At 45.1% G+C, this 112657-nt stretch overlaps 2 protein-coding genes and 2 long non-coding RNA genes across 6 annotated transcripts; 2 read left to right on the plus strand and 2 right to left on the minus strand.

Moving 5' to 3' along the window:
* Positions 1-25966: 25966 nt before the first annotated feature.
* Positions 25967-71751, plus strand: LOC120809508 (uncharacterized). Its single transcript, XR_013451545.1, has 5 exons — positions 25967-26661; positions 27796-27894; positions 28109-28183; positions 38808-38915; positions 70534-71751. It is a non-coding gene; the product is annotated as an uncharacterized LOC120809508 (long non-coding RNA).
* Positions 28669-49841, minus strand: LOC120809515 (uncharacterized). Of its 2 annotated transcripts, XR_013451546.1 has the most exons (4): positions 49103-49841; positions 42242-42342; positions 31181-31321; positions 28669-31099 (listed from the first exon to the last, which is right to left on the minus strand). It is a non-coding gene; the product is annotated as an uncharacterized LOC120809515 (long non-coding RNA). The 2 variants fall into 2 exon arrangements; XR_005710109.2 differs by lacking the exons at positions 28669-31099; positions 31181-31321 and adding an exon at positions 39747-41454 and having other exon boundaries at positions 49103-49837.
* Positions 32690-35847, minus strand: tssk6 (testis-specific serine kinase 6). Its single transcript, XM_078085276.1, has one exon. It carries the CDS (start codon positions 33450-33452, stop codon positions 32745-32747), a length of 708 nt encoding a protein of 235 aa, XP_077941402.1. The 5' UTR covers positions 33453-35847; the 3' UTR covers positions 32690-32744.
* Positions 71752-89936: 18185 nt separating the features above from the next.
* Positions 89937-106015, plus strand: bnc1 (basonuclin zinc finger protein 1). 2 transcript variants are annotated; one of them, XM_040163335.2, is made up of 5 exons: positions 89937-90291; positions 98430-98532; positions 98662-98897; positions 100060-102140; positions 103039-106015. In XM_040163335.2, the coding sequence occupies exons 1-5, from the start codon at positions 90277-90279 to the stop codon at positions 103832-103834; spliced, it is 3231 nt and encodes a 1076-aa protein (XP_040019269.2). In that variant the 5' UTR covers positions 89937-90276; the 3' UTR covers positions 103835-106015. The 2 variants fall into 2 exon arrangements, with proteins under 2 accessions (XP_040019269.2, XP_077941403.1); XM_078085277.1 differs by lacking the exon at positions 89937-90291 and adding an exon at positions 92971-93181.
* The last annotated feature ends 6642 nt before the right edge of the window (positions 106016-112657 follow it).

Below are 112657 nucleotides of genomic sequence, written 5' to 3' on the forward strand. Positions count from 1 at the left end.
CTAATGCCTCCCCTGCAGACACTAGTGACACTAAAAGACAGGACAGGCCCAGGCTAGGCGGTTAGCATGCTAATTTTAGTAGGTATCTCTGGAACACAATACATATTTAGAACATTTAAACATTGCACCTAGAAACATTTTTGGTAAATTAGTTTGTGCCTTTCAGGTCTATCAACCACTCAAAGGTCTCTTTACTTGCCATTCACCCATTTCTGCACTGATGTCTCCCGCTTTATATGAAGGGACATCATGTTGCGAGACTCGCCTGCAGTTTGACATCTAAAGAATATTTACCGAAATAAAAAAGCAAAACCATAACCATTTCACACCTTCCAAGTAGGAAGAGAAATGAGATGAATACATGTCTTTGTGCTTTGTGTGTGTGTGTGTGTGTGTGTGAGAGGTGGGATTCCCCTACTTTCACTTTGAAGTCAAGGGGATGATTACATGAAAAGAGAGATACCATCAGTTGTCAGCCAGGTGCCAGGAGTCGGGGGAGAGTCAAGGAGACCATTTCCTATCCCATCAGCACCTGAGACTGATGTCCATGATGACATCACACAGGCCAATGCTGGGGGAGGTGCTAACTGTGTGTGTGTGTGTTTGTGTGTGTCTAATGTGTCTCAGTGTTGGTTGCCGGGTAGAATAAAAGCCTTCTGGTCCCGGGGCATCAAGCCAGACTCTTCATAGCTTAATTTCTGTCTTTCAAAAGGAAGGTGAATATCTGCCACACACACAGACACACAGATCCACATCCGTAAATGAAGCCATCTTCATTCTTTGTGTGTGTCTTTGCTGCTCTAGTATTGATTTGTCCAGTTTCTATTACCCAGCGACTGAGGAATGTTGGGGGAGCGTGTCTCGACCATCCGACCGGGACCTTTAATTTGTCTCCTCAAGCACTTTGTAACAATGTTTGACGAGTGCTTAATCGTAAGGTTAATGTTTATCAATGTTATAAAAGTAAGAAGAGTAAATCAATGACCAGGTCAATATCTTAAAATGCTGTTACCTATTCATGCATTCATCCACTTCATATAATAAAGAAATTATATGAAAAAACGTATTATTCGGCAGTACACTGTATTTAAAGAGTAAATCTGTAAACATTAAAGCAGTGTGTACGATATCATTCAACGTGTTGATCCAGTGAGAGGAGCATAACGTCAGCGTGGTGCTGTTGAAGGGATGAACACAATCCCAAAACCAGGCGGTGTTTACTGCACCCTGGAAGGAAGGCATTTAGCACCGGCAGAATTATCTCAGAAAAAGTCAAAGGATTATTTTCATTATCTTCCCGTTTTCACGAAACACAAACTGTCCTTAAATGTTGGATTCCAAACGGATTTCTTGACCATTTAAAGATTGACTGCCAGAAGAAGACGTTTAAAATCGTCTTTCTTAACTTCATTTTTTTCACTCCAGGATCCTGCAGCTGGAGCTCGTCCAGCAGCTGAGCGTAGGAAGTTTCCAACTGTTGTGACGAGGCTGGGCACAAAGATGACTGGGCAAGGTTTTAATACATTGTTTAATTCCCATTAGAGACGGTCTGGTGCTGCTCAGGGGTTCCACTGTATGCGCCATGCTTCCCACACACACACACACACACACACACACACACACACACACACACACACACACCCTCCGTTTGCAGAGCTGCTGCTCTGTTATGGTTGAATAATCTTCCTGATCTGTATCAAAGGGCTTCCTTCTTGAAGAGTTAGAGACTTGTTTCCTCGACACAAGGAAAAAAGCCTTTAGGCTAGCGCAACGCGCTAAGGTTGCTGAAGAATTGTGTGTGTTAATGTGTGTCCTGGGGCTGTGTTTTTATCATTGAATTGTTTGTATTGTGCACGCACACAGGTGCACAGGCCGCTCCTGCTATTGATTTCAAATCATCCCACCTGATTAATGTTCAGTGTGAATGAAGCAATGGGCCGACAAAGGCAGAAACGAAGCTTGTAAAGACGGATTCAAACAATGTATATAACAAAAGAGCGTTGCAAATATTTCCCCGCATCTTTTCAGAATCACTTGTTGGAAGGAGGCACTGAATGCAAACATGACTTTTGTTCGCAGGGAACCTCCACAGGGCTGTGATCCACATGTTCTGTAACCGTCTGGAACAATACGGCCGCCATGTCCACACCTGTGGCATTTGTCAGCTGCCAACTGATATTGACAAAGACAAAACAATATTAGAGTCTTTGGAAAAGAATCCGACTGATGTGTCCTTTCAGAACCGCTGTTCAGAGGGGGCCGGATGCGTGCTGGTTGCAGCTACCTGAAGAGAAACGGCGCATGCAGACAAATACTCAACACTGCACTTTCACACACCTGTCATGACATATATGTGTCGTACAACCAAGTAACAGCTACAAAAGGTCAGAAACACGGGTGAAATACACACGATAATCTGATTTACAGCATTACTAGTGCTCACCGGCCATAACGTCCGCATTTTCAAACCACTGTGTGCCGTGCAGGGTAGCGTTAGATGTTGAGATGGAAGTAGTCGATCAGCTAGCTTAGCATAGCAGTGCTTTAAGTGGTTCTAGGGTTGCTGCCCGTCCCTTAAAATACGGAATCGGCCCATGTCTTAGAATAAAAAAGCTTGTCCCGTTGTGAATCAATACGGGATGTGGTTTGTCACGTATTTCCCGAGTTGAGGTTATAGCAGCATCCGATGGAAATAATCCCAACCCAGATTCTGTGAAGACTCGTCCTATTCTGTCCCTAAATTGGGTAATAGTAGCTGCCGTCGTTTGATTGGTTTGTTTCAGGTTCACGTTCGGGATGGTTCCGCGTCTGGATGCAAAAGTACCATGTAGTCGTGTTTTTAGCTCGGCTCCTCCATTGATCTCCTCCGTCCTTAGTGACAAAGTCAAGTTCAGTGCCGGCTGGTGACATTATGTCACTCAGAAATGGCATGTGAGCAATTTGATTCATACCAATGTGCTGCCATCATAGCAGAAACATTGGCCTGTAATCAACAGTGCGGTGTTGCTGGACTGACTCACTGAACGTACACGTTCAGTTTTATCCTGGCATTCCCAGAGACATCCAAACAGCATCGAACTGAACAAAGCCGTCCCTTGCGTCCTCAGCATTACAGATGAGCTTGAGACATACACAATGTAACTCAGATGAGCAGTGAGCTGCACAACATGATGTAAGAACCACTTTATTTCAAGCATACTGAGCCCCTCAAGGTTCACTGTCTTAAAAGGTAGAGTCGGTAATCTTCCGTAAAAACATTTTCTGATGTTTTTTTTGTTTTTTTTATTCCTCATTATATCTTGACAGCAATTACTGAAATCTACCACAGGATTGTAATGAGCCCATCCAATTATCTAATTGGGTGACCATCTACCCGTGCACTCATCCACAAGCTGCCGGCTCAACAATGCAAGTACTAACATCAGCCATGTTTGTTGGTTTTGTCTTTTGTGAAAATGTTTACCTTCATAATGATAATTTTGGGCGAGATGCTTCGAAGGGGGACTTGCCCACATGGTGACCTTTAAGTAACTTTTGGAGCTTGTCTGCTGTCATTGGAAAAGAATGGAAAACCCTTGCCTGTGGCTGTTTTTTGGATGGGTTATTTTTTGTCAATGAGATTACCAGTCCTGTTCACACATTCACTCCGACCCGGAACTTCAAATGTCAGAATCTATTGGAGTGGACATTAGATGCATGCTGTCTTTCCAAATAGAAGAGAAGGTCTGTGTAGTGTCCCATTGCACCGATGTGTCAACGGAGACGTTCGTTGTGCTCATAATTCACACCACGGCATCGCTGAGAGACAAAACCTCCGAGAGAGAATAAGAGGAGTCGTTTAGGCCAAATACGCCTCCAATCAGATCAGTTTGGGGTACTTCTGTTGGCGAGGGCAGACGTTCTAGCTGTTAGATGTTCTCTCTAACGGCAAGAGTCTTGTATGTCCATGACAAAATGATAAATCCGCTATGTGATGATGGCTTACTCTAAAACCGGACTTTGAACAGCAGCTTGAGGATTTCTCTTTCAGGAAAGGATTAAACCACATCTGTTGTTTTAGCAATGCCGTCTTACACTCCATGTTTTTAATCCGTTCTCTGGTTGCAGCCTGCTGTCATTAATACAGTAAACAGAAAACAAGGTCTGTATCATATTTAAAAGGGTTCTGATATCCTGTTCAGCCACAAAACCTCCAACTGACTCACTATTTTCCACTGGAGAGAAAATCCTTCCAGCAATTGTGTAGAGAATATGATTTGATGCGTATCCCATTGAAACTTAAAGTCTGGGTGTATTTCTTTGCATGGCCACAGCTTTTGCTGAAAAAGTGTTTTTACAATGAATCCAAAATCTACCAGTAAAAAATCTTCAGAGACACTGTGATATCAAACGGGAAGCTGGCAAAACAATCCGTCCAGGAAGTTACCAAAGTATTATGTCAGTAATAAACAAGGGTGATTGTGAGATTGAAAGGTATAAACTTATCCAAAGGAAGCTGCTGCCAAACCCTCCTCTTATCCGCGCTCCAAAAGGAAGCCCTTAATAAACCTTTTTTGGACCACATGCCGACTAAAGGTGTAAGATGTTGATGTTAATACTCCTCATGAAGAGGGCAAGCCTGAGCCTGAGAGGTAAGAGGAGGCCGATTGTGCTGAAGCCCAGACTCACTGAGAAAGAACTCATACAAAAGTTTGTTTGTTGTCCCACAAAGGAACGACCGCTCACTTTTCGTTTGTGTCCATTTACGTCGTCACGCGAACTGGCTCAGTTGGGTTTGAGCAAGAAAACGTGTGAGTTAAGTTGACAAAAGTCACAAAATAAAAACACCAGCCGCACGTGGAGCTGCCCTCCCAGCTGGCCTGTGTGTGCTGCACTGGTCTCTTCGCACTCATATCACACCAAAAAATGTCGAATGCTGGATAAAACTCGGCTGACACGGGACAGTTGACCCACTCAGTTTATCCATCAGACAATGAAACGTTTGACTCCACGCACGTGTAAAGAAAATGTGTGTGTTTTCTGTTGCGTGTGTGTGTGTGTGTGTGTGTGTGTGTGTGTGAAACACAGGCAGCAGTTATCGGTGTGTGCACATATGATGCAGCATTACATCACTCCATTTCCCCCCCGGAGCTCCAGGTACAGAATGACACAGGGCGTTTGTCTTGTGTCTGGGGCCTCAGGTGTCTGCTTAATGGCTTTATGCAGATAGAGACACAGGCGTCAGGTGACAGGGGATAAAAAGAGCTATTGTTCGGCAGAACCTCCCAGTCAGCAATATTCTATTAATTTATTTTTTTATTTTTTAAGGAGACAGAATTCCCTTTTTTCTTTTTTTTTTGCTTCATATTGAAGTCTTCAGGTGTCCCGCAAAACACACACACCTGCCTGAGCATCGGTCAGGAAGGCTCAGCACAGACATCCAACAAAGAGGAAATGAAATAGAAGGTCACGCCTTTAGTCAGGACAGTGTGTTGCGTTTTTTTAGAAGTTCACCCTTCTGGATGAAGCGTCTTTTCGCATAGCAGCGTTTCATATGGAGCTTAAGCAGTAGTTCACCCTTTATGCAACAATTCAGTTGGTCTCACAGCAGCTGATATTGGCCCTGTCCAGGTGTATACAACCAACCAATCAGATGCTGCACTGTGTCTCCAAACCAGTCATATCGTGGAGGTCAAACCTTTAAAGGGTTTCTCTCCGTCGTTGCTGTCAGGTGTCACCAGATGCGACCCTCCTCCACCCCGAGCACCTCCAGCCAGCTGTCAGGCATTCTTTAGTCATCCTCAGGCTGTCTTCCACTCCCTTCTTCACCCACCACCAGTGTCTCCAGGGGGGGATTCCGCCGAGCAGAACTCACGGCATCACGGCCCGTGATTATCCTGTTTTAAGATGGAGTCCAATCGCCAACATTGTGCACTATTTCAATGTTTTACAGGTGTAATAAATGTTTGTTAATGTGGACCGAGTCTTGATTGAGCATAGAAATGAGCAAGTAGTGGGAAGGTTTGCACAGTTTTTCATACTTCAACCACAGCTGGTGTTACCTGCGGGGACACATCAATCAACGTCCGAGCGTCTGTTAATGATTGATGGACTGAAAAGAACATTTTCTCACTGTATTATAAAGGATGGGACAATGCACTCTGTGGGGAACAAGGACAGACAGTATGGGACATGGCAATGGGGACTTTAACCAGCCACTAAATGACAGATGCTGCTTTTTTAAGATGACCACCTTCATCTTGTACCTGCGGTACAATGAATGTATATAACTTACACCAACGTATTTGTACTATCATTAAAACACATTCCTATAAAGCGGATGTTAGCATTTTGCTTAAAGTGTTGACATGATTAACGTTGTTGGTTGTATTTCCGATGATCCAGACTGCAGCTGAATATAATAAAACTACCAATAAAACTACCAATCCGAGGCCGCCCCCCACCCACCAAACCTCCTCGCTGTGCTCCACGTGCTACGTCACCTCGTCCTGGTTACTTGTCATTGGCAGCAGTGGTTGAGAGTAGCCTGAAAAAATATTGATTCTACCAGCCACTTGAGTTTCACCTGCGGCACGGTGACGTGGTGGTCAGCACTGTTGCCTCACAGCAAGAAGGTCCTGGGTTCGAGTCTGCATGTTCTCCCTGTGTCTGCGTGGGTTCTCTCCGGCTTCCTCCCACAGTCCAAAGACATGCTCTGGGGATCAACTTTAATTGGGGACTTTAAATTGCCCGTAGATGTGTGAATGTGAGTGTGAATGGTTGTGTGTCTCTGTGTAGCCCTGCGATTGGCTGGCGACCAATCCAGGATGTACCCTGTCTATCGCCCGAAGTTGGCTGGGATGGACTCCAGCCCCCCCCGCGATCCTGTGTGCAGGATAAGCGGTTTGACAATGGATGGATGGACTTAAGTTTTACCTGCTGGTGGCGCTGTAGAGTCATGTGTTTTAATGAATAAAAGACATTTGACAATTGTTTCATGGAGACACTGGATTAGTAAATGCAATGCTATCCTGGTGATAAAATGCCGATGGCTGCAGATCGTCACCCTTCCTGGGTTCACAGCAGCGCTCCCCACAGCGCTGTAGGCCGACAGTCGACAAAGTGGTAGAACAATATCGTCCCTTCTTTGGGGTGGAGGTGTTTGGTTGCACAGCAGTATAGAATGACACAGCAGCTCAAGGATGTGGCAGAAGCAGGAGGACAAACCACTAATGGGTGAAGGGGGCGGAGGATGAAAGGGGGATTTCAAACCAACATCCAGTAAAGCTGGCATTGTGTTGACAGGACTGGTTAGCTACATCATATGATTTAAATGTTTCTGTAGAATATTTTAACTATGTTGAATTGAAACGAAGGGGATCAAATGAGATCAAAGAAGAGGACAAAGTGCTTTGCAAATGTTGTGTGAGGTGAGAAATGTATTCAGGATCTTTGTTAGACCTTCGGGACATGTACAAAGTATTTTGTTTAGTCTGTAAACAAAACTGGGTTTGTTTACAGCTCCAAAGGGAGCATTTAGACGTGGACAGATCCAACAAGCAACACACAAATCCAATTTTCATCAGATCGCTCAGTGACATTCCCTATGAGGGATGAGGACGCTGGTGTGTACAATACCTGGAAAAAGGGCAACGCGTTGCATTGATGAGGGAAGTATAGACTGCAGTTTGTTGTCATTGTGTTTCTAGTGACTCACATACAAATATACCCCAGTTAGCGTATACAAAACATCGACATCGCTTTTAGGAAAACCAGATGTAAAATCTGGTTTTCCTTTACCGCTGGTGAGTACATTTACATTTAGTACAAGACTGTTGTTTATATGCAGTAACAACATCACTTATGATGAAGTGCTCTTCATATGCATTTTGTACTGAGAAGCTGCTAAAAATAATGTTGTATATAGAAAAACATATATTTATATAGAATCTTTTTAGCTTGGTTCTCATTCGGCCCCAATGCAGGACACTTTGTGAATGTATGAGCGAGAGGATGTTGCACACAGAAAGAGGCTGAGGCCGGCGGCGTCGGTGACAGAAGGTCTGCCTCAGTGGGTCACTTCACAGCTGAAGGGATAATGAGGCTCGGCCAGCGGCCCCAGACTTGTGGTTGTGTGTTTTCCATCGTTCTGCAAACACAACGTGACAACTGGCAGCGCTCATCTTCCTCCATCTTGGACCCACCGCCTGCCAATGTCTCTCACGTCTGCCATCCACTTTGACCTCCAACCCAAACCCATCTCGCTCAGCACATGGCCCGCGTGGTCTGTTGGCTCACCATCATTGCAGGACCATTGGCTTGTCCCTTTTACCCCCAATACCCCTTTACAACACACCCGCCAAGTCGGGCCCATCGGCTTCCTGGGGGGACGTGACAGGGTGCAGGTCCGTCGCTGTGCTGTCAAGCCACTGGAAAATGGACTAATTGACGCCTTTTTTTCCCCCCACTATAGTCACAGATTGCTCCTGACATGGTGGCTCAGAAAATACATTTTTTAAACGATTTGATAAGCATTGCCCAAATTATTAAGATTTATTTCATATCAGGTGTAAAAACCTTGATGCTGCATCTCGTGTTTGCAAGTCCTATTTCTGTTGTCAAACAATAGCAACACGTCACATTGATTCCCTATGTAGAACATTTGGGAATCTGTTTTTGCAAATGGGCACAGTAAAAAGCCCTTAAACTGACTATATTTGGAAGCTCTGTGGAGTTGCGTTTGTATATTATTTGTAATTATTCAGAAGGCAACTTCACCCAAAGGAGCCGAAAGGAAACGTCCAATGGATCAAGCAGACAGTGAAAAGAATTGCACATGCATGTAAATGTACCTGCAGTGTGTGTGTGTGTGTGTGTGTGTGTGTGTTAGCCCCACGGTAGACAATGTCAAGGGTGTGACGTCAACCGTGACAAGGAAAAGGGGCTTGGAAAGGATGGACTGGGGTTGCTGATACTAATGAACTCAAACTGAAAGAAAGAGAAAGCCTCAGAAAGAGGTTCATTGTGTGAATTTGTGTGGAGTTACTGGAGTCCCCTTTTTAATCATCAATGGAGCATATTCTGCTGGACTACGTGAGTACTTTGAAGCCACTGGACTTGACTCGTGCTCCATGAGTTATTACTGTATTCAACTGTTTATTGTTACACCAAAATGTGTCCTTTCAGAACTGCGCGGCGTCGGAGGACGACGCGTCAGACATCGGTCACTTTATCGGACAGAGGAGAAGCTGGGCGAGCAGCTCGGCTCCGAGTCTGTGCCAGTGGTCAGCAGCCGCAACCTCCTTCCTCCCCCAGAGAGCAACAGACAGACACCGAGACGGATGGACAGCCCGAAATTACAGCTCAACCGGCATTCTGAGGATAAACATCTCTTGTAAAAATACACCGAGCGGCCAGGAGTAGCAAAAGGAGCAGGTTCAGCGCGGCCCGGGGCCAGGGAGGGCACGCCGGCCTGCTGTATTTACAGCCCGCCTATCGAGGGACAGTCCTCGTACTCTGGCTTCCAAGCATGGATCCCAATTTGTGGCTTCGCCGAATTACTGAGGGTGGAAGGGCCACCCTTTGATATATTTATAAATATATTTTGCTTGTTTGTGAAATGCACCACAAAGTAGAAAGGAGGCTGAGAGCACGAGAGAACGTTGAACCACAGGGTCCTCATTCATTTTATGTTGAATGGAGCTTGGAAAATGAAGAAGCGCCGCGCGTGAAGCGTCTTTGGGAGGGGACAACTTCACACTGGAGTCCATGCAAAGTTTTGATACTTTCTGACAAAACAAAAGCCCCACAAGTTGAAGCGTGAAGTCTAATGACTACTATGACCTCCTCTATCTGAACCCAAGGGCCTTGTTGTACTTGGTCACTCCTGGTCCCATCCAAGGGCTCTATTGTCTGGGGCCAGAGGCTGGAAACCCTCCCCTGTCTCTGGCATCCACGGCGGGACAATGGGCAAAGACAAATCTCTGACACCCCGTCCTCCAAGGGGACAGGGCTGCATTATTGGTGCCGATGTTTCCTTTACTATCTCCTCCCTTCTCACTAGTCTGTGTGTGTGTGTGTGTGTGTGTGTGTGTGTGTGTGTGTGTGTGTGTGTGTGTGTGTGTGTGTGTGTGTGTGTGTGTGTGTGTGTTTTCTTTTCAATGAAAAACACAGAAGGAAATACAGCGAGAGAGAGGAGAGGACAAAAGATAGAGGGCCTCAATGATGAAGTGACCTGAAGAGGGGGGAGATCATTTCAAATGGGATTACACACACACACACACACACGCACACAGGCCAACTTCATTGTCTCTGACACTACTCAACCTACACAATACAGAGCAGGATATTGCTGCACCATGCAGTCCTTTCACTATGTAGTCTCAAGCCTGCTGAGTTAACAAAAGGTTTTTGAAGGGGGGGGGGGGCCGCGGAAGTTTTCTTAAAGTCGCCGATGGAACGCAGTGACTGTAGCAAACTGTATTTTTCCTGCGTCTTCTCAAATAAAACTGAGGTTAAGTCAGACTGTGTGAGATTTTTGCAGACAAAAAATGTGTTTTCTTCACCATGTGCATGCTCCCCTGAGGTTAGCAGGATGAATAGACACAGCGAGAGCAACTGTTGCTCATCTTCACCCCCTCCTCCTCCTGTCGGTTTTTCCTCTTTTTTATTAGACCGAAAAAAAAATCGGAGGAGTTTATTTTGTTTTCTCATCAAGATGCATCAGTCCAATGTATATAAAGAAAATGGTTTCCAAACAGGCGACAGAGGCATCCCATGGAAATGTGCCCCTAGATTTGCTTTTGCTTTCGCATTGGGGCGAGTGAATGGCTTTTAATAATGTGCCATTTAACAGCTGTAGCGTCACCTGACATCACTGGCGCCAGGAAGTTGGGTAGTTACACAGACACTTGCGTGGTGGGGCGACGTGCGGATGAAGCTCGGCGGCCACACAGACTCAAGCCGGGTGGACGGTGTGTTCACAAACCGGAATGGAGGGCTTGTGCTGCAAGGAAACAAAGCGACATCTGTTGGCAGTTGGCAACGGCGCAATAAATAATGGAGCCTGGTATATTTTCCATTTGGCTCGACATGGCCAGCTCCAAATAGAAAGATGAATGTGCCGATTCTGCCATTCGGAGGACCAACTCCTTTGGTAGCCGATGTTTATTACACGCTTTTGTTCGAGTCCTCCTCAGCAGGGAGTGTTCGCTTCAGCCACGTCACCTGCCACTCTTCCATCATCAGAGGATGGAGTTTTCCCCTCTTGCAGTTACAGGTGGTACGTTACAACGAATCCAAGTGGAGTGGAACAAACGGCAGAACAAGCTTTGTTGGTAAAAAAGAGAAGCATGTTCTAAAGACAAAAAAGGCTGGTGATGCGGTTTGATGAGATAAGAGAATCCATTTACAGGAAAACAGCATGACTGTCGGCAGAGTGCACACAGACAGTCAAAGAACAGGATTGGGTTTTACAATTAAAAAAAAATAGTTTAATCCATTTCCACACAGAGGACACACCATGTCCCTGCATTTTTGATTGACTACCGTATGACCTTGTTTTCTGAAGTTGATCATCCAGCCACTCAAAGCGCGTTAACACAACAGTTCATCATTCACCCATTTGCACTCATTCATACACCAATGGTAGGGCTTATCAAGCAAGGTGCCACCTGCCCATAAAGCATTAACATTCATACACATGGGACATGAGAGCATTTCTATCAATTGTTGGGGACCTCCCAAGGACACATCAACATGGACCATTGGAGATCGGCTGCCAATCCTCTAATTGCAGAAAATATCTGTTTTCTTTGCTTCTTGCAGCTTTTTGTTCACTATCTGCCAACCGTTTTCAGTCTGGTCTCCCAAAATATGATCTGATACAACACAACTGCATTTTTACTTGTGTTTTTGGGGAAAAATATTTCCTCCAAGTTCACGTCTGTTTTCAAAATATCACAATCATATTTGAAATCCTATTCCACTGCAGTGGACACAGAAAGGCAGGTCTAGTGAGAGTTAGGGTCGTCCAGTAGACCTCTGTTTGTGTGTTGTGTTAAACTAATTCAATGGTGACTGTTTTTTATTCCCCATACACTTCATTATTACACATTCTAAGCCATACCCTGGGGAGTAGATTTAAAGTACTTTTCCCAGAAAATGTAACTGAGTGTTCAGTTATGCAACTGGACAACTGGAAACATCAACCTGCAGCTTTGCTTAACCAACTAATGTGTGTTAGATACAAAGCATTATGTGATCAGCTCATGCTTAGCACACAGTACACTTAAACAGTTAAATTGTGGACGGACACACTCATTGGTCCCACGGCCACAGATAAAAAATGCAACGGCTCAACGTGATGTATTCCAGCAATATGTATGTCCGTGCTGAGAACAGTAGACATCTAAGGATGAGGTGAACCTGACAATAATAGCTTGTGACCGTGACAGATACATTCTGATCCGTGCTCCTGTCCACAAAGAAGCTGCATGTCAGCGCAACCAAACACCGGCGGTAAATAATGACAACAAGAGCGACCGCCATGCACATGAGCTCATCCCCGGCCGCCCTTCAGCGGAGCGGCGGGGAGCTTCAGAGCGGTGACACGACTCTCCTAGTCGTCTGTTACAATAGAGGCCCGGCTCTGATCCCACCGACGGCTTTCAACTGCTGCCAGGGCCACAGGAAGCCAGTCATGCTCGGTGTACAAGTGTGTGTGTGCGTGTGCGTGCATGGGAATGTGTGTGACCGGCAGGGAGAGGGTCTCTTGTCTCTCGATTTTCCGCCCTGATTGGAGTGAATGAGTGGCCGTTGTCTTGCCCGGCCGAATCTCGCTGTCAATCGTTGTCTTTGAGTTCAAAATGCGCCGGCAAAATGACACACTCTTACAAATGGTAACTTTCTGCTAGCCCCCCAAATCACTTTTAATGGAGATGCCAGTAAGCCGAATGGCTGATAGACCTGTGCTTTTCAAAAATAAAATAAAATAATCTGGAATATTTCCGTTTTTGTTCTATTTATTTTTTGGAATTGAAAATTGCAAATCAAAAGCTTTTCCCATTTTATTTCTCTTTTCAAAATTCTGTTTCCCTTCACTTTTATTTGTCTGATGACCATTATGCATATTTTCTAAAACACCACCCTGTTACTGTCCCGTAGTCCCAATGAGAGAGGAGGGTTTGGGTTGTCTTCAGTTATTACGGTTGTATCTGTCCTGAACAAAATAGGAAACGATATCTGCAACAATCAAGTTAAACAATTAGTTAGTTCACAAAGCATTTCTGTTCTGTCCCCATTCGCTGCCTGTCACTGCCTCATTCAGTGCACCTGTCCGCCCTCCTCTTCATCAACTCATCACTCTCCTTCCTCTCTGTCTGCCTGCTCCCCTGACGGCTTGGATTTCTCCGCGTGAGCTGATCCGAGACGCTTTTCCTGCAATAAAGCGTTCGTCCTTCTCCTCCTCGTGTGTCTGTCGTACTGCATTTGGGTCCTTAACCAGCTGTGATGCTCGGAATCAGCAAGACAATGGACACTGAAGGGGTCATCGCACATCTCCATCCTGCTGAAGAAAACTCATGACCGGCTGTATTTGAGCCACGTTCTTCATAACTTCTACCGAGGATCATTCCACGGCATCCTGAATGAAAACATTACAAACTGGCATTAAATGTGGGACGGCCCTGCATAGGATGGCCCCACAGCCCAAAACATAATTGGTACCATCTACTGAGCATCAGAAGCCAAAATCCACCCGGACGCAATCTGTTGACGCTGCTGCCGGATAAACAGATGGATCAGCGGCTCATTAGTCGCAAGGCTTCATTAGTTAACAATGCAGAGAAAAAGACTCATCTTCACTTCAGCAATGGTGTAATAATGGTAACGGTGTCTTTTCCCCAACAGGCTCGGATGTGAAGACGTGCAGAAGCTGAAGACGCCCGTCGACTCTCAGACGATGCAGCCCCACTCGTACATCCCATCCAACAGGATGAGGACTTCTCCTTCAAACCAGAGCTCTCCCTTCCAACTAAGCTGCTGCCGGCGGCGACTCATGATGAATTACCGCATCCATCGGGACATGCGAGGTCTTGACGGTGAGCGCTTTGTAGCTTGTGTGTTCGTGAAGCAAGGAGTTTACCATTTTGTTTTGACTGTAACCAAGGATTGACTTTAAATATGCCAGACTTCCACTCTAATATCTCTTCAAATCCCCGTGAAAATCAATCATCACCCGAGGTAATGACTGTTTACACTGTTATACAGTTTATGATCATCTGTTTAGTGGGAGTGTTGATGCCCAGACTCGTATGCTTTGCCCCGGGTGTTTTGCAGATTTTCCTCAGCAAAGAACCAATACCATAATGAGCCTTTGCAAAGTCCTTGGCCGGAAAACGCGGAGCAGATCTTGCATGTAAAAGTTCCGCTGGAGTTGGAGGGCGAAAAGTGAGAGGTTACATGGATTTAGGGTGCTCCAGCAAGCGTGTCCGCGCACATCCTCCCGCAGCCCAGCGCCATGCATCATGTCAGACACAGAAACACACACATGCAGTTTTACCACACAGGCTGATCCTTTTTTTTTTCTTTTCAGCACGTGAGCAAGCAGAACAATACGCATAGATTTTTTGTTGTTGTTGGAGGGAATCAATTCAGTTAGATATCAGGAAACATAGTGAATTGGCTTACACCCGCTCCGACAAGACAAATCCTCTCATCAACAGCCATCATTTACCGACCCTTCATCCTCATCCCGGATTACAAAGTGCTGCACATTTCTGACTACACGCCTACTGATCCTATGAGATCTTCCAGGCAAACAATGGCAAGACGAGACAAAAATCTCAAATGTCCAAAAGGATTGTTCCCCCAGTGGCCTTGTTCTCCGAGCAGGTCATTAACCCCCCTCACAGGAGGAGGGCTCGCTGTGTGACGGCTGCCTCTCTGTGACAAAATAGGCACAGAAATAGAAACGAGTCAGTTTTGATGTTTGGTTCCACACGGGAACAGCGTGCTCCAGGGCGACACGGGTCGGCCCATCCGTCCACACGCGACCTTCCCGAGTGGACACCCGAGTACTATGATTAGAGAGATATTCAATATGTCCAAAAAAAACAACATAATCATGAAAAACAAAATCCTCTAATAACGATTGACAAAGACGTCATTTTTAATGGAACTGGCGGGCGTTGAAGTGTGTTTCACTGCCCGTCTGAGCACATCCATCCCTGCTGTGAAATGTGCTGATCCCCCACAACAAATCGAAGTGTAGACACACATGGCTGAGTCGACTATTTCATCAGTGTTTGCACACGCTTCGTCAAACAGAGATATCAGTGCAGGGAAAGCAAACATCGTCATTTCACGTTCTTTCTGAGTTCATTCATCACTTTGAAAAGGACCATTTACCCAGTTCAAATGTTATGTTGTGTACTGAAAAATATTATATATAATATTCACAATAAAATGTAAATACATTAGGTGAGTTATTAGTGGCACAGCAATTTAGTTTAATTGAAAAGTACACGCAGCTCTACAGTGTGAGTGGCTCTTTAAATTGATTATTACCAGCATTCTGCTGCCTCAAGGGCCGCGTTGTTGGCAAACCGTGCTTTGAAAACCCACAAAAATGCACCGCAAAGAACGATTGTAGAATTAATGTGTTATTACAACATGTGTACAGCAGATAGACACTGCGGAACCAATCAGCAGCAGATAACTCTCTGGGTGCACGGAATAAGGAAGTGAACACACTTAAAACGCTCAGGAACGGCGAGGAAGATATTCAAATGTGGCTTGTTTTTTATCTGTCTCAGGTTTTCACAAGAGAAACATAAAACGTTTATCAGTCAGTTATCACACGTTTTACTGGAGAAAACCAAAGGGACGGCATGTCAGATTTCCACATGTCATAAAAGCAGTGCACTTTCTCAAAATAAACTTTTGTTTCCAGAGAAAGTTAGGTTGAAGGCAAAAAACTTTACAAGATTAACAGGGGGTGCAAATCCAGGCATGAAACAGAAAACAAGTTGTAGATATGGAACAGAATGGACCTTTGCTGAGGCCCACACGGATCTTGCATGGCACAACGACAGCAACAAATGTACAACTCTCAACCAGATTTTTTCACTTCAGAGTTCAGCTTCCCCCGCTGAAATGACAAAATTCCAAACAGATGTGATCATATTTAGCATTTTAGGTAATTAAGCTTAAGCTTTTTTCACCAACTGACTGAGCAGAACATTGTAAAATTCCTCAATTTGATCGCGATTCGGTGTCACTTTTGCTCTTGGGATACTTGCTATAAATGTTTTTAACTGCAATTTATCAACCCTACAATGAAGTACTTGGTCAAACTCCTCTTTGTAATACTAAAGCTCAAGGAAGCTTTGTTTGTTACTGTCACACAGTTCTGGTGTTCTTTAGTCTTTTGAACATCAGGATATTGGAGCAAACTTTTTCCCATCAGATATTGACTGTGAGACAATACGGGGTGGAAGGGCCTCTGACAAACATTTACAAACCAGACAATTGCTTCGTATTGGTCCTCTCCCCTAATCCACCGGGTGCCATTTGCCTGTCTACAAAAAAGGTCAAAGTGGTCACACAAGGACAAAAACACTCCCACTCTGGGGATTTGGTGTCCGTCTAATTAAATACTGATTAGAAAGTGAACAGTAGCTCCTGAAGAGTCTCTGAAGCCAAATTAAAAAATTGTAATCTGCTCAACTGGCTGAGGTCTTTCATCTGATAAAGAGAACCAGTCTAGTCCACTTCTTGAAAAGATTTAAGTAAGAGAAGAAGCAACATTTTTCAAGTGGTGTATAAAATCATTTTTCAATTTTTTAAATAGTTAGTTCTTAAAAAAAGTATGTGTTTTTTTAAATAGAGACACTGTTTAAATTTCTCTGATTTGACCTGATATACTTACTAATTTTATTTAATTACATTTAAATAGCCCCAGATGGCAAATTAGCCTCGAAGGGCTTTACAAACGTACACATACAACATCTTCTATGCCGGCACACTCTCATCAAAACAGGGAGAATCCCTTAAAAAAATATACCTTTACTGGGGTAAACAGCAGCAGCGGTGAGATCTCTCTATCCGGATGGACAGAGGTGGGATAGAGGTCATGGTTACAGAATAAACAATGTAAAACATCACAATATGTTCATGCATATGACAGAAATAATTCATAAAATGGAAGTAGTGAGTTGAAATGACAGCTAATAATGACAGCAATGATGGTTCTAGATGGACTAATAATGACAGCAGCAGTGAGTGTCAGGCAGAACCACTGCAGGAACAACCACCATCACATGTAATCACCTAAACCAGCACATAATCACACGCCTCTGTGTACATCAGGTCCTTGAAAGGTAATCTGACCTTCGATTTCACTTTAGCTCATAGTTGAGGTCATTGAATAAAAGCAGTGCTGAAAGACGGATTCAGATATTTTACAAAAGTAAAATTATTCAAATCACACTAAGAAAACAATCCACTAAAAGTTAAGTTAGTCTTACCTGCTTTACATTCTGTTTAGTTATTTCATCCACAGCATTGAATCATATTCTAAAGAATCACCATGTGTGCGTCTCCAGTCTCCTGTAAGAACCACATATTTTCAGAATAGTTCCATCTTTGTGACAATGCGTTCTCCAGCTGATCCACTGAAGACAATGACTATAGGTTATTTAGCTGACAATGTCCTTTCATAGGAATTGCACAAACCCAACCAAGGAGCCTTCCAACCTCAGTTGATCCCACACACAGACACTTACATTTAACATATCTATGAAGTACATGTTTTTAAATTGGACTGTATTTGTTGCAGTCTAGCCCCATCATATGGACGGCTTCGGTACTGCGTGAGCTCTGCACACTATTCAAGTGATCAAGGGAGAGATGAGAGAACAATAATAGGACGCAGGTTGGACTCAAAAACTTTTGTCTAGTTAAATGTGCATACAAAACTACAAAGTAGTGTTGATGACTGAGCAACTCTATTCAACAGTCATCTATCATGCTGCTACTTTTATTTAACAACTCTTAATGCCCCTTTTTTTGCATTTCCCCAGATGCTTGAATTTATTTCTTGAGTACAACCATAAATATCATGGATAGCGAATAGCTAGACAGCGAAGCAGAAACATGGACAGTCTTAAGTCCAGACAGATGGATGAGAGCTGGCAGAGACGCTGAGGACCAGAAAGGAAGTGGAAGTGGAAGCACAGTGATCAGCTGACGGTGGTGGTCAAGCACCTACATGACACCAGCAGATGTGAAGCGTTTGAAGCAGCTCTTCCCTCCCGGTGGGTGTCGTGGAAGACGGACGACCCGTCTTGCCCCCGGGTGACAGTGATTTATAAGGTGGGATTACTGCACGGTCAGGGCGGGGTGAAGTCTCTCGTTCCACACATGTTGTGCACACTGAACTGGACACCGAGAACAGAAACCCTTAATTTCCCTCATTCTTTTCCCCAGGCTCATAATTATATACTGGCAACACAGAATCCGTTTAGTGTTTTTATACATGGAAGATACTGCCATTTATTTGAATAATAATCATATTTTATTGTTTATGGGATTTAAGTATGTGACAGTGGAAACTGGACTTAGCTAAATTTACAGAATACGCCGTAATGCTACCATCTATTTACAAAGGGTGATATGATCTGCTATTTTGGCAACAAAAAAACATGTATATATATTTATATATATATGCAAGCATATTTCTATACCTCAATCATGTATACAGCAGCTTTTGAACATTTGTATTGTAAAAGGAGGAGGTGCAAGAAAAACAAACAATTACACATTTGCACATGAGCATGTTTAAAGGGTGCATAGTGGTTTCCTTGAAAGGAATACAAAGTGTAAAGGTGGGGTGATTAGCGCTGTCGCCTCACAGAAAAAAATCTCTCTCCAACCAGCAGCCTTTCTGTGTGGAGTCTGCGTGGGTACTCTGGCTTCCTCCCACAATCCAAAGACATGCTCTGGGGATTGGGTTGATTGGTGACTCCTAATTGCCCGTAGGTGTGTGGATGTGAATGGTTGTTTATCTCTGTGTCAGCTCTGTGATTGACTGGCGACCGATCCAAGATGTGACCTTGTGTCTGTTGCACAATGTTGCCTGGGATGGACTCCAGCCCGTCCGCAACACTGTATGGAGGACAAGCCGTTTGTGCCGATGAAGATGATTGACTGACTGGAAGTGTAAAAATATATATCTTTGCCATAGTTCCCCTCATGCTTTTAGTAACAAATCATGATACTGAGTCGAGAATTTGCTCTCTTTTTGGTGTGTACAGAGCTTGGACCTTGACCTGATTTCTTTTGTACTTTTTCTCATAAGGCTATACCTCTGAAGGCCCCTGTAACGTGCAGTCCTTGGGGGGAACGCGTAATAATGAGGATACAGCGGATTCTGCAAACAGTCTTTATTGTCTGTTTTAACCACGAGTGTCCGGCTCCAGTTTCCTCGCCTGGCTCAGTCCTCCCGCTGTCGCCGGATCTCTCCTACTTTAAGGCAGAACACACACACTGTCACGGTGTGGTTTTATTTCCTGTCTTATTTTGTAGTTTCTCCTTCTTGTCTCCCTGGGTAACTTCACTTCCTGCCTTGTCCTGTCATCTGTGTATTTAAGCCGTGTGTGTCTCTTGTCACTTGTCGCGTCATTGTTGAATGTCCTGGATGTTTCTGGTTTCTGCCTGCCTTTTCCCCTGGTTCCTGTGTGCGTTTTTGCCCCTTGGCCGTTTGCTTTTGACATTTAGACTATTAAAGTCTTCTTTTGTTGTCTGCGTGTGAGTCCTGCCTTCCCCGCATCCTTGACACACGCACCTGATTAATTCCACCTGCGGCCCATTATGCCTCCTCCTGAAACCGTTCCCCGAGCCACTCCCTTCTCCGTCCCCTCTGCAGCTGAGCCAAACCACGCCCGCCACCACATACCCCCACCACCGCCGGGGAGCCGTCCGGCCTAGCCTACTCCCTCCCCCTGCCCCCCTTTCAGGAGCGGGAGAGGAAATCAGCCACAGCCATCTGCGCCCCGGCCTATGGACCACCTTGAAATTAAAAGGCTGTAGAGCTAGATACCACCGAGTGATCCGGGCGTTGGCATCTTTCATGCGGTGGAGCCATTGGAGCGGAGCGTGGTCCGAACAGAGGGTGAATGAGCGTCCCAGGAGGTAGTAGCGCAGGGAGTCGATCGCCCACCGGATGGCCAGGCGGGTCAGTCTGCAGAATAAAGGGCAGAGAGAAGTTAGGGGTATGAAGGAGTGGTTCCCCACAGAGAGCCTGCTTTATCTTCTCAACAACGCCTGCTGGCACTGCTCCGACCACTGGACCGGATCTGACGCACCTTTCCGGGTCAGGTCGGTCAAGGGGCTGGTGAGGTCCGCAAAGCCGGGGTTGAAACGCCTGTAATACCCCGCCAGCCCCAAGAACCGCCTCACCTCTTTTTTTGTCTTGGGTCGCAGGCAGGCCGCGATAGCTGCCGTCTTGTCCACCTGAGGGCGCACCTGCCCGCCCCCCAAGTGGTACCCCAAATACCGTACCTCCACCCGTCCAACTGCACACTTCCCCGGGTTGGCGGTGAGCCCCGCCCGACCCAGCGCCTCCAGCACCGCGTCCACCTGCTGAATATGCTCCGCCCAGGTGGTGCTGTTGATAATGACGTTGTCCAGGTAGGCGAGGGCATATGCCGTGATCGGACGCAGCACCCGATCCATGAGGCGCTGAAACGTGGCCGGGGCCCCAAACAACCCGGAGAGAAGCGTGGTAAATTGGTACAACCCGTACGGAGTGGAGAATGCCGTTTTCTCCTTGGACTCTGGCGACAGAGGAATCTGCCAGCAGCCCTTGGTTAAATCCAGTGTCGTGAAGAAACGTGCAGTGCCTAGCCGGTCCAGGAGCTCGTTGACCCGGGGCATTGGGTAAGCATTGAACCGTGACACGTCATTCACCCTGCGATAGTCCACGCAGAACCGTACAGATCCATCCTTCTTAGCCACAAGGACGATGGGGCTGCACCAGGCACAGTTGGACTCTATTAATAATATACTCGCCAATTCCCCCCGAACCACTTCTTTCTTGTGTTCGGGCAACCTGTAGGGCGTGACCTTACCGTCACGCCCGGGGACGTCTATGCACTATGAGGTTGGTCTGGCCTGGCAAGGGAGAGAACACATTAGCAAACCACTCCTGCAACCTGGCAACGTCCGCCCTCTGGCTCTCGGAGAGATGAGCCTCACGAGGGAGCGAGGTATGATTACCTGCTTTTGGAACCTCCGGCCCCAGCTCCTCTCCTTCCGATACCGCAGACCAGAGAGACCGACTCCACCCCCCTTCAGGCTTTCAGGAGGTTCAGGTGGTAAATCTGTGTATCTTCGCCCCAGTCAGACCGCACCACCTCGTAGTCGACGTCCCCCACCGATTTAACACATGAGACTCGCTCTGGAGCAGACTAGCTGCAAATAATAAATCTCCATGGGTGCTTGGCTGGGTTTAATTCAACCTGCTTTCGTGCAACCAAGTCAAAGCTAAATTCATCCAGGATAACTTGAATATCCCGGCTAAATCCCTATACTGGTTTCATGCAATAGCTCTCTGGTAGAACTTTGTCTTTTGAACCATTCTTAGTCTGGCCCCTCGCCTGAGATGACTTGGGTTACCCTGCCAGGAGCACAAGACTCCTGACAACACAGCCCTCAGGTTCATAGGGACACGCAAACCTCTCCACCACGATAAGGTGATGTTTCCCCGGAGAGGATATATACATTTTGTTTGAAGTGAATTTGTCTAACGTGTGAATTTATTGTATTTTTGTATAATTGTTAATGTATACGTGAATGTGTGTTTGTTTATGTGCGTGTTATTGTTTATGTATAATTGAATGTATGTGTGTTTGTTTATGTGTGTGTTATTGTTTATGTATAATTGAATGTATGTGTGATTGTTTGTGTATGTGTTTGTTATGGTTTATGTCTAAGTAATTGTATGTTTGTTTATGTGTATGTGTTTGCTATGGTTTATCTCTAAGTGATTGTGTGTTTATGTGTGTGTGTTATTGTTTATGTATAATTGAATGTTTGTGTGTTATTGTTTATGTATAATTGAATGTATGTGTGATTGTTTATGTATATGTGTTATGGTGTATGTCGAAGTAATTATGTGTTTGTGTGTGTTATTGTTTATGTATAATTGAATGTACATAAACACACATACATAAACAAACAGACAATTACTTAGACATAAACCATAACGTTTATTATGGTTTATGTCTAAGTAATTGTCTGTTTGTTTATGTATGTGTGTTTGTTTATGTGAGTGTGTTATTGTTTATGTATAATTGAATGTATGTGTGATTGTTTATGTATATGTGTTATGGTGTATGTCGAAGTAATTATGTGTTTGTGTGTGTTATTGTTTATGTATAATTGAATGTTTGTGTGTTATTGTTTATGTATAATTGAATGTATGTGTGATTGTTTATGTATATGTGTTATGGTGTATGTCGAAGTAATTATGTGTTTGTGTGTGTTATTGTTTATGTATAATTGAATGTACATAAACACACATACATAAACAAACAGACAATTACTTAGACATAAACCATAACGTTTATTATGGTTTATGTCTAAGTAATTGTCTGTTTGTTTATGTATGTGTGTTTGTTTATGTGAGTGTGTTATTGTTTATGTATAATTGAATGTATGTGTGATTGTTTATGTATATGTGTTATGGTGTATGTCGAAGTAATTATGTGTTTGTGTGTGTTATTGTTTATGTATAATTGAATGTACATAAACACACATACATAAACAAACAGACAATTACTTAGACATAAACCATAACGTTTATTATGGTTTATGTCTAAGTAATTGTCTGTTTGTTTATGTATGTGTGTTTGTTTATGTGAGTGTGTTATTGTTTATGTATAATTGAATGTATGTGTGATTGTTTATGTATATGTGTTATGGTGTATGTCGAAGTAATTATGTGTTTGTGTGTGTTATTGTTTATGTATAATTGAATGTACATAAACACACATACATAAACAAACAGACAATTACTTAGACATAAACCATAACGTTTATTATGGTTTATGTCTAAGTAATTGTCTGTTTGTTTATGTGTGTTTGTTTATGTGAGTGTGTTATTGTTTATGTTTAATTGAAAGTGTGTGTGTTATTGTTTATGTATAATTGAATGTATGTGTGATTGTTTATGTATATGTATTATGGTGTATGTCTAAGTAATTGTGTGTTTGTGTGTGTTATTGTTTATGTATGATTGAATGTACATAAACACACATACATAAACAAACAGACAATTACTTAGACATAAACCATAACGTTTATTATGGTTTATGTCTAAGTAATTGTCTGTTTGTTTATGTATGTGTGTTTGTTTATGTGAGTGTGTTATTGTTTATGTATAATTGAATGTATGTGTGATTGTTTATGTATATGTATTATGGTGTATGTCTAAGTAATTGTGTGTTTGTGTGTGTTATTGTTTATGTATGATTGAATGTACATAAACACACATACATAAACAAACACACAATTACTTAGACATAAACCATAACGTTTATTATGGTTTATGTCTAAGTAATTGTCTGTTTGTTTATGTATGTGTGTTTGTTTATGTATATGTGTTTGTTATGGTTTATGTCTAAGTAATTGTGTGTTTGTTTATGTGTACATGTATGTGTATGTGTGTGTTTGTGTGATGTGTTTGTGTAATGTGTCTGACTAGGGTTAAGGTCAGGGTATTTTTTGAAAGCCCCGCTAGTCACGATGCTTCAATGGATGCCTAAATACCCATAATTAATGGGAGGCCTAAGGGAGCAGTTGGGTAGGTTGCAGGACATTGAGCGGCTGGGGTTCAAACCACGAACAATGCGCTTGCTGGGGCTCCCTTTCTACATGCGACTTGGAGCGTACTTTTTCCTGGAGAAAGTACAATTGTCTGCGGTCGTTCTCGTTCTCTGCCCGCGTCGCCTCGTTGCGCTCCTTCAGAGCCGCTTCTTTAGCGGCCTTTTTATGGAGCTGCTTAAGTTCTCTCAGAAGGCCGTTGTTCTGTCGCTTGTTGGCGTCTCGATCCAACACCAGGGAGTTGTAGGTACGAGTCAAAGCTTGCGTTCCCTGAAGGGTGCTCCGCAGTTCCTCAATCTGACGCTGAAGAGTGCAGTTTTCACCCAACAGGGTTATGTTCTCTGACTTTATTGCGTTGTTTTTTTCCTCATACTCCTGCTCTTTTGAGAACTTGTTTTCCAGGGCCTTGTGTTGCTTTTTGAGATTGTTATTCAGTCTGGTTGCAACTTTTATATCTGTCTTCATCGATTTGTAGTTGGATTTGTAGGCGTCCAGATCTTGGAGACTGTTCGTTAGACTGAGGATATTCTCTTTCCATTCATTGTTCTTCAGCTCCAAGGCGTCCTTTAGTTCCCTCTGTGTGTCGTAGCCAGACTTCCATTCTTTTTGGCTCAGTAGCTTGCTGGTGGCCTCCGTGTGGGCCTTAATCAACTGTTGCTGCTGTGCCTCCAGAACAGTCTGCTGGACTTTCAGTTGCGCTGCCAAAGACTCTCTGGACGTGAGCTCTTCATTGAGGGCCTGGATTTTCAGTTTTAAATCATTATTTGTTCCCTCCAAAGCGTCCTTACGTTGTTTTGCGTCCTGATTTTCACGCCGTTGGTTTTCAACTTTCAGTTTCATTTCGCTCTCTTCATCCTGCAGATCGAAAAGCTGTATTTCTAACCCCTGTGTCTTTGCAATCAGCACCTTATTCTTACATTCCAGATGTTTGTAATCCGACTCAATGGAATCTTTTTGGGCGGTCAGGAATTCCACCGTACGTTCCATAGACTTCTTCTTCTCATTAAGATGATGGGCGTCTCGTTTACTGGCCTCTGAAAAAAGGTTAAATTCATTGGTTACCTTTTGCAGTTCGGTCTCCAGGAGCTTAACTTTTCTCTCGTACTCATCGTGTTCCTGTGTTAGGGACGCAGCGTTTGCCTCCTCGCGTTTTAAGTGCTCCAACTTTTTCTGCTGCTTTTCCAGTTGTTCTTGCAGCTTTTCATGTTTGGACGACATTTCTTGGATTGAGGCTTTTTTTTCTTTGTACATTGAGTGAAAATGTTGATGATTTTTGACCTTATCAATGACACCCTTGACCTCTTTTTGAAGGGTTTCACATTTTCTCCTAGCCATGCCTTCCTCCTGCCTGTGTTGCTCATACTTGTCGTTTTTAACCACCAAAGATTCCCATCCTGCGACCTTTATTCCGCTCATGCGAATTTTGATGCGCATAGACTTGAGAACTTCGGAGATCTCCCTCAGGTTCATATATTCTGCGTTGTACCGTTCCGCTGACTCTGCTTGTCCCTGGTCTGAAACCGGCAGATTTGTTGTATGTCCTTGAGCCATTTCTCCTGTTTGATTTAAATGTTGGATAAAATACTTTAAATCGTTCTATTGTCAGTGTTCAAAAGATTATGAACTGAGGCAGGACCAGGAGCAAAATGCGTGCAGCTGTCAAGGACTCCAGAGGAGTTATGAGGAATGTTCACATCAAAGAGCAATGACGTAGGGATGTTGACGTCAAAGAGCAATGACGTAGGGATGTTCGCATCAAAGAGCAATGACGTAGGGATGTTCGCATCAAAGAGCAATGACGTAGGGGTGTTCACGTCAAAGAGCAATGACGTAGGGGTGTTCACGTCAAAGAGCAATGACGTAGGGACGTGTTGTGGCTGAAAGGTAGCCGTTCCCTTGGCAACCGGGAACTACCTATGACGCACACATATGGGAGTGAGAGAATTCTTTTTGTTTTTTTAAGCTTCAAACGTCATATATGGAAATATGAGCAAAAAATACACCTTCAATATTTGAAAATATAAACAACAAAAGATTTGTTATTGAATTGTTTGTATTTTCTCGTAGTTTCCTATCCTCCTGGTGAATTCCGTCCATTACGATGATGGTGGTCACTGTTCAGATGTCCACCCCGTGATTCTCGAGGCTAAAAGATCCGCTGTGCCGGCTGGACGAGTGTGCGGCTTGCGGCGGCTGCATGTGGACCTCAAGTAGCTTGGTTTGTGTATACTGGTGTGTATGCATCTGTGTGTATGTCTGCAGAACCAATTGGAATAATCCAAACCCTCAACTTTCTGAAATACCTCTCGATCTTACTCTATTCCCCCCTGTCACATCTAAATCAGCGAGGCTGTCGCACAGCTCAGTAGCTGCACCTGTCCTGGGGGTTAGTCTCCGAAAGCTTCTTCAGGATCCTAGTTGTCAAAGAAATAGAGGATGGTAAAAACATCAGAGGGGACACGCCTGGAGAATAAGGTTAAAATCCATTGTCTGTTATTTTAATAAATATCATCTTGTGGCTATCAAGCATGTTATCGTACTTCTCTACGGTTTTGACTGCAATTTCAAAACTCAAAGCCAGAATTAATAAAAAATAGTTTTTCAATGCTAATATCTTAGTTTTTATGACAACAGGAATTAAATATCTCTTGGCATGAGTTTTTGTGAGAGAACTGTGAAATCATTCGGAGGGAACCAGCGGGAGACCCTTTTGATTACACCAAGCGCTCCTCAATTCCCTCGACGTGGTTGGGAAACGACAGTCGGCGCACTTCGTCGTTTTTCCGTCCGCTAGCGGTAAGTACAACTTTGTTAAACATGTATATTTGATTACCCACAATCAAAAGGTTGTCTGTCAGCGTTGCGTGCTGTGTTTAAACTTCACTTTTGATCCATATTCTTCCCCAGCTGAAATTGTATTAGCGGCAGCTACTTTTGCTAGCTAACGTTAGTTAGTTCGGCTCTCCACTTTAGGAGTTTTTCTCGTGGAGATATAGGGGTGCCTGCTAGGAGCTGTCCGTTTTTCATAGAGGAAAGCTCTCCTTTTAAAAGCTGATTCTCCTTTTAAGTCAAACCCCCTTATTAAAACCCCCCGGTGCCATGGCCGTCGGTTAGCTCACGTTTATTTAACGTTAGTTTGTTAAAATTTTATACTTGTGAATCAGAAATGAGGGTTAAGCCATTAAGCAAGCAGATGGCTACTTGGATTTGGCATGACTTATTTTTATAAAACACAAACTTTTACATGATAATCGCTTTATTTTCTCTGGAGGACGTTGACGTATTGACAGATGTACTTAAAGCCAATGTAATCCTGCTGTGAGGGAGCGAGTAACACATCGTGGTCCCGCTGCGGACATAAAGACGTTCTGCCAGCGGTTGTTGTGTTTAGGAATACGATTATCTAATTATATTTCAACAGTGATCACTTACAGAAAGTAAAATGCAGGTAGTTTAAACAGTCAACATCTGTTGTGAGTCAGAAAACTGTGCTAAAATAGGCAACAGCGTCGCTTTAGTGATGAATATTGTTTTGTCTGATGACAGCACATATGTAGTTTACAGAGAATATGAGCAACACGACGCTTTCTTTGATTACCCCATAAACTCTACTGATCCTGGGATCTTTGTTGCCAGTAATTTGTCAAAAGATGTTAAAACAAAAAAACGTATAATATAATATTATATAAAGGACATCGACAAAACAATACGGTAATTACAGCCTCTTAAATGACTACATACAGTAGTTCAATAAACATTTAGTCTTATTTCATTTTAGACTTTGAAATCCCCTCTTGTGATTTTCATTACAAAACCTTATTCACTATATATATTCAATATGTTTCTGGCAGAAAAGCATGTTTCAGTTTTGTATTCTGTCAGCAATGCACTCTTATTAATTCTGATTTATCTCTGTCCTGTTTACATAAGCTGTCCAGTTCCCCCAGAAACAAGGACATTCATTCACCAGAAGGCCACAAGACAGTTCACCAAGTGGGATCTGCAGCAAGACACCTGCAAGAGTTGACTGTAAGAGACCTCAATGTGTTTCAATGTGGTAAATAGTTCTGTTCCAACGTGATTTCAATGGATTTTCTTTTCCTAATGAACATGTCTTTTTTTTGTTACGTTTATTACTTCAGTGACTTAACTCTGTCTGCACTGTAATTATGCAAATGGGTGACAGTAGATGCTGAACTTACCTTAACTCAGTATTTATTTTTTTTCTCTACCCAAATCTAAGATCTTGATCATCCAAATCCATGGCCTCAGCCAGTGCCATCCTGGAGTCACGAGGCCCTATTTGAAACTACAAACTGTAAGTGCTAGAGCATTTATGTATTGTTTTGGGGTTTATCCTGAATGTATTTAGTAGTGGTGGTACATCGCTGTTTGTGTCACCTTTGTGTAAAGCATATACAAACCTTGTCATTGTCGAATATACACATGAATGGACATAAAACATTTAGGCGTGAATACAACCTAAATCCCTAAAACACAGTTGAACTCATTCTGTTTTAGGAATGGGAGCCGAATTATGTAATTCATCACCTAAAAAAACCCCAAAGTCATCAAGGCCAGATTTATGGAGTACACGGTTACTGGTTGTCCTCTGGACAGATTCTGTCCCCCTCCAGAGATACCATGTGACTCCTCCAGTGTCCTCAGGCTAAATGTGACCTGTGACTTTGGTGACCTGACGGTGGGATCGATCCACAGCTCCAGAGGTCACTCTAAGGGTCACATGAAAGCAAACATGGAGGCAATGACGAAAAGAGAATGAATTAATTTCTTTATTGTTCTTGTATAGTGAGAAAAATGTAAAATATTTTAGAGTCAAAATGTCTGAATATTTTCCTTATACTGCAGCATTTGACCAACGTTATTTCTTATCACCAGGGCCCTTTGACCTCTTGGGCCTAAAGCCTAGTTTATGCTTCTGCGTTTTCAGAGCGACGCAGATGCAAGACCCCCTTGCGTGCCTTTTCACACCTCAAAGTACCTTAAAATCTCTTCTTGATTTAACAGGGAGCCAGTGCAGAGAAGTTAATACAGGAGTGATATGATCACTTTTCTTAGTTCTTGTTAATACACGTGCTGCAGCATTCTGAATCAACTGGAGAGGCTTAAGAGATTTACAAGAACAGCCCGATAACAAAGAATTACAGTAGTCCAGACTGGAAGTGACAAACGCATGAACTAATTTTTCTGCATCACTTTGAGACAGGAAGTTCCTGATTTTTGATATGTTACGTAGATGAAAATAGGCAGTCCTTGAAGTCTTCTTTATATGCGAGTGGAAGGTCATATCCTGGTCGAAGAGAACTCCCAGATTCCTGACGGTGCTGCTGGGTACCAGAGCAATTCCATCCATAAAAACTATCACGTGACAGCTTGCTCAAGATAACTTCTTTTTTAACAGAGTTTAGCATCAGGAACTTGCCGGTCATCCAAGTTTTGATGTCTCCAAGACATTCTTGAGGTCTAACTAGCTGGTCGGTCTCTTTTGGTTGGATCGACAGATACAGTTGAGTATTGTCTGCATAACAATGGAAGTTTATGCAGTGTTTCCTGATAAGATCGCCCAAAGGAAGCATATAGAGGGTAAATAAAATCGGTCCAAGTACAGAACCTTGTGGGACTCCGTGACCAACATTGGTGTTGTTCGAGGATTCACAGTTTACAAGCACAAACTGGGTTCGATCCGATAAGTAGGATTTAAACCAGCTGAGTGCAGTTCCTTTGATACCAATTAAATGTTCTAGTCTCTGCAACAGGATACAACGGTCTATGGTATCAAATGCGGCTCTGAGGTCCAGGAAGACAAGAAAAGAGATGAGTCCTTGGTCCGATGCAAGTAGAAGATCAATTTTCACCAGTGCTGTTTCTGTGCTATGATTTACTTGAATTCCTGACTGGAAATCCTCGAACAAAGCATTGTTTTGTAGAAAGTCACATAATTGATTTGCAACGGATTTCTCAAGGATGTTAGAGAGGAAGGGAAGATTAGAGATAGGTCTGTAGTTAGCCAACACCTCTGGAGCAAGAGTAGGTTTCTTAAGAAGAGGTTTAATTACAGCTACCTTGAAGGACTGTGGTACATGTCCTGTCAACAAAGACTCATAATATCTAATAAGGATGTGCTAACTAAAGAAAAAACTTCCTTAAGCAGCTCAGTCGGAATCTGATCCAAGAGACAAGTAGAAGATTTAGACTTTGAAAATAAAGAAGTCAGTTGAAGGTTGATGGAACAGAAGGCATCCAAACAGGCATCAGGGCCCACTGCTGCATCCAAGGTTCCTACATCTGAGGACAGGTCGGCACTGGTTGAAGGCAGAAGACCATCAATTTTCTCTTTGATAGTCAGAATCTTCTTATTGAAGAAATTCATGAAGTCGTTACTACTGATGTCCAAAGGAATACACGGCTCGACAGAGCTGTGACTCTGTCAGTCTGGCTACAGTGCTGAAGAGAAACCTGGAGTTGTTTTTATTTTTCTCTATTAATAATGAGTAATAAGATGCTCTTGCGTTACGGAGAGCCTTCTTATATGTTTTAAGGCTGTCTTGCCAAACTAGCCTAGATCCTTCTGATTTGGTGGAATGCCATAATCGTTCAAGTTTCCGCACAGTTTGCTTTAGGTTCCGTGTTTGAGGGTTATACCAAGGAGCAGACTTCCTTCTTGTTGCTATTCTTCTTTCCAGAGGAGCAATAGCGTCCAGAACCACTCTCAAACAGCCTGTAGCAGTATCGACAAAACTATCTGGGACGGACTGAAGTTCTCACAGGAGTCTTCTGATATCTTGAGACAGGGCACTGAACTTAGAGCAGAAGGAATTCTTCATACATCTTTCTTGAAGCAGCTCAAAATGTCTTTAGTGTCTCCAGCTTTGTAGACCTCTGGCGCTCTTGGGAGCCGGTCATCAACGACTGCGTCCAGCTGGCCTCGTAACTGCTTCAGATCACGGACCACGCATTTGATGTTGGAGAAACACGGATAAGACCGCTAATCTTACATGTTCCTTGACTGCGGTGCAGAGGTCAGTGAAGTTCAGCTGGCCAGGCGGACCCGTTTCCAGCCAGGCGCCCTGCATGCCCTGCAGTAGGTGCGCGACTGGCCTCCATGCCGACCATCAAGTGATCTGTTTGAGGGTTACACTTTTACCGCAGCCCGTCTTCCCCTCAGGTACATCCGGGTCGCTCCAAAGTCACGGGTGGTCTTGTGCTCAGCCACCTGCACACAGAGAGCGGAAAAGGGCAGACGAGTTTTCAAAAAGCCCCAGTTACATGGGGAATGTTTGGAGCTTCTACCTACCGATACAACGGCCAGTGGCGGGGATGATGCAGGGCAAGTAGCCGTAAAAGGCGTCCCTCCGATAGGGGATCTCCTCCGCGTGATGGGGTCCAGGTCACGTTTGTGATCCGGCTGTTCAGAACGTATTAATCCGCCGCGTGCCTGGGAGACAAAATGTGTGTTTAAATACTGAGACATGGACTAGGACTGGGCTTTCCTACATTCTGGTTTACACAGAAACATGCTACCTGTCCATCATTCCTTCTTCATTTCTACGCACTATTGACCGCAGATACAATCATCTATTAAACAGATCTTTCAAGTTGTTGGCATTTAGGTCATATCTTGTACCCTTTGATGCAATGGGTGCATTTCTTTTTGGACCATGGTTGTTTTGAGATAATCCTCTCCTTTGGTGAACCAGTCCACTCTTTATCACCAGCTACCAACCCAGGGAGCCGGTTCTTAGGGTGGCAGTATTGAATTTTATTGAGCCTGGCACTGCCCGCTTGCTGCACACTCTGGAGTAAGTGCTTTAAATCAGTAGACTGATAACGAGCACAAGCTAGACAGCGTCCCCTACAAAGTACTACAGCACTAAGCTGTGGGAGAATTTTGGGGCGTAAATGCCAGCGTGTCTCAGCCTGAATAAGTGTAGCTAACTGAAAGCCATCCAAGCGCTACCTGTTTTTGGAGTGGCTTATCTTAATGAGTTATTTCATCGATACAGTAAGTGACTGGGCATGAGAGCAGTCCTCTTCTACTTGGAAGGAGATGAGGTAGGGCCCTAGAAGAAGGGCAGGAGAAGGTGAACCGGCTCAGCGTTGGAATTCACACCCATTTCAGTCAGTAGCTGCTAGAGAGATTATTGATCAACCAACACTAAACTATTGAGACCAAATAAACAAGTCAGACCCCGTCCTTTGTTGCAGGAATCCCTTAATCTGTTGCGAGGAAGTTAAGGGGTTGTCTGTACTCTACCGTGGAAGTAGTCTTCTTACATTACACACCCCAACATCACCCCGAGTTACAGTGCTTTGGGGGTTTGGCATCGTCTGCTGGCCATACTTGCTAAAATGCATGCTTTTGCAAATCCCAAAAGTATATGTTGAATGAAATGAAAAAAAATGTATGTAGTTTTCCTAAACGTTATAATAGTATCTTATAATTAAATGGTCATGGTATAGTAATTCATTAAAAGTGATAGCGTTAATGTGTTAATATAGTCAAAACGTGGTACAAGTCGTTATTGTGAAACGTCTTCGATAAAGATTGTGATAAAAATTATAGCGTATCAAAAAGGCATGAAAGTTTTTTTTTTCTAAGCTAGGGTTTATTGCGTCATAGTCACAAAAATAAAAAGATACACGTCAAAAAGTCACTATAAAATACTTTTCAGTATTGCGGAAACATCAACCCACAGGGACGAGCGCAAACAAAAAGCATTTTTATGAATTTAAATCTTTAAGCTATAAAGTCTGAGGATAATAACAGTCTTCACTGCCAGTTGCTTTAAAAACACAAAAACCGTGCTAGTGCATGTATTTATTTCAAGTTTAGTCAGCCACTGATTTTCAATGTCATGTCAGTGTCTTGCGGCAGCAGGCGACGGTCCGTCCAACGGTTCTCCGTTGGCTTTTGAAAGTTTCTCTTCCTCTTTGCCCTTTTCATCTGGACGTCCTTCCTTTTCAGTGCTGGCGTTTGATGTGGTGGCCACCTCATTGTCCTCCAACCTCATGTCCTGCAACATCCAGGAACTCTGTTCAATGTTGCTGATTGTAATTCGGTCCTCCACAACAGGGTGCAGAATCCTATGGATGAGGTCCTTTGCGTCAGATGAAACAGACCTAATGGTGGGGAAGTTGATTTCATGCTGAATTTGCATTCTCGACATCCTCCTAATGCTGGTGTCGTCAAAGGGCATTGAAGCAAAGAGCATCATAAACAGTATGACACCCATGCTCCACACATCAGACACTTTGGGGTTGTATGGTAAACTTCTCAGAATCTCAGGTGCTGCATACGAGGAGGTGCCACAGAAGGTTTTACTCAGTATCATACGCCCATCTGCATAAGTAAGCTTCTTGCTGAACCCAAAGTCACACACTCTGAGGTTGAAATGTGTGTCCAGCAGCATGTTTTCACATTTAAGGTCTCTGTGAGCCACGTCACTCTTGTGAAGATATTGGACCGCATTGCACAGCTGTGTGAAAAGCCTACAGGCTGAATCTTCAGGTAGGGCCCCCTCTGCGTTGATATGCTTTAGGAGGTCTCCTTTCACACATAAATCCATCACCACATAGACCTACAGGTACAAGAGTAAGAGGAAATGGTAAATGGACTATTAGTGCAATTTTGTGTGTTGCAACAGATGGCGATGGCTCTTTGGTTTCCTGTATTCATCTGTGTAACATCCTGATTTCCTCACGCAATCAAACTGGCAGGTTGACATTGATGTTTGCCCAAAAGATGAATGCTTTATGCCCCACCGAGTTGTAAATTATTATTATTATTAATAGACCAACTGCAGCCACCTACTGCCCATCCTCCAATTATACCACAACAAATCTTCCAAGTGAATGCTGTTTCAAACCATTTCTCAATTATTAAAACATGAAGTTACTTCACTCACTATGCCACATTCTGGGTAGTCTTTATTTTAAGATAATGCGTTATAAACATATTATGAATTAATTTTCAGCCTTCGGCGTCATCCACGTGGAAACCATGCATGGCAAACCGGGACATGGTTTCTTGAGTTTCCGAAACAGTGGACTAAGTGTAGTACATGCTCAATATTCTTAATTCTATAACTCGGTACCAAAGTGACAATGGTGTTGACTTGTGGATATCTTTATCTTTATCTTTGTGGAAAAATAGCTGTTTCTTTAACAACCATTTATATTGAAGGTGGGAATATAAAATAGACCATTTAAAGTGCAGCAACTCTCACTAAGATGCAAGGAAGTATACCTTGCTCGTGTGCCATTTGAAGATATCAAGAGTCCTGACAATGTTGGGGTGGTTCAAAGGCTTAATAATCTCCATTTCCCGACGCAGAAACGTTTCCAAGGCAACAGAAGTAAACTTTTTTCTGTCTATAATCTTGATGGCAACCCTTTTCCTCAGCTTGGTTGAATAGGCACTCACAACCTTGCCAAACACGCCTTCGCCCAGGTTGCTGATGAAGGTGTACCCGTGTCTCTCCATGAAAATTTTACTCATCACGAATGTTACGATGAGCACGAAACACCATCTTGTTTTGTTCCGAAATGCCAGTCGGTCAGTTTAGAACAGTGTATAGAATCATCCCCTTATGATATGGCGTTCCAGAAGAAATCCATTTAAGAACTCTCCTTCGGAACTACATGGAGCAATGACGGGCAGAAGCTTTGTTTTTTGCTAGTAAATAAAGTCCTTGAAACTTAGTAGACAAGACATTATTCAACGATCAGATATTTGCAAAGTGACACACGTGTTCTGCTGGACTGAGGTTAGGGGAAGGACAAAGACCTCATGACCTCATGTCACTACGACTAGACTCTTCATTTATTTGTTTTCCATAACATACGTACAGGAAGTGACAGCGTGACAGGAAGTTAGTTTGTCAGATGATAAATAGTGAAACTATGTACCAACTTTAGTGCGTGCTTTTTACAAGAAATAGTTGGTATAAACAACAGTTTAGTCATTCTCAGAGGTGTGTTCATTTTGCTGTGTTTCTTTATTCATTATTATATTGCTGTATTTATTTTTAGTTCATGCCTTTCTTATTGTGGTTATTGTTTTTTTTTTTATTTAACCTCAGACTAGAGCCTTTCTGAGACGGCTGTGCTTTATGGTATTTCCAGCAGGTGGCAGCAGAACACAACCATGGACATGTGACTGGATCGATCTATGCTTCTCTAGCAATGTCTCATTTAATACTAAGACAGGTCCGTTATTTATTCAGGAGTAAAAAATAAAACCTCCCATGTCTTCGTAGTACACAGCCATGATGCCGTTTCGCACCTTGTTGCGTTGGTCCTTTGGGGAGCAGCAGAGGACAGATCCAAGACTCCCGTGCACACGCTCACATGCTTCTCCTCTGTCTCCTGCAGATGTTGGTGTACTGCTGACAGTGTCATGTTCCGCTATTTCAACATCAGGAAACCATTAGTCCAACACCATTAGCTGCCTTCTATCTGTCTCTGACTACATCCACTTATTCTTTTGTTCACCTCTCAGCTACTAACACCTTGACAACAGGTGGCCAGATGGAGAGAAGGTATTTCTGAGGTGCTGTCATCTGTTGGACGAGGCTTTTAAGCTAATAGCATTAGAACCAAGCCACCGGGCTTTATCGTGTCCTTGAAGTTCTGTCGAATTCCGAAATGCTCTAAAACTGTGTGTTCCTCTCTTGCACTGTGACCGCTGCTCATTGGTGCACGAAAACCCCGATGAATCTGGCTTTCTGTGGCTGCCAGTGGTGCAACTGTCAACTCCCATGATCCTAAATAGCCACAGTCATAACAATGCCTGCGACCAGCCACAACACTTCACAGCCATAAAGGCCCCCTGGCACGCTCAATTTATCATACATTTTGCACGTTCACACTGTTCACAGAAGGACCTTCGCGTGGCATTAGTGTTAGTTTGCGGAGAGGCCTTCTGACACCCGGCCCGATGCACCTTCCACGCCTCGCGTTCCTGTCCAACCTGACGGGGGGGGGGGGGATGAGGACCCCGGCCCACAAACCCTCCGCCATTTGGTTTGCGGCTGACACCCGGCGCTCTGAATAAATGATCTAAATGCTCGCCGGAGATTATTTTGCCACTGCCGCCCCTCAGCAATGACATGGGGGAGGGAGGGGGGGGCGGGGGGGGTTGCAACACGCGCCCCCCCGTGGCCCCTTAGATGGCCAGCCAAGATGAATATGAGGAAATGAGGCAGACATTCAGTAAATAATAGTTGCCATTGTGCCTCTCGGCAAGCTTAGGACCGGGGGTGGGCTGGAGGGGCGAGGGGGAGTCTGGTGGTGGTGGTGGGGGGGGGGGCTCTGCATGATATGCCAGGCCCCGAAATGGCACCCAGACCCAGAGCTGTCACCCCTGCGGAAAACATCACCCTCGCCTCCACAATTTGTGCACTTAACACTTCAGTTGGCACATGACAGGTGCTTATTTCCCCGCGCTGGCGTTCCCCCTCGCAGTGATGCCTCTGAGCCCGGGGCACGCGGCATCTGGTGTGGATGTCTGTCCGTGATGCTGCTCGCTGCAACCGTGTGCGACTACACCACTGATACTGTTCATGTCTGCTGCCGCTGCAGCCGCAGCATGCTGCGTGCGCGTGTGTGTGTGTGTGTGTGTGTGTGCGTGTGTGTGTGTGAGTGTGGGCAGAGGACTCTAATGTCCAACGCCAGACGGGGATAATAAGTCACACTTGGAAATTGAACAATAATACGATCATGACAGAACATTTGTACTGTTATTGTTTTGTTTAAACAGCCTTTCGTCTCTTTGTTTAGCAGCGTTCTCTAAACTGAGCCACGATGATGCTTTCGTGTAGTTTTCATTTTAGTCTGGTTCAGTTCCACAGTAACTTAAGTGGAACTTAAAAGTGAAATGTCAAAATAAGGTTTGCAGTCCAGCATTCACAACTCTTCCCCCACAAGTATTCACTACCGAGAGGCCAAGCTTCATGAAGAAGACATGATCTGTATCCGATATCTGATCGATAATCAGAATCGAGTACCGGTTTTGCAGGTTCTCTGGGTGACTGAAGTTGATTAAATATGAACAATTAGAGAACCACCATAGTCATGGCCCTGGGATGGGCCCCAGCACCCATGAACAGGCATCAGGACTTTTATCTTCATTAAGAGCCACACTTCCGGCTTCTTCTGGAGTTTTTACGCGTTAAAATACTCAAATAGCTTGAAGAATGTATGTAGTGTTCATCACAATGACTCTACGGTATTTAGTGTGGGTGGTAATTATTTAACGCCGCTAAATACGAAAGCCCCGTCGCTTTACATTCCGAACCGTCCACTGAAGTTTTTTTTTTTCCCCCATAAGTGAGGCATAATAACCATGAAACCTAATAATAGAGCTGAGAACGGAACCAGCGGGGTGTGTATTCATCAGTGTTCATGACAGGGGAGCTTCGAATAGCTGGGCTCTTGATAAAGTGGCAAACCATTCATATGAAATTGTTTCATTGTAACCGCAGGTGTAAGTGGCGGCGCTGGTGCTGCTGCAGTATCCCAGAATGCCTCTCGTAAGCTGTTTGGCCTTGAAAGTAGCCGTTCTCCCCGGTGTTATGAATAATTGAACGTCTTGTTGAGACTGTCTCTCACCGCGGCGCCCTAAATGACGCTCCACGGATATTGTAATCACACTTGTCATGTTTAACGTCTTTGCTTCTTGTAGTCAAAGTCACGGTTTCATCCTTCACTCTCAAATCCCACGGCCGGGGCTGACAATTCAAAAACCGAAGTGGGACTCCTCTTTTTGTCCTTGTCAATCACAAGGAGCCCGACTCCTCTCCTGGAGGCCACAGTCAGGACTTGTGGGAACGATTGTCAGGTGGCATTACTGTCCCACTAACGCTGCTAAAAGCCAGCTTTTTTACATTACAAAAAGAAGAATTGTGGATGCATTATTTAACAGTGAGATCAGGCGCCATTTCTAGAAGGATCTGGAGGTCTGAAAGAGGACAGTGATGGTGAGGCGCTGGGACGGCGTTCACAAATGCAAACATGCACACACAGACAATATGACATATGATGACTTTATGATACGGAATATTATAACTTCGTCAGGTATTTGAAATAAGCCGCTCTATGGCTGTCGAAACTGCAGTAATTCTGTGTTTATCATAAATTCCATTAAAAAAAACATGTCTAATGTATTTAATGTGTCCGTCTTATCCTTTCAGTGGCTCAAACACAGGGGTCCTCCGCTGAACACGTAAATCTTTTATCTAAATCATTTTCTACAATCAGTGGGTTACTGAAACAGGAGGAAATGCTGCCTTTTTGGGGGGACTTTGTATTCCACAGAACAAGTATTGCAGTGAACGTCACAAACGCCGAAGGCTAATTTGGAGGCGCTAAGACAACGTATCCTCAAATCTTACTTAAAGTTATTCCTCATGTGTTCCGCAACGTATCGATCGCACGTCAATTCCCACTCGTCACATACACACAGTCTTTAAAGAAATAAGTTAGGATTAAGCAAGCAAACTACTTTAGTTATATATATGTATATATGTGAATCACCTTCAAGAAGGCTTAGACTATTGGTGGTTTGTGTTTAAGAAATTGTTGTTTTGGTTCCAATAATAGTTTTGTTACATACAGATCATGGTTGACACTTGTCTCCTAGGTGACAGGCATGTTATAAACTTTACATAAGTGTACCTGTAAAACGGGGAAAGCATATAGTTTGCTTACCCTGTGTGTGAAGCTTTAGGTTTTTTAATTTAATTAATACAAAAAAAAAGATCCTAAAAAAGAAATAAAATAATATTTTTTGCATTCAGCAGCATGTGAAATATCCGATCCGTGTGAACCAATGAATTTTGCCTCCCTCATATAAATACACAAAACACACTAAGAAGGCCTTTTCCATGATTTCTTAAACACTGTTTTCTGTTTGACTACAGAAGCAAGCTGCTCCCCCGTTGTGACTGTTTGACCGGCCTTTCTGTTGCCAACCTGTACTCCACTTCCTGACCTACCGGGGGTTTTCCTCCACCCCGCCTGCCTGCCTGGTGAGTACTTGTGTTGCCTTTTCGTAGACAGCACGGACGTGAAGAAGTGGTGGCTGGGCCGTGGAATCAAAGCCTGTGTGCTTCTGCTCAGATCCTTTAGCCGTTATCTTCATGATTCAGCGTAAATGTATTCAAATCTTTTATCGAAAGAGCCGACTGTCTGCTGCCGTTGGGAGTTTGCATTGGTGCCGGTCGGAAAAAGGTTTGAAGCGAAATTGCCCCACAGTCAAAAAAGTGCCGCATTTGCCCGCCAACGTCTTCCACCTGCGCCTTTGTGCTAAAGTCTTTTCCACATGATTATTTACAAAACATCTATACTTCGGCGCTGATATTACAGTGATGAATTCAAATACATCGCTTGTGATTATTATACAACATCCAATCCTCTTAACTGGTAAAGTGTTCATTGGCCGGAAAAATAACCAAGATAGCACGGTGAGATTAAACCGATAGTAGATTATAGATATCAGGCTATAAATAAAAACATTTCTGTAAACATTTAATGTAACTAACCTTATTAAACCCACTAAAAAGACAACTGGCCACGATGGTCTCACACATCTCACAACGGACATGTAGAAATCAAAAGGTAACACATAGAAATTGTGCGACAACCCAAGCGGACGCGGGTTTGGCGGGCCGGTGTTGTCGGGGTGCGTTGTCAGAGGCCCGGTCCTGACAGGTGAGGGAGGGGAAGCCAGCTGTGAGCCAGAGCCAGGTGGTCCCGGTCCCAATACCCCCCACCAGATCAGCCCACCGCTGGCCTGATTGGCATTAATTGGCAGGTGGGGTGGGGCGGGGTGGGGGGGGTCAAGGGAGAACAAAGGGTGAGGTGGGTGGGGGAAGGGCTGAGCTGGAAAAGCTGTGGGGTGTAGGTACCAACTGGGCCAGTATCATCATTAGCTGCATCTGCAACAACTGTTAGACTGGCCTTCAAAAGTAAATGATCCAACAAATCGATTAAAAAAAATAAAGCCAGGAAAGTGAGCTTATTAGGAGCTGAGCTCAATGCTGAGTTCATTTAGTAGATTGAGTTTGCTATAAGAAATATCTTTCTTTTTCCCAATATCTGGATTAATGTCAACGAGAACGTGGCTTTGTTCACGTGGTACAATTATAGCGTGCACCTTTGTCCACCAGTTTTAGAGGTAGAGTACATGATTGGAAGTATGCTTTGCATAATGCCGAGTACACATTAAGCCGTGCACTACACGGCGGAGGAAAAGCCTCAGATTACTTTTCAAAAGAATAAGGAATACCTCCACCACCATTAAATTGCTGTTATTTCTATTACCTTTCCACGATAAATGCATATGCAATAATAATCTGTGTGCTGGTCTACTATTAATCCTTTAAAGGCGATGACCCAACGTTTTTATGAAAGCGTTACATGGATTTCTATGAATACACTCACAGCCTTTTGTAAGCACAGACCCAATACAGGTAATTATACACACCTATTCAGTTATTTTCTAAAGCTGCCACTTATCCTCACAGCGTCACCGGGCGACGAGTCAATCCCAGATAACGTGGGGTGCGAGACGGGCTAAACACTGGACTGGTTACCAGTCAATCGCAGGGCTGACACAGAGACACACGAGCATTTACTCTCACATTCAGAGTCACCAATGAACTTAACCCCCAGAGCATGTTTGGGGTCTGCGTGAGGAAGTAAACAGACACGGGGAGAACATGCAAACACCACACGGAGGAACCGCTCAGTGCTTTCGAACCAGTGCTAAACACCCCGTCACCACTCTGCCCTGCTGTCTAGCCACCGTTTATTAAAAAAAATCAAACATTAAAATGAAATAATTGATGTGCGAATATGTACTTGTGACCAATCACTGATTGGCACGGGCGCCATGATAAAGGCTGAAGGAAGCCATGCGTCGGTCCCACGATGCACTGCTGCACTGTAAACATCTTTTGCACCAGATGCTTTAACTGGCTATATTTCATTTATCTAACACAGGGCCAATATGAGCGAGATTCTTCGGTGTAGTTCTTCAGTGTGACCTGCACAGAAAGCAGGACACGTTGCCATCAGCCTCCTGCTGACCGTAGACTCCTGCGTCAAACAGAAATCAATATCCAGGCAAAAATCACAGGTTTATGAAGCAGACGTACTTGCCTCTTAAATTCACCGTGGCTTTTAAGGCAGCTCCTCACAGGCCAGGTCTCCAGATAAACATAACCCCCATGACTCCCTGTAATTGTTTGTTGAACAGTTCAGACAAACCGGCTGAATGAGCGGAGGCTCTTAATAGTGCCTCCTTGTCACTCCTGTGACAGTTACTTTTCAGGGACTAAAAAACATGTTTTTCGCTCTGACTTTCATAGGAAAAGCCTTTTATCCTCATGTTTTTACCCATCTCTCTTTTGCCTGAACCTGGGTGATTCATCTTTTCTTCGCTCTGTGCAAAATTGACGGCAGCGCCGGAGTTGATTGTTCAGGCATGTGCTCGGCTTCCTGGTGGAGAGTGGATGTGGATCAGGGCGGGGTCAAGGTTCACAATGACATCTTTTTTTCTGGGCACTGGAAATGGAGAAGAGGCCATGGGAGAGTGCTGAACACGGGGGTGAATAGGAGTTCCACCAAGGCACTTAAACCTGCCTCCATACAGCGCCGACAAAGAGAGAAATCATCTCGCACAGCAGAGACGATAGCATATCCAACGAGAGACACTGCTTCATAGAAACTTGTTAGACGTGGCACTTTTACAACGTTGGCCAAACAAAGACCCTCCATTGGTTTGTGGGAAAGAACTGTGACATACAGTGAATTGGCTTTTGACAGAGAACTCTTTGGAATTATAAATAAAAGTTTCAAACGGCCACAGCTCAAAAAATTCTATTACTGGCATTTATTTTTCTCAGGTAGGTTTTACTGTGAAAGATTTATCAACAGATGAGATCTGGTCAAATGAAAACTTGAATCAAAGTGTTCAACCACAAACTGAAAACCAAGGAATTTAAACTTATTGAACAGAACATACAGTATATGGTTTAATGCATTTGAATTACCGGACTTAAAAGATCAGACATTTGTTCTATTCTGTTTATTTAAACAAACCGAGCCACAGAGATTCAATATCTTTACAATTAAAAACCGTACCTGCATCTCCACCCTGTTCGAGACTACAATTTAAGAAAGCACAAACAAAAGGCCAAACATGTGTTCGGTTTAAAGAAAAGGTATTGGTAATTGGAGAACATTGATGCTGGGTTAATAAATGGAGGCATTAAATGGGGAATTAAAAACTATTCCACACACACTGTTGTATCTAAGTGAGTTTCATTGCTGGCAGAATATTCGTTCCTACCTGCCTGTTGTCCTGTGTCTCCCTGTGTACCGCACTGCTACTTGGTTCCAGCTTCACTTTCTTGCGTTGTCTGATCATGCTGGCGAGGCATGTTGTATCGCCTGTGGTGAGAGTTGTAGAAAAAGGGAGACTTAGAAGTCTTTTTTTCTTCAATATAAAGAAAGCAGCTGCAAATGAGTAGCTGACTGACCGAGAACATAAAGTACTTTTTACTCTCGCCAATTAAATTCATTATTTCGCAAAAATACAAATTTCGTAAAAGATTATCTTGCTGAACAAAATGTGCATATATAGAGTTGGGATCAGACGAGGTCCAGAAGAGACACTTGGGTGAGCGGGCAGGATGAAAGAAGGAGCCAGCCACATCCGTGGGGGGTCAGGGGGCTGCCCCCCTCACATCAAGTCCAGCATCCCGTGGCATTACTTCAGCCAGCTTAAGCCATTTTGGGACACCAAATTGCACTGTAGTCGGACTATGATCCACGGTAATTTGTCTCCGCTTCTGCTGTTTGGTTCCTTTTAACTTAGTTCGGCATAAGTGCAGGTTGAGCAGAGGCAGGAAATCGCGGGGGTATTTAACAGGGCTTGTGTAAGTGATTGTGGCAGATCCTGCCAGCAAACAGCAGGTCCACAGCCCCTTTCACTGAGCCCAGCGGAGGGCCTGCATTGATGTGGATAAGGGAATTATCCCTACTCTGGTGACTTGGACTGGAGGACAGTGGAAATTCAATTAAACCAATCTATGTTTTCAATATCCAGAGCCTGTGTCCTGACTGTAAGGCTGGATTTTGACGTCCCCCTCACCCCCGTCCCCCCCATGGGTTAAAGGTGCTGCCTCGAGAAGAGAGCGAGTTAATCTGTTGGAGAGTGGGAAAAAGTTAGTGCGGAGCGTAAGCTGGACTTTAGGGCCGGCGCCCCGAGTCGCCGCGTGGGCGGACAGCGCGGTGAGCTGGTCTATGTTTTGTCTCGTGTGGGAGATTTGTAAATCATTAACAATTCAGTGCAGCGCAGAGACACAGAGAGAAACAACCACGAGACACAATCGGGCGGAGCACGGACGCTTTGTGCAGCGATGGAGAACCGGGCAGATGGTCGTGACCCTCCTGAGACCCCCCGGGGTTTCACATTCAGCGGGTGGTCAGTCAGCAGGAAGGAGAGCAGCACACATGATCAAAATGAGAACAAGAACATCTGAGTTTGAGATCTATCAGATTATAGGCATGAAGACGGGACACCATGTGAATAGTGAGAGAAAAACTGGATATGGAAGATTTCCTTCATGAGAAAGTCATGGTTATGTATCGTGTTGGAGGACACATTTTTTACACATATTGCGGAAATGTATGTACTATGGGAAGGCCTAAAATGAGCTGTTCGTCATAGCCACAGCCGAGCAGCGGTTCATGTGGGTGGTCGGCCCGGCTAAGTGGGACCTGAACGGCCTCCTTTCACCTCACGTGGCCACATCTTCGCCCCACGTCTTTTCCTCACGTGCCCGTGAAGAACGCACAAACAAAAGGCTCAGTACTCAATCCGACACCAAAGGCTCTATTTAGTTACCATTATAGTTTATGAGTTATGAAATATTTCATGCAGGTCCATTCAGATCTATTGTACTTGTTTTTTACAGCACCTTTTGTAGAGTTCAAATTGCATTTTAATTTCAAAATGTTATATGTCAATTATTTATGAAATACAGTAAATACAGTTCATTTAAGAATGACCTCCATGGAGCTCCATATATTCCCATGGTTTACAATACAAACATTAAAAGGTGAAACGTGAACTGTGAATAAAATGAATTTAATTATCGATCAAAATGTAAAGCTGAACAGCTTCACTCTATCTAACTTTTAATTAGCTTAAAAGTAATTTAATGAGCTTTCTTGTGATTATAAAGTCATCCAAAAATCCTATTAGTATGTTCACCTCTGTCCAATTGCCAGTAGGCCCAAGAAGGTATCGCATGTCTGGGTGATGAATGTCACTCAAGAGGTGTCTGGCAGAGCAATGTCTGATGCTATTTAATTGACGTGTAGAGTGCATATCCCCACAACTTCAGGGCGATAACCCAATAATGATTGACTGGCACTCCCCTCTGCTCCTATGTGTTGTGTTACACTCTGTCTAGTACTAACTGCATATTAATTCTTATGTTTCATCTTTCGGATCAAGTCGTTTTGAAGAACCAGCGCCGCCTACATACCCGTTGCCAGTAACTGGATAACAATCACGTAATGGTAAAGTGAAAGTATCTGGATTAACAACTGAAGGAGGACTGAGGTTTTATACTCGTCTGAGGCAGAAATAATATCTAATAAAAAGGTACAAGGTTTTCTCTCAATGGCTCTCGTCCCGTTGACGTGAAAACCGGCGGCTCGTCGCCACCAGCCGTGCCGGCTAGGGCTAAAGTGCTCACAGTGTCTACTTCAAGGGGAAGTGGAGGCCGGGCGCTACGAGGCTGCTAATGTAGCTAAGATGACGCGCACTAGCTAACACAGAAAGGGGTTAGCCACAGCCGCTAGCGTGAATGTTAGCTCATAGTAAACATTATACGTTTTTATGCTGTCTGTTCAATAACATCCCCTTTACGAGTGCGCTATCCTGATTTATTCAGATCATTTTGGATCATTTACAGCAGGCCAGGTGTGTGTAGCTGTCAGGGAAAACATTTGCATTAATGTTCTCCATATTCATGCAGTGCATTTTCACATAGAACTAGTGATTATTTGAAAGCTTTTAACCGCGCCACTCGGCCCACAGTGTTGGTCCAGGCTGAGAAATTGTTGGAAATATCCATGAAATTGTTGTACATATGATCATAATCCAGCATTGATGAATCCTGATGACTTTGGTGCTGAATTTTTGTCCTTAACCACGAGATGTTGATATTTTTGGTTTTCAATAAAGGGAAATATATTGACAATTACTGTATAGGGTGGATGTCCGTAGAACATTAGAGAAAAAAGATCTCTCCAATCCTGCAAAAAATCTTCTTCTCACTTTGGTCCTGAAGAGCAGCTTCTCTGACAAACATTTTGGGAAATGCAATTTTACATTTTCAATGACAAAGGCCAGAACTTAAGTGGACGTAGATTGGAAAAAAATAACGGATGTTTAGTGTGACACCCACAGAGACGCGTATGTCTTTAGTTTAAAAGGATTTCTTCATGAGAAAAGTGTGTGAATAACGGTACAGAGGATGTGACCAGGCCGGAGGGGGAGAGTCTACAGTGGATAAAATGAGGCCCGATACAACATATAAAAAACTCACAGGCACATCTCCCTCTCTCCCTTTCCCTCTCTCACCCACACACACACAAACTACCCCCCCCTCACATTTGCGGGTAATGGATTTTTATCAGGGCAACAGTATGAGGGCTGATTTTGACGAGTCCCTGGGCTGCTCTGCGATTCCTTTTGAAATCCCTTTCTTTAGTAGTCTTGTTCAAGTAGCCTGAGGCCGTGGCCCTCCGAGATCACAATGTTATTAATACAAACATGTCAAACCGCATGCTGAAATTCAAAACAGAGGTGCCAAAATGTCAAAGTGTCAAACTCCTGAAATATAAATTATGCTTTAATATTCCTAAGCACTACACAAAATATGCTTCGGCGCATTAAAAAGCACGGAGCGCACAAGTGTTAAATATTTCAGTGTAATGTCACCAATTGCAATAGCGGAGGGGATTGGCTGGCGGCCGCCGCCCTGGCTGTGATGTGATATTTCAAGAAGCCGACAGGATTAATGACTGGACTTTGCATGCCACCCTGTCACCCCTCCCTCCCCCCTCCTTCCCCCCACCCTGCTTCAGCATGTAATCCCCCTGTAGCAGACTCAACCATGTCTGCTGAGAGAACAAAACTGCAGCTAATTATCATCTAAAATCCCCCCACGTCTTTATTTTCTGCTGTGCATGCTCAGTGCTGTTTGGAGATTTGATCTAAAATGACAAATGACTAAATCTCTTTGGGAAAACGAAGCCCTCTCCTAAATCCCCCTCTCAGCTCTGAGAAGAATATTTTTCTGCTCGGGCTTTTTGTCAGTTCTATTATGGGATAGGAGTGGTCAATAACCAACACTCCCATCAGAATCTGTTGTAGCATCTCATGTACATATTCATCACACTCAGTGTGTGCTTACAAAAACGCCACAAGAACTCATTCTAGTTTAAGCCTGTTCATTTACTGCTATTTACTTACTATTTATAATGTCGCTGGCAATAATAAAAGCAATAAGCTACCCGAGGCACTACTGTATCATCAATAATGTACTGTTCAAGTGTTTCCTGTGAACAACGCCCTAGTACATTATTGACAATACAGTAGCGCCTTGAGTACCGTATTGCTTAAAAATACTATCACTGCAGATAAAGGTCCAGGACCAAAATTTCTTTGAATCCACCTCATCCTTCTTCCTCGTCAAACCCAGCGCCCGCGTTACCCACAGTGCAACTGGACCACAGGCTTGGATGTGTTGTGCTAGCTGCGGCTGATGTAGCCTGGAGCTCTACAGCCTGCAGCAGATAAGCAGAGTGCATCATCACTTCTTCGGCCGGCTCAAATGGTACCACTTAGACTTCCCACAGCTCCGTTTGGAGCTATCTCTCGAAATTATTCCACAGTAAAATAAGGGCACTGGCAGCAGTGATTTGCTGTTATTTTACGGTTAAGCTAGTAATCATTGTAACAGCCTCTTATTGTATATTAATAAGCTCAACTTTACCTCGGCTCCTCTGCTGATGTCAAAGTTCGCAAACACACGATTACGTTTTGTCACTCAAAACATAATCGTGGGACATGAGCAGTTTGGTTAATAGAAACGTGCAATCATCATGTCAGAAACGTTTCCCTATAATCAACCAGCACAATGTTGGATAGTGAGTCCCTGGACTTTGGGATGGATAAGTGATGGGGTTAACTATTGGGCGCCGTTTGTAAAATGTGGCACCTTCTAAAATCCTGCTCAGTTTTGGTACATTTTGCATTATCATATGAAAAAAAAGAATAAAAATATTGTTTATTATTATATCACTTTTTCAATCATTTATTGTTCGTGTAAAAAATAAATTCATGTAAATTCATGCAATAACTTTTCCAAGGATAAAGTTGTTGTAAATATTTCATCTAAATTTAGATGCTTAAATACAAATATCAAATGCTAAATACTAAATGTTATTTTGTGTTACTGCCAAACATTATCTTGGAAAAGTTATTAGATGACATGACTAAAAGTTTGAAAAAGTGACATTTGAATATTGTCGTGGTTTATTATTATTATTATTATATTATTATGGCGCCCCAAAGTTAACATGTGCAGGCTGAACGTTGAACATGTTATGTGACAGTTACTCAAATATTATATTTAAAGACAATGAGGCTTTGTTAAACTTTTTTACACAAGAAGTTCTATCCTTTAACAATACTTCCACTGTTGGATCTTTAAGCCACATTCGGAAGTCTCAGCATCATCTTTAAGATTTCCTATTAAAAAGGTTTCATTTAAATTCAGTAGTGTTGAATAGGGGTGGGGGATTTTTCGATTTTTCTCTATTCTCTAGAACGATTCGATCTTGATTCAGAAAAGTTAATAATCGGAATTAAAAAAAAAAAAGCCTGTCTCGCGTGAGATATTTGCTCGCTCGCGGAGCGTGAACTTCCTCGCTCGCGAGGTTAGTCTCTGCTCGCGCTCGAAGGTGTTTTCTACGCCCTCGCTGTTTTTCTTTTTGACAGTAAGGGGGCGGAGCCAGTCACCATGGTCTCTACACCTGATTGGTTACAAACCCCGTCTTTGGATTGGCTGGAGTGATGCGTTCACACAAGTATAGAAGCCCATTTCCGCACTAATGTAAGGGGATAGAAAGTCAAAATTATGAGATTAATATGAGATAAAACGTTGTCAAAAAACAAACGCCCCCCTTCGGTAATCGTAGTGGACCGTAGATGACAACCAGCTACAACCATCATTTACCATCATTCCCGGCACATTAAGAGCAATGCGTCCAGCTCACAGACCCGTCCGTCAGTCTGAATCTGAATATCTTGCCAACTTTACCGAACTATGGAGGAGCCTGCGCATATCTTACCTCATTATTTCGATTCTCCCAAAAGTCGATCCGTATTGAAAGTTGGCAAGATATTCACAGATCTGGACTTGCATTGTTGATAGAAAATCATATTTGTCAAGATTTTTTTTTTCTCTTATAAAAAATTAGAGAAGGTAATTCATCTGTTGGTTTTCTTTAATTATCAAATAAAGTAGGAAGTGATTAGCAACCTCTGAGTAGCAAACTCAGATTTGAGAAAATTTAGAAAATCAAGATTTTTCGTTTTAGCAGTTTAGAATCGATAATCGGTTTAGAATCGATAATCGGTTTAGAATCGATAATCGCTTTAGAATCGATAATCGGAATCGAATCGAATCGTGAGGTGCCAAGAGATTCCCACCCCTGGTGTTGAATAATGAATAGTGTTATTGACTTGGTTCTCTCGGCCAAAATGAACCTAAAATTGCTACGTATGTAACTATAGATGTGATCCTATTTCTATCAACAGCCACTAACGAGCTTTGCGGCCCTTTCTCTGCTGACATCTGTCCATAGCGCACAACAACACCTAATTGCATTAGTGACCTCGAAGCACAGCCTCATTACAATATCAATATTTACAGCTCTGTTTTCTCTCACTCGTAGCCACCGGTTGGCATCTGCTGCACCAGTTACCGACCAGCTAAACGTCCCCGCCGCACACGTCTTGCCACGAAAAAAAAAAGGCGCCTGTCACTTTCAGTGGCCATTATGGTCTGACGTGAAGGCCTCAGTGACAGGAGAGGGTGGGAACCATCCGGAAAGGCAGGGTTACCTGATGCGTTTTGTCACCTCTTCCGGTTGCCTGAGCAGGCCTTTCGCGTTGCTGCGTTGGCCGCGGGGTCCGCGAGTGTCGGAGCGCATCTGCAGCGGCTGCTCTCCGCCTGCCAGCCTCCTCGCCGTGACATCTGAAACTAGCCAGACCAGCTCTGGTTTACACATGAAATGCTCAGGCCACTCAGCCCGGCGAGAGCAAACTGTCAGTCAGCCAGCGCAGGACCTTGAAGCGCTGACCTGCTCGCTGAACTGCACCGCGGCGCACGCCTCTCCTGTGGCGGGAGTGGGAGTGCGTGTGATATACCTTCTCTGGCTCTTCTCTCCCTCCTCGCCCTGCATTCGGCAACGCGCCTTTATTTCTCCTCCTGGTTTCTAAGGAGAAGGTGGCCTGGCGGCAAGAGTTCAGTCTGCAGCTGCTTGTCTTCACTTTTGAGTCAGCTCACCCGCGTCCTCTATAAGGCGCCGTCAAATCCACGTTACGAAAAGTATATGAACTGTATGCTGCATATCGCTGGCGTTTACCTCTCCCTCCCTTACCCAGTACGGGACGGCAGGGTCTCTTGCTCTGCTGCGCACAACATTGGAACGTTCCACTGTGAAACCCAAATCATCCGCACGGCTTGATAAAACAGACAAAACAAATCTGGTAAAAGGACGCGTACTTACTAATGCTCAATTGCGAGGGAATACATATCAGTCGGTGCTTCTATTGTCGTCATTTTGTGTCTGTTAAAAGGATTTATTTAGGTCTTCTTTCACCGGCGAGTCCCGGTGATGAAACGGAGCCAGACACAAACCAGTGAACCCTACATTCCTCCTGAGTCCTGACATACTTATCTGCAACACATACCTCTCTGGCAGGGGTCAGCTGCTGGCAGGGAGACAGGGGGGGCTGTGTGTTTTCTTTGGGGGAGGGAGGGAGGGAGCGGGGGCTCACTGTACCTGGAGGGGACTGAGGAGAGACCCAGCAACAACCCAAGGAGGGGGGGGGGGCTGCTGCTGTTTCAGAGAAGAACCCCCAATTATTTATGTGTGTGTGTGTGTGTGTGTGTGTGTGTAGCTGGTCTGAACTGCTGCTTTGCAAGGGGAATGGCAAGGCCCATAATCCAGTTAGAGGTAAAAAGGGGGGGGTCTGTAGCCCCCAGCCCAACAGCAGGCCGGCTCACAGGTCATTGAACCCCCCCCCACTGCACCTCCTCCTCCTTCTCCCTTGCTCCTTAGCACCACCCCAACCTCCCCCCCCTCCCCATCCCGTCCTCCTCAGCCTCCCGTCGGGGGAGATTACCGAGGAGGAAACATCTGAGGTCAACAGATAAACAACAGGCAGCGCGAGGTACTGTAGCCACCCTTTGCTTTCCTTATTGGTGGATCTCTCACACGGTTTGGGACTGACGGGGAGTGTTTGATCCTGCGGAGTTAAGTCCATTGCGCGGACACTGGGAGCCCGGCTAAGCTCTTCAGAGGCATACCTACAGGGGGCCGCGCTGTTGATAGCGAAGATGTGGCGGAATTTGGAAATACGTGGGCGTAGGCGTGGGGGGATGCAAACAGACGCATACTCTATCAGGGCTCGGTCCTCTCATCTTGTTTAAGGCTTACAAAATTGTTGTGAAATTGCGGGGAGATTTTCCAAATTATCCCCAATGCACTGATGTACTTCAAAAGTGACATCAAAATACTTTGATTCAACACATATATCTTTCAAAGTTGGTAATATTTGATATAAGTGCCTTTAGCATTCATGTAAACAACACAGATGTGACCAAAGCGGCGTGTTGCCCGTCTTTGATCCCGGCGTCTCCGCTTTGATCTGGCTCGCGGAGTAAAACATGTATTTTCCGAGGGGGGGAATACGGGCGGACACCGCGGTGAAATGGCCCTGGCAGCGTTAGCCAAACATCGGCTACAGGCTGCGGATGCAAAGCGCCAACACAGGGCCCCGACAAATTAACTAAACATACTTACCGGTCTCACAAGTTTAGGGCAGCGGCTCGCTGCTCTCCTAATAATGCATTTACACAACCCCTCCCCGCGCCACATCAGGAGATTAATGTAGGAAGGTCGACGCGCGTTACACTGATAGCCTAGTCGTACCAGTAGAAACCGGAAAAGCGCTCACAGGGAAAACGATAGCCGCAGAGCTAACGTGTATCTGACCTTCCAGGACGCCGCTGCCCACGAGCGCTGCGTTTCTACCACCAGCGCCGTCGCACGTAATTTGCGCTAATTGGCTTTGAAGGCAATTAGCGCGGCGGCGAGAGGACACAGAGGAGGAATGCTGGGGAGAAAGTGGTGCAGGAGGAAATGCATATTGATGGTTAGCATCAAACGCACGCCTCTTTGATGTGCCGCTGCGCTCGGTGTCAGCGTGTGACGGGAGAGCTGAGAGAAAAAAAGCGGACAGGAGATCGGTTCCTCTTGAGCACGCAGCCGGCTGCAAAGAGAGGCCTCGCAGCGGCGCCTGTTTGTGCGCTCGAGTGTGAGAATGAACGTTGGTGTTCGAGTAGAGACACAAGTTTGATTGTGTTTGATTTGATGGTTTCCAGTTGCATTTGACGGACTTGGGAAGCAGTACAGAGTGGATACAGTCAGGACCTTGAAGCAATGACCTGCTCGCTGAACTGAACCGCCCTGCACACCAAGAGGTGGACAAAGTTCTGTCTGCTGAGAATGTGAATTTGGGTAAACTACTGAAAAAAGAGAAATCTTAATATATTTTGCATTGTATGAATCCTTTTAGGAATTGTTTTTGCAAGGCGTGCAAAAACAATACGTTCTCTTTTTTCAGTAGTTTACCCAAATTCACATTCTCACCAGACAGAATTTTGTCCAGAATAGAAAACAAAATAAAAAAGCTGCAACTAAATACGAATGAGATGAATACACTCAGTTTTAGTTTGATCCACTAGCTGTACAGTGGCTGATCATTCAAAATCAACTATCAATCTACACGTCTATGGACTCTGCACAACCGCAGACTTTGTAAAAAAAAATAATGCGTCTTTTAATGCACTTTATTACTATGCAATTTTCATCAGATCCAACTGTAAGGAGCTGAGGGGCGGAGTGGTGGAGGGGAGATATATCCGGGGGGGCGGGCCACCTAAACGAGCCATATTTAGCACGGCTAAATAATGACAATAATAACCCTGTACTGCTGTGATGTTGCTGCTCTTTCCTCTTCCTCTTCTCCTTTTACAAATGATTATTATTGTCTCTTTTGGAAGGTTATTCTTTTGTTTCAGTTTATTTAATTGAATTTAATAATTTAATATTTCTCTTATTATATTGTATATAATGTGTATCTTTTTATTCTATTTTCTTCCCTGTACATGCTGCTGTGATACCAAAATTTCCAATCTATCTATCTATCAGAAACTCATCAAGATCAGGTGTGCTGGGAGACACACCTGGACCGCATGTCGTCAAGGGGCTACATAAGGCCGATGGAAGGAGTAGCGAAGGGGAAGACAGCGTGTTGGGTTCAGGTTAAAATGATTGAAATGTCTCCGAAGACACTCGCTGCCTTTTGACTGCTGCGCTGCCATTTATTCACCATCCTCCGTGCCATCCTGTTACAAAACAAATATATATATAATACACAGATTTACGTTGCATGTAATTAGGTCTGTGTTTGACAATGACATACATGTTCAAGTAATTACGCATATTGCCAGAACAGCAGATGGTTAACTTTTTAATTTAACAAACCCCTTGGCTCCCATTTCCATCACACAAAGTCACTCAATAGTTACTCACTAAGGGTCTTATTTCAGTGGTCAGATGAGACCCCATATTTATAATGTGTCAGCTCTAAACTCATACATGACTTATTTATTCATAGATTTTGCCATATTTTATGAAACATATTCAAAAGTTGGTTTCATTTTAGAGTATAATATATTTGCAATAAAGGCAGAATGTCTTGGGTAATAAGCTTTTAATGAACCGTACTCTGCACAGTCAAACCCGAGGTAATGTTACTACCCGGCCTAAGAAAACGACCTGCCCGCTTGTGCAGCCGTCACACAGCTGGTTTATAACCCATGAACATCTGCGTGGACCCGGTGAGCGAGGTCTCTCGCTGACATTTCTCTTGGCGTCTTTGTGCCATTGACCCACGGACGTTTCTACCGTCCTCGCGTTGCGGCGGCCGCATGGTAGAGACGTCATCCTCAAGCCAACTCGCTCACCTGCTCTATGCACACATGGGCCTTGTTCGACATGTTTGCCCCGTGAGCAATTAGGTTCTAAGGTTCTGACATTAGGCAACTACTCTGCACACTTCATACTTTTACGAAGACGAGACAGAAAGCGATGGTCTGTTTTCCAGCCACAGTATTTACCACTGTCTTTTTAGGGGCCCACGTCTGTCCTTTGGCCAGTATTCTGTTTGTCATGCCCATTATGAACTGACGCACCAGCAGCCATCGGCCCTCAGTGTCTGTCACTCTGACTCAGTGGCCAAGCTCCGCTGCAGCTGGTAATTTCTCTCCCCTCTCTCACCCCTGGGGGGCAACAATAGGCCCGTAAACCCAATGAGAGGAGGCCTGTGCAGTGAGAGAGAAAGAGTGCTGGGATAAAGAGAGCGATAAAAGAGTGCGTTTCCCCGAGTGTGAGCATGTCAGCGAGCCGGGTTTAGTTAGAATGTGCCTAACCTCTGGGCAGAATATGGGTCTCAGCTTGACAGCTGACACCATAATTCCCCATCGTGACCCCTGATAGGCGGGGTCAGTACAATATCACCATCACGCTGGCCGCCGAGGGCCAGCCTGGGGAGAGGTGGAGTTTGTTCCCCGCTTCCCCTCGCAGACACAATGTGAATCCAATTACCCGCTTTGTCTCCGGCCAGAGTGCAATCCAAGATGCACGGCGGGGAAACCCTGGGTGAGGGAGAATAACACCGCTGTCATTGCGATTTCACAACCCACCCTAAACTGTTTTCTATCTTCAATGCGAATACGCGGGGAGAAGATTTGATTTTGATCTGGTTACTCTGGCTGGAGTTGATCAGCATTGAGATGCTTGCTTTTAACAGCGTGTGCAGCACAGCTTCAGCTTTAAATATGCACCTGTGGTCCTAAGAAAATTAGGAACAACGTATCTTTCTTGAGTAAAAGCACAAACTAAGCTGGTCAAAATTCCCCAATAACCAAACGTAGAGGATTTGTATCACCCTCAACCAAAGCCCCAGAGGAAACAAGCCCACCTTGAGTCATGTGGGCCATACGTGATATACATGTCAGGTCACAGCTAGCGGTCCGAAGGGTTCCTGTTTTTCAACAATGCTATCATTTCTTTTGACTGTAAATGAAAGGATACACTTTTTTTTTTGTTCACATAATTAATTTATAGCCAGTTTGGTAATATTATATATATTTTGAATTCAGCAAATCTAAAGGAAAGTCATTTGGAGGATTTTATATGTTCTTTTACAAAAAGGCGAATACATAAAAACACCAGCATTATCGTTTAATGTGCAGCACATCGCCGTATCAGATACATCTTCAGAGCTACTGTTTTCTAATGTGTATGCATGTAACAACAACCGACCACCTGCATAGAATTAAGGATTCCTTCTTTATACTTGTGTGTAGATATAAGTATATATTAAAGTACATTAAAAATCAGTTCACCCATAGTACAAGCAAGATATTGAATATACAGTAAGCTTTTCATAGTAAATACTGCGTGCCACAAAAGAAATAGTGACTTCAGGTCCATTTATCGACTTGTTTTTCTCTCACAACCAAACATGCTCTTGGAGGCACATCTTTGACAAGTGCTCAGAACATGTTGTGCCTTACAGCAACGTAAATATCACAGGCTCACGTTTCTGCAGCCGCCACTCTCTGACCCAACTTATTGATTTCCCCCCTTTTGAAAAATACATTTGAAAAAAGGCCCTAAGCTATCTGACACACACTGGCTCGTCTCTTGGCCCCTCGGGCATTACATGGGAGCAGCAGGGAGCTCTGGCAAGAAGAAAGGTCGGGGGTCATCCTGTCGGGCCGTGTCCTGCAGGTCCCCCTCCCTTCATACTGACGGCCAAATAAATCTCCAACTCCACTCTACCGACGACGCAACATGAAAGAGAGCACAGCCGTTACCGCCGGTTACCACAGCAAACAGGCACCACGTCTCTGTTTATAGTTTACTCCTCCATCTCCCTTCTCCAGTCCTCGTCCTTATCACCCTCCCCCTTCCCCACAGTCCCTCCTCTGATTCCCGTCTTTCCTTCCTGCGCCCTGGCGAAACTGGCCTTGGCCCGCCCGCTCCGCTGGGACAGAAGACGTACGAGTACAATGGAGCTCTGTGGCTTCCCGGGTCCTTCTATCTAATCGCGGCGCTTACTCCGGCTCAAGGCTCAAGGCTGCCCACCGGCTGTGGAGCCGCCAAAAGTCGCGCTGGAGATTTCATCCGCGTTGATTTGGTTTACCGAGAAAACAAATGCAATGTGGGATTCTGATAGAAATGTGTTTTTACAGCCAGGTCGGACATCTTTGCTTTGCTGTTATCCACAATCACAGCTACTGATATGTGTGTAGTTGTTGAGGTTGCAATTCACATTCTGCATGAGACCTCAGCCGCACAGTGTCGGACCAGGACGCCAGACGGGGCTTGTCCCGTATTTTCCCAGTTGTCTTCAATGCAGCCCGAATTCTGTGAAGACTCGTCCCATTCTGCCCCTGATTGGGTATCGTTGGTTCGATTGGCCGTGAACCTGAAACAAACCAATCCGTTAGATTACATCACAAAAATACCGCTGTGGTGTTTCTATCATTCACCGTACTGCGTCTCTACGCGGTCACATGTGCGATACGAGCTTCCTGCTTTACTGATTACTAAGTTATCAATCTATGTTAAGGGGCATTCATACACACACTCTGCTTCGGCAAAACTGTGTTTCGCAGCAACATGCTATCACACGGTCACACTTAAAATCTATTGTGAGGAATTTCACTCAAGGGAAAGCCCTCCAGGATCCGGTTACACTATTAGACCTCATCAATCTGTGATGGTCGGTGCGTCTCATGACTTGTTGTGTGATGAAGGGTCCTCACTTCCGCTCCGAGGGACTCAAATTCCTTTTAACTCTTTTTGTCCACCTGCAGTTTATGAGAGTCATCATGAGTAAAATGACAGCATCCGTTGCTTCAGTAACAAAGACATAGATCTAAATATACTAGTTATTATCACAGGAGGGATTACTGTCTTTGGGCATCAACGTGTGTATCGGTTGTGTTCCCACTACCAGGGACGCTGCATTATTCTGCTAGTCCTTTTCAATAGAAGTCCTGTGTCACGAAAAATCATAGTTGTGATGTTTCGCCATTTAAAGGAGCAGTGCGTAGAAAGAGGCGCCGCCCAGTGGTGATTTTGCAGGTTACTTCCGAGTGAAACTTCTCCAGTATGACGAGTGTTCGGCGCGTCCGCTCTGGGATTTTGCAGAGAGGTGTCAAAACTTTACAAATATAAACGTTGATATAGATTTTGTTTTTTTTTATATTAAAAAAGCCTTTCTTTAAAACATGTAACCACTTTCTCATAATATTAAGAAAACCTAAATCATAGTTTTTTTCTCATCATGAACCACAAGTATCTGAATTTAATTGAAAACCATCACTAATCCAAAATGGTCTCTTCCTTTGACTCATCATTACCCAGTTATTGACAGGATATATTATTGTGTATACACAGTGAATTAAAGCCTAAGATGACAAAATAAAGCATGTGACCAATGTTTGAATGAGATCCTTCATGAATATAAATGTGTGTTAGCCTGCAAAGCTCGACATTACACCTCTGTGACCTTTGAACATTCACACCACATTTAACGCCGTGCTTGGGTGATTGGACTGTCAAATGGAGGGAGGTTTGTTGTGTGAAGTCTCTGTATTGATCCAGCTGTCCACAGGTGGTAGATATATCTGACTGACTTTACATGTGAAGGTGAGCACCCAGACTCTCTGTCCAAAGTCATTAAGTTGTTTTGTACATGATTGTGTGAAGATGTGCATCCATTGATATTTGCGGTTGGAGGAGCACGACAAGGCAGCGCCGTGATTGAGCCAAGGCACATAACACTGATCATCATACAAGGTATTGAAGTCTCTGGCTAACAGTATTGCATTGAAACAAATAAACAGAATTAAAGTTCATTTAAGTTCAAAGTTTGGTCTTAAATTGCAAATAAGGTGCACATTCTAAAATCAACAATGAAATTACACTCCGCTCTTTCCGCCTATAATGTCTATAATGTGCACAGTTGCTTCACACATTCACTCATGGGTGGAGTTTAATTTAAGATGTGACAGTCAGGCATTTCATTTGAACTTTTCTATTCAATGGAACTTGGAGAAAGTGGAAGGCCAAGAAGTAAATCGTGGTTCGAGGAGAGGCGAAGTCTGGGTGTGGATAAAAACAAACACGTATTTCAATCAAAGGGGATGCAAAAAAAACACGGTGGTTTCCCCCCACGACCCCGCACGCCGTGCCCCACACCGCTCAGCCATTTGTTGCTCTTAGCCGCTGCACAAACACACGCCGCAGAGCCCGTCCCTGTCTGAGCCTATAAGTCACATTTAGTCCTGACCTGAGGGTGCAAAGAGTGATGGCTTCGGGAAAGGGGGACTTCCTCTGAGAGCAAAGCAGTGCGCAGGGGCGGCGGTGAGGAAGCGTAGTGTGTGTGTGTGTGGCAGTGCTGTGAGGACGGCTTGTTCAACTCTGAGCCGCCGCGTGCGCGCGCTGCCGGATCAGCGAGACCCCGAGGGGAGAAGAGAGACGGACCCGAGGGACGTCGGGAGAGAAGGCCGATTTACGCCCCCGTCAGGCCAAGAAGTTGCCGCAAAGGACCCATCGCATTCCCCTTATGGTTGTCACATGTGTCCTAGAGGACACAGGTGAGGAGAGGAGAAACGTGGGAAAGAAAGCCCTGATTTCATGTTGCTCTCAGCCCCCCCCCCCCCCCCCCCCATTGAATAGCCGACCAGAACTCCATTCCCTAGAGGTCAAATGTGTTTGTCTCCACACAGCTTCAGCTTCTCGTTTCAACAGTCAACCTCAGAGGTAAGAGAGAGCGGTCTCCTTCAAAGCAATCCTTAAGATGTCAGTCTTGGTGGGTTTGACAACACTCAGTTGCCATGGTAACAGTGAAAATATGTAATACTATAGGGCAGTGGTTCCCAAACTGGAGGTTGCGCCCCCCAAGGGGAGTCGCCGGGGGACAACGGGGGGGGTCGGAGCTTCATCACCAACCCTGAAAAAACCGAGCGAACAAACGAAAGCCGAAGCAGCATGAGGACATGACGTGCGCTGTGTTTGAAGCACGCCCTCCAGAGCGGCTCCGCTCACGAGCGGCGGAGCGCAGCAAGGAGGCCAAAACAGAGGGAGAGGGTGACGAGAGAGAGAGAAGAAGATACCAGGACGCGCCGCAACAGAAAGACCGCAAAAAACACACGGTGCAACACAGAAAGAATGGTTGAAAAAGTGGCCGCTCACCAGGGGGGACAGACTGGGAGGTGTTTGATCTGAAGAAACAGTTTAGCTCTGTGGCCCGCTCAATGGAGCCACCTTGTAGCCAGTTATTTGCTTCATCCGCATCTCCCTTAAGTCCTTCTGCTGGTGTTTGGTCTCCAGCTCCCTCCTGGTAGGAGTCTTCCCAAGCTTCACCCTCAGGTCTCGCTGGCGTCTCCTGAGCTCCTCCCTGTCTCCAGACCAAAGAACTGAGTTGCAATACTGCCCCGCTGCTCCGATTCTCCGGCTAGATTCACACTCCATCTTCCGAAGAAGACTCCGAGGTACTTGAACTCCTTCACTTGGGGTAAGGACTCTGCTCAGAGTAGGCAATCCATCGCTTTCTTGCGGAGAACCATAACCTCCAATTCAGAGGTGCTTCTCCTCATCCTGACTGCTGCGAACAGCTCCAATGAGAGTTGGAGGCCACAGGCCGAGGATGCCATCAGGACCACATCATCTGCAAAAAGCACTGATGAGATCCACAGCACCTCCGCCTCAGTACGCCGAAAATGTCGATGTGATGGTTCGAAGATGTGCTGTCTCATCATTCCATGTGTCAACGGCAGATGGAGGCAAATCAGGGGGGTATATGCAGGTATTCCCTGAATTATACACGTCCTTGTCACATGTGAGAAAACAGTTTTGGGTCAATCAACTACATCAGTAAAGCTTGACCATTAATGTTTGTGTACGGTCATTAAATTACATAGAACACGTTTAATACGCTGGCACTATTAAACTAACAGTAAATGTAGGCTCCATTCCACGCGTAGGTTTAAATGTTTTGTATGAGAATATAAAATAAAGTAAGCTAAGGTGCTTGGATGCAAACCTTAACGTAGAGCACGTAGAGGTATTTCCTCTTGAGCGCATGAAGGCTGTTGTTTGCATTTGCAGGACATTTTACATCATTGTAATATGCTCGGTGTCTTCCTCCAGACGGAACTAGCCTAGCATGAAACTAAAGAAGTAGACGCAGATAAATAATGAAGAGGAATTCTTGACAATTATTCCGCCTTCTGAATGTCAAGTGACTCTCAAGTCCTGAACCAAAAGGTCTTCGTCAAAGACTAAAGCCTGATGGTCTTGACAAGCTCTCCGTCCCAGTCTAAACATCTTCCTCGTGCCTGGTCTGTTCTGGTCCTTTACCCAGACAGCCCCAACCAAAACGCTCTTTCTTCTTTTTCATGTCTCTCTCTCTCTCTCCCTCTCTCGATAGCCACCAGCATTCTGCAGGTTGAATTTTCAGATCCGTCCCAAAGGAGACTGGAGGTGATCTCTGTTCAGGTGTGAGATAGACAGGTGAGATGAAGCTAGAAGGAAGGTGGAGGGGGGAGGGTGGAGGGCAATGAGGGAGCTGGAGCTGTAGGTAACAGTCAGAGGACACGGCAGCGAGAGACGATGGGGGATAAAAGAAGGTCGGGGGGGGCTGTGCATGTGCTTGGTGTCATCTGACTTTCAGGCTGGCTTGCTGATCTCCTCTGATGTACAGTACATGACATGGGCCTGGAAGCCCCGGCCCTAATCAAGGCAACGGCGGCTGCAGTGCCCCCCCCGCCCCACCCCGCCCTGCCCCCCTCCCTCCGTCTTTTCTCTTTCCCTTGACAGAGCCGGGGCCCACGGGAGGCAAACACACCAGCAGCTGTGTCCGCCTCGTCTCCCTCCTCTCCTCCAGTCAGGTGGAATGAGGGGATTGGAGAGGACTGGAAGTGGAACAGAAGGGTATCAGAGTAAAGCCGGAGATATTTGCATGCCTCCAAACGCTTCAGAGCCCCCAATTAGCATCGGGGGCCTCGCTGCCGGCTGCGGGACCTGACCACGGCTGGGCCAGTGGTGGCATTCCTGGGCCGAAAGGAGGATTAACACACCCCTGCTCTGGATGGGGATGTGCCGGCGCCGTGACCCGACCATGACCCTGTGCCCAGAACCCATAAGGTTACACCTCGCTCTGTGTGACATCCAGTTCTTCATTTGTTCGTTTTCCACGATTAGGACATTTAAGTTGTGAAGGAACATTGGAGCCTCGAAATGACAACAGAAGGAAAATCACCAAAACTAAGTGGGTTCTGTTTTGAAACTGATGAAACAGCTATTCCAGTCTATTTCAGCTTAATTCATGACCACAGGGTCACACATCAAACCTCACTGTTGGTGCAGCTTACGGCCGGCATTTTTCCCCAGCGATTGCTATTAAAAGCATTTGTATTTGGTTTTATTTCCAGTAGTTCTGACATTAATGCGTCTTCGGGTACTGCTTGAATTTTCTTCCAATAAGTAGGTGCACATTTACTCTTCATTCCTGTAAAATCTCACCAAATAAAATCGGCAAAATAACTGTTTAAAGCTGTTAAATAAGTACATTTTGTAACAGGCAAAACGCCATTGCTGGTTGTCATAGCAATGCAACACGCTTTTGGCTCGCAGAGACTCCTGTCAATCAGCGGATTTTGAAGCATTCAACGTAAAGCTAAATCACTGATTTAGAGTTGATTTATGTAAGCAAACAATCAGCTATGGACGTAAACCAGCCCGAGAGCTCTCCGTTGAATGTGTATTTCTAGCCACCTAAAGACCCGTGTTCACCTTCTCTTTGGAGCCATCTCTGATATCTCTGCTAGTCTCTCACTCTGAAGCTGAGCAAAAACATTGCATTTTTAATGCTTTCAGATGACATCCCCGGTCATGTTGTGCAACCATTTAGTGTGTGCGTGTGTGAACTAGCACCAACCCATTTCAACCAGGAATATCACGATCTACATCCTTCACCAGCGTCGGCTGATCTTGAGTTTGTGTGAACGTACAGTACTTCAGTGAGGGGCCAGCTAATATTCTATGTATTGTGTCAATGCGTGTTTTACATGAGTAGGACAACCGTGTTCTGTCTGTAAGGAGCTGCAGAGCTGCAGAGTGAGAAAATATTCAAGTTAAATGAATGCGACAGTTCGATCCTTACAATAAACCTCTGTCCGGGAGAAGGCCCAGAAGGGAAGACATAATGAACCGGCAGACTCAAGCCCGAGTACAAAGAATGGGGTCCAAGGGACTCGAGTTCCCGTGATGGGAGTTGAAGCAGAGAAGAAGGGAGTGTCTCCAGCTGAACAATCAATACCATCCCTGCAGAATGCACTGCTCTGACATCTAAAAACCCTTTAGAAAAAAAGGACGCTCTTGCGCGTGTGTATGAAGTAGAAAGAGCAGATTTTATGTGCGAGAATGAACATGTACAGTCTATTAATACACAGCTAATGCATCGTGTCTGTGAAGAGCTGTATATGTTGAGGGACAACAAACACCCTCTATCACTGCACACACTGATACACGAGATCTGTCCTGCAGGGAAACTCCGAACTCGTACCCGTTCTTCAGCTGTAAAAACACCAAACTGGTAAAACTCATATGCTTCTGACAGAGGAACAGACTTCATGTGCTTTGTGAAGGGACTCGGTTTACAGTTTTCACACATCCTTTAATGATTTGAAAGGACTTTATGGGTCTAATATTTTTTTCCCCTGTCAAATTGCACTACCAAAGTGCACTACCTGTTTGCACCCAGCAGCTTTGCTTCGCCAAAGATGATTGCCTGAACTTGTTAGACCTTTTCTGTTTAAAGCATTCCTTTTCAAACGCAGCGTAGCAACACGCATTATAAATGCAGAGTAGCTGCCAGTCTTTTCAATGAAGATCCTTTCCCTTTTTGTACGACGGTATGTGTTCTAACATTCAAGGTCCCAAGCAGATGATTGTTATCCTACAACTCTTTTGCTTCCCAGAGTCTTAAGGACAGGCCAAAGAACGGTAAAATCACAACTTGTCTTACATCTCACCACAGGAGAACTGAATGTGGACATTTTTTCATAAAAAGCAACATTAATATCTTTGAAAGATATGCAGTTATGCTTCAGCCATGACAGTTGACGGCTCATAGTTACTGATTATCACTGTGAATCAATAACATGTCTGGCATGCAAGCTTTCTCAATATAAAAAAAAAATTAACAGACTATAACAGCAACTGATAAAAAAAAGAATTCGCACTGTACAAGTTTAAATTAAAGGTAATAAATCAAGTCAACTTTTACAGTGAGAGCTCATCGGCTGAGATGAAGCAGCGTTCAGAGATACAGCTTTGCTCTTCAGTCAACAACATCATGAAATGACAGCTATTGTTTTCTTGAAGAATGACAGAAATGCATTTCATGGATTGATTTGTGTTGATTCTTTTGACCTTCTCAAACAAATCTGCATCGGCATCAGAAACTTACAACCAAAATCTGAAGATGCCACTTCATTCAAATAGTAGCTACAATTCATTGTATCAGGACCAACATGATCTGTGCCCAGTTTCACAGCAATCCATTCAATAACCGTTGAGATATTTAAGTAGCTTACGTCCTTCTCATAGCAACGCTAGAGGAAGAGCATAGTCCCAATGATATAATACAAAGATGAATAATTGAATTTCTATGGCTTCCCTTCAGGCAGTCCAACCTCTTTACACAAAACGGTTAGTGTTAAATATAGAAGCTGGAAAGAGTCAGATTTGTATCTGTTTTATATTTTCTTCTGTGTTTTTGAATCGCCGTTTCTTTTGAAGCTGCAACACATTTCTGCTAATGGAAAGGTGAAAACCTTTAGAAACCCGTTTGCCCTCCCCAGCCACCGTAGACTCATTGGGACATGAATGCAGAAACATTTTTTTTTTTTTTTCAAGAACTTGAAAATGTTCCTCATACTTTCGTTGCCGGGTTTGGATGTTGTTGGAAAAAATATATATATATATACACAATGCCAGTGAACTTTTAAAGATCACATTTTGCGACCTGTTTAAAAAAAGGAATAAACCTGGTTTGGGTTCTTGAAGGCAGCAGCAGAACTACACCGCTTTTGCAAATCTTAAACTTTCACTGTTGTTGTTGTACTCAAAGCTGCAGAGCCAGAGCGTAGGAGAGCAGAGAGTGAATATTTCAGCATGGTTGGAGGCATTAGTGGTGTCAGTGGTGGGATGAGGGTGCCTGTGTGTGTGTGTGTGTGTGTGTGTTTGGGGGGGTTGGGGTTAGCAGATAGCGGAGCACATCTGGCGGTGAGGCGGGAAGGAGTTAGTGGTGGTGGTGGTGGTGGTGGAGGCGGGTGGGGGCCCAGGGTGCAGCCCGTGGCAGCTCCCCTTCCCGTACCAGTCTCTGGAAGGGAGCTGCCTGTCTGTCGCACCCTGATTTATATACGCGGCTAATGTCAGAGGAAAGCAATGTGGAAACTGTGGCATAAACACTGAATACCGGCAGAGTTTAGAGATTATGATTCAGAGTCTGGGAGGACGGCTCCTCCAACACAACTTTGACCGCATCTCTCTCTCTCTGGCTCTAACACACACACACACACACACACACACAAGCTGAGACATAGCAGCCTTCCCTCGTTTTTAGAGCTTATCTATGAAGCTTGCATTTTTTCAGGGCAGTTTCTCCCTCTTTGTGGCTGGTTCAGGTGATCACTTCTCGTTCTGCTCTTTTGAATTATTGCCTGTAAAATTCCAGCCAAACACACTGTTGTCACAGCCCCAAATCAGCGTGTTCCCTGATAGTGCGAAATGTGTGAGGAAACACCAAGCAGAGCTCTTTCGTGGTGCTTCTCTGTCCTAATTTATGCTTTAGTGAGCGCACGTGTGCGAACCTACGCGCTACGCGGCTGCCTTTTTGTGTGTGTGTGTAGGTGTTGGTCTGCTTATTGTGCAAGGCTGCACTGAGGCCCTCAGTGCAGCCGGCCAGGCGAGGAGTTCTCCCGGCGTCTGAAACATTAATGCAGAAACCCGATTAGCCATGCCGTCACAGGCCTCCTCCTCGCTGCCTATTGATTTTCCTTCCGTTCGCCCTCCTCCTTCAAAAAGCCGCGAGGGGAGACTCTTGAGAGCCCGAGCACCTCTCCTCCTCTCCCAGGCCTCCTCCGGTCCGGGCCTTCTCACCGATACAGCCCTGCTGATTTCTACGGAGACTTCGGAGGGGCTGTAGACTTCTGACGATAACCCAAGGTGCTGCAGGAGTGGGTTTTGGGGGGAGGATAGATGGGGAGGGGCGCACAAGTCAGCCGGGCTGTGGAGCCGCAGTGATCATGGAGGGCTAATCGGCCTGATCAGTATGCCGGGGTGGAGAAGAGCGCACTCCAGAGAGAGAGGCTGTGTACTCAGAGATGAAAGTTGTTGAGGATCTGGTCAGCTTGACTCTCTCTCTCTCCCTCTCTCTCCCCCCTCTGGTTTCACTGACCTGGAGCGCTCTCACTGAAGGGGGAGACGATCGTCTCTGGGCTGAGCTCAGAGATGTGGACGATCCACACAATGAGTTGTCGAGCTCCAAACTGTTTGTCAGGGAACTTAGCCAAAGGTTTCCTGGCAAATAAGGTGCGTTGAGAATTTCAAACTCGAGGTCGCTACGAGGTGAATTTGAACTAATTTACCGTTGAACCAACCGCTTGGTCAGTCACTCCTTGGCCTTGGGAGGAATTACATTCAATAAAGGCCACTAATAACAGAAATATTCATTTGAATGGATTCATTCCTTGGCCAAAGGGGGCCACCTACAGGGGACACTGACTGGCCACACACAGCTTGTGGCTTGAGGCCGAGGGCCCGTGGTCAATGTCCAACCTTTGCTGATTTCACACTCTATGGCCCTCTCGCTAGATGAAAGATGAATTCTGCTTCGCTGTTGAGGGTACCATTTTTGTCTCTCATGAAACAAAAGGCTCGGCCTTACATCCATTTTTGCATCCATTTTCAAGCGAATCCTTCCTTGAATAGCACAGATTAGAGATGCCGCAATTGGAGCGGCATTAATCTGAACGCAGTTGGTGCTCATTAGACGTGAACGTGACTATGACTGGACCAGCTAACGGGGAAAGCGCAGTGGATTGTGCATTCTGTCTCATGCTTAAACAGACAAATGTGTTCGCTAGTAGTAGCTGTTATCTGCCTGATGAACATGATGCATGAGAGCACCATATTATTATAACATCAGCACCCGGTAGAGAAGACCTCCACTGCCATATTCCTGCAGAAACCAAAACAGAACAACTTATCAAGAGCCCGATGAGATGCAGAGAGCAGTGCAGGAAGGACAGCGGCGGAAAACCTGCACTGAACCAACATTGCTCGCAGCATAATCGCTGTTAAATAGGTTGTTGACACACACAGTCTGCTGTGTGCAAACATCTCATTTGGCCAATTATTCCCTTCGCAGAGGTGGTGCAGTCAGGATGACTGTAAGTGAGGATTCGGCAGAGACGGAAGGAGTTTGTCTCCTGTGGGGTGATAATGGAGCTACCAGATGTGTTTTGAAGGAAAAGGAGCAGGAGCACCACGAGCGCTGGGTGGCCCGCCACATGTCCGACCTGGGGAATGTGTGTGTGTGAGGGAGTGTAAGCGTACTTTTGTTCATGGCCCTGTCTGTGTGTGTGCGCAGGTGTACAGGCGGGCTCTCATGTTTATTGGACCACCCCAGGGTGCAACTTGCCGCAACCAACCCTCTCCGCCACCTAACACCTACACACAGTGCGGAGTGCGTGACAGCTTCCATCGCACAAAACAATCCTGTGATTGATTTATGCTGGGAGGAAGACGGCGACTCACTGTGAACGTCGCTGTTATCAGAGTTTGCGTTTCCATCGGTTTCTAGCGTTGATAGTTGCGTAAAAAGGGGGGACGCTGCGAGCGCTGTGCACTATTCCACAGCAGGCCATAATGTGTTATGTGAATGAGACGTGAGTGCTTTCTTTGATTGTCTGATTGTGTTTGCGATTCCCCAGGAGTGATGGATAGCTTGGGGAAAAGCCCCCCCCCCCCTCATCACTCCCCATCCAAAGGCCGCCGGGCCCTCCTGCTCTAATCAATGACATGTTAAGCTGGCAGGCTTTTGAAGTGAGGGGTTCCAGAGGGGCGCTGAGGGGGCGAAGGGTGGTGGTGTGTGTCTGTGTGTGTGTGTGTGTGTGTGTGTGTGGGAGGGGTGTGTGACAGAGGAGTTGAGGGGTATTGATGATGTGCGGCAATGGGACACAAGGGAAGAAAAAAAAAACCGTGAACGAGGGATGAAGGGAGTCCAGAGGCAGGCTTTGGGGGGGCAGGGTGGGGGGGGGGGGGGTTAACAAGGAGCAAAAGCCAGTCTGGAACTCATCACACCAACTGGAGTGACTGGACGGGTATCTGATAGCTCATCCTGCTGGGTCCCAACAGGTCACGCTCCAACCTGTCCCCAAACAGAAATCCCAGCATGGCTTTTCTTGTGCGGGGGGGCTTCTCCCGTCTACTCCTATGAGGCAGTACGGTGTCTCATTTCACACACAAGCTGTTGGAAGAAACTCTATGAGTTTGTTATTCCTTCTTCCTGCCCACGATATGTATCATTCTTGTACGCTGCAGAAATCATATCGAAGTCTATATCCATAGCATCCTCTTTTGCCCTTTTTACAGTATTTTAAGATGTCTCGCACATCAGAGAGAGGACTGATTTCTTCTTCTGTCATTTCTGGACATTTGATTGGTCATGGATTTGTCAGGGTAAAAAGTGAAACATAGCTGCGAGGTAGATGTGGTGCTGTTTGCCATGTGGCTGTGTTTTTGGAGAAATGGTTCTTCAGAACAATGGGCCTCAGTTTGTTTACATTCTGTCCAACGGAACGTTTATTTGGTTTATTTGGGTTTTGTTATGAGTTGTAAGAACTGCAGAACACCATGGCAGCAGTGGAGCTACTGATCTGGGGGAATAAATGGCTGATCCTGTTTGGATGAGGGACGTACATCGCACAGAAATCGGTGATCACAGGGGTTGTCATCAGGAGAACAGTGTGTGCTTTCATTTAGAGCTATGCAAAAACCTTGGTTGGGGTTAGGAAAAATATTGTCTTTTTGTTTTATACTGAAAAACAATGTGTTCTTCCTCCACAATATCCACTAAGTCCTTTACTTGTTAAATATCAAGAATCTTAATGTCACACATCGAAAGCAAACAAACATGGCGTTCTACCAATTTCCAAAGAATCCCAGTTGGTCAGTCGCAAAAGTCTTATAATATATGAGAAGGCCCTCCCTAATGCCAGAGCAGCTTATTACTCATTATTAACAAAGAAAAATAATACCAGTCCAAGGGTTTTCTGTAGCATTGTAGCCAGCTCTGCTGAGCCGTGTATGCCTATAGACCTCTGCGGTAGTAACTTCACCAACCTCTTTAATGGGAGGATTCTAACTATTAGAGGCAACTGATCGATCCTCAAATAGAAAACCCCTCATTTAAACGGAAATAGCTTTTCTCCTACCGACAAGAATGCGTCGCTTTTAGTCAGCATGTCTTTAATATCACAAACCTTTCTTTATTAGCAGGCGACACGCCTCTATAAAGTAGCTGAAATCCAACCTTTTCTTAAGAAACCTATTCTCGGCCCAGAGTTGATGGCTAACTAGTATAGTACTATCTTTAACCAGATGCATGATCTGTTGAGTGACTTTCTACATAACAGTGGTTTGCATGAGGATTGTCAGTCAGAATTTATGTCACAGCACAGAAACAGCACCAGTTAAAATTCAAATTACTTTGTTCTGTTCTTGTTGTACTTAGTGCCGTGTTCGACACTATTGATCAATACATCCTTTTACAGACACTAGAACATTTAATTGGTACTAAAGGAACCAATAGTTTAAGTCTTATTTACATCTCCATGTAAACAAGTTAGTCCGAGAGTTCCACAAGGTTCTGTACTTGGACCAATTTTATTCCATTTATATATGCTTCCTTTAGGCAACACTATTGCTAAACACTCAATAAAGTTTCATTGTTATGCAGACAATTATCATTTTTATTTATTGATTAAAGCTCTTTAGAACCAAGCGAGAAAATTGCATACCCATGATAAAAATTATATTTCTTTTGTTTAATTGAATAACCTGGGTGTCATAATAAAGGGAACACCTGTGAGGTTTTGTCCAGATGTAAATGTCAGTATGATGTTGAAGGTTAAGACAAAATGAAGATGGCACACTGCACAAATGAAAAAGTTCCTGGTTCAACTGAAATAATAAACACTTTAAAACCTCCAGATAATAATGATAACAAAAGCAGTAATGCTATCAGTAATAGTAGCATCGTAATTCAACATTTTGATGTTGAAAATGTCAGTGCTTTCTTTCCTTTGCCAGTTCAGTACTCGCCAAGAGGTACGTTGTAAGATATTAAGGCTGCTTTTTTTTAACTTGGCAAAGCTTTAGTTTGAAGTGTGAGCCTGACGTTTTGTTTTTAGTTTTGAGTATATGTCAGTGAGTGATTGCATTCAAGATTGCAGCCTGTGTCTGTTTGTGGATCCTACACATCTGTGCAAATTACTATGGATGTGTGTTATGTTGTGTAAGTGTAAATTCCCTGTGACTGTATGAATATGTGTAAGTGTTTGTGCACGCTGCGGAGCCCTGGGAACTTGGCATGGTGTCAGCGCTGTGCTCCAGCAGTGAGGGGGAGCTGCTGTGTTTCTCTGCCCTGTGCTGGATCCCCTTTCAGCCTGACACAATCCCACAATCCAACAGATCTGGGCGCTCGGCTGCAGCCTCCACCGCACCAGTGCCAACTCACCTTGCTCTCTATACGTACCCAGATCACTGTTTCAACTCCCGAGATTTGGCCGCTGTCAGCGTCTGCAGTGGTGCTGCAGCATACTCAGAAAGACTGGACGTTGGTGGAAGGGAGCCAAAATATGTCTGTCTAAACAGGAGAGCCGAAAGAAAATCAGAAAATCAATAGGATTTCGGAAAAAATAGGTTTGGTGCAGACGTAGACTTAGTGAGCAGGTAAACCAATGCAGTTCCTGATGCACCAAGCCCAGCACGTCCTGCAGCACGGTTACCGACACATCCATCTACTTTCTGCCTTTCCAGATGACTGTTACAGTATCGCGTTACAGTATTCCAACCCCAACCAAGTAGATTTGTTCTCTAAACACAAAGTCAAGTTAACAATCGGAAAACATAAATTATTGTGCTGATATGTGGCTGAGATGAAACGGGTTTCCTGTTCAGAGACGTCAGAGATTAACAAATCCATGATTAGTTGATTTGTGCCGAATAAAAGTCTTCCTTTTTGTCTTAGTTCACATCTTGGCTGACTCTGAACTTTAAAGTCTCGTCTTTAACATCAGTAAATGCATAGAGTCATGGGTTTAGTTAATAACGAGCTTTTAAATGGGTAAACTCGTGCCTATACTTATTTCTACACATATAAATCTAACAAATCTGAAATGCCTTGTCCAGTTCTCATTCGGTCTATTCAGTTCAAGGCGACACCATAAGGTGAGCCGATGGAGCTTTCCCATCAGCGTTAGTGTGCATCAGCAGCATCAGCAGCAGCAACAAAAGCTCTCCCAGATGGACCTTCACAAGATTGCTATTGATTGATTCGCCTCAGAGTGGTGGTGATAGTATGACAAACAGCAGTCATTTCCCCCTGACCCTGATCACTTTGGCCCTCTAGCGAAGCCTTTATCACAAGAGTGTCCGAGGTTTCCTGGAAGTGCTCTTCTGCCACTGGGGACCCTTGTGACCAATGAGCCAGTGGATCAAATGACACTGCGGCAACCGTCTTAATGACTCTGTCGTGGCTCCCGGATGTGGATGTGACCGATCTCGGCCCATAACAGCACGCCCGTCCTTCGACTGAGCCCATGAAAGGCTCCGTGGGTACACGGGCTCTCCCGAAATCCGCTTTACTCTTGTCAGCATGTGCACGTGTAGAGCCGTTAGCGTATTAGCTTTCAGTATCACACGACACTCTGTATATCACAAAGTAAAATCGATGACCTTTAGGAGTCAAAAGACTACAGAAACCGCTGAATACTTGCACGTCAATTAACTTCAAGTGCACACCAAACTCTTATTCCTTCTGTCCGACAGGCGGTAGGACCGGTGTTGGGTCCTGGTTCCGATCAACCTCAGAACAAAGGCATCCACGCGGGTGGAGGACAGAAGGTACCGTGGTGCTTTCGCCGGGCTGGTGTGTTGAGACGCTGCTACGCTGTGACTTTTAGGTAGGTGCAGCTTTAGTTTAGGTCGTGTTGGGGCGACATGTCCGTTCCCGCTCATCACTATTGAGAATGCACGTTTCTGTTAACATACTGAATAACACATGTCAACAGTCCAAAATCAACCACACTTACTCGTTTGGTTTTACTCGGTTGAGGCAAGAAAGGTGCTTGGCTAAGCGTTGATTTAGCTTTAGCTTGGTCTACATAACCGGGGACTCAAAGAGCAGTCTCCTTGAGTCTCCTTGATGGATACGCGTTCATGTGATCCTCCTCAGCCTGTAGTTTTATCTGTGACAGTGAGTTTGGTTTGTTTTTGGTCACCCATCTTTGGGACCCTGGCTCTCTATCACTGGGCTGTCGCCTGTTAACGAGTGTAAGACTCTTTCATTCGGAGCGGTGTTTCACATAGAGCCATAAGTAATGATCATTTACATGTCACATTTATTGAGTATTGAAATATAAGTAAAAAAGAAGCCCAGTTTCTAAGAAACCAATATGACAAGGCAAGCAGTCCAAATACGGCCAACTGTTATTTTGAACACTGGAAAATCTTTGAAGACTCACATAGTTGAAACTAGTTCTTAAATAGATACATTGTTTAACATTTAGTTTAACTCTCCTGTTCATCAACTACTGGATGTCTCCTTACAGCACCAGAGTTTCTAATAAAGCTCTAACCGCTGACTTCGATCATCGTTATTTGCTTTGTTTCCAAACAGGACAACAGACACAAGCTATATGAAACTATTTAGAAGGAAGAAGCTGCCAGACCCACATTTAATTATAATAAAATGCTGAATGCCGGAACGTTTTCTTCGAATCAAATCAAGTTGTCCTGTTTGAGCGTGCACTGTTTTCCTTTGTGAGCATATTCAAACAGTCTACAAGTCACAGCAAATGGAGCCCTTTTGAAATATGTCAAAGTATCCCGACCTATCAAAGCTCACTGAGTATCCCGGTGCTCGGGGAGCCACCCTGCTGCAGACACAGACAGTGCCACATCAGCACTGTGCATGCGTGTGTGTGTGTGTGTGTGTCTCTGCATGTGAGCGCATGTGTCTCTCATCTGTGTGTGTCTATGTACTCTAAATGCTGACTGATGTAACTACGGCTTTGTCAGCCCTTTGGCAGAGGTGGAACAGGTGTGACTCTGCCACAGAGCGTGGCTCAGACAAGCCACATCACGGCACAATGAGGTCATTGTGCAACACGCGCATTCCTTCCAAGGGCCCTCGGACGTTTACAGGCGCGGAGGTGGCCGTCTGTGTGTGCGCGTGTGCGCGAAATGGGAGTGCGCTGCTGCAGGTGAGGGGGGGGGATTTGGACGAGATTTTCCGTATGAAAGAGATGTGTGCGCACCAGCTGCGTGTCACTACACACTCTCAGGAACGTCTCCAAGGCTCACACACACACACACACACACACACACGCAAACAGACCAAGTGACGATTCCCCTGCGTTGTAAAAAGGGTCTTGTGACTTGAACCATTTCACTCTTGTCTCAGATACTATCAAGACTGCGTGGGCCCGGGGAGTGGAGGTGGTGGTGGGGGGGGTTGGGTGCATTAGTACGAAGTGGATGTTACAACGGGGATGAAATCATCCGGTCTGGCTCATTCAGTGGCATCTGTATTTGTTTGGTTTCCTGGCTGACACTCCTGCCTCTGTGTCCTAACGCTGAGACACAGCACATTTAACATTCTAACCCCCCCCCCCCTCGGCTGCTTTCCTCTGGACATGGTTCGCCATGTTCCGTGAGACAGACCGTGTTCAGTGTCTGTGTGTGTGATGTTTGGTGACTGCGTCCCTTCTAGCTGCTTCACAGTTTAACCAGCCTTGACTTGCTTTGTGGTGACATGTCTTTACTACACTGACTGGGAGGATCTGCTCTGCGTGTGTGGTTGTGTGTGTGTGTGTGTGTGGATCAGAGTGGGTGTACGGCTGGAGGCTGACTGCTGGGCTATGCTTGAAAGACTTCTGGCATGTGCTGGTGCCTGCATTTTTCACCCTTGACTGGAAGCATATGCTGCAGCACAATCGAGACAGTGTTAGACGGGCTTGGCGTGAGGGACCCAGGCGGCTTCCTCCACATCTGGCAGTGCTTGGCCCTCCTTCCAGGTGAGTCACATCCCCCGGGAGGGTGGCTCTGCTGCGGCCCTCGGCCCCTCAGCGCCCGGGCATCTGGAAGTGTCTGGATCCGTCTTGCAGTCACATCTATCTCCACATGCTTTTCCCATTTCATCACCCGGCCACCTCCGCGGCCGCCGTCCACCCACTGACCCCTGCTGTCTGCCAATTAGCCCCACCTCCTCGCTCATAGTGACACGGTATAGAAAGATGGACGACCGAAATGGAAAACGCCACTGACATATTGGGCACGTGGTCACTTTTACATGGATATCAACATGAATTAAATAAAGGACTAATTGTAATATTTATATTGGTTGCAGTGATCTCTCAAAAATAAGTTTGACCAGGAGAGAAATGAAAGCACATGTTTCCAAACAAACACCATCTAGTCCTGTATGGGACAAGATGAACAGTGAAATGATTACTGCCAAACTGCCAATATCCATCATGGTTTATATAATGTAATATGTCCACTATGTTCACCAGATATTCTCTACATGCTTTTTAACGTACTGTTTTTTTCAACGTTTAGGGTTTATGAATGCATACATAACATAGCTAATAAGAGAAGGAAATGAAGGGTTGGATAACCTCAAAAGTCACACACATGGATGCTGGCCTTTTGCATTTAACCCATCCCAAGATTAAAGTGGGATGCTGTGAAACACCTGGGGGGGGAAACCTCCCTCGGGGGTATTTAAACACGTTTAACATGGATGGGATTAAACTGCACAACGGAGATGTCTTTCCCCCATCTGACTCAATAACTGCTGAGTGCAATGCTATCGAAATTAAAAAAGAATCATAGTTGTGGCATCTTCAATGTATTATACAAAGAGGAAGTGGCATAAATAATCCCGTTTTTATAATGTGCCGTGTTTTTACTTTTTGATAACCTGGAGGGTGTGACGGCATGTTACAACCTTTCATCAATCGTTTTTCCATAAAAGTAAATAACCCAGTCTAACATATCAAAGTCTGTGTGTGTGTGTGTGTGTGTGTGTGCGTGTGTGTGTGGGTGTGTGTGTGCGTGCGTGCATGCAAAGGGTAAGAAGAGGTGGAGGGGTTTTCCCCCCCTAACCCTCAAACAGGAATGTCCCAAACAGCATGGATAATTATGTCCCCTAGCCTGATGGCTGTTGGGGAGGCCCAGCTGTGTGTGTCTGTGTGTGTGTGTGTGTGTGTGTTGCTCTGGGGAAAAAGAGGCGGGCGGGTGCGGGGGGGGGGGGGGGGGGCGGGTTGACTGATGGGACCTGCATGTGTCAGAGCGGATTGATCATGACACAAACAGATGTATGTTGGTTGGGAAACATATCGGTGTCGGTGTGGAGCGGGTCCATCCTGATCATTAAAGAGATGAAAATAAACATCTTGCTCTGATTAACGCCCGCCGTCCCCGCGGACTCGTCAGCTGCTGCGCCGCCGACACGCCACGCCGCCGCGGCTCCTCGCATGGGCGTACACGTTTGGGCTTTTACATAAACGCCTTCCTGCTTAGACACTGGTGAGCCATGCTGCAGCTTGTGTCAGCCTCCAGGTCAATCAAGTGGGCCGCCCTCCTTTTCTTCTTCTCCGTGTGTCTAAATAGAGACGTGGAATGAATAATGAGGAAAACATGTTGGCTTTTATTTTTCATAAATACAGCCGTGTTCTCCCCGAACACCATCTCCCTCTCTCTCTTTATCTGTAGCACTCTCTCTTTCTGAAACACACACACACGCAGCCTCACCCTCGCAGAGGCTATTTAGAAAGGAATGCTGCCAGAGTCTCACATTTCACTAAGGAAGCAGAAAAACAGGGAGAGAGTGAGTGACATCGAAATTTCGGGGGGGAAAAAGATGAAGCGGGAGTTCATTTTGGTCCAAGATGTTGTCACAAAGACGTCAGTCATGTGAGCTTTGCATTATAAATGTAACTCTGTGCGCTACCGACTGACTGCTGCTGACAACCAATAAGGACAACACACAGGGGTGAGACTTGATTGGCAGGGGGATACACACAATTTGTTTGCGTGCGTGTTTGAGTGTGAGCACGAGAAACATCCTTTCCGTCCTGATTGTCTCTGGGAGTCGACCCGTTTTTCTTGGCCCTGTGCGAGCGGGTCAGTGTCGAGAAGAGAGGCTGTGCCGCGTAGCGAAAACACACACACACAGTCACTCCTGGGATTTCCACGTCTCCGTGTGTGCGCACGTGGAAGACCTGAAACACATTCGCCTCAACCTGCAGTGGGAAAAGAAAAAAAAAGAGAGTCAAAATTGGCTTTGTCGAGTCCTGCAAACGTTCCCTCAAATGGGTTTTGCGCGCTGATATGTTTTTGAAGACTTCAGTTCTGCAACGTCCGCCTTCCTAATGAGGCACCTCTCGTCTCTTATGTTGAAATCATAGCCTCGGAGAAGATTTTCTGTGTGCGCGCCGTGTGAGCATCGATCAGCCCAGACTTGTAAAACAGCTTTCACAATCCAATTTTCTCCTTTGCTGTATTCATTTCAAATTGCCTCAGTGAGGCCGTCTTGGGCCGAGCTGTAATTCAAAGCTGTACAGTTACTCAATCGAAACATTCTTGTTATTGTTGGTCTGTTTAACCACCTCGGCACTCACTACTTACTACTACAAGAAACAAAAAGATATCACTTTGGATGCAACTGATTTTTCACAGGACAGCTAATCACAGCCAAGGGAGTGTCCTCAAAGGTACAGCGTTTAGCATATTGTTTTAGCAACATATGTGTGCAGGCGTCTGCATCCAACCCCAAATCTATAAAGATGCTTTAATTTTTGATTCAACAGGTTTCATTGGAATATATTTATATATATTTACTTCACTTTTAGACATCCGTGAGTTGAAATTTTTTTAGTTCCATCACCCATTTTTTAATTCCTAAATAAATACCTTTGCACAGATCTATCTTTTAAAAGCCCAAAGAGAGCAACCAAAGCGAAGAACGCTGCTTTCTTCTCACTCCGCCGACCCCAACACAGGCCACCACGGCATGCTTGGGACCCTTTGGGTGCCGCTTTGCTCAGTGTCAAGAACTCATCCGCTACAAGTCCCGACAGGGCGCTGACACGGCCACGCCACCACACGAGCCCTAAAGTGATCAGTCTCTCTGTCTCTCTGTTCTGCTTCCTCGCGCAAACCTCCGTAATCTGAATCATCATCCAGGTTAAAGCTTTCACAGCTCTTCAGAACATTTCACAACTCCACACTGACAGCAGGTCTTTGTAAGACTAAGGCATTGTTGCAGCAAATGTGAAGAAATAAAGGCTATTCCAGAAGGCAAATCACTTATAAACCCACAAAAATAACACTCTACAATTTACCGTCAGGGACTTGGACTTATTTGCACTGTCTTGGGCAGGAAACATGCCAATAAGATCCTCTGGGTGCAGGTGCATGTTTGAAAATAGTACACGCAACACCTTAAAACACCTCGGATCTTTGCTGTTATCGGCTACTCAATGAATCATGGTAGAAGTAGGAATAATAAAGGGGCTTTCGTTGCTGCAGTTGGGCTTATTTGGTTCAGATCAGAGAAAAAAAAAATTCTATATATTTTTTTTACGTAACCGACCAGGTCTTGTCTTGGTTTCTGTTCAACTGACTTTTTACAAATACATAATAAAGAGATAACATGAAGTTAAACAGACTGAAACGCTGGCAGGTTGGTTGGACTGTTGTTTCAGCATCATGCTTCATCAGGGCAGCAATCCCAGTACTGAGAAAAGTTAATGCAGCACTTTAACGCTTTTGATGTGTACATATTTTTTGTGGTGTCATAAAGAGCTTGCAAAGACTCGACTGATCAAACCCATCAGGAGTATTGTTAGATTGCGGATGGACCACATGTTATGAATGAGGATGAGCAGGCTGAGACAGGACTGTGCACAAGCTTGTTTTCACGCTCCAGGTCGACTGCCGCCGGGGTGCCGATGGACACGCGCATTTAGCGATTTGCACAGTAATGTGTCAATGCCTTTTACCGTGGGATTGTTGTCGCACACTTTCCAAGGTACTTAATGAACTGACAAGGTACTAAAAGCACAGCAGTTTCAACAGCTCGTCTTGTGTAGCAATGCTTATTTTGAGCTGCAATTGTGTTTTCTCCAATTTGTGTCGTATGAAGCCAAACAATGGTATATAATGCATTTTCTTTGACGTTTAGTAATCTTGGTCTGGCTTCCAAAACAAGACAATTGTTGGTTGTTTAGTGGTAGCGAACGCCAATATCAGCCTAAAGTGTGTGCAAACAAAGATGTCGGCGCAAAGCAACTCTTGGATATATAATTATTATTTCTGCTTGTTCTGGATCTTAAAAAATGGATTGCACCAGCGCTGGGGAATGTGTTTCCTGGCCAGAATCTGCTCTTGGCTAAAAGGGAGCGATGTTCCCTCTTGTAAGTCAGAGCAAGACGCAGCAGATCAAAGATGGAATAGAGGCAGGGTGAGCGGGGGTCAGATGTAGTGGTGTGTTTGTTTGGACCACAGTTTAGAGGAAAAGTGGAAAGTCCAGCGGTGGTTAATTGGAGTGTTTAGGTCTGAGGTCATGAGGGTGGCAACAGGAACCCACCGCTCCGCCCTGAGCGGCAGATGGATATACAGCCACCACAGAGATGCTGCCCACTCTAATAACATCTAAACACCAGTAAGACACGGACAGGCCTTTCTTCTTCTCCTCTCCGACTCCCCCCCCCCTCCCCCAAGCTCTCGCTGTGTCCAAAGCCCAGGGGAGGTCACAATGTGTCCCGCTCCCAGCAGCTAAGGCCTCCCAATGAACCTGTTGGTAAGCTCCCCGCCACCCCCACCGCCGAGCACCACCTCCTATTTCTGAGAATGCCCCAAAGGCTCGCATGGCTGCAGGGGGTTTAGGATCAAGCGGGACAAGAGGTAATCATGAAATAAGGATTATTTTATTGCTCTCGATCTTCTTTTGCCTTTTAAAAACTTCCGTTATTAGTGCTGCCACCAATGTCCGATTTTCCCTCCATGACTGTGGTGGTCAAAATAATTCACATAATAACGTCTTTATCGCTAACTAAGGTTGGTCTGCTATTATTTGCAACTTAAAAACCCGTCTGCAGTCCAGTCTGAGGCCTCCTACTTTGTGATCAAAGATACAATGTTACTTGTGTTTCCTGTATACTGAGTGTGGGAGGGCGATAAGGAGAATGTGACTCAATAGAGTGAATAATAATTGGAATAATAAAAACATTGTTCTCCAGCAACTTTATTTCTCCCATTGCATCTCTTTATGCAAATAATTCTGTGCATTAATCATTCAGAAATAAACATTCACAATGTATCTTCCACGTGTTTTTCTGTGAAATCCACGTGTGTGATAGAGTTGATGCAAAAACCATTACTGCAGGACCGTGACCCTAAAACCTCGCGTATAGGTTACTTATTGTAGCTTTATTTTTCAGTCATATACAAAGTACAGCCTTCTACACCCGCCTCATAACTCCGGCTCCAGTTGCCCTTTAGGTGGAAACTGTTTGCAGAACTCTGAATTGCTGCCTACATCTCTGCTTAGTTCTCTTTCAAGCAGAGATGTACTGGTGGACGGTAAATGGTCAATGCACTCGCATCTGTATTCTTATTTACTGGGCTCACTGGACAATCACAAATCAAAAGTAGTGGAAATCTCTAAAATGGCAAACAAGAATATTGGACAGGAAAGTAACGGTGGCGCAAAGACATTTGATAAAATCTAAGAAGCAGCTTAGAGCTACAAACTTTCAAACTCCAAACCAACGAAAAAACCCTCAAGTGCCATGCAGTAAAGCCATTGTTCTAAGGATCAGGTTTAATCAAAATGAGTGTCCACAACCCCTGCTCATATCATGCATCATCTGTCACAGGATGTGGACCTGGGCAACCCTTCAAAGCATTGTATTGGTGGATGAATTCTGCAAAACATACTTCATAAAACAACATCATATCAAAGGTAAAAAATGTGAAACAATGAAAATAATCCCATTGAGATCCAGCCTTTGTCTACATGTGGCCAAAGTCTCTGTCTTTTATCACCTTTGTTGACATCCATAACCCAATTGGATGCAATGACACTAGGGAAAAGACTATGAAAGGTCCAGCTTGCCGTTTAAATTATTCCCTTTGTGAGTTGCTTTGTGACAGGCTCTCATGCCCCCGCCCTGCTGAAGTGTGTGTGTGTGTGTCTGTTAATTTAGTTTTCACTAAGATCACAGAGGTGGAGACATCGAGTTTCCCCATCAAAATCCTCTTTAAAGGCCAGCGCCTCTTGTCGATGCTGTTCTGCCATTGGTCGCGGCTGGATGAGCCGTACGTAATTTGGATATGATCAACACTTTTTACTGGAAAAGTACTCCATACACTCCATTTCGATACTACGTGGGCATTCAATGAAACGCTTTGACAGCTTTTTCCACCTACCTTATAAAAGTGGATGTACTCACCGTGACCCGGCCCGTAGGTTAGTGGTTTGGTTTTAAGGCTGTTGAGTTGCCGTCTTGGCTTTCACCACCTTGTTATTGTGGAACCAAAAATGAACCTATTCAGACCACGAAGGGGACCTGGCAGGCACAGTTACAGTAATCATCTAACGTGCAAGTGCATGACCTAGCTCATGTCACCTATGATATGAAGTAGGAGGCTGATTTTAACCAAACTAAATCAAATGAAAAGGATAACTTCTGCTTGGAATGTGTGGTGGTACAACACAGCACAGAACTGAAAAGCAGATAGACACTTAATTATGCATAACTATCATGCATTGTTGTCAGCGACAGTTGTCGTGAAGGGGAGTATCCTTAACTATGTTAACTTTGTCTGGATTGGGCATGCTAAACAACATTTGGAGCCAAATCGCCTTTAGTGGCGATTTGGGGAACTGCGTGGTTTGTGTGGCTCTGTGTTGGCTTCATTGGCTTCAAGGTTGAAGCTTGGTCAGTACTGGTCAATTTGCAAGTCCAGAAGAGAAACTTAAATAATTTGTTAACAAGAAAGAAAATAGATTTTTTTTCGGCACCACGGTTTTGAAACTCTCCTTTTTGTGGTGATGTATTTGATCTTGCTCCCCATTTTTTTAAATGATCATGAACATCCACCATTCTTCGTTCCTCTCCTGCCTCATCTGCCTGTAGGCTCCTTATGGGGAAGGACAAGGCAGCAGATGTCCCCGTACGAGTCATTGTGCACATGAGTTGCTATGAGCTCTCTCAGGAAGTATTTCTCCGATATGAGTGTTTGTCTGGGTGCACAAGAAAGCTGGAAGGGAGGTCACAGGTCAAGCAGGGCTGAAGCTTCTAGTCGCAGCACCAAGACTGGTCTCAGTCTGACTCACATTGTGTCTGGTTACCTTCTGTCGTCCGTCTACACAGCTTGAGGATGTTGAAAGCAAAGAGCCTTACCACTGGACTGAATGATACTGTCAGTACCTGTGAAACTGCTCAAATACTGTTGATATCAGAGAAGCCAGAGGTCAGGGTAGGGCTAAGCTACACAGCCTTGCTGATGAACCTGGATCCTCTCGTTGAATTGAATGTTCTGGGAGCAATAGGCCACGCAACTTGTTAAATGAAATAAAGCTAGATGGCGCACGCATTAGATCGCCAGCAGCTGTGTCTGCAAGGGCCATTGCTCTGTTCTGTGATTGATCACCCAACAAGATAGGAAAGGTTAATCCTCATTTTTTATGTGTTTTCTCACAAAAGCCTGCCAGACGTGTCAATATGGGCTGGTTACATGCATATGGCCTAAGATTATTTGCCTTAAAATAACCCTTAAAATAACCAGCACCAGCACCAGCGCTTATGGAAGCGCGGAAGTTGGTGACTGAACCACCAACACTGACTTTTGGAGAATATTGTTGATGGACATTTTTGAAAACATGCCTCTGGCTACTATGTCGGCTCACATTCCTGTTATCAACAGTTACTCACCTCTGGTCTTTTTTATAGCGCTTACGTGCTGATCTATAATTGATCAGCTGAGTTGCACGCATATTGGCCAATTGGCCGATCGTTGTTTATACATTTTAAGTGGCATAACAAGTGTCGGATTCTTGTATCTGGTAGGGAACTGCGTGCAATGTGTTGCAAAAAAGTAGCATGTTGAATTTCAGATTGGCTTCAAAGCAGTATTTCACATTTGTGCACTAACCAGGTCTGTGTTATCTTGAGTGGGGGTCAGGGTTGGGATTTCTAGAAAAGAGGGGGTCTATGGTGCTTGAAGACGCACAAATAAAGCACCATCTATTCCCAATATCTTGCGCAGAGACAAATATCGCCACAATAGATTTCACCAAAACTTGGCAACTCAAACCAAGGCCATGAATAATAATATTACAAGTAGAAATAAAGATGTTGAGATCATTTACAAACACCCAGCTTAATACAGACATGAATAATACTTATTCTGGGGCAGACATGGCAGACACCTGGAAAGAGTCCAGCAAAGTTTCCAGTTGTGCCTCATCGTCACCGTCGGAGCCCCCTCTCACATTCCTTACACATGAAATATTGTCACTACACATTCCTGAGTTACAACTGACTTCCTGCTACGATTTAGAAGCTTAGTCTTACAATTGCAGTTGAAACCCTCTTGCTTTCTTTTTTTTCATTCTGAGGAGATCACATTTTTTTCTGATATTGGTAAACGGCCACTGTGAAACCCGACAATGAGGGTCCCTGATATCTCAGTCTTGACTTCCAAAATAAGTAGTAAGGGCCATGCTGGAGACTGAGCGGGAGAGCCACAGGTTGGGTCTTGCGTAGTGGCCTTGAGACCTTGTACTGCACTATCCCTTTATCCGGGGCTCCTGGGCCGCTGAATGTGTCTCTGTGTCCCCCCCCCGTCCCCCTGCTGAGAGATTCCAGAGGCTCCTCTCTTGGCCTCTCGGGGCTCCCGGGTCACTCGTTTGTCATCACGACCTTTGACCCCTATGGGCCAGTGTGCCTGGAAGGAATGTGGGAGATGTTTACCTTCGCTGAGACTGATGGCGTCCAGGTGGCTCTTTCTCCCTTTTTTTTTTTTTTCCTTCCTTTCCTTTAATTTAGTGTTTTTGTACCTAAGCCAGGCATCTTGAGAAGCACCACCGCTCTGCTGCATCAAGCCAGTCGGGTGAGTAACGCAGATGCACAGAGCCCGTCATGCTGTTGGTGTGCTCGCACTATTCTGGTTAGTACCAGTGTCGACCAACACAGGTGTCCTCACTGGATCTGTAGGTTCAGCTCCGACACATTTGTGGACAAACTTTTTACATGTGTGTCAGAAATCATGTGACTTGCCTTGACTGGAAAGTAATGAGAGAGAGAGGAGGAGCTATTGATTGTCTCTCTGTCTGGGTTCGGTCAGAGAACACACTCCACTTCCCAGAGTCTGTCTGTCCATCAGACGGTGAGCCGAGTGGCGAGACAGAGCGGGCATTCAGTAATAAGTAATGGACCCCCATTTCCAGCTCCCTCCGCCCTCCACTTCAACGTGGTGCCATCTATCACTCTCGCACCGGACCTTCCCAGTGGCTCCTTGCTGGGTCCTCGTCTAACTGGAAACTCTTGGAAAGTTTCCTGCCCTCCCCTGCCCCCGGCCCCCCCAGCCCCTTTTAAAGAGCCCATTAAACAGTGTTGTAATGCAAACAGTGAGTCCAAAGAGAGCGAGGGCCAGGTGTCGGGTGCGGAGGGGATGAGTGTCTAATGCAGCCATTACGAGTGGCGGGGGGGGTGGGGGTGGATTATCATAAAAGCATCTCCCCTCCCTCTAATGTGGACATGTCCGATCAATACCAGACTCCGGGGAGAGGGTGGAGGGATGAGAGGTTGAAGGATGAGAGGAGAGGGAGCAGCTTTATTAATCTGTCTACCCGGGGAGCGCTCTGTCGCCGCTCCCCGGGACGGGGGGACAATTCACATCATTCCGTAGTTTTCCCAATAAAAGAATTCCATACACTTAAACCGCTCATGTGTATATATATACATGTATATATGTACGTACGTACAGGTCACCACACAAGTCCCAATTGGTATGGTGCCTCCAAGTACACTCCTAAACATCAGGGCAAGTCATTGACATAGAGTTCATTATTAGTTACTATTCTAGTTCCTTGAGCCCCAAAATAATTTCAGAAGTTTTCACAAAGTATTTTAACGACTTTTTTCTGTCGGAAAGATATTATGTATTATGTTTCATTGTGCGGTGCAGCATGAAAGCTACACCTTGGCGTTAAGTGAGTGGAGGCACATTTAGCTGAAAGACGTCTGTCACTTCCCCCCTTTGTGCACATTTTGAATGCAAGGTTTTTAAAATCACTAAACTTAACAATTTAGTTCCTGACATGTCGAAAGTGTGCGGAGGACGGAGCTGCTGAGCTGTTTTCCCTTCGGCTAATGCCTTTCCCTGCAGGTGTGTCCGACCCGTGTCCTTAGAGGGGAGGACTTCTCACCATTTCAGTAGGCAGCTGGTTCCCATCAGTCCTTGTCCCCGGACAACTCAGCGCCGGACTCAAATGAGATGGAACTTGAAAAACGTCCTTGTCACCGAGGACCCTACATGTGATTCTCACCACTAGGTGGAAAGTAACATTTAATGGTGATTCATATGTTTTATGGTCGCGCAAAAAGCACGTTTGACAGATAGATGGCAGTTGCAGTTGAATCCGGAATGCTTTATGGTCTGTGGCTTTCAACACTGTCAGAAGTTGTACAGCAGTAGATTGGAAGTGTTTCCTATTGAGTTTCCCACAGCTGATCAATCCCAGACCGTGGTCAAAGGAGGGATTTCTGCACTACTGAGCTCATTTTCCCTGTAATTGTGTTTATCCGAACCTGGTTTCACAGAAATACGTGAAATGAACCTGAATGTGTTGTTCCTGTAGAAACAACGCTAAAGGAAAGTCAGATAGGATCCTTTTTTATAGTGGACGTGGATGGGTTAAGTAATACACGACTTTTAACCACAAGACAGGGAATAGAGACTGGTATTTGCTTCCTGGAGTGTTGTTAAGTCACAGTGAAGTTGCGTACAAGATGTTTTTCCTAAACGGGAGTAGTTTTGCTGCCTAAAGCTTGTGGTTCTTCTCACATATTTCTGTGAGATTCTGTTGGTTTATCTTCATAGAGCAGTGAGCAGCAACAAACCACTATCCAGCTAGTTTCACTCCTGCTTGCCAGCTACCTTTGATGAACCAAAAAAAGGCAAAATCAATTTGTGGATCTGTGTTCCAGAAGCAAGGAACTCAAATCCACATTACACTGACATCTTGTAGTGACTGTAAATGCCTTGGGCATGACCTCAGCGGTGTGTTATACCATCCACTCCACAATTCCCCTTCATTTAAAGTGAAAATCCATATGTAAATACCATCCCCACTAAGATTAGCAGCTACACACATTGTTGATGCTGTTTCAGTTTCTGGTCCAAACAAAGCCAATCCTCATGTCTACATGTCTTTGACATATGAGGTAGAAGAACAACAGGTATGGCTGCTAGCGGCCATGGCTGGTCGTGTCATCGCGCCCCTTTCTGCTACTGTGCTAATCTATTATAGGATTACCATTCAGGACGTTTTAGGGACTGTTCAACGCTAGCGTCTCTGCCGTCTAACTTCTTTGACATTTATCCGAGTAATTATGTGATTTTAATTATATTCAACTATTTTAGTGAAACCTGGCTCTGCCAAGTGCATCGGGAGCATGTCAATCGCACTCTTGGTAATTATCTGACTGCTAAAGTACAGCTTAGCACGTAACCTGTGTGTGACAGAGAGAGGGAGCCCACAGGTGTCAGCGCTTGGAAACTAGCGTTGGAGTTGGTTAGTGGCAGAAAAAGGACGTTTCACATTGTCTTTGCTGCTCCTGGAGTCCCAATTAGAGCCTTCCTTTAAGTCTCTTTTAGCCCACTAATGTGACGTTTTCCTAAACATTGGTGAAGAGTAAACCACACAGCAGATAATCCAACGCAATTTCACAAAAATGCATGAAGGAAAGCCTTACCGGCACATAACGTCCGTACGGATTGAAACGTAGAGACGATATTTTTGTGTGAACCAGAGCGTAACGAACCGTTCAGTAGCCTGCGAGGGGAGACTGGCTGCTACGGCCGTGGAGACAAAGCCAACTTGGAAGTGCCAAAAAACACTTTTGGTCTCTAGCTGAATTTCACATCCTAACAGCTGTACTGGGAATTCATTTATCAAACTCTTCGGCCAATTGGAGCTTGTCTTTGTGCTCAGATGGTGAAGGCCAGAGTCTCCTACTTTGCACTATTCAGAAACCTGTGTTTGACGTCAAAGAGACTACCTATATCTCTGTGTGTGTGTGAGGACACACAGATGTTCCTTCATCACAGGTCGGCGTAGGTGTTGCAATATCACAAGTTAAATCTCAACTGGAAAGTATTTCATTATTGATAGAAGAGCCAAAAAACCACAGAAGGTTTTCTCCGTGGAAAAAAGGTCTTTGAACAGAGTATATCGTTCATCTAATGTTACAGACCTTTTCCAATGACGTCTTCTTAAATGGTCCTCTGTAACAAAGCATGTTGGGGGTCACTATCCCACCAGCAGCCCTGAAGTTAAGGCTCCCTCCAGAAATTAGAGTGTAATTGAAACTCTGGCCAGCAAAGATAGAGATAAATGAGGATTCCATGTGTGTAACCAGTCATTAAAGCTGATATCCACCAACCTTGTTCAGCATTTCTTTGTGTACTATTTGCCATATGTCTACTGAGCTTGGTACCATTAGTATCGCTCCCAATTACCTTGTGTCTTCTGCTTTGCCTGCCAACTAAAGAGAGAAGAATATATTCATAGTAAGCTCTAATATCCCGTGCTCTTCTTTTAGCATGTGAAGTGCACTCAGCGGACAGCTCTGCTATCACTAATGCTGTTTTATATAAAACAAAAATTGTATGAAGCCCCGCACCTCCCACACACGAGCAGCCTTGACCTCCTCTCATGCTGCACGGTGAGAGCGCCCTCCTCACTTTTTCTTGTTCCATCGTTTTTCCATCTCCTTCACACATAATCGCGCACCGACTGCTGCGTGGCTGCCTAACACACACCAGCACGGGGGAAACAAATGAATCCTGAAATGTCGTAATACGCAATTGTGATATTCAGGCTGTCAAAAGCCCCGTCGCATGTCGAGATCTTTTCCCCGCTATAGATTTCCTCTCCTCCCAATTTAAAGCAGTCTCTCTGCTCTCTTTGTGATTTCCAGTGACCCAGTGAGAGGGTCTCTAATGAATAATGGCGTGGAACGACAGGTAAACCTGGGGCCATTTGCCGTGGTGGCTGGAGCCTGGTACGGACAGTTTGCAGGCAGCGGGGAGGTAATAGCTCCTCTTTTGGCCTTTTTTAAGGTCAACTAAAGTGAGGAAAGGCAGGCCGACACTTAGACAACACGTGGCATGCACATAGACGCACGCACACATGCACACACACACACACACACAGAAAAAAACGCTCCCCTTCTTGTGCAGTTTCTGCACGATAAGATAGTCAGCAGGGGGAGAGTTACCAGCCAGTTCACTTTAAAACAAAGCCAACCGAAGCTACAAGGCACTACTTTTATATCAATAAGAGGCACTTATTTGAAGCAATAGCAAACAGTGTTTATAGAATGAGAATTAGTACATTTCCTTAACAAATTAATGAGCAATATCTCTTGTCATTTTCATGCATGTCCAATATTTACATCTTAAACGTTTTTCCAGAATAACTTGTGGTTACGGCTTCTACAAGGTAATTATTGTCTGCTTGGCTTTGCTTAATATTTATTTGTAGACTTCAAAACAAGACATAGAGATGTCAGCGCTGGTTCAGAGATGTTGTGAAGATGTGTTTCACCTATGCAACATATTAGATCATATTAACAAAGATATCAACAAATTTGATCAAAATGCCCCCCCCCATTGTTTTATTGACCCCATTCTGACTCACTTATCATCATGTGTAGTGTATTTTTGAAACAAACATACTTTCTACAGAGAAATCGACTTAGTATGTGTATGCAGTGTTTTCTTGTTGTGGATAGAATCAGTTCAAAAGTTTCAAACACAATGGAGTCAAGTTAACGTATGTTGTTATGAGCATTTGTAATGTTTGCAAGTGAGGTCAAATAAGTCTTGGTTACGCAAAGGACAGCGCTGTCTCCTGTTTGTTTGGTGCCCGGAGCAACTGAAGCAGTGATTTAAGACCAAGCGCATTTTAAATCCCTTCAGGGCTTTAACAGCATTTTCATCACGAATTGAAAGCCAAGAAATAAATCTAGGCGTGTCCTTAAATCAGGTAGGTCAGGTAAGTAGGTCGCACATCTGATATGAACGCACCTAAATGAGCTAAACGCATCGTCAAACCCAAGAACAACTCCAATGACAAAGTGCAACTGTCGGCACGAGAAGCGCTTCGCTTGGCTTCATCGAATATAGGAAGTGTGAAATAGTTTGTAACTCTGCCAGAACTGCTCATCTGCTGAAATACTCAAGCCCGTTTGGCTCTTCCCTGCAGGAAGGCTAATGACAGACATGTAAGTAGGCAGCGTGACCTGTTCTGCACATGGAGTTTATTTGCTGTGGTTTTAGCTGCGGCTTCCACGCTCGACCCCCGGGGTGCGAATCCGTCTGCTGCGCTCCAGCCGAGGGAGCAGCGATCTGACAAGCCGTGCAGACCTAATCCGGGCCAGGTCTGGGGCTGTACTTGGTATGCATCCCTTAGGTATGGAATAAATACAAGGCCCGGTAAGCAGATCTACTTGCCTGGACGGCCGCAGGGGAGTGGAGGGCTTTCCAACCCAGCGTTACATGCCCCGACGGGTTGCATCTCATCCATACATGTAACCTCGTAACATTTTGGGGCTTTTCACAAATAAGAACAGCTTTGATCTCCCGCGGAAAGTGATGCAGTTTTAACGTTCAACTTCAAGGGCCATTAGTGGCATTTTTGTCAGTTAGCGAAGGCTGCTCCGCAAATCTCTGAATGCTGGGGCAGGAAATGCGGCCGGCCTAGAGGTTGGAGAGGCGGCTTTTTGATTGGAGGGTTGTCAGGTTGAGATCCGCACTGGGAAAAATGGGGGGGGGTCTCAAGTGGAACGTGTAACACTCACGCCCGCCCTAGCTCAGTTACCTTACGGGTTACCCGCCCATTGTGTCAGTACATGTCCAGCAGCAGTGATCAGAGCCCCTGCAGCGCGGGAGGAGATCGTTTTGGGCTAAATTAGGTTTGTTGGTTACGTAAGTCACGTAGGCGGCGTTAGTTAAGTACGCAAGCTACGCAACAATGGTGACTCATTATGGCATCACACGAGGCACAAGCCGCGTTCTCCTGTGCATCAGCACGGGTTTCCACGTCATTGTGAATGAACCAAACGGCGATCTTTCGCCCAGGGAAACGCTACTCCCTAAACTACTATAATGCTCTTGACATAACAGAAGTTTAGTGTGAAAAAGGAGTTTATTTTGAAACGTCTGTGAGCAGAGAGGGTTTGTACGTTGCCGGACTTCCTTTGCCGCTGCAGCCCTGCACGTCCCCAAACAAGGACAGCCGCTCCGCTGATAGTCAGAAGGTTCAACAGGAAGGAGAAGTCTTTTTTGGTCCACTTCTGTAACTCTACTGAACCCTTTAAAGTGTGTCTCAACCTGGCACCCCCCCCCTTCCTCCCTAAGCTGCCACAGGTGGAGCACACCAGGTGTACCTGTTTAAACTTGCTGTGTAATTTGTGGATTAGCAGATGCCTCTAATGGCTAAAATCATCAGAGCTTTCACTCTGCCACGGAGGGGGAGGAAGAAGTGGGAAGACAAATGACGGTTGAAAACCACGACTGTACCCCTCGTTGAGCTTCATTCATCCTGCGTAGTAATCACCATATATTGAATATTACCGTATCATTCCAAGGGGAAAAAAAGGGATTTAGTTGCAGTCTTTTTCCACTTGTTCAGTGGTGTTAATTAACACATCTGAACTCGAAAATCTACGTCGACATTCAACCTGTGGTTATTAAAGATGCAGTAACCATTGACGAATGAATTGATTAAGAATGATTGAGGACCAATAATAATCAATAGACTGTCCGGTCATTGTGTTAAGATGACCATATTTGGTCTAGTTAAAGTGACACAAACCTTCCCCTTCATCACAAAACTAGCCACCAATTAAACAAACAAAAAGGACAGAAAATAACTGGCAGATTGATGAATAATACAAACAACAGTTTGTCGCTGAACCTGGCAGAGAAACTGTGGCTCATCATGTAGGTTCAGACCTGACACGTTCAACACATCTCAAATGTATCTGTGTCCATTGAGAAGTAACTGAAACATTTGAACCCACCTGAACAAGTGTACAATCGGCAGTCTCCATCACATGACGTGACTTGTTCCACACGATTGACAGCATCCGTCATTTTGTACGTCAGCGCCAATAAGCACCTGAGTATCTTATCGTTTAACACATAGAAATACAGAATAACCACCAAGCCATCTGTTTTAATCTTAACAAAGGTCCCAAAGTGATATTCACACTTTAGTAAACACTTTTCCAAACTCTGATACACAGGACACATGTCGTGTGTTTCGATACCTACAGCGGGAATCCACGTATTCCTAAAGACATGTTTTTTTTTTTTGTCATGTGTGAAGTCCCCCTCCTCCGGACGACCACTCCACACTGACACATTCCTGACGGCACAAGGCATAACTTGTTATGGAGGCTGTTCACAGAGCAGTGTTAAGGTGAATCCAGACACACACACACACACACACACTGGGCTGTGTGCACCAAGAGGGGCAACGTTGATTTAGGGCATTACTCAGACAGGGAGCGAGCGAGCGAGGGGATCGAGGCAGAGTCTCCCCTGACTGCATTAGGAGAGCCTCCAGCCTTTGTGATTCCTTTTGATCAAATCTCTGTGAAAGATGAGTGTCATGCCCTCTTCCAGCCAGCTGTGAGGGGACTGCCCTGTGACTCCGAGGGGGTAGAGACGCGCACACGTGTGTGTGTGTGTGTGTGTGTGTGTGTGTGTGTGTGTGTGTGTGTGTGTGTGTGTGTGTGTGCAGGCTAGGGAGGGAGCAGGCAGCTCCTGAGGTGAGAATGCAGAGTGGGAGGATCTCATTCCAATCCCCTGTGCCCAGTTTCAACACACACACACACACACACACACACACACACTGAACATCTTGAGTAGTTTAGAGCCAGTCCACGGCAACATTAGAGGGGAGAAAGCAGAGGAGGTGCGTGTGTGTGTGTGTGTGTGTCTGCATCTGTGCCATGAGAGTAAAAGCACAGTGACTACTACTTCTCTTTTTTTGGTGGTGTGGTGTTTCAGTGTGTGTGTGTGCGTGTGTGTGTGACGACAGAGTGCATGTGTGTCCGTGCTGTTGGAGGAGATGCTGCCGGGCGCGATGGCTCTTTTGCGTTAGTATCCGCGCGGACGGGAGAGTTGGAGGCAGTTGTTTTGTGGGACTCGCGGGGAATGGCAAACTCACCGGTCTCCTTGGAAACATCCGACTAGATGACAATGGCCGAGGTAAGAGATCCTCCCTGCTGGTTTGTGTGCGCTCGCTCACGCCGACGTGTTCAACTAAGGCAAGCTGGACGGAGTTTACACGGAGCAGAGTGACAGGCGGAAGGATTTCAGACTTTTAGGAGCAGTGTTTTTGTGTTTGTGTGGGATTACGTGTGTTCGTTGATGAGAGACGTGCAGATGTAGAGTGCAGTTGTGCTGCGCGTCCAGATGTGTTTGGGATGTGTTCTTAGTAGTTGTTACATTGGGATCAATAGAGCTGGGTGGCGTTGGACATTTTTGGATGTTTTGGTGTTTCTGTATTAATACAAAAGCAGTATTATTTTCCCCCTGAATGCTTTTCTTTTGAGAAATATTGTTGCCTTTTAAAAGTTCTCTGAGTCAAACAGATTAAATTATTATAACAATGTGCATTTTTTACTTTTAAATGAGGAATTCTGTAACCAAAGAATAAGTGAACATAATAATAGGACCACTAGTTTGCGCCAGCTTCTCTTCTCTGTATACTTCCTTTGCTTTAAATGATTTGAACTGAAAGTGAGATTGTCCTTCCAAGAATCCAGAGGCAACTCCCAAAGAGCAACAAGTCAAAGTCAGTGGTGAACGAATCTTTATTTCTCTTTTGTCCTCTCTTCTGAATCCATGTTCTGTACGTGTGCTTCATGCATTTCATTCCAATCAAGCCTCTGGATTTAGAATCAGAATTACTTAACACTTGTATATCGAGGCATATTCTATCCTGAACACCACTTTCACCCTCGTTTTAGAGACAGTAATAAGCTTCTGTTCTCACCTGGCCTGTCCTCCATACAGCTGCCTGTAGCCCGCCCTCTCGTAGCCTCATGTAGCCTATTGTATCCTTCTGTAGCCTCATGTAGCCTCATGTAGCCTCTAGTTGCCTCTAGTTGCCTCCTGTAACCTCTTGTAGCCTCTAGTTGCCTCCTGTAGCCTCTTGTAGCCTCTAGTTGCCTCCTGTAGCCTCTTGTAGCCTCTAGTTGCCTCCTGTAGCCTCTAGTTGCCTCCTGTAGCCTCTAGTTGCCTCTTGTAGCCTCTAGTTGCCTCCTGTAGCCTCTAGTTGCCTCTTGTAGCCTCTAGTTGCCTCTAGTTGCCTCCTGTAGCCTCCTGTAGCCTCTTGTAGCCTCTAGTTGCCTCCTGTAGCCTCTAGTTGCCTCCTGTAGCCTCTTCCCAATGGGATTTAGGAGCAGCCCAATGTCTCATCGTGGACGTAATGCAACAATTGTCCGAGCTGTGTGTTTAGTGGGGCAGTCGGTAGCGGCAACACACTCAGGAGTGTGTACGGTGTGTTTGTGTGTAGAATCTGTGCCAAACGGTGGACGGAGAAGCGCTTGTAGTTTATTTGCTAGAGAGACGAGCAGATTGTCCAGACTGGAGGCTTTAACAACAATCTGAGATGAGCACACGATTAATGAATGAAGCAGAAGAGGAGCAGATGCTGTCTGATCATGGAAACAAAACAGACTGAAAAGGAGCATTTTCATCACTTACTTATTTAATACTTCATGTATTACTTAACAATTGTCCCATTGTTATATTTATGAATAAAAAAAACTGAGAGGCCCTTACGTTTTGTACAATTTATCTAATTTGTAATTAAAAACACATTTGTTATCAATATATTTTAAAGCAATGTAAAATAGATGAATATCCACTGATTTGGAATCTTAAATATTTTTAAATGAACATTAAATATGACAAGGCAAAGTCATTGTTTTAGCATAGTTTAAAAATATGTTAAAAAAGATATTAACTATTAATAATAACAGATAACAAATAAATTCAAATACAATTATTAAAAATTAATTCAATTAATCCAATTCTGCCATCATTTCAAATAAGAGGCTTTTTTTCTGTCTTTCTTGCACATTTCATGCTCCTCTAACAGGTTGCTTTTTATTGTGTGACACCATTACTGTGTGTGTGTGTGTGTGTGTGTGTGTGTGTGTGTGTGTGTGTGTGTGTGTGTGTGTGTGAGTGTGCATCAATGTGTGTGTGCGACACAGAAATGTGAGTAGAGTGCGCCTTTAACAAACTAATGTCCTCTCTCTTTACCTCTCTCGTCTCCTTCTGTCTACGTCCGTCTCTTTCTGTGGGCGTCTCTCTGTTCTCCTTTAGTGCTGCAGGGCACAAACACACACAGAAAACACCCCCTGCTCGTCGCACAATGCTCTGTGTGACTGTGTGTGTGTGTGTGTGTGTGTGTGTGTGTGTGTGTGTGTGTGTGTGTGTGTGTTAGCAGGGCGACTGCAGCCTGCCAGCGTCGTCGGCTTCATTAGGTTCATGATGGCCCATCCGTGAAAGGATGACGGGGGGGACACAGTGTTTGTATCTGATCCAGCATTTTACCCCCTTCAGCGTCTCCTCGAGCTGCCAAGCGCCCCTCTGGTCCCGGCTTGCCCCCCCCCCCCTCTCCCCCTAAACACCCCCAAACACCCCCCAACTAGACGCACACACACTCTCACTGCAGCCTCGCGTCCGCCCCGCGCTGCCACCAAAAGGCTTGTGAGGATTTGTCAGCCAGATGTGACATGATTGTCAGGAGGCAGGCATGGGAGGTAGATGGGAGGTAGATGGGGGATGAGGGGGTGAGGGGGGGGGGGGGGGAGAGAGAATCTGATATTAATCAGAGCGTAGCTGGGAGCCAAACTCTCTCTGCGACTGGGTGTACTAACATGTTCCCCTCATTTACTCCCTCTCTGAGCCAAACACTCCCCCTCTAAAGGGGAGACACATACACCGGGAAGCCAACCCAACTTTGGCTCGTCCCTCCGCCTCCCCCCCCACCCCCCCCGACACCCCTCTCCCCTACACAAGCTCACTCTCTTTTAAGGCTTTTGCTTTTGAGGAAGTCAGTCTTTTTCTCATGGATACTCAGGTAAAGATTTGTTACCTTTTTTGTTTGCACCAGTGTGTGTGTGTGTGTGTGTGTGTGTGTGTGTGTGTGTGTGTGTGTGTGTGTGTGTGTGTGTGTGTGTGTGTAAGTGCTTTATTGTGATTGACTGCCGGATGAGTGTGAAATAATGAGTTGTTCACGCTGTCTTTGGGCTCTATGGGCTCCTAATAGGCTCAAAACCCGCCTGTCACTACTTGTACTCGCCGGCTTCTTCTCGGGCTCGTCTTCTCCTTTTGTGGATCTCTGCTGTGTTAAAGGAGCTCGTGATTTTACTCATTTCATTCTTTGAAGTACGACTGACGTGAAGTCGATGGAGCGCCGAGGGTCCGTGTGTAAGAAGTATAATGTCACCTTTCTGTTTTTATCCGGGGCCGTGTGTTGAAAGTGCTCCCCTCTTTGTTCGGGGGGAGTGACATTAAATCAGGAGCCGGGGCCCGAATCCCGTCGCCCGCTGAGCGGCTCATGTATCCTGACCTCGCTCTAACTAACACTTGTCATCAATTAACATTTTACTGCCTCGCTCTCACATACACAACTTGGACCAGGGCGTGATTTATTCATGACTGTGCTTTTTGCCCGCGCTGCGCACACACACGCACACGCGCACACACACACGCACACAGAGCCTGTGGGGCCACGTGGAGTTAATGTGGTCCCAGGTGTTGGTCGGCGTTATTAGCAGGACATCGGAGTGTTACCAAGAACAACGTCCTCCCACTAGATTCCTGAGTGTTTTCTGTGTGTTCTGACTCTGATGAGTTATTTATTTCCCTTGTCTTTGTGTGTGTGTGTGTGTGTGTGTGTGTGTGTGTGTGTGTGTGTGAATGCTCGTCTTTTCTTGAGCAGGCTGTTTGCTTTTTATTGTCTATTTCATGTTTTTTCATGTGCTAAATTAAGGTAACCCGTTTTTTTGTTTTTTTCCCAAAATCAATCTCACTTTGGCCCCCAAGTTTCAGCGCAAACTCCTTTTAAAATTTAATTCCAGAGAAAAAAGGAGAAAAGGTTACTCTTTAATGAAATATTTCCCTCAAATTGGAGTTTTTAGAGTGAATGAATGCATCATTTTTAAAGGCAGGAAATAGTGCGTCCGTGACAACCTCCTACGGTCTAATATGTCCTTTTAATATTTATTCTTTCAATTTGAACAACAATTTAAAATCCACAGAAACAGAAAATTTTTGTGTTTTTTTGTGAAAATTTTTGTTTGTTTTCCTCCTCCTGTTCTACAACTTGGTTAATCAACAGATGCCATTAACTATAGCAACTAATTGCTTTGTTCATGGTCAATACAAAAACAAACCATTTGTACCCATTTACATGACCATTGTGTGTGCTGGAAAGTGAGTGGGAAAGTTAGTGTGTTTAGTTCATAGTAATATGCATTAGTAGTTTTCATCAAAGGAAACTCCGGCTGGCTTTATTCCCCTTGTGCCATAACGGACTCATAAAGTGATTCATGGCTGCTGGTAAATCGCGATCTCTCACTTGGCCGTCGTCACCCTTCCTCTTCCTCGGAGCTGCTCATCAGGTTGTTATTCTCTCTTTGGCACCACGACCGCGTCTTCCCCCATTGAGTGTCACTTTGTGGCGGGCTGCTGCTAATTGATTCGTTTTTCCAGCACATTAAGCCGGCGAGTCCCCGTCCGTCCCATCCGTCTCTGTCCGAGCAGCTGTTTGCCTCCGCTGAGTCTCTAAAGCCCCGAGACTCTTCAGGACGTCTACAGGATTTCATGCGTTTTCTCTTCTGTGTGTGTGAGAAAAACGAGGTGGAATGACGACGATACGCGATGAACATATTTTTCCATAATATATCCACACATTGTGTATCTACAGGTCACCACACAGATCAGGGGTCAGATACTTATTTGGTATGAGGTGTCTACTGACTTTATGCCGTCCATACAGGCAAAGTGCATTTTGGAAAAATGGAATTGTTTTTCTTTGCTGTGAAAAAAAACCCTCAATAAAATGTTTAGAAAGAAAAAGAAAACGCATTTTTCTCCCATGATCAGGACCGCGTGTGACTACGTATCACAAGACGGCTCTTCTCCTGAAAGCATCCGGATGTGAGTCAATTGCCATCCGAGCATCGGGCTCCTCAGCAACCGATCGAAGGCCGAATAGTCAGTGACTAAAACGTAAATCGGTCGAGCTGCTGTAAATAACAGGCCCGTTTGGCATGCGGGTGAGGAGCCACTTCAACATCTTCAAACAGCAACACGGTTGAGCAAAAAACAAACTTTTAAACCAAAAACAACCCAACCAACCATTTCAGCTGCTACCTGTTAAAGTTTAGCAGCTGGAATGGTGGAGATTTAATTCAACTAATTGCCGTGTTTTCACAAGATGAACCGTAACAGTGAGAAAGATCCGGCAGGTAGTAATGAGAATAAATATGAAACCGAAACAAATGTATCGTTCCCCTTTAAAATAAATCTGGTTTCAATTGAAATGAAACACTATTACTGATCAAGCGGAGCAGCTCTACTCACTCCTGTTCTAGACGTAGAACCTTTTTCATCGTCACTGTAACTTGTATATAATGAACTGTGATCATTTCTGAAACTACATTATTAAATTGTTATACATCAGCAAACAGCTAAATTTGCAATATGAATATAACGAGTTCATGTTACCTTTCACCTGAAAACATCGTAGGCGCATCGAGGTTCTTTACACACACACACACACACGGACTGCATTTTAATTTAGTCTCTGCCTTCTTTTCTTAACCTCGCCTTCCCTCTCTTTAACCCCCCCGCCACGACCTCCGTCTCCGCGTCCTGCACAGCCCGGCCCCTGAGTGCACAGTCCAACAAGTGGGCCGGCGCTGAGGGACGGTGTCCACCATAAAGATGTCCACGGGGAGACTGAATAAGCTTTCACTTTCACTTCACAAAAAACGGAAAAAAAGATTTGCAGATAGTGCTTCACACATGTAGTTTTATTTTTCTAAAGGTCAATATTGTTCGCAAACACTGGATCTCATTAATACACTCAGCGTTAAGGCTTAACTCAAGCTGCACTACCTCTGTTGTAGTATGTGTCCACATTTATTGTCCTAAAAAGCGATATCTATGCTAACGAAAAAAACTGAATATTCTGTCAAATATTTATTTTTACCAGTGTTATGAGAAATATTTGTTGCTGCTTCAATGAAGACCTCCCTTATTCTAACACTCTTATGCTGTAGAATAGATGAACGGAGCCCGATGCTAATTGCAGCGATGTGTGAGCGCGGTGTGCCGGAGGTGTGGGTGGAGGTGACGGGGGGGTCGACGTGTGGCCACACTGTTAAACATCACTGATATGAAGAAAAAAAAGCGACGCCGCGTCAGCTTCGGGCTCCACTGACCCAGCAGCATCATTTTGTGCAATTAGTCTTCTTGTCATCGGCTTCGGCGATGCGTGCGAACAGCCGGGGCTTTGTTGTGACAACGGGGGGAGAGAAAGATGGTGGGAGGCTCGGTCACCGAGCCGTGCTCCGCCCCGCGCTGCCATAGTGCTTCTTCTTCTCCCTCTTTTCCCCTTTCTTCTTCTTCTTCTTCGTCTTCTTTTCAGGAACTCAAAAAATGAATTGCTAATCAAGATAAACGACCCAGAGCACGCTGTGCATAGGAATGTGTGTGTGCGTGCGTGTGTGTGTGTGTGTTACAGGCTGGTGAGCGCGCAGGGGGCACCTGATTGAGATGTATATTAGGGGGAGCAGCAGAAGGAGGTGTGCGTGCACCCACAGTGGGCTGGGATTAGCCTAATTGGGCCATGTTGGTTCCCCGTGCTCTGTAATGATGGGATTATGTCGCTGAGAGACGAGCAAAAGGGCGTTTTTTTTGGGGGGGGGGGGGGGTTTACACCCCGTCACTGTCCAGAGCAGGACCGAGGTAGCAGGCCGGACACAAAACTGACACAGAGGGCGAGAGAGAGAGAAGCAGACGGATGTCACGGGACCGAGGCTTGGTAGCTGTTTCAAGGCCAGCTAGCTGCCGCCCGCCCGCCCGCCCGCCCTCATCTCGGGTCACTTTATCCGTCCTAATGAGCAGAGGTTATTGTAAGGTGGAACAACGCAACGCCAAACCTCAAGGACGAGCCCAGCCTCGAGCGCAGAAGCCAAGCGGCTGACTAAATGATGAGGAGGAGGAGGAGGAGGAGGAGGTCCCATCCACCCACCCACACTTGGCATCCCCCCCCCCTGCGCCCGTGGAGAGGCAGTGATCTCCAGCAAGGAGCTAAGCATGCCGCTCATGTATACCGAAGCCTCGCTGATCATGCATTATAGATGCGGAGGGGGAGAGAGGCGGCGTAGCACAGCCACTCTGAGGTTTTCAGCGTGTAGCGCAGCGTCTTTGATCCTAAATCTGATGATGCTTCATGCGCGGCTCCTAGTGCGTAAAGGGTTGATTCTGTCCAAGGCGGAAAGACCCGGAGACATTTCTAGCGAAACAGAGCGCTGGAGTCCTCTCCGCTGCCGAGTCAGCAGCTCCCCACTAAACCGGACTCATTAGGGCCATTCACTCCCCTCTTGTCTCTGTGTCCACTCACTCTGCTTTTCTGCACGTTGATCCTGAAAAGATAAAAAGCCATTAGCAGACGAGCTAATGGACAGAGTCCCTTGACCCCTGTGTGTGTGTGTGTGTGTGTGTGTGTGTGTGTGTGTCTGCCTTAGGCATTGATTGATTGGGAGGGTTTTGGTGGTCCAGGTGTGTCCGAGACCTTTTGTTAGGCGTACTGTAGATAGGACCGGCCCTGCAGCACTACTCCCCCCCCCCACACCCCCTCAGACACACACTGCACAGTCACTGTATTATTTCTGTCATGCTGCAATTCTGGGACGCATACAAATGTGGCCATCTGGAGATATTCTACCTTTAATTTTTAAAGGCATAACAGAAAAAAATCCATATCTTCTAGAAATAGAAAGTCAACCTTTTTCGATACATTTGGTCCAAATATTTGAATTCTCTGAAAAGTTGCAGCCCCCTTAAAAAGACACTTCGGTTTGCATAATTCAGACGACAGAAGCATCCGCTGCTTCGTAAAAGTATTGAAAAAGAAAGAAGGAGAAAAGATCCGGCGGGGAAATTTATGGTGATCAGGTTCTGAAAGACGTCAGCAAGTCCCAATTCCCGCCGAAGGGTGGTACCGTGGGTTGTAAAAACAGGGAATATATTGTTTTGTGTGTTGGCGCTCATTAAAAGAAGAGAAAAAACAGTGTCCCTCTTTGTGTTGACAGGCGATCTGCTGCACTTTGGTGAACTGTAACTGTGACAGCTTCAAGCCTGGGAAGCTGAAGAGGAGGCAGTGCGAGAACTGCAAGCATGGCTGGGTGGCGCACGGTAAGACTTCGCTGCTCCAAGATCAGATATTGGTGTATATATTGTGGTTTATTTTTTCAGCATCGCTTACATGAATGACCTTACATAGATGCAATCTAATCAAGTCAAGTCGGCTGTGTTGTATTGCAGCCCTGAGTAAACTGAAGGTCCACCACATGTACCAGAGCAGCCAGGTGGAGATTGTGCACTCCAACGTGGTGTTCGATATCTGCAGCCTGATGCTGTACGGCACCCAGGCCGTCCCCATCCGCCTCAAGATCCTCCTGGACCGTCTGTTCTCTGTGCTCAAGCAAGAGGAGGTCATCCAGATCCTCAACGCACTGGACTGGACCCTGCAGGACTACATACGTGGATACGTCCTCCAGGTGAGCTGTGTGGGGGGGGGGTGTATGTATGTGTGTGTTTTTCGACAGTTCTGATAACACCCCACACGGGTTTCTGAACCCTTCAAGGCGAAAATAGGGAAAGATTTTGGAAAATACGCTCATTTACTGTCTGAGAGGGAGATAAAAGTGCTCTAAACTTGCTTTCTAATGCCAGTATTAGATTAGTTAGCAAAAAGTAAACGTATTGTATCAAGTCTAAAAGGAAATGTATTTACTAATGTAATGCCAGTTGAACACATTGTGACTCTGCTATTCATACATAGCCATAAGATTCATATCAATCCTCAAGGGAGGAAGAGGGAGGAGACTGGTCATGAAAGCATGGTAGAGGAGACTAGGGATGACATGTAGCGACCAATGCCATGAACCCCCTTGGTACCCACGCTGGTTGCTGTGGTACAACCGGCTCGGGGAGGTCTCAGAACTTGGTGGATTTGTAAATCTTATTTATTTTGCTTGAGATTTCCTCTCAAGCTGAAGCCAAGGCCTGGGCTGCAGGCACCATGTCAGCGCGCGCTCTCAGTTCGATTAGTACATCATCAAGTATTCAAGTCGGGGCGCGCTTAATTCATGTTAGCTCATCTAATTGCGAACGTAGAGTCAGAATCCTCGACAGGCGCCCGATGAATGCTCTGTGATGAAATATTAAACACGGTTACGGCACGAAGCCGCTCTTTCCCTTTCAAAGACACCCAAACTCACATGTGATTACTGCCGGGCGACGGGAGAGAGGACCCACTTGATCAATGTGAACCGCCCTGTGATCACCCTCTGTGATTGGTGTGCACGCCTTTGTATGTGTTTGCTAATATGCCTCGATGCATGCAAGTAAATCCACATGATCTAAATGAAGAGAAATGACCTAGGAGATGAAACACTGGGAGTCGGTGTAATGAGGGCTCTCAGGATTCTGCGCTGCCCGCACGTATTAACGCTCAATCTGATTCCTTCATTTAGCCGCCCTGCCAGTCTGCTTCATGGGGTGTGTCATGTAACCCACTGTGTGAATATGTATGAGCAACCCAACAGACATTTATAATGCTAATGATGAAATTGCTCTCTCCCTTCTTTCTCTTCCCCTCTCCTTCCCAATGTATTTCATACACCCGCCTCCTCCCCCTTCTTCCCGCCCCCTGTGCAGGATGTAGCCGGTAAGGTACTGGACCGTTGGGCCATCATGACTTTCGAGGAGGAGATCGCCACACTGCAGCAGTTTTTGCGTTTCGGCGAGACGAAGTCCATAGTGGAGCTGATGGCTCTGCAGGACAAGGAGGGCCAGGCTGTGTTGGTTCCTAGCACCCGCACCAACTCTGACATCCGCACCTTCATCGAGCGCAACACGCCTCGCGCCGCCGCCAACCTCTCGCCGGCCAAAATCGATAAACTGAGCAGCAGTAGCATGCACCACTTTGAGAACTTTGTCAACAGCATGGCGTTCATGCTGCCCTTCCAGCTGCTGGGCTCCGTTCCTGCACCCTTCCTGGGCTCCCCGGCAGGAGCGCCGCAGTACCCGCAGCACCAGCAGCCATGCCGCGGGTCAGTGGAGCAGCAAAGCCACAGGCGAGACGATCAAAGCTGTGACGGCCCGGGGAGGGATAACCCCCTCACTCTTTCGCACCCCCCCGAGAGCAGCCTGCTCGGATCGGGCGCCGTCTCATTCACTGCTGATCTGGACCGGAGCGGAGACAGGAAAATGGACATCATCTCCACCACTACAAAGATTGAGGCGGAGGACTTCTCCACGAGCGACAACTACTCGGAAGGCCCCTCGACTCCGTGCACACCCTCCATGAGCTCGGACGTAACGCAGATGTCGCCCGAGAGCAAGATGCGCTGCCTGGAAAGGAATGGGAGCGGCGGCGGGGGGCTCTCGGCGGGCAGCGGGGGCGTGTGCTCTCTGAAGAAAGGCCGGGTGTACTGCAACGCCTGTGAGAAGACATTTTACGACAAAGGCACGCTGAAAATCCACTACAATGCAGTGCATCTGAAGATCAAGCACAAGTGCACCATCGATGGCTGCAACATGGTTTTCAGCTCCCTGCGCAGCCGCAATCGCCACAGCGCCAACCCAAACCCACGGCTGCACATGCCCATGAACCGTAACAACCGGGACAAAGACATCCGGGGCAGCTTGTCGGGAGATGAGGGCTCCCCGGGGGAGAAGAGGCCTGATTATGGAATCCCCATCCCCGTCTGCGCCGCAGAAAGCCACAAGTCAGTGCCCAGCTACATGGTGAGCCACGTGGACACTGGCGCTAAGCTCCACAGCAGCTCCTTCCCCAACATGGGCCAGAGCGGCATCCTCTTCCCCAATCTGAAAACGGTGCAGCCAGTCTTGCCTTTCTACCGCAGCCTGGTGACCCCGGCAGAGCTCGCCAACACCCCAGGGACGCTACCCTCCCTTCCGCTGTTGTCCTCCTCTGTGCCCATCAAACCACTGGCGGGCCCTGAACCGTGCGCGGCGGACCCCGTACCAAAGAAAAAGTCTCGCAAGTCAAGCATGCCGATAAAGATAGAGAAGGAGATGGTGGAGCGAGATGAGCTGGCAGATAAAGGGAGCGGCTCCGAGGACGAGGCTCCTTTTCAGGGCCGAGGCGTAGAAGAAGAGTGTGACAGACTTCGAGGAGAACGGCGCGTGTGCACAAGACAAGCTGTGGACGAGAGGGACACGAGGGGAGGGCACATTGGCGAGGAGAAAGAAAGGGAGGTCCACAAGCATCTCCTGGACCTCCCTTTAGATCGTGAAGTGACGGCGAGGGAGGACAAAGACGACGAGCCAACGCGAGACCAAACAGGGGTCTTCTCCTCTACAGCTTCCCCGTTGGAGGACAGACTGATGGAGAACCGCTGTGACGACGACTTCCTTTGTCAGCCCCCCAAAGGCAGTGAAGAGAGGGAAGAGGGGGATCACGCACACACTGACAGGATCGCACGGCTCGGGTGGGATGACGGCGAGCACAAGCGGTCCAACGGCGGCGCTCTGCAGCTCGTAGGCCGCGAGAGAGAGGCATCGGACGGCTGTGTCGACGACTACGGAAACTCTGGCTTTTCCCAACTCGACCCCGACGGTGACCTTCCACACCACTGTGAGATCTGCAGTAAGACCTTTAAGAACCCCTACAGTGTTAAAATGCACTACCAGAATGTCCACCTGAAGGAGATGCACGTGTGCACGGTGGACGGCTGCAACGCTGCCTTCCCCTCCCGCAGGAGCCGAGACAGGTGAGAGGCACTCAACAGACGTGTGTTGTGGGAGGACGGGCAATCAGGATCGCTGACTAATTAAAGCGCCTCGATTTCCGAGGGGGCGAGGGCCAAATGGGATCTGTTTGTTTTTATCAATCGACCGGCTCACTCCGTTGTCCTCATGGCTTCTCTTAGCAGACACCCTGTGTGCCAGTAATGAGGCATCAATTATGTGCTACTCTAACACGGGCTGCTGAAATATGCAACGTTTCTGGCGGAGTTGATATTCTAGAGCGCTGTTTGTTTAGAAAGGAAATGGCCCCCAAAGCTTGAGTCGTACTCATTCACGCAACAGCAATATCTGCGCAGCAAAAAAAAAAAGGGTGATGCCCGTCCACACAGGATATGGGTAAACTGTGCACATGTCTGTAGATAAATACAGACAAAAACTGTAATATATGCAGCTTTTACGGCTGCTAAATCTCAACAAATAAGACCAAAAGGAAACAAATCCATCCTGTGCCTGTCCTGACGTCAGAAAGTACCGCCGGTCCTCTCGTTGATCAAGACCTCCAACTCTGATCATTTTCTTTTTCTGTGCTTAGCTCCAAGCGTGGTGGCCGTGTAAGCGCTGTAATATCATTTGAGCAGTATCTCGTGAGACGGGGTAGAGGGGTTTAAGTGATGCACCCACGTGAATTGACATTGTTTAAAAGGAAGCCAATTATTGTGTGAAACGTTTGACTTGTTAATATGTATTTGTTTCATTAAACATTCTCTCTAAACAATATATATATATATGAATGAATGAAAAGAGAAATTCTTGCATTCTTTTTTATTGCTTTGGCGTTTTAGGTCCTCAGTCTGTTCTTCTTTTTTTATTAATAAATAAAGGTCACTGTGCCTAATTCATTTTTTTTTTTTTTATCTACAGACACAGTGCAAATTTGAACCTGCACCACAAGCTTCTAACCAAAGACTCATTCAGCCCAGCCAACCCACTATACTTGCCCTCATCCCACTGTATAGACAGAGACCCGGCCACTCTGGACTACTATCAAGACCGGGATCTACCCCATCGAGACCCGACCAGCCAGACGTCCGTCATCTTCCGAGGACACAATCGCATGGGCCTGGTCTTCCCAATGAGCAAAATGTCCACCGCACCAAACAGTGCTGAGGTGTCTCCTTTAGCGGACATGGAGGCTTTAGGGGGCGGAGGGGAGGGGGATGGAAATGGGGAGGATGGGGCAGTGCTGGACCTGAGCACCTCCTCGTCCGCCCCCCCCCGGGGCAGCGGCAGTGTCCGCTCTTCCTGGGACTCAGACGGCGGCGGTAGCGAGGAAGGGGTCGAGGAGGACGAGGAGGCGCTCCACATGGAGGACAGCGACGAAAGCTGCGACGGACTCGGCACGGGGAGGCCGGGGCGCGAGGAGCTGGTGCTCGCGGGCGGGAGGACCCTGGGCTGCATCGGGGGAGGACAAGGCGGGCTTCAGGGAGGTGGGGGCGGGTCTCCGATAACCTGCCACGTCTGCCAAAAGGTCTACAGCAACAAGGGCACGTTCAGAGCGCATTACAAAACCGTCCACCTGCGACTGCTTCACAAGTGTAAAGTCCCCGGCTGCGACACGTCCTTCTCTTCTGTACGAAGCAGGAACCGCCACAGCCAGAACCCAAACCTTCACAGGAACCTAGCCGTTGGCTCCGGGTCCGCCACGGAGCAGGAGTAGGGACAACGTGACCCTGGGGTTGTAATTGTCATTTTTGTCGTTGTCGATGTGTTTGGGCACCTAAAAGAAGGCTCGCCAGTTGGCACTTTTTAAAATATCCAGCTGTGATATTTTCGGGGGCGAAAAATAAAGTACAATTAGAAGTTTATTTTTAATTGGCAAATAAAACTTGCTTTTAGATGGTTGTGTTCCCACATCAACGATTAAATGTCAGTGAGTCCTCTGCGTTGGTTTGCCTTACAGCCCACTTTAAAGATTCTAACGATGTCTCTGTTTGACTGTCTGCGTGTTGTTCATGTGAGAGTTGAGTATCATAGGAGTTGTTTTCTCTCTGGTGTTTTTGTTGTCAGATGTTCACATCACACCTGTGAAGCTGTGCATAATGTGATCAAAAACAGTAGTGAAGTAACCTCGACATATTTCCTTTCTTGAAAAATAGTCTTTGTTGAAAAGCTATGGTGTTGTGAGCTTGACCAATAAGTTATTGTATTGTGTTATATATGATCTGTCTTCACTGTTCTGCTTGTTGCATACTGCCAATGTTGACCAAAGATTTTTCAGTCCACAGGTGTGTATAGAAACCTTTTCATAATGTGTGAGGGGTATGCAGTATTAAATGGGGCCGCCCAGTCTTATCCCATCTTATTTGTGTCAGCAGTATTCATGGGTGGGCTCTGTATCTGTAAAATAGGGTCAAATTCACCAAAATAAAACATAAAAGAACAGTTTTTGATTGATCACGGTATAATGAAATATTTTGATTTTGATGGTGTTTTTGTAAAGAAACCTGCTCATGGGACTAGACTTGATTTAGGCATCGTATTGTTTGTGTGGTTGCTTGCAGTATCCTGACTGACTGGACGATAAGCAGGACGATATGCTGCGTCTGGAGGTTAGAAGCATGTACTGTGAATGAGTCAAACACTGATAGAAAATAACAATAGTAATAATAGAAAATGATAATAATTGTCCAACATGTGAGCACACCGGAAAAAAACAAAAACTGGTAAACAAAATGTTTATTGAACTGTATATTCTGTGAATAGAGTTATTTGTTATTTGAAAGAAACCAAAAATATACTGTATAAAAAAGGCTCATTTCACCTCTCCCATCACATGTTCCTCTTTTCGTTCTCTTTTTTTAAATCACTGAACAAGTGCGCTGGACCTCATGCAGGACCCACTCACATGAACGCTGTGTTGTCAAGTGACTTGTACCAGTGATTTAGGAACATGCCACATTTGCCACTTTGCTCCTATTTTCTCTTAGCTAAGTACGCGATTTACGAGTGGCCTGAGTTGGGGTTCATGTACAATTACTCTACATCGCCTGGGTTCGTCACAAATGAGATATTTTGGTCATTTTAACTGTAATTTTAAATTTGAAAATACTCCAAAATAATTAGAACTATGTTATTTATGACACTACGGTGTTTCCTGCACGTCCGACTGAAGGCTAATATAATTCTAATTTCAGCGTTTATTTAAATATTGATGCTATCGGACAACACTAGAATTTCAACATGAATATCTCAAACTGCAAATGAACCTTTAGGTATTTAAACCCCGGGTGTAGCGATACGTTCTTCATACTTCTTCTTCTTCATTTGGTTGACAGTACGATCCTCAGGTGAAAGGGCAGAAACAGCAGTTGTTATTTTTCCACCTTCCTCAGCTCTAGTTTGATCCCTTATTTCCGTTAATGATGCTGATGAAGACTTATGGATTTTCCTTTATGGAAGACTTCAAAATAGGATTCATGGGGCAGGACGAGTCGCCCTATGGTGTCTTATTGGGCTGTTAATTATGCTGACACGTAATTCCCATTCACGCAGGCTCATTCAATGTACTCAGCTATCTGAAGCTAGCAGGGTTGGCACACGAGCAGGAAAGACGTAAGAGAAAGTTAAGTTAGAGAATATGAAAATGGTCTTGCATGAGGTTCGTTACGTTATTATTTCACTTCAGCGTTTTGTTCTGGTTTTGCTCTGCATTGTGCCTTTTGTTTTCATTTGGTATTTAAATGCAATGCAGCAGATTTAGGATCCCATTTGTATGTTGTTCGGATTTGTAAAAAAGAAAAAATGGAGTTAAGCTGACATATGTTGATTGGTGTTCATATTTCCTTTGATTTAATGTTTCAATATTAATTTCAATTAAATAAAAAGCCATATGTTTGCACATGTTTGAAACGTGTTTTTAATCCACCAACATCAGAAAGGAAAAGAGGAGGATTGTGGCTTCGCTCATCTCGACAGCAATACCATGTGATCCGGACTCCCAAACCGCTACCAGACACTGCTGGGAAGATTACATACTGCAGAAACATTCTGCTAGGCAGATCATCCCACTCCGATAGGGCAAAAAACATTTAAAGGTTCAGCCAAATCTGTAAAATATATTTTTCATTGAACTCTCTTCAGAACTGAGAAGTAATGTCTTAAAAAACAAAGCCATATTGTGGAAAATTTGTCCACAGGCTTCTCCTGGAGGGAATGCTCACTGTCATGACTTAGTACTGACAGTCCACATGTCAAAACCGGATAAGAATAAATTGACAGGAGTAAGTGGGCATATTTGCTTACTTACTCCTGTCAACTTATTATTATTATTTGCATTTTGGGTTCACCGACCCTTTAAGGCACTGAGAAAATCTGCCTGAGTTGGTGCGAGTCCAAATTCGCTTGTTTGGATGAAGTTTGACCCCTTCAACGGCACCCTGCCCAGATTGGGAATCCAAGCTACGCAGGTGGAGGCAAACATGTACAGCAGACAGTCATGTCAGGGCACAGCAACAGCAGCCCGTAAAAAGCTTTTTGATTCCATTTTTGTGATTGCGTTCAACACGACCAAAGGGAAGAGCCACTAAGATGGTCCCATTCAGCAGTTATTCAAATTGGCATTGCTCCAAAATAGCATGTACTTCACTGCCAACAAAAAATAGCCCTTCCAATTATTGAAGAGGTGAGCTAGTCGCAGTAGTACTGCTATGCAAAGTCAAAGGCCATGAATGGAAATGGACGGGGACAGCGGAAGTATAGTTGGGCCCACATTGAAAGAGCGAGGAGGGCAAATCTGTTACGCAACATGCCAAAGTATTGCACTACTACAGAGGGCTGAAAGCCTTGCATAACTCAACAATTCAACCCACCCATCACATTTACTGTACATTAGTGATCCTGCAGAGCTGTTCCTCATCACTCTGGAGCTGAAAAACCCAGTTCAGACAAGTGGCCCCCATCCTTTCCTCTAGCACGCTGCAGAAATCTAGTACCACTCAGAGAGGGCACAACGGGTTATTTCAGTCCCTCCTGCGTGCTGCATGTAGGCGACAATATTCAGCAGAGAACCTGGTTGATCTGTAGAGGTGGAGCACTCGCTCAGCTTCCTCCACACTACAGTTGGAACAACTTGCATCTTTGGGGCTATTTTTAAGAAGCAGCGGACGGCTTTCAGAAAGCATTCAGTGGTAAAAGTGTACAAATGAACCGTGGGCACCCACAGAAACCCAGCAATCCCACTGTGAGTGAGCACGTCGGTCGCTAGCTCACAGCTAACGTCTTCACGGGGCTGACTGTTTGGAGGAACTGAACTGGAACTGCCAGAAACATTCAGTAGTTAAAGGTGCATGAATAACTAGGGCCGCGCTATTAATCAAATATGAATCTGAGTCACGGTTTTGACGTTAAAAGTGAGTGCTTCAGTCTTAGCCAGCACTGCTGCACATCAAATCAAGCGCTTCCAACTGAAAGTATTTTGTATTTTGGTGAAATGACTATAAGTTATCAGGATTATGACACGTTGGTCAATGGAAGCTTTATATCTCTGTGTTTTCTTTGTTTATTTGAATGGGATAGTTCAATGGAAACATTTTGTCCGAACAAATCGATGATGGTGATCTCAGCAGCCATTGGGATTATCATTAAATTGCTCAATGAATAAGAGAGTTATTCTCAGGGAGGAGTTCGGCAGAAGTCAATCTTGTTTTAGCCATATTTCTAACATCTATTAAACCATTGGTGAGGTCTTATAACACTGCAATATCACCCTAAAACTGTTGGGGGGGCAGAAACCTGACCAGGCAGATGGGTAAGTGGATTGTTAGCCAATGCTATTGGTGATATACTTACTTGTTGGTCACAAGAACGACACTTATCACAGAATTATCACTGAAGCCTTAATGCAATCACCAGAGGTAAAAAGTGAACTTTACGGTGCTCCTCTACGTCACAGTCGCACGAGGCTGAATGATGGCGTCTTTTAGTCAGTCTTTTTAAAAGCTTCCAAATGGTGAAAAAAGTGGGATATTTACCAACGTATTTTTATTGCTCAAATCAGTTTTGTTTGTGTTAACAACAAGCACCCAAACCAAAATCCATTGGCTTAGGGAATCAGACTGAAATTCAAACTTAATGCTCATTTCTTAACTCATTCCTACAGCATTCTATATAATGCTGTAAAGTGGACTGGGATTTGGATTTATCTCGAGAACAAAACATCTTCTGATTTACAGATGTCTTCTTCCAAACCTAAATCTATGGGGGAAAAAAGTATTTCTGGGCCCCATTAGAAGAACAAGTTCTATTTCCACTATTTTTACAATATGTCTAATTGGCTTCGAAAGCCCGGTGCTCTCCCCGGAGGCTATTACAGACCAACCAACTTCCACAACTGCTGTATCTACGGGGGGAGGATAAGGGCCACATGTGAAAAATGTCTGGGTCTGTGAGGGCTCGTCTCTGTGTCCACAAGGCACACTGTGGATCCGTCCAGTAAAAAAAAAAAACCCAATACAAATGCAGCTTTAGTACTAAAACAATGCAGCCATGTTCCCAAATCTCAGCTACAGTGGTGTCTACAATGTCATTGCGACCATCCAACCACTAAAACTAATAAACTGATATTATTTTTCAAGTGAGTATGACGTAAATCATGAATCTGCCCGGAAAACCCGAAGATTCTTCTGCCTCTCGTGAGAAAACTGAAAGTTTGCTGAGAGCCAGCACCTGGGGGGCGATTGATACGTGCCCGCTACTGTGAGGTTCCCAAACAGTGAAACTGAGCCCTCTGAAAAACACTGCTTCTGATCCCCCACATGTTCCAGAGAGGGGTCTTTCTGGGGCACTGACACCGGATCCCACCTCTCGGTCCAACTAGGGGGAGTGTGTGAGGGAGGGGGGGGGGGGGGGGGGTTCGTCGCAGAACTAGACGATACGGCAGAGAAGGGGGGAGAGAATGGATTGTCCACGGGTGCTTGGGAAGCTGAGGACTATGGAGGGCTTGGAGGGGGTGGGGGTATTACCGCCTGGCACAGCAGCCAGATGGACAGCAGATGACTTTTGTTCCTGCAAATACTGCAAAGACTAAGAAGGAGGAAGAGGAGGAAAAGTTGCCAAAGCAGAAGGAAGGAGGGACGGGGCCAGGGGGACAGAGGAGTCACGCTTAAATGACATGGAACATGGAAATAGTTATTACATGCAACATTAGTTAAAACTGTGAGAAAAACCAATCCTGTGGTATCCTATAACCAGTCTAATATCCTACAGTATTACTTCAAAGGTTTACAGGGGTTAAGAACATAACCGTAGTCCAGCTTCTCGCAAGCAGGCAGGACAGCACAGGAGGGGAAAGCTGCTGCTCGGCCGCCCCCTGCTGCTGGATCTGACTAAGTCCTGGGCGGGCCTGTGCTGCTCTCTGGTGGTGTAGACAACCAGACACGGGCAACAGTCCCTGCACGACACCTCAACGGTTGGTGCCAGTGGTTCCCAAAGTGGGGGTTGTAACAGCATCAGAAAGTACATTACTGTACATACATTTAGTATGTAGTGCAGGATGACATTAGGATCTTCATCACATCGTCCCTGCCAGGTTAAAGCAGACCTTATGGGGCAGCGCCAGGTGTTGAGTCCGTCCTCATTTCCGCCATTGCTTGCTGGTTGAACAGATCAACAACCGTCCAGGCATCATCCATTGTATCAGATGTCTGCATCACACATAACCCTGACACAGCTGTCACCACGGTGTGTGAATGGTGTGAATGCGAGTTACTGATGGGCGGGTGGCACTGTGCATGGTAGTTCCAATCATCAGTGAATGGGTGTGACTGGATGAATGCTGACATGACGACAATGTGCTGAAGCGCTTTGAGTGGTCGGAAGACCACAAAAGAGATACACAAGAGCCTGCAAAGGTAACAAAAGCCTCCTACCAGCACCGGCGAAGCTTTTTGAGCTTTGGAGCTTTTTTTACAACAAAAAGTGTAAAGGTTGTGATTTTAAAAAGCTGTCAGGGCAGTTGCTTGGCAACCAGAGGAGACTCTATGAAGAACGCTCCCAACTTGTGATTTTGCTTCAAGAGTTTTGAAACAGTTTTCCAGATAACTGCATTCATATAAAAAAAATTAAAAAGCGTTCATAGGAATTGCGTTGATAAAGCTGTGTGCATGATTATTTTAGTCTTTGAGGAAACTGCGTTCTTTATTCTTTCCATTGTAAGAATCGGCCATGTGTGCCGGGGGGTCGTTTGGAAAAAAATGATCATCATTACTAATTGGTGGGTGTTGAGCAAATCAAAATCCTTTCTTTGTTTACTCATAATGAAATGCTGTACCTCTACCAAGAGGGCTGGCAGATCGTACTTACTTATTTAGTTGTACTTTCTTACAGGTTCTGTCCTTTTCTTTACCCCGATAACGTTTTTTTTTCTGTACCAATGTGAAAGTCCTCGGAGAAAAGAGGTCTTTTTGTACAGATTGTAAATACACAAAATGAACTGAATTCATTTTTTTTAAAACACTCACAAACTTGTTTGTATTGTTTCCTGTTTTAGTTTGAAGTTCCCTGACTCTTTCGTAACATATTTCTTTACCTCCTGTCGTTGTGGTCTCCCCCATAGATATATCTATATAAAGGCTGGATGTCTCTTCAGCGTTGCCGGCCAACGGCGTCAAGCTTCCGCAGATGGCGGCCATCTTGCTACAGGCAGCTCGCATACCCATAACATTGTGTTGGTAGTGGTACGTGTACTTTTTAAATAACCATAACTTGCTCGATGTTTAAATGGTTTGGTTTGTTATAAACGTCAGAGATGTTGTCATGACACAGCTTACTTATGAATAATAATGCTTGTCATTTTCTAAAAAAAATAAAAATAATGTTCTAATATACGTATAAGATTTTCCTTTACAAATATACATCAAGAAATGCCGTATGTTGAAATCCCCACCCTGTACAGAGCTGTATTTATGGCACTGCATACTTATGAATAATTATAATTATAACACATAGGTGCAATAAATACACACATGCACAAGGTATTTAAGTTATTTATGTTAAATATTAATACATGGGCTACTAAATCCAGCATACAGAATGGTCCCATGAGATATATGTATACTTTTATAATAGCAATATTACTATATATAGTGTCATAAATACATTTCTAAGGTGGGGATTTCAACATGCAGTATGTCTTGCTGTATATTTGTAATGGAAAATCTTAACAACATTATTCTATTTTTTAGAACATAACATAATTATTCAAATGAAAACTCAAATTATATATGAATATGCACAGTATTAGATGATATTATTAAAAACACTTCCCCTCTGTTGCGCAATTCTTTAATACGATTTGACAATATATTGGATTTGTAAGCTCAATAAGCTCCATTTCTTAGATGGATGAAGACTTCCTCATCTCCCCTTGATCACTGGTCTCTGATTTACATTTTTTCCAACTATCCCCAGAGAAAGCACATTGCTTTGGGCTCAACCTCCTAGCGGGGATTGCCTTATAGGATGATCAACTGACAGCCACACAAATCCATCCATTTATGGGGTCGTCTGTTGGGTTTTGTGGTTTTCCATGATGGTTCACAGCAGACCATCTGCAGGAGCTTGCAAGCATATGCAAAGTTGCTTGTTGAAATCCAATGCTTAATAGCCACAGAGCTTCCCGTGGGGCTGTTAAGCTGCAAGTCGATCCTGATTTACTGTGCAAACCCAAATAACGGAGATAAACCAACTGAGGTGGAGACCTGGACGTCAGGGTCTCTGAAGGCAGAATAATGAGCAAACTCCTCATGCTAACTATAAAAATAAGAGGTTCAGTATAGTGAGCTCTTCAACTACCCGGAAAACATGGGAAGACGGTTCATTCACAATATGACTGAAAAAAATCCTACAACTTGTGAAAAACAGCGCTCCCTGGTGAGACCTTTGGGATCTACAAATGCAAAAAAGGCGATTATCAATGTTGTTTTCAATTTGGAACCAATGATTGTTTGAGGTGGGTGTTGTATATGTCTGTCAGTGGAAAGGAAAGGGATAGTTTTTAAATAATTGTTTGCAAACTAAATCAAATTGTATAGAGAGAAATGCTGACGTTAGTAATATAACATAATATTATATATTGATAGTGATTGCAATGTATTTTGATGAACAAAGGTCTCAAATCATTTGCTCTTGAGCACAATTTGCCGATATTTTTGCTTTAATATTTGAATGCAATGCAAACTCATACCCTCACTAATCATGATTATAAAATAAGTAGTTTCTACTTCAAAAGCATTTTATTTAAGGTCGCTCAAACATTTTTAACACTTTTAAAGTCATCATCTCCCTCCGCTCCTCCATGTCCTCCGCGCGAGCCGCTGTCAGCCAATGGGCTTTGAGATGTGGCAACATCTCCGCGATTCATGAAAGCCTCCTCCGCCACTCAGCGAGCCAAACCGGATACACATAACACAGTCTCCCGTTGTTACTTTCAAAATAAAATGTATCCTGACGACACAGCCTCGTGAAAATAACAGTAAAATATTAT

The sequence above is a fragment of the Gasterosteus aculeatus genome, chromosome 12, assembly GCF_964276395.1.
Source record: "Gasterosteus aculeatus chromosome 12, fGasAcu3.hap1.1, whole genome shotgun sequence".
In the NCBI taxonomy this organism is placed as follows: Eukaryota; Metazoa; Chordata; class Actinopteri; order Perciformes; family Gasterosteidae; genus Gasterosteus; species Gasterosteus aculeatus.

Bases quoted from the DNA above. Each gene is read 5' to 3' on its own strand.
- tssk6 (XM_078085276.1), bottom strand. From the start codon at position 33,452: ATGGATTTATGTGTGAAAGGAGACCTCCTAAAGCATATCAACGCAGAG.
- bnc1 (XM_040163335.2), top strand. The intron at 98,898-100,059 runs GTGAGCTGTGTG...CCCCCTGTGCAG, and splicing joins TACGTGGATACGTCCTCCAG to GATGTAGCCGGTAAGGTACT. The intron at 102,141-103,038 runs GTGAGAGGCACT...TTTTATCTACAG, and splicing joins TCCCGCAGGAGCCGAGACAG to ACACAGTGCAAATTTGAACC.